This window comes from Oreochromis aureus, linkage group 7 (assembly GCF_013358895.1).
Source record: "Oreochromis aureus strain Israel breed Guangdong linkage group 7, ZZ_aureus, whole genome shotgun sequence".
Classification (NCBI taxonomy): Eukaryota; Metazoa; Chordata; class Actinopteri; order Cichliformes; family Cichlidae; genus Oreochromis; species Oreochromis aureus.
The window spans coordinates 56949336-57092523 of record NC_052948.1 but is presented as its reverse complement, the minus strand read 5'-3'; the positions used below and the strand labels follow the sequence as shown (position 1 = coordinate 57092523).

General features: G+C 40.1%; 8 protein-coding genes across 15 annotated transcripts in view; 5 read left to right on the top strand and 3 right to left on the bottom strand.

Moving 5' to 3' along the window:
* Positions 1-7290, top strand: part of prrc1 (proline-rich coiled-coil 1) — a 10464-nt gene extending 3174 nt beyond the window's left edge. Inside the window, exons 3-9 of the mRNA XM_031751314.2 lie at positions 854-1237; positions 1706-1851; positions 2140-2242; positions 2331-2494; positions 3102-3205; positions 3581-3683; positions 5551-7290. Coding sequence (XP_031607174.1) covers positions 854-1237; positions 1706-1851; positions 2140-2242; positions 2331-2494; positions 3102-3205; positions 3581-3683; positions 5551-5766 — 1220 coding nt within the window. The 3' untranslated portion in view covers positions 5767-7290. The remainder of the gene's footprint in view (positions 1-853; positions 1238-1705; positions 1852-2139; positions 2243-2330; positions 2495-3101; positions 3206-3580; positions 3684-5550) is intronic.
* A 6343-nt stretch (positions 7291-13633) lies between these two features.
* On the top strand, positions 13634-15904 carry LOC116329320 (EKC/KEOPS complex subunit Lage3). The gene is made up of 3 exons (XM_031751329.2): positions 13634-13713; positions 14867-14995; positions 15092-15904. The coding sequence occupies exons 1-3, from the start codon at positions 13667-13669 to the stop codon at positions 15204-15206; spliced, it is 291 nt and encodes a 96-aa protein (XP_031607189.1). The 5' UTR covers positions 13634-13666; the 3' UTR covers positions 15207-15904.
* A 1104-nt stretch (positions 15905-17008) lies between these two features.
* On the bottom strand, positions 17009-22073 carry wdr45 (WD repeat domain 45). The gene is made up of 11 exons (XM_031751304.2): positions 21929-22073; positions 21643-21741; positions 20200-20274; positions 19749-19853; positions 19483-19588; positions 19308-19402; positions 19146-19225; positions 18846-19054; positions 18261-18362; positions 18030-18175; positions 17009-17423 (listed from the first exon to the last, which is right to left on the bottom strand). Exons 2-11 carry the CDS (start codon positions 21689-21691, stop codon positions 17314-17316), a joined length of 1077 nt encoding a protein of 358 aa, XP_031607164.1. The 5' UTR covers positions 21692-21741; positions 21929-22073; the 3' UTR covers positions 17009-17313.
* Positions 22074-23744: 1671 nt separating this feature from the next.
* On the bottom strand, positions 23745-27737 carry LOC116329324 (astacin-like metalloprotease toxin 5). The gene is made up of 10 exons (XM_031751334.2): positions 27592-27737; positions 27465-27497; positions 27316-27381; positions 26850-26899; positions 26324-26393; positions 26139-26253; positions 25396-25568; positions 25023-25104; positions 24815-24936; positions 23745-24016 (listed from the first exon to the last, which is right to left on the bottom strand). The coding sequence occupies exons 1-10, from the start codon at positions 27641-27643 to the stop codon at positions 23967-23969; spliced, it is 813 nt and encodes a 270-aa protein (XP_031607194.1). The 5' UTR covers positions 27644-27737; the 3' UTR covers positions 23745-23966.
* Positions 27738-28397: 660 nt separating this feature from the next.
* Positions 28398-34649, top strand: zcchc9 (zinc finger, CCHC domain containing 9). 2 transcript variants are annotated; one of them, XM_031751309.2, is made up of 6 exons: positions 28398-28472; positions 29846-30243; positions 32889-33039; positions 33125-33217; positions 33663-33731; positions 34032-34649. In XM_031751309.2, exons 2-6 carry the CDS (start codon positions 29848-29850, stop codon positions 34142-34144), a joined length of 822 nt encoding a protein of 273 aa, XP_031607169.1. In that variant the 5' UTR covers positions 28398-28472; positions 29846-29847; the 3' UTR covers positions 34145-34649. The 2 variants fall into 2 exon arrangements, with proteins under 2 accessions (XP_031607169.1, XP_031607170.1); XM_031751310.2 differs by lacking the exon at positions 28398-28472 and adding an exon at positions 28494-28639.
* Positions 34650-44163: 9514 nt separating this feature from the next.
* LOC116329322 (DNA repair protein XRCC4-like) lies at positions 44164-82579 on the top strand. The gene is made up of 8 exons (XM_031751331.2): positions 44164-44286; positions 54966-55103; positions 56800-56990; positions 62789-62955; positions 63635-63766; positions 64009-64148; positions 70024-70165; positions 82213-82579. Exons 2-8 carry the CDS (start codon positions 54968-54970, stop codon positions 82313-82315), a joined length of 1011 nt encoding a protein of 336 aa, XP_031607191.1. The 5' UTR covers positions 44164-44286; positions 54966-54967; the 3' UTR covers positions 82316-82579.
* A 1368-nt stretch (positions 82580-83947) lies between these two features.
* On the top strand, positions 83948-118534 carry vcanb (versican b). Of its 5 annotated transcripts, none has more exons than XM_039615267.1 (17): positions 83948-84114; positions 84997-85065; positions 85507-85584; positions 87705-88127; positions 89838-90012; positions 90794-90921; positions 91426-91722; positions 96684-97397; positions 102574-102722; positions 103004-104312; positions 105453-105566; positions 105673-105786; positions 109723-109881; positions 110567-110649; positions 115193-115337; positions 116811-116993; positions 117099-118534. In XM_039615267.1, exons 3-17 carry the CDS (start codon positions 85518-85520, stop codon positions 117344-117346), a joined length of 4308 nt encoding a protein of 1435 aa, XP_039471201.1. In that variant the 5' UTR covers positions 83948-84114; positions 84997-85065; positions 85507-85517; the 3' UTR covers positions 117347-118534. The 5 variants fall into 5 exon arrangements, with proteins under 5 accessions (XP_039471201.1, XP_039471200.1, XP_039471199.1 ...); XM_039615266.1 differs by having other exon boundaries at positions 84997-85072; XM_039615265.1 differs by having other exon boundaries at positions 84997-85084.
* Positions 118535-123059: 4525 nt separating this feature from the next.
* On the bottom strand, positions 123060-142631 carry hapln1b (hyaluronan and proteoglycan link protein 1b). Of its 3 annotated transcripts, none has more exons than XM_031751317.2 (6): positions 142280-142631; positions 132023-132155; positions 130312-130475; positions 129701-129899; positions 128632-128934; positions 123060-126523 (listed from the first exon to the last, which is right to left on the bottom strand). In XM_031751317.2, exons 2-6 carry the CDS (start codon positions 132126-132128, stop codon positions 126234-126236), a joined length of 1062 nt encoding a protein of 353 aa, XP_031607177.1. In that variant the 5' UTR covers positions 132129-132155; positions 142280-142631; the 3' UTR covers positions 123060-126233. The 3 variants fall into 3 exon arrangements, with proteins under 3 accessions (XP_031607177.1, XP_039470071.1, XP_039470070.1); XM_039614137.1 differs by lacking the exon at positions 142280-142631 and adding an exon at positions 136918-137032; XM_039614136.1 differs by lacking the exon at positions 142280-142631 and adding an exon at positions 132554-132689.
* Between the last annotated feature and the right edge of the window lie 557 nt (positions 142632-143188).

Here is a 143188-nt window from a genome sequence, read left to right as displayed (position 1 = left end):
GCAACTATAGAAGCAAATCAACGTTCCCTTTGCTTGTAGCTTAGCCAAGTCGAGATTTTAAATGTCATTTGCTACAGTTCACATCGTTGATACAAATTCAAGATTGGTAATACGTGTAAATAAATTTTAATTCTGGTGATGTGGACGTTATGGATACAACATCTATCCATTTTCTACCACTTATCCAGAGCTGGGTTGCAGTGAAGTAACAATAACAGAGAAGCTCAGCCATTTGGCTCCACTTAGAAATTCTGTTCATAACAGAATCAGTGACAAAGTACATCCCTGATGAAGTCCAACATCCACTGGAAACAAGTCCAACTTGTTGCTGGCAATGCTAATTAAGCACTCGCTGTGGTTGTACAGGGACAGAATGGCTTGTATTATTAAAACTGTAAAATTAATATTAAATTAAGATACTCACTTGCAACAGTATTGATACCAATTGTGCTGTCTTTGCCTTCTTCAGCTGGCACACAACTTGACACAACATTGCTGCAGACAGCCAAACATGGCTCCTCCTCCCCTCAAAAGCTATAGTAGTTAACATTCATAACGCTAAATAGCAGTTTAGGAGTAAGAAGAGTAAGAAGTAAAACTCTTACTGCACGGTGTGAATGTTAATATTAGCAATTTTACTTCTAGCAGTTACCTAATCGCCATGCTGCAAGGTAACCTGAGCAGAGAGTCTAGAGTGTGGAGAACTAATCCAAGCAAATAAAGAGTGAAATCAGACAGGTTTCAGGCCCAAAGAGAAGAGCTGAGGATATAAAGACCTGCAGAGTGAGAAAATGGCAAGCAGATGAGTAGAGGGAAAGCTATCTCTGATTGGATGTTTCTCTTTGTTTTTCAGGTCTGTCCACTTCACTGCCTCTCCCAGGAACAATCAGTTCCCCCTCAGTCTCGACTTCTCTCCCCAGTGTCCCACCACTTCCTGCCTTCAGCAGCCCTCTGGCTGCACCGCTTTCCCTTTCTTCCCAATTTCCCCCTGCCTCAACACTGGCCTCACCTTTCACCAGCAGCTCTCCCGTCCCTCCTGCTGCCTCCTTCTCTTTGCCTCCTCAGGCCTCTTCCATCAGACCACCTCCTACTGCTTCCAGCATGTTGGCCCCTCCTGTAGGTCCACCTGTATCGAGCTTCTCTGTGGGTGCAGGATATGACATCACACGAGGTCATGCTGGTCGAACCCCACAGACACCGCTGATGCCAACATTTTCCAGTCCTGCTTCTATACCAGGTCAGAGTGAAAAATGTGAAGCTCGGGTGAAATTTTCACATCGGATGCTCTGTTAAAAACTGCAACCAAATCAGTTTGACATTAGGGTTATCAAAAAAACAAAAAAAACCCAAAATACCCACATACTAGCCAACACTGAATATTACTATTAGATGTTTGAACGTAAGGTAAAGTTGGTATCATGGGCATCAGAATGCACACAGAAAACATCAGTGATGAGGGTCAAGAGAGGAACTGAGGTAACGATGGTGAGGTATTAAAGAGTGAAAAACAAGATCCAGTGACCATCACAGTGGCAGATGTCTAAGAGCGGGTCTCCAGTATGAATAGCTGGAAAGCACCAGGCTCTGACATGACAACATCAACCTGGCATCAACAGGCAGCAGATGCTCAGAGGACATTCTGTAAACAATTGATTTAATTTTTAAAAAGTACAACTTCTTGTTAAAAAATGTTCTATATTTTCAGGTGTGGTGTCCAACCCCATGCTTCAGCAGTCAGTCATTAGAGGAGGATTAGATACTGGATCTTCAATCACTTTCCCGGAGGAACAGGAGGATCCCAGAGTGTCTGGAGACACCAACAGTGGTGGAGGCATCTGGGGCTTTTTCAAGGTAGAATACAAATGTTTGAAAGGGGACTTTTGAAGCTTGATGTTCCCTATAGCTTTTTTGCGATATGGTAGGACATATTTTTCAAACATAAAATGTCTTTACAATGATGAAGTTTACTGAAAGTTTCTTTAATTAAAGTTAATAGGAACAGTTGGTTAAGTGTGTGTGTGTGTGTGTGTGTGTGTGTGTGTGTGTGCGTGTGCGTGTGCGTATGTATATCCATATGCTGATCTAGTAGCATGACATTTTTGGGTAGTCTTATTCTGTGTGTATTGTGTGTCCCCTCAGGGAGTAGCAGGAAACGCTGTAGTAAAGACAGTCTTAGACAAAACCAAACACTCTGTGGAGTCCATGATTACTACTCTTGATCCTGGCATGGTCCCATACATGAGTAAGTTACCCTGTTTTACCCAATTTGAAAAAAATGTACTAAACATTCAATTGTTCTTAATAAATGTTTCTGTGTTGTTCATCCTCAGAGTCTGGTGGGGACATTGACATTGTTGTGACTTCAGATAAGGAGATGAATGTGGGGGCCGTTAGAGATGCTTTTCAGGAGGTTTTTGGGCTGGCCATGGTCACTGGAGAGTCTGGTCAGTCAAACATAGCTCCACAACCTGTGGGCTATGCCGCTGGTGTCAAGGTCAGTGGACTGCTTTTACTTTACTTTACTTCATTCTCGTTCAACTTTTTTCAAGCATCACGTTTGTTTTCCTTGAATATGTGTTATAGCTTATTTATTTATAAATTACATGGCTTTTAAGACCATCACGTGTGAAGATAAAAAATTATATAAATGATGCAGTGCTAGATTTGTTAAGAGAAAATATTTTGAGAACAAAGTCTTAATATTGTGGGAAAAACGAAACACAAAATAGGTTGCTTCTGAAAAATTGTATGTAACCTTTTAATTATAATAACTGGATTGCATAGAGAGTTCCGCATTTTATGAGTCAAGACTCATTTTAAAAGGATTTTCAGTTTGCATCTCTACACACAGTAAAAGAGAAAAATGTTAATTATAATGATGTATTAGTTTATTAAAATATCAGTCTGGTAATTTTTAAGTTTATTACTTATTTGTTTCTTAATTTATTCAAAATAAAAGGCTGAAATATCCGAGTTACATAAGTATTACTAGTGTTTGAGTTTGTTTCAGAACTTGTTCTCAGTTTAGTTCTTGACAGCACTGATTATTGCAACTTCAGTCATACACATGTGTGTGTCTGTCTGTCCCTGCGTGTCTGCAGGGGGCTCAGGAGCGCATTGACAGTCTGCGTCGAGCTGGTGTGATCCATGAGAGACAGCCAGTGGTCTCTTTAGAAAACTTCATTGCTGAACTTTTTCCTGACAAGTAAGAAGGTTTTGACTGACTTCTGAAAAGAAAGCACACACATTCTTAGAGGCCTAGCAGACTTTCCATCTCACAAACAGTGCACAGTACTGCTGTAAACAGCTTGGAGCATCCCATAAAAAACAAAAAAAACATGTGTGGATGCTGGGCTTCAACAGTTTTCATCTACAACAGGACAGAAATGCTTTTTGACATTTCTATTCACCTTTCATCTTCCATTATTTACTTTATAATTAGTCATGTGTTGAATAAAATGCAAGTAAAATATTCACATGTTTGATGCAGTTTGATATTTTTTTTGTGGCAACAAACAAAAGCGTTAACATTCAGTTAAAAGCTCTAAAAACAACAACAAAACCTTCTTTTTGTTTCCAGGTGGTTTGACATTGGATGTTTAATCCTTGAGGACCCTGGTCAGAACATTCACATCGAGGTCTTCACTCAGGCAACCCCTATAGCATTAGAGCACGTCCAGCAGGTATCATTTGGTTTACAAAGAAAGAGCTTTTCTGGTTGAAGTTTAAATATTAAAAAAAAAAAACATGTTCAAGAAAAAGAGACTTTTACAATTTATAAAACCAAATAGAAGTAAAACTGTGCGGGTGGGGGTGGTGTGGAGTTTTTTGGCTGTGTATACGTATGGTTGCTCCTGGGGCCTTGTGTCTGTACGTGGAAAAAATGGTGGTCATGGGGAATGTTGAAATGAAGCCCTGCCTGTAGTACAGGCCTGCTTAAAAAGGCCTGTTACCTTCTGTAGTCAAGCTAAATCAACATTGCTTGAGTAAGTATTGTAGGTTCCCTTTAGTTTTTCATTTGTTATACAGTGGTTCCTCGCTATATCGCGGTTCAGTTTTCGCGGCCTCGCTGTTTCGCAGATTTTTTGGGGGGGGGTGCAGTTTTGCAAAGTTTTTTTTTTTTGTTTTGTTTTGTTTTACAGCGTATTGTGTTCTGCGTCCTGATCAGCTGTAGACCATTTTCAATCAATCTCGTGCCATGTCTCCTGTACAGTACAGAATGCGTCCAGCTTTTCAAATTTACATAAATCTTCGCTAGCAGAAGGCAACAAACACAACAGTGTCGACGTCAAAGGATTATAAGGAACATTAAGTGAAACCAAACAGTCAGATAAGTCAAACTTTACTGAACTCATTCTTCTTGCTTCCTCTACTTCCATACCATTGATTCATTATTATTGAATTCTCTCACTCTATTCGACCGTGGTTCAGGGGGTTGGGAAGCTCATCTTGTAACTAGAAGGTTGCTGGTTTGATCCCCAGCTCTGTCTGTCTTGTGTCCTTGGGCAAGACACTTCGCCTACTGGTGATGGTGTGATATAGCTCGCTTTTGTCAGTCTGCCCCAAGGCAGCTGTGGCTACAACTGTAGCTTGCCTCCACCAGTGTGTGAATGTGAGAGTGAATGAATAGTGGAATTGTAAAGTGCTTTGAGGGTCTCGAAAAGCGCTATATAAATGCAATCCATTATTATTGTTCCTGTGTTCTGGACCTGAAAACAGGGTTTGATCTTTGGTTTCATTTGATAATACTGGACTTATTTATCTACAAGGTTTGAACTTTGAGAGTGTTTAAACAAGAGAGAAACGTGTGAAAATGTCGATGCCTGTCTGAGAAAAGTGTATAAAGTGTGTAGTGAGGGGTTTTACAGCCTTAAAACATCTATAATAATTGTAAAAAAATAAAGTTGGCTACTTTGCGGATTTCACCTATCGCGGGTTATTTTTAGAACGTAACACCTGCGATAAACGAGGGAACACTGTACACTATATTGACAAAAGTATTGGCTTGCCTGGTTTTACACTCAAACAAATTTGAGTAGCATCCCATTATTTATCCACAGACTTGAATATGTTGTCCACCCGCCCTTTACAGCTATAATTCTTCTGGGAAGGCTTTCCGCAAGGCAGGTAATGTGTTTGTGGGAAGGTCATGAAATTGGCAAACATATCTTGGGATGCTAGAACTAAGCCCAACTCCTGAGCAAATAAGAGGGACCCATTCTTTTACAAATGTTTTTAAAAGCAATCTCCACGCCTAAGTATTTACATTTTTATACACCTTAAAGTGATTGGAATTCCTGAATTTAATGATTTGGAAGGGTGAGCAAATACTTTTGGCAATATAATATCCTGTCACGGTGATAGAAGATAAAGTTTCCCACCTTCCTTTGTTTTTATTTAATTTTTAGTTTTCAGGCTCTATAGTTTTCTCTTGACTTTTTGTCTTTGAACAAAAAATGTCAGGTTGAACCGTAGAATTATTTTATTCAAAATCTCCCATGTAGAAACCTGCTACAACTCACAGTGTTTTTGTAACCTTCCCCCATATAGGCTCAGTCCATGACCCCTCCTGACTACAGCCTGCGCTGGTCAGGTCTGAGTGTTACCGTGGGTGAGGTCCTGGAGCAAAACCTTCCCAACATCAACAGAACAGACTGGCACCAGGCCATGACAGGCCTAACCCAACGCCAGATGATCCACAGTGCTTCCAAAGCTCTGGCTGGTATCTACAAACAGCAGTTGCTTCCCAGGACTACGTCAGGCTGAATGCTTCAAGTTTCTGTGACATACTGAGAGGCGGTGGACAGTAAACTAGCTGATGGGACATGAAGGGACATGAAATCCCTATCCTCCATCCGTCTGTCCTGCACAACAAAGTCAGCTGCACATTTCGTTAAAGATGTTTGTGCCCACAGAAGTTTTGCTGGCATTCTCGTGTATTTTAATGGGTTTTACTGAAAATTTAGATTGCATTTTGTTACGATCAAGCTATAATGCTTTCTGATCCTCTCTTCATCCTTTTTAAAAATGTTTATCAGTATAAGCACATATTAAGGCAAAGTTTAGTGTTTTATTTAGGCATTCTTACTGTTAATGTAGAGCTTTTGTCCCATTTGTACTTTTCTGTACCCTAAGTCCAGATTTAGAAGGAATAATGCAGCAACTACCTGATGTGATTAGGCTGAATGCAACATTAAGAAGCCCTACAATATAGGAAAAAGTCTTTTTTTGGGGGGGGGGTATTTTCTACCATGCCCTAGGGCCATTATAACCAGCTACTCCCTATACAATGTACTAACTGCATGCCAACATCTCTTGTTACTCCAGACTTTTTGCTGCACTCATCCAGGGCTTAATCACTAATTTGTAAGCTTCATACCCAAAACTTTCCTCTGACGTCAAACAAGTTTAGACAGAATGCAGCTTCCTTTTTTTTTTTTCTTTTTTTTTTTGGCAGTGTAAATAAAATCCAATTGGAATTGCAGTTATCAAACATTAATTGTTATGATTAACTGTTATTTGTTGATACAATGCTCAGTTAATACAAAAATAAATATAATTGACCATTTAACCCGAACAAAAAAAATTGAGCCATGTCATTACAACATATCTATACATAAAAATCTTAATTTCACATATTGTTACCTTGATGAATGTGACCTAAATTAACTTTGTAGCAAACAGCAGACATCTTCCTGATGCTACTGACCTCCATCAGCAGGATAATACATCCTTCAGTATCACAAAAACTGCTAATGGATGGTTCAAGCACTGTAGCATGGAGTTTTGAGACTGGCCCAAGCCTTCCGTGATATAAATCCAGTTGAGGGCGACGAGTCATATTTGCAGACTCCTTGGATGGCCACCCAATTAATGAAGTATTTCGATTCATTGTCCTACATAAAGACCATGGCTGACTTGAATGCTAATACAAATTTATACATAAAGTGTTTCTGTCCCATGCAGCTAACAATGATTTACTTAATTTATTTCTTAGGGCTTCAAGTGGTAAGAAACTGTCAGAAACACTAGATCTAACTTTCTGTCAGTTACAGTTGGGTGTAAAGAATATTCTTATGCATATCTTGTGCTGTGCCTTTTTACATAAATAAATCACTTTTTAATGCTGATTTGGATCCCCATTCCTTAACCAAAGGATATATCACTGCTATACAATACTGTGCAGAAGTCTTAAGGAACATTGGACTTTCCTGAGAAGTCCAGCATAACATTCAACTCCAAAAGCAATTTTTTCTGTTCATTACTGGAAATAAATGACTATCAACTGTCTGGAGGTGTGTTTGGGGTTATTCTCCTGTTGAAAAATAAATGATATCCAACTAAATGCAAATCAGATGGGATGGCATGGCGCTGCAGGATGCTGTGGTAGCCATGCTGATTCAGTGTGTCTTCAATTTTGAATAAATCCCCAACAGTGTCACCAGCAGAGCACCCCCACACCATCACACCACCTCTGCATGTTTCATGATTGGAACCATGCATGTAAAGACAATCTATTCATCTTTTCTGCATCACACAAAGACAAGGCAGGTGGAACCAAAGATCTCAAATTTGGACTCATCTGACCAAAGCACAGATTTCCACTGGTCTAATTTCCATTCCTTGTGTTTCTTGGCCCAAACAAATCTTTTCTGCTTGTTGCTTTTACTTAGTAGTGGTTTCTTACTAGCTATTTGACCATGAAGGCCTGATTTGTGCAATCTCCTGTGACCACCGCATGGTTTCCACTGAACAGTTGACGTAGAGATGTGTTTGCTGCTGGAACTCTGTGTGGCATTTACAGGGAGTGCAGAATTATTAGGCAAATGAGTATTTTGTCCACATCATCCTCTTCATGCATGTTGTCTTACTCCAAGCTGTATAGGCTCGAAAGCCTACTACCAATTAAGCATATTAGGTGATGTGCATCTCTTTAATGAGAAGGGGTGTGGTCTAATGACATCAACACCCTATATCAGGTGTGCATAATTATTAGGCAACTTCCTTTCCTTTGGCAAAATGGGTCAAAAGAAGGACTTGACAGGCTCAGAAAAGTCAAAAATAGTGAGATATCTTGCAGAGGGATGCAGCAGTCTTAAAATTGCAAAGCTTCTGAAGCGTGATCATCGAACAATCGAGCGCTTTCATTCAAAATAGTCAACAGGGTCGCAAGAAGCGTGTGGAAAAACCAAGGCGCAAAATAACTGCCCATGAACTGAGAAAAGTCAAGCGTGCAGCTGCCAAGATGCCACTTGCCACCAGTTTGGCCATATTTCAGAGCTGCAACATCACTGGAGTGCCCAAAAGCACAAGGTGTGCAATACTCAGAGACATGGCCAAGGTAAGAAAGGCTGAAAGACGACCACCACTGAACAAGACACACAAGCTGAAACGTCAAGACTGGGCCAAGAAATATCTCAAGACTGATTTTTCTAAGGTTTTATGGACTGATGAAATGAGAGTGAGTCTTGATGGGCCAGATGGATGGGCCCGTGGCTGGACTGGTAAAGGGCAGAGAGCTCCAGTCCGACTCAGACGCCAGCAAGGTGGAGGTGGAGTACTGGTTTGGGCTGGTATCATCAAAGATGAGCTTGTGGGGCCTTTTCGGGTTGAGGATGGAGTCAAGCTCAACTCCCAGTCCTACTGCCAGTTTCTGGAAGACACCTTCAAGCAGTGGTACAGGAAGAAGTCTGCATCCTTCAAGAAAAACATGATTTTCATGCAGGACAATGCTCCATCACACGCGTCCAAGTACTCCACAGCGTGGCTGGCAAGAAAGGGTATAAAAGAAGAAAAAAACTATTGACATGGCGTCCTTGTTCACCTGATCTGAACCCCATTGAGAACCTGTGGTCCATCATCAAATGTGAGATTTACAAGGAGGAAAACAGTACACCTCTCTGAACAGTGTCTGGGAGGCTGTGGTTGCTGCTGCACGCAATGTTGATGGTGAACAGATCAAAACACTGACAGAATCCATGGATGGCAGGCTTTTGAGTGTCCTTGCAAAGAAAGGTGGCTATATTGGTCGCTGATTTGTTTTTGTTTTGTTTTTGAATGTCAGAAATGTATATTTGTGAATGTGGAGATGTTATATTGGTTTCACTGGTAAAAATAAATAATTGAAATGGGTATATATTTGTTTTTTGTTAAGTTGCCTAATAATTATGCACAGTACTAGTCACCTGCACACACAGATATCCCCCTAAAATAGCTAAAACTAAAAACTACTTCCAAAAACATTCAGCTTTGATATTAATGAGTTTTTTGGGTTCACTGAGAACATGGTTGTTGTTCAATAATAAAATTATTCCTCAAAAATACAACTTGCCTAATAATTCTGCACTCCCTGTATCTGGGCTCTAATCTGAGGTGCTGTCAACTTGCCATTTCTGAGGCTAGTGACGCGGATTAACTTATTCTCAGCAGCAGAGGTGACTCTTGGCCTTCCTTTCCTGGGGCGGTCCTCATGTGAGACAGTTTTGTTGTAGCGCTTGATGGGTTTTTGCAACTGCACTTGGGGACACATTCAAAGTTTTAGCAATTTTGCTGACTGACCTTCAGTTCTTAAAGTAATGATGGACTGTTGTTTCCCTTTACTTAGCTGATTGGTTCTTGCAATAATAGGAATTTTAACAGTTGTCAAATAGGGCTGTCAGCTGTGTACTTACCTGACTTCTGCACAACACAACTGATGGTCCCAACCCCATTAAGAAGGAAAAAAATTCCACAAATGAACCCTGACAGCTGTGAAGTGAAAACCATTTCAGGTGACTACATCATGAAGCTCATTGAGAGAAGGCCAAGGGTTTGCAGCGCTGTCAACAAAGCAAAGGGTGGCTACTTTGAGGACTCTAAAATAAAAAATATATTTAGAGTTATTTATCAATTGTTTCTTTGCTACATAATTCCAGATATCTTGCTTCATATATTTAATGTCTTCAGTTTGTAACTACAATGCAGAAAGTAGTAAAAATAAAGAAAAAACATTAAATGAGAAGGTGTGTCCAAACTTTTGACTGGTAGTGTGCTTTTGTTATATTAAAGTAATAATAACAAAATATAAGGTTCAGTTAGCTTTGCACAATAATAGCTGGTAGAAAAGTCCTCCAAAGAGCTACTTTTTACTTTCTTACTTTGAGTACCTTTTACATCCAGTACTTTTTTACTTTTGCTTGAGTAACGAAATCAGTACTTCATCCTTTACTGGAGTATTTTTTAACACTAGTATTTGTACTTCTACTTAAGTACAGAATGTCTGTACTTTGCCACCCCAGGGTGAGTGTAATAAGATTTAAAGATTTCATTTATTCTTTAAGGATCTGTAATGTTTTCATCCGCGATTCTGATTTCATTTACTTCATAACTTCATTTCATTCACTTCTCCTCTCCTTTTGTAACAATTTTATGTGCCATGCCAAAGCTTTTCCTGCCTTTTCTCCCTAATTGTGTTAGGTCTGCTTCATTCTAAATAGTTCTGCTTAGGCTTTGTCACTAATTTATCATATTTTGCTTGTAGTTCTCTTCAAGTACAAGTACAAGTACAATTCACCCAAGCTCACCAAAATTGATTGGAAGAAATGAAAGAAATTTTTCCTAGGCATAAAGAACATGAAAATCTTGACCTATCCTGCTTTGTATCAACAGTTCATATTGCTGGTGTTATAAAGATGTGGGAGCGTATTATTACTGAACATCTCCATCTATTTATCACCGTAATGTACTTATCTTTTCCAGCAGGATCTCTCCAGACCTTTGTAAAAGCAACCTAAGAGGTACATGAATAGAAACCAATTACATGAATTACATGAAAGCTTGAGTAAACATGCAAGGTTTTTGCCATTGCAAACAAAACAAAACAAAACAAAAGCTTGTGAACATTATGAAAAGCTATGTTTCGCTAATGTGTCTCTTTAGACAATAAGGTCCATTTGAAGTGGTTGGGCTGGTGGGCTGATGTGAGACTGAAACTAGCACCACTGGCGAACAAGGGGCTGATCTCGTTGACCTTGAAACACAGTATTGTAGCTCAAGAGTTGGGAGGTCGCATTGTAATCGGAAGGTTGCAGGTTCGAGCCCCAGCTTGGACAGTCTAGGTCGTTGTGTCCTTGGGCAAGACACTTCACCCATTGCCTACTGGTGGTGGTCATAGGGCCCGGTGGTGCCAGTGTCCGGCAGCCTCGCCTCTGTCAGTTCGCCCCAGGGTGGCTGTGGCTACAATGTAGCTTGCCATCACCAGTGTGTGAATGCGTGTGTGAATGGGTGGATGACTGGATGTGTAAAGCGCTTTGGGGTCCTTAGGGACTAGTAAAGCGCTATACAAATACAGGTCATTTACAGTAGTCAGCTTTGCTCTGTTTGAAACTCTGGTGACTAGCAATCCCATAATTTACTAAGAACTCAGGTTATTTCTGTTCTTTCTTCTTTTCTTCTACACCTAGAACAAGCTAGCCAAACTTTCTGGTTTCTTTAAGGTTGAACTGACTAATTTTCAGTCTGAACAAACTTTCAGGCATGTGTGTACCTAGGATAGATATTACTGGAATGTTTGATTGCTGTTCTTGGAAAAGATACGAATTCAGCTTCTAAGGGGCTAGTATGAGGAAATCAGCTTGTTAGAAATATGACTGTACATCAGGTTTTCAGTAGAACCTTGCCGACTAAGCAGTATTGCTGGAAAACATGGCATCAAAATCAAGTGAAAGACTGTGAAGTCAGCTTGTTATTCTGAGCAAAATTCTCTAAACCAGATAAGCTATATTCAAAGCACGATTCAGACATGGCCATGTACTAAAAAGCTCAACATTACATATACTTCCACTCTCTGGCTTTATTTACCCTAACATCAGCAATCAGGCGATCACACGAAGATACTTATCATCTTGTTAAGTCAACCCACAATTTCGGAATGCTGCTATGACCACATTTGCTGATTCATTCATTTCATTTCTGATCACATAAGTTATGTTTGTTTGGGCAGTCAGTTGGTTTGTCAAGTTCACATTTTTCTGCCTGAGTTCAGTTTTGTTTCTTTGGCTTCTTTTAAATAAGAAGGGGTTAAATAAAGGAAAACCCTCTTCTTCCAATAAACCCGTGACTCTTGCTTTTTAACTCGGTCCATCACATAAAAGGAGGATTTGTATAAATTAAAAAACTTTAATGTAAAAGCAGCTCTCTTACCAGTTTGCGTCTTGTCAAGGTGTATGGAGTGGCAGTGTGATTTTCCAATTTCTTTACTGAATAATGCTACTTTAAGTGCTTAATGATTTGATCAACTCCCTCCATGTGGTCAAGAGACTGAAAAATCTGCACATGTTTCTCCTTTCTCCTCACAAGTTGTTCTTTACTTTAAAAAATTCTGGCCAACATGGTCAACTTTCCTTAGAATTGATAACTAAAAGTGTCCACCATAAAACTGGTGTAATATATTGAAATCTGTGATTATTCATTATGAATTGTTCTTGTGATTATGAATTATTCTTATACACTGCAACAGGCCATCTAACTATTTAAGTTGCTTTTGAAGGTAACATTTTACTGAAATAAGGTTTGCAAATGTGAAAAGAACTGCCTGCATTTGAAAGTAGTATATTAATACTAATTGTAAGGTACTGTACACATCACATTATGAATCAAAAACTTTGAACCTAGATTCACCCCTGCTTTCTTCCTCAGGATGTCTTTTGTCCTGTTTTCCTCTCCTCACCCATAGCAGATAGCTGCCCCTCCCTGAGTCTGGCTCTGCAGGAGGTTTCTTCCTCTTAAAAAGCAGGTTTTCCTTCCTACTGTCACTACGTACTTGTTTGTTGTTGGGGTTTTCTCTGCATTATTGTAGAATCTTTGCCTTATGAAGACCGTTGAGGCAACTGTTGTTGTGATGTGGAGCTATATAAATAAAACTGAACTGAACTTAATACCATCATGATGGTAAACCTTGATGGTTTCAGGAAGATATGAACAAAGCAGTTATTAGTTTTTTTAGTTGCTTTTAAACACATAAAAGAAACCACCTTGAGGTATTCCAAATAGATTTGACTGGTGGTTCTATCCATACAGTTTTATGTAGTGATGAAACGTGAAATTAAAGGTCACTTACCCAATCTCAATACCTCAAAGTAGCTGCCCAAGTGCCAGGAGGTGTTTCAGGTTGGGTGCAGGTTGGAAGACTTTGATTTATTATAAATTTGGAATTAGTGGCTGCCCTGCCATAAAAGTTACACTTCACATTTCTTTTGAAAAGTTTCTCCTTTTCGAAATAAATAAATGAAAGTGTCAAAAAAGTCACACCCAGGCTACTTTTTTGACATGTTTGTGACATGTGACGTGTATTTTTTCCATAATTTCTTAAAAATGTATTTTTCATTTTAAATTTCTGTTATCTTTCTGGTTTCCATTTGGAGTTAGTATACTGTTGTTATTATTATTATTGTTGTTGTTCCAAAAATCTATTTTTCGTTTATATTAGTGAATTTAAATGTTATTCTCACCTAGTTTAGTTAATTTTTAGTTTATTTTCAGTTCACTAAAAATATTTATTTTTATTGTTGTGCAGTATTCACTGTTGTAATACTGCATACTGCCGCTGGGGACAGCAGTCCTTCTTCGCTGTATCGCTCATACATGGAAAGCGTTTCCTTTTCCGGTCCGTTTCAACACAACAGTCGCGATGGCGGCAGCTGGAGAAGCTAACGGAGGAACAGGCAAACTGGAGTTGTATCCTTTATTGTTATTGTCAATATTTAACACTGAGGTCTATAAAAGCTTTAGTGATATTTTCTACTAGCGAAGGGCAAAGTGAGGGTGCTTGAAACAACAAAACATTCGAAGTATTTGTTCCGGTAATTGTATCGAGGTTTCGAAATAATCTGAAACCCATGTCCACAGTGATACCTGCTGGCCTATTTGGCTATGGGAACATCTTGATAATGCTATTCTGTAAAACAATGATGCAGACAAGCCATGCACAAAATAATTGTGATCATCACATGTTTTGAAAAATCCCCGCACAAACAAGGAAAGAAAATATCGAGGCTTGGTAAAGTCAACAAGCTGTGAATGTAAAGAACAATTTCCTTCAGCAAAAGTACCCCTATAACATTCTTGAGGCTGTTTCACTTTAACACAGTAGATGTATTTATAAATTAAAACACAATGGGGAAAGACTTTTATTTTAGTAACCGCACACAGTTTCAGCTGTTTTGGGGCTCAGTCTGTTTGGGTGTGTTAGGTTGACTTTTAAGCTTAACAGGAGTTTGTGTCATCAGGTTTGTTCTATACACTGTCAAGCGAAGCTAGAAGCTGGCATAGAGTTTAAAGTCTGTTTTCCTTCTTTATAAAAAGGTAACATTTATTACATTTTCTCAGGCTAATTCTGACCAATCGTACCAGTTCATTTCACGCTCATTGACCAGTACATTTTTAAATTATCCTCTGAAGAAACTTTATTAACTTAACTTTATTTGCAATGTATAGCTACTGTGGATGTTGTAACATGATGTTTGAGTCTGGAGTTTTGGTTATAGTTAACCTGCACCTTCCTGTTGTTTAAGAGATATTTGCACCAGAAGAGTCAATGGGAATAAAGAAAAGGGGTGAAAAAAATGTTAAGAAATAGGTCGCTTGTAATAAATGGATGTGTTTTTCAAGCTTTTATTTTTAAAGTATAAATATATTCCTTATGGTGGCGCAGTGTGTCAGTAACAGATTATAGTAAGGATGAAGCCTTTTTAATGCAGCAAATAGCATTTTCCATTGAAAGTAGGGCAAAATGAGAGAACAGACAGAGTCAGAGATGAAAAATCCTGCCTCTTTTATTTTTCTCCCCTGCCTCAGTCATGTCCTCCAGTCTTCCTTGACCCTTGTGCAGCTCTCTGGACGTTCCCTTTCCATCATCTCGTGACGCCACCATCGCTCTGCGGTCGCTCTCCCCGGACAAAGAGCCCCGGAAAGGCGGCATAAGCAAACTGATTACAGTGTCTGGCAGTACGCTCTCTGTGTGAGATTATCTTCCTTGGCTCCTTCGCAGGCTGTATCAAACCGAGCCCTAACATCTGTGGCCTTTTTGTACTAAACGTTTTTTGCTGTGTTTCAGGAGGTGGAGCGCTGATGAATCACGAATCCTCAGAGTGTCTGTGAGCTCGTTTCTCGATCATCTATCCCTTGTTATGGAGACCATGGAGATGTTCGGTCCACCTGTTGCCGTATGATGTATAACAAGTGATTATAGACTCTGTTTTTGATCCTTGGAACTGAGGTGCTACAGACTGGACTGAAGTTTGATTCAGTGAGCTAAAGTAATTGGCACCTTCGACTGAACACAGTAAAAGGTGGTTGTTGAAGTGGAACTGAGGGGAAGATCAAGACACTGGCTCAGTGTTCAGTTGAATAATTTCTACAGCTGTGATTGAAATAGATTCACAGAATGTATCTGATGGAGGTATAACCATAATGATTCTTTTCAAAAATAAAAATGTATGATTATACAAATATTTAAAACTGAGGTTAGTTTTAAATATTAGTAAGTCAGTAAGTTCAGTCTTGATTTATTTGGCTACAGCTTCTAGATGCCTTTTAATTTTGTTTTGCCGGCAATCGTAAAGTTACCATTTTGGACAGCTAGAAAGATACTCTCACTGAATGTATACGTGTTCCGATGAAGACTTCTCATCCAAACAATGAATTAAAAATCTGTCCAGCTATCATTATGTAAACCAGTCTGAGGCTTAGACCATCAAATTGATAGAATTTGTAAAAATTAGAACTTTTCGGCACTCATTTTCTCACACATTTACATTTGAAATCATTTATGTACATGTAAATAAAGAGTTTATGATTACTGAAAGTAGGGCTGCAACGATTCAGCAAGTAATTCGAATAACTTGATTATAAAAAAATTCAACACAAATTCTTTGTTTCGATGCTTCATTTAATACAAGGCTCTGTAGCGTGCCATTGTCACCATGGAAGTGTGAGCATTTTACCCACATTTGCAACTAAAAACAGACTTGCAATAGTCACTTACTTAGGAGCAGCTTGTGGACCTAAGAGCAGACCACAGTAACCTCCCTGAACAGGGTCCAGTAACCATCACAGTGGCAGATATCCAATAAAAGGTCTCCAGTATGAAGAGTTGGACAGCAGCAGGTCCCGACATGCTTCACGCATACTGACTGAAGAAGCTGATTCCACAAGCATATGGCAGCACAAATGAACCAGCTGCTAATCGACGAGAAACACCTAGAATTGCTAACTGAAGGTCCCATCCAACTACAAGCCAATAGTCTACCTGAGTACCACATGGAAACTCCTGTCAGGAATCATAGTGGCTAAGATGAACAAGCACATGGCTAAATGAGTGGGGAACAGAAGAGAATAGGCAGCAACACCAGAGGAGCGAAACACCAGCTACTGACAACAAGAAGACCTGTGATTCAGTGCCCCACACCTGGATCCCAGAATGCCTAGAGTTGTACAAGATCAATAGGACCCTAAGAGCGTTCATCGAGAACTCAGTGGAGATATGACGTACAACACTAGAGGCAAACTTCAAGCCCATAGCACTGTAGCTCTGTCCCCACTGTTGTTCTGCATAGGCCTGTCTACGGATACTGACTATGGAATGGAGCAATCATCTGCCAGCTCCTCCATATAATAAGCTCAATGCCTTTTATCCATTAACTGCTCCTACATGATGTTTGTGCAATCAGAGTAAACCTCTGTCATGCTACCCTTATCTGAATTTTACTACACTACCAACTTCTTAACGCATGTTTAAAAAGAACAAAATAAACATAAAATAAATACATGCAAAATACTATTTCTTTAAAAGGAAATACTCCCCAGAGAGTGAGCTGCTCTGGAGGAGGTTTGTGCTCTGCTACAGCAGCATGACAAAATAACATCTCTATGGGAGTGCTTCCTTTTTATGCCATGAAATGTGCACCATACATTCACTAATGTAACAGGCAAATAACAGGGCTTCATGTTCTGCTTTCTTAGCAAAAGTGAATTAAAATTTCAGTGTCATTTTTAATTCAATATTAGTTTCCAAGAAATACAACATACATAACATACATTTCTGTTTTTACCATATAACATAAACTTTTCAGAGTGATGATTAACAGCCCAATAGAAAACTTTATATTCACACTGCTATACACTGTAAGTAAAACTGATTACATAAAACTTCATATAACAGACTCTTTGCATGAAGTCCGTGCTCCTCAGATTCACAACAGGAGATAATTCATTAAAAGTAGTCTGTTTCCATTCATAATTCTCATGTTCATCTATAACTGGTTTCTCTGTGTGGCCTTAAAAGTCATCATCATCACATATGTCCAGATACACATCGAAGGCCTCTCGATTGCAGTTTCCATCAGGGGTGAACACATACTTATGGAAGGTCCCGTCCACACATATGGCTGCAGGAGACAAAACAGAACTACAATGACAATTTTCTTTTTTAAAGGCACAAAGACTGTAGCACTGTGGCTCTACGGTATGTGGAGACAATAAAAATGGCACAATGACACATATTCTTGTTCTTGTTAAAATATCAGATGCCATATGTAAATACAAGTGAACTCATACTATGTGTAAAACATGCGTGCATGGCGCATACAGCGCCGAATGGTCATTATGGGAATTTTTTTTTCTGGATTACTTTTTGTTACCGCAAAGGCCGACACACATATGATCCAGGGCTGCAGCTACCGATTGTTTTAGTAATTCAGTAATCTATCAAATATTCAAGCTATAAAGTTTGTTACACTGTGACCGACTTAATCAGCATTATTTTGCCACCCATCTCCTTTTTTATTGTTGAGCCCCAATAGCGGGGGCTCTGGTGCTATGCTACCATGTCCCCACGATGGAAGTCTCTTCCTTCTTTGTTTAGCAGTGAACGAGCCAACCATAACATGCTAGGTGTGAAGTTATGGTTATGTCACTGTAACAACCAATGCAGTCATGTTGCCGTGTTGTTTATATGACAAAAGAAAACATTTATATTTTGACGTTTCCCTCACCAATGACTGAGTTGACGTTCTTGGAAGTATTCTTTCCAAAAGCACAGATACAGGCACACTCAGCAGGCACAGTAAAGCTGGCCAATGACCATTGGCTGTCCACATACTGACCAATCACAGGACCCACCTTCCCAACACGTGCCAGCCTGTGGGATGAAGAGGAGCAGAGGCGTGAGGATCACGATGGTGTGTGCGTGTTAAAAGGACTGAATTAGCAGAAAGTGGTCTTACGCAGAGCGACGGTTGAGTTTGGTGTCTTTGAGTGCAAAGATGTGAACTGTGCCTTTGTCACTGGATGCGCACAAGAAAGATGAGTCATGGCTGAAGTTGATGCTGGAAAGAATGAAAAACCACAAGTATCATTTTACAACTGCCAAACAGGCCATTCTGTAGCTTGGCTACCCCTCATCTCATATTTCATGACTTGTCCTAAAATCGGTTTATTCATCATGCAGAATAAATATGGGATAAGAAGGCCTTTTTCTTTGTCTTTTATTTCTCTGATCTTGATGGAGGAACAGAAAATTAATGTATTGTTTTATTGCCCCAAAAAATCCTAGTTTTTAAGATGTAAGATATATATTAGTTTAGACTACTGTAATTTATTTAATTAATGAAAGACATTACCAGAGAACATAATGTGCACATTAACAAATAATGGGCCAGATTCAGCAACCCCTGTTGATGTTACAAAGCTATGGTTAATATCAACTGAAGCTGTGCAGTGGTGATCTTTTTTTGAATGAAATGTGTAGACAGATATTTTCATAACTGGCCCTATTCGGTGCACTACCCATTTACTACTGGAGTGTTTACCAGTAAAGAGTGGCAGGGTCTGTTCCTCTGCGCAGCTCCACCAGTTTGTCCCTGGTCGTTGTGTCGAACAGGCGGATGAGGGTTCCTTTACGAGAGGCTGAAGCTGCCACGCTGCCGGGCTGGTTGAGGGCCACACAGGCAATCTCGCTCTGATGGGCGTTGATAGTAAAAGGGGCAGATGATGTTCCAGGTTTGGTGTTGGACAGGTCCTGAATAAAAAGCAACATATTAGACTACGACTTTTACGACGCAGACATTTTCTTCAGGAGAAATAAAACGTCCTGTTTGTTTGTGACTTACAACCAGCTGCAGGCTGCCACATTTGTGACCTGGGAAGACCAGAAGCTGTTTCTCCAAACTGGGACACAAATCACAAAGACCTGAAAGAAAGAATTCACTGTATTCAAAATGCTAAGCAGGATGTTGCAATGGAAAAACAGCTCTACACAAGTAGTATGATACCTTTGGGGTTATCTCTGGTGTCAAACTCAAAAAGCTTGACAGGGTTGTCTGGAAAACTGTACACATAGATCCTGTTCTTCAGCACAATGATGATCCTAGAGGGAGCAAAGGCAACTATCATTTTGACAGTTCAGTGACAATAAAGAGAGTATGCGTGAGGTGATGTAAAACTCACTTGTCGTGTCTCATGCGGACAGCCAGAACAGGCTTGGTGAAGGTGAATTCCAGCACCAGTTTGTCCTTAGGATCCCGTGACTCCCGAGCATCGTCCCAGATCAACACTGAGACATAGACATTGTTTCCTTAAAAACTCTGTATTTTGCATCATTTTTTTAAGGTGTGCTCACATATTTTGGGCATAGCAAACATCTCTCATAATAATGACCTCACAGAGGCCGGTCAAAGCTGTACAATGCACAATCCTACTTTAAACCAACTCACCAGATATTTCTGAGAATTTAGGATTGACTCCACCTCCAATTATGGCCAGCAGGTTAGAGCGATGCAGCATGGAGCACAGGGCTACACTGCCAACCTGCTCATGGTCTGCAAAGGACACAAACACATATTCAAGTCCTTTTTAGGGGAAGGTGCACGAGAACAATGTTTTCCTTGTATTCTCGTTATAAGTCATAGTTTTCTCAGCATTTCAGCCACTTGAGGTACCACGAAAAACATTTAAATACACTAATAAAAGTCTGAAAAGTATTAACATCTATAAACACATAACATGTCTGAAATATTCATGAAACATTTGAAAATAATTACCAAAATGTCTTGAAAAATATTGGTAACATGTCTAGAAATAATGAATGAGCTCTCTCTCAGGCGCTGCTCTACATGTTGTCCAAAAGGTGCAAACACTGTTAGAAAGCCGGGTCAGGGGACTCACCCAGGTGGCCCTTCTCCATTAGAGGCTCCACGTTGTAAATCCTGACCCCCGTCTCCATAGCGCAGCAGAAACAGCCTGGTGATGATAAGAGGACAGAGAAGATTTAAACCTATGAATCATTCTTATTTAGCTTTAGCGAATCCAACATGTTAGCTGCCTGGAGCCGTTTATAACTCAGTAATAATCCTCCAAACTGAACCAGGTGCTGGGGACATCAGGTGCTTTTTCATTGTGTTGCCTCTTTAGTTCTATGTAATATTCTGGATATTTATAATTGAGCTATTTGTATATATTAAAGTTATTTCTTATATTTTGTAACTTATCTTGTAATCTATTTTATTACTTAATTTAGTTCAGTCTGTTGCTGTTACTATCGTCTTGAGCAACTGTAAACACATCACCAGAGCAGATGATTTGCCTACATCTCACCCTGTCCCAGCATCCCCCCTCCTCTGTCACACCAAACCTCTGCATGTCTTCTTTCACTACATCCATAATTCCTTTCTTAGGTCTTCCTCTTTCTGCCTGGCAGCTTGATCTTCACCTTCTTTTGTCCAGTTTAATCCTCTATCTCCCATCTGCACATGTCCAAAACATGCCTATCTAACTTTGTCTCCAAACTACTTAACCCACACCTTCCCTCTGATCTACACATTCATCAACACATTGCAATACATTTGCAGTTTAGACAGAAGATAAGTCTCAGCGCTGCTGTGTTGGGAAGAGCTGTGTTCACCAAGCAGTGACCAGGTCAGAAAATCAGACGATTAACCGGCAACACAAGTAATCACTGTTAATTAATGAACGTGTGGATGGATATCGGGAGAATAACTGAAGGTACATATAGATTTTCCTTTATCACACATTTGCCTGGTTCTGTATTTCTTATTAATTCTGTTTTTGTATATGTAATATATTTAACCACAACCACAACTAGCTTAATACATGTAGTTTCTGTCTGATGGTTAGCTCGTAAATTGTCAGAGTTGTTCCAGGTTTTTCACAGCAGTGTTCAGTCATGTTCAGTTTCATCTATGTGTGTTATTCTAATATCATACCCATCTAACCTAATTTACCAAATTTTCAGAAAATGACTTGTAAGTTAAAAGACATAAGAAATCTTACATGGATTATTTCTGAGACACAACTTTATGTTGAAAAGCTCTGAAAAGAATGTATTTACAGAACAAAGCCATTTCCCTTGAAGGCCTTCCCTTTGTGTAGCCAGTGAACTTGCCACCGTTCTCACACCACTTTCTCTAGTTTCATTTTACCCAATGTTATCTTGTTCTTTTGGGTGTGCATTTTCCCCTTTAACGTTAATATGAATAAAATGTTTCAAGCCTCTCCGTTTGTAAATCTGTCAGGTTTCTCCTCAATAACTCAACTTAGTTTGGAATCTAAAACGTGCACTAACTCAGTTCATGAACAAAGGCAACTTACTTTGGTCCTGATTGAACTGCAGGCTGTTTACTCCTCTCTGCTGGGCCATGGCTCTCAAACAAGCAATTACCGGTAAACTGCAGCTTCGGTGGGAACAATCTGAGAAAGATGGGACAAAAGAACAGGACGGATGTTCAGGCCACAGTATTCGTTTTTTTTTTTTCTGGACGCTTTAAGCTGAGCAACACAAGCTGGCAGAGGCAGCTAGCCACATTAGCAGGAGACAGAAGCGATCATTTGTTGGTTTTTCTCTGGGTTCAAATATATATGCATATGCAAGTTTTACCATAAGGCGCACACCAAAGACGACACGAACGATTTTAGGCGCTGACCAAACGTCGATTGAAAACAGAAATATTGCAACACACAGGTTTGTTTTTGTTTTCCAAGGACGACGTCACCGACACGTGCTTCCGGTTAGGTTCCGCTTCCTGTTAAAAATAAGTAAACAAAAGAACGTTAAATTTCTATTAAACGTTAACAGATTCATTGCATAATCTGAGTTCATAATTGTAATAAACATATTCATATCAATTATTAGCCAACCAGCTTATTTTCATCAGAATAAGTAGTCCTTCAAACTGGTTTCTGTGGGGCCTCCTTCTTCTATCTTTTTATGGCGGTTGGCAAACACCTTCAGGTGCATTACCGCCACCTTCTGGACTGGAGTGTGGCTCGGAACAGCTTTTATACCCACGCTCTCATATAACTTATGAGAAAATGGGTGTTGCTCTTAAAAACCCAAATATCGCACTATAAACTACATCACCTGTATTCCTTTGTAATATTTCTTTTACCCTTAATTGAAGTCTATTTTTCTGCAATTCATGTTCAAATGTCTCCTCTTGTCCACAAAATTCCCAATTCCCTGTCTCATACTTATTCATCTTTTTTTTTTAGTGTGCCATTTAAATTTGTATGACCAAATCTTACTACATCTTCTTTTCTTTTACTATGGCTTCTTCTACATTGTCCAACTACTCTCGGTATACTATAATATCATCTACCTTTTCCGTCTCCATCCCATTGTGCCTGCCACTTTTCCTTTAGCTTCACCTTACTTATACTTTAACCTCACCTTTACTGCACATCTACATTACTACTTCTTGTTGCACAGTTTGCAAGCTTATCTGCCTGTTCATTTCCAGCTACACAGATATGTGCAGGAATCCATAAAACACATTTCTGTTCCTCTTTGTTTGATTTTTCCTTTGACTTTTCCCTTAAATGATCATAAACCTGGCTTTTATTTAGCCCTCTTCCCTTGCATAGTAAATGAAAATCAGGAGTTGTTTTGTCATATAGCCATGGCACTGTTGGAGTAATATTTTTGTTACCAATTCCTGTCTCATTTATTTTTCCCCTATAATCTAACCAAAACTTCTTATTCATTCACTTTTTTCTTGTTCTTGATAAGGTTTAATTATATTCTGTGCTATATGAATTTCACTACAGTGGGGCAAAAAAAGTATTTAGTCAGCCACCAGTCATGCAAGTTCTCCCACTTAAAAAGATGAGAGGCACCTGTAATTTTCATCATAGGTATACCTCAACTATGAGAGACAAAATGAGAAAAATCCATGAAAAATCACAGTCTGATTTTTAAAGAATTTGCTGTCCAAACCATCTCACTTCATCTCCACATCGCCCAGCCAGAGCTGTCTCTCTGATGTCTTCATTACACCTGTCCTTCCTGTTCACTTCTCTGATCATCAGTTCTACCATTCCACTATTCAAAACATGTTGCTACTCTACCCATGCTCCATATTGCTCTTATTCATGTTAAAGAGCCCCATTGAAAGAGCCAGTAAGGGCTCTCCTCCACCTGCTTGCAGGCCCATATGTAGTCCATGGGACATAATAGTATTTCAAGTTATAAAAAGTAAGTCACTTAAGTAACAACCTCTCCTCTGAGGTTAAAAAAAACAAAACAAAACGAAAAAAGCCTACTGAGCCTGCTAGTAGGTATAGGACACCACCTATTGGCGACCTTCAGAAATTGAGTGAGTTCAGTGTGCACATGTGATCATCAAGCTTGGGCTTTACCATTTCTTCCCCAGAAGCAAGAAAAGTGCAAACAATAAAGTCTTAACAAATTCTGGTTAGAGAGGAACAAAGTATTTTGGTTTATTGAACAGTGGAGATGAATCCACCAGATCCTGACCAGCATATTTTCATTAATAGATGTGTCAGCGATGACAACTAGTTTGTTTGCTGACTGCTAGTGTTATTGGACCATCTGGTGGCATTGTTCAGGTGCTGGAGTAGGGAAATGGAACTGCACTGCTAGTAATCTGGTTCTCATAGCCTCCATGGCACCGAGATCAGACATCATCCCAGTCATGGCTTTCCTTCTCAGTTTGTTTAAGGGAATCTTGGAAAGATGAGAAACAAGCAAAGATTAAAAACAGCATTTTTGTAAGCTCATTGAGTCTGCATGTATCGAATTACTAGTTAACTTGGAGTTTTTTAAAATATAATAAAAATTGTCTCATAAATGGTTTTACTAAGCTTTTTCATCTCTTGAAGTTAAACTGCTGCTATCATCTTCGTTGTACATCTAAATGCATCCTCAATAATCGAGGCAAGGAAAACCCAGGGAGGACATGCTGGGATCATCATGTCATTGCCCTCTTTTAAAAATTTCATTTTGCAAACTCCAGATGAACAGAATCAGCTTTCAAGGGCGTCTTGGTTGTCAGATGTCAGTTCAACATCATTTGACTGCCATGTCTCTGTCAGACATCTTTTCTTTGTTTGACATTTTTCCCCTCTCTGTAGTTGGTTTGCATCTTTTCAGTCCTTAATTTCTGTGACTTTAGCCGTTTCTTTAACACAGCCCCCCTCTGGCATTTAGTAATCTGTTCATTCGGGTCTTAAAATCTGTATTCTGCCACACTAGTGTTTTGGCTGTTTCTGCTGGCTGACTTACATTCTGAGACTGTTCAGGGTGAGAGTTATTAGGTCTTTATTCAGTTTCCTTCAGTTATTCTTTTACTTGCTATTGGGAATAGAACTCAGGTATCTACTCCAGCTTTCAACTGCTGAATGCAGTAAATGATAAATTACATAGTCCACCCTACATTTCCTTGGTTCTGGTTCCAACTTTAAAGCTTCAAAAAGTGGAGACACAAATGAAATTTGTGTGCAGTGAGCAGAGTTGAGAGTATACCACAGCTGTAGAGACGTCGAACCCTTTCAATGTCAGTCTTTGTCAGTTTATCCCTCTGTCCCATTTCCTTCACATTTTTCTTTGGGAAGATGGTGGGCAGGCCGGTTGCTGAAAAAAAATCCCTGATACAAGAGTAATCATCATAAAGTACCACATAACCTTTACAGAGAAACAGTTTAATATACACTTGTCATTTTGGGTACTGTACCTTCCATAGTGCATGATGGAGGTAGCGTCATATGGAAGAGAAAAGGTCTCGCCATCTTGCATTCTGAAGTTTTTCTCCATCCCTGAAAGACGTGATATTTTCCCTGAGTGTAAACAATCAATAACCCCCCAAAGTTTTGGTAAATGCACAATGTGTAGTAAACTGTGGTGAAGCTCATCTTCCAAGACATGAGTGTTTGCCTCACACGTAAACAGATTTTTTGGGGGGGTTTTTTTTGTCAAATAAAGGGAAAGCCGGAGTTTGAAAAACACATACAAAATACAATTTCTTATTGTACATGTTCCAAGTATTATGACCATTTAGCTACCATAGCCTTTAAACAGTACAGATAATATTTGAGGAGAACCCTTACCTGGCATAATGTTGCTGTGAATAATGGTGATGTACTGTTCACGGTCCATCCTTGTGTGTTCATGGTGGAAACCCAGAGCGTGAAGAATCTCATGTGCAATGTTACCTACCATGCACTGGGCCCCAACAAAAACAGGCTGCTCACCACCCTTTAAGCCCACAAATGACGCACAGCTAGAACAAAACTGCAAGTTAGTGTCCTGTTTTTTTAGTTTTTTTTTTTATGAGACATCCATCTTTAAAGATTAATATCTGAAAAATATAAAGCAGTTGTTGCTGTACTTAATCTTGCCAGCAGTGAGGAGAGTATTTTTCTTTTTAAACCAGCATTGTGTGCCTTGGTCAGGGTGCTTAAACTCACTTTCAATTTATCCATTTCCATCCTCACAGTCATGAGCTCTGAGGCATGACTGAAGTACCAAATTCACCAGTTTTTGTTTTGTAGCCTGACACTACTGACCCACTGACTTTGCTGAGTGATTTTCTGTTATGTAACAGCAGTTATTAGATTTAGTGAAGCCTGATATTGGTAAAATATTCTCAGTATGCTGACCTGCAGTACAGGCAAGAGGTTTCTGCAGCCAGGATGTCATATTGTCATGTTAAGATACAGAAACTGAATATTTCAGAAACCCAATCAGAACACAGGTAAGTGCTGCAGAAAACTTGGGGTGTCCAGCATACAATTTGAGCTCCAACTGCAGTTCAAACGGAGTGTAGACTGAGCTTCAGAAAACTACATACCCTGTACTGGTTTTGAAGAGCAGGTAGTTTTGCTCGATGGTTCGCTTGTGGAAGGATACACAGGTGTGTTTGGACACCATCTCCATAGCAGAGAGAATATCATCTGTGCGACTAGCTGAAAAACAAAGTGGCAGTAAGACAGACTTCAAGGATTCAATGATCTTTAATGCACATACTGTGCTTACCTAAATCTGGGCTAATGATGTAGGGTATCTCCAGAGTTGGCCAGCTGCTGCTCACTGCATTCCTGTCATTCTGCAGAAGAAATGAAATGCTTCGAGTGTTCACGGACTAGTCCACATCACATCTAAGCTCAGTGTTATGAAGCTTAAATGACCTCACTGAACTTTTTCCTAAGATTTTTCTTGTCTTAATTGCCATGTTCATGCCCTACTGAATTTGTTTTGTAAATTATGGTTCACATTAGACTCAAAGGGGGCAAAGCCCCACCTTGTTGTTAGTTTCTGTCATTCTGATCATGTTTGGATTCAGAACACTGGAATTATGGTGGCAAAAACGCTCAGCTGGAAGTTTATCACAGGTCCCACTAACATGGCTGTGGCTATGTGCATATTTTATAAAGAGTACGATTCTTGCAAACCTTTTTCCTAAACTCAACAATGTGCAGACATTTCAAAGCAAATTTTGTGTAAAAGTCTGTCTGTGGATCTGTTGCCTCAGTTTTGGCATGTGTACTCGGGTTAATCTCACCAACAGCACCATGTCTCCTTCTGCCAAAGCATAGTTTTTGTCCATCAGCTCTAACAGAAAGAGAAGAGGAGATCAGCATGAATCTACAAAGTGCTACAACAAAGTTATATTGTTCAATCACATTCACATTCAATTATTTTCTATCATTAGTTCATGTGATAACTTTAAGGTTTCCAGTGCTTGTTTCGAAAAGGTTTGGCTATTAACTACAACTGATATCCTAAAAACTTCATAAATAAAGGCTGATAAAAAAATTTATCAGCCACACCCTTGAGGTGCTACCTAGTTAGCCAAAATGATCTGACCCACTAACAACAAACTCCATCTGGAAGAATTAACTCAGCCCATATGACTGACTGACACTGAATAAACATGGAGCTTGTGGTTGCACACAACTGACTGTGCGCAGTGAGGTACAGTAGCATGTATGGAGAAAAATTATGACTAAAACACTGTTAGGGCTCACCTTCTAAAGTTTCTGGGTTTTCCTCCATGTAATGCACCGCCTTGATTAGCCAGTCATCTTTAAGTGCTGTAAAAACACATTTACACAGCATAACACTCATAAATATCAGAACACTCATCCCTCCAGGTTTAAACGGGAACACATTATACCTCGTTTGGCTTCTTGTAGGGGACTGCAGTACACTGAAACACAACAGGAGAGAAAATCCCCTGATTGCTTGTTGAAAGAGGAAAAATGTAATTAAAAAATGAATCATGTTAGATGCTAAGTTTTTACCATCTTCCAGATATTCTGCACACACAAGAGCAACACAGAGTATTTGCAGCATGTTGTGTAAGGTCAGGACACAAGTGAGGCTTCCAGCTCCTCATCCTCATTAATTGCACTAAATAAAATCAGCTGTGAGCTGATGCTGCTTCCTTCTTCAGTCCTGTGAGGATCATAGAAGGAGGTTTCACAGTTTTAATAAGGCAATACAATAATACATTTTAATCTGCCAGTATATGTTGTAGGTTTTCACACATCTATTCAATTTATTCTGGGTTTTTTTTTAAGATATCACCAAATCACAACAACAGTTACCTCAAGGTGTTTTACAGTGTAGGTAAAGACCCGACAATAATACAGAGAAAACAGAGGAAACCCCAACAATCAGACGGCCGCTATAAGCAAGGGCTTTGGTGACAGTGGGAAGGAAAAACTCCCCTTTAACAGGAAAAAACCTCCAACAGAACCAGGCTCAAGGAGGTGTGGCCATCTACCAAGCCTTGTAGATGGGAAGGAAGTCGGAATACAAAACAGAAGACAGTTAAATAATAATAATAATAATTTTTAAAAATTAATTTATTAATATATATACTATGTTAATATTTTATTAGCACCAGTGGAGAAAGTATGCAAACCCTTAAATAAAGTTATATGTATAACTTTCCGAATTATAAAATATATATACACACACATTTATATATATTTTATTTTTTTTAATGTATTTTTTATTTTTCTATTTCTTTATTTTTTATTACTGCGCTCATATGCAGTAATCACTCCACACCAGAGGGTGGCAGACATGCGCCATACACATGCACACAAATCACTATTAAGAAAAAGACAAAGTATTTCCGGTTTAAAAACCAAACACGGGCTGAAGACGTGGGAAGGTAACGCTATTTAGACGAAATTTCTTGATATTTTAAGGACACTTTTATCAAAATGTCGAACAGACAGGGAGTTTGGTATGTGCTTAGCGGTCGCTGACGATAGAAGAAAATACGCTGCGGTAGTGATGCATGTTAATGGGTTCAAGAACATGCGGTTCAGCTCTCAGGTACTAGACAACATGCGTTGGTTTGAAGCGTTGGCTGATTTGGAAATGGTACACGTTCACTGCTGCGTTTAAACAACGATCAGCGGTGGAGGGGACATTGGAAACTTCACACCCTCTTTCGACAAGTTTGTCCATTGGTCAGATTTGTTTTTGGACAGGCACTTTGTATTGTAAGGTTAACCCCCAACAACAATACAGAGAAACCCCAAACATCAGATGACCCCTATGAGGGGCGTCCGGTTGGAGGTGAGGGGAGGAAGACAGGACGCAGACATGCTGTGGAAGAGAGCCAGAGATGAATAATCATTCATAATTAAATGCAGAGAGGTGTATTAATGTATGGTTAGTGAAGATGCAACCAGTGCATCATGGGAATTCTGGTTAGTTACCATATTTCTAATATTTTTATGGCGGAGTACAAAAGTCTTAATTTTATCTGAAGTGAGGTGACTGATTGGAATCTTTGCTGCTGTTTCATTCATTATGAGGAGACTTGAAATGTTCAATGTTTCCTCCCTGCTTCATGGTGCTGGGAGAGATTTTCAGTTGCTAGAACTCACAGACTTTAAAATCATACCTCCAACATGGTGATCTTAAAATGCCTGTCATCTCACGTCACAAACCAAAACTGTCTGAAATCTAAACAGGACAATACTTTTAACACTAGAGCCAGGAGGGATCATTTTAACTCCTACCTGCAATAACAGCAGTAATGATGAAGTTGTTAATTTTCATCTAATTTCTGTTCTAATTTTAAGTGGAATTTGACAATATAAGTATTTAAGATTACTTTATAAGGTTATTGTGATCATGTTACAACAGCCTTCATGTCAAAAGGCATCCAAATAACAAGTGCTACGTAACCAGGTTTACTAGTGGGGCAACCTATTACTAGTTTTGCATTAATTTCTACGGGGTCAAAATGAGGTAGGGGTGACGCGTACCATTGCTTTAGAAGTTCATGGCTGGTATAATTGCAGCTGACCAATAGATGTTACTGGTAGGATCCATCTTTGAGGGTTTGAAGCTTCAAATCATTTTTCAGTACAACCAGGAAGCAACCTGAAAAGGTTAACAAGGCTGTATTCACCCATCTATATCTGAATGCTTTTATGAAGACGTTTGGAAATATTCCTGTTGATGAAGTGTATGTCACCAAGTTTCCTTTGAAATTATTCTTCTTGTGCTTCGTTATTTTGTTTGCAGTCATGACAAGGTGGGCGAGAGCTAACAATGTCCATAAACACAAACCAGCGGAGGCCACCCCCTGGAGTCAGCTGAGAACAGGACGACCAGCAGGAGGAGGAGGTGATGGCGGCAGCAGCAGCACTGCTGGTGTTAAAGGAGTAGCTGAGAGGAATCCTCTGAGAAAGACACAGCCCAGTGGGTCTGCTATAAAGAAACCCAACGGCAAGAAAAAGCAGTACATCAGCGAGGATGTAAACGGCTTCCTGGAGTATCTGCAGCAAACCGGGCAGCACCTGGCTAAAAAAAGTCAGGAGGGAGAGCATGAGCTCAGAGAGGAGGTGCAAATTGCTCTAAAGAAAGACAAGAAGAGGGAGGACAGGAGGATAAAAAGACAGACCAATAAGAAGAACAAAATGGTGAGTTGTTGAAAGTCTGAAATATTTTCCCAACTAAGACGTTTCGAAACTCCCAACATGTTCACAGTAGTGAAGTAGTTGTAGTAATAGTAGTAGTTCACAGTTCATTGAATTAGAATACCTACATTTGGTCTGGAAAAATAAAGTAGACACAAAAAGTGAAGAAAATTGTGTTTGGTCGATTATTTCTTTGTTGTAACAATATATAAATCTTATACAACTGGAAAGCCTGTTTATTTGTAAGGAAATTCCATTTGTGGTTTGAGCTGTAATCATCTTACATCAATTTAATGTTGTAAGGTGAAGATCCTACATAGTGCTCTCAGTACTCTTGCTGGAGTCGGATCAATTTTCGGATCAGCAGAAAAAAAAGACAAAAATTTAACTCGCCATTTAATTATTTAAGTATTTTTTGCCTATTAAAAAACCTTCAACTCAAGACTCATTCCAGGCAATTATATAAAAACAAATTAAGGTGCAATATAGGGCAGTACAGGGCTTTCTATCTACCACTCCGCTGTGATATAATGAGCGGTCACGGTCACGTAGCTTTCCTTTGCCCTGTAGGTCCACCCATTTGTAGTTAGGGCAACAGAAGATGCCTGGGACAGTTCAGCCGTAACTTTAAACTTTTCCTGCTCATACATGCTTGGAGCGATCTTGTCACTCAAGTGGACGCGCGACGGGATGTCATAGCGTGGCTCAAGCACGTGCATCATAGTTTAAACTACTGCTGTTAGCTTAAATCTTGTTCAAATGACGTTAATGCCATAACTGCATTGACGCGGCAAATCTCCGTTGACTAGTTACCGTGGATCACCCAGTGCGTGGGGCTGCACGGCGTCAATGCGTCAACTAACGCGTTGACTAGTTTAAACCCCTTGTTTTGCACAATGGAATACGGCCTCCCGTCTGCAGCTAAACACCCCAGTAGCTTTTGTAATAGCTTTAGCCCGGTCGGATTGGGCAGCAAAGGGCTGCTTAAATACCGCAAACTCCTCTGCTCCTCCACTTGGACCGCTAGCGCTGACCATAGCTATCACTTGACAGACTGACCACGCGCACCATACACATACTTTTTTCTTCTTTTTCGAATCTTCGGATCACGTGCGTGCCGAACTGTGGAGTGGGATCGGTTCGGATTACGGATCAACCGTGATCCGTTGCACCACTAGTAAACAGAATTGGTCCTTGCATGGAAACCTGTGGAACTCCACAAGGTTAACTTGCATAAACAAATTGGAGTCTGTTAGATAGATATGATTGAAACCACTGCAGCGCAGTACCTGTAATACCTACAGCATGCTCTAATCGCTCTAATAGAATGTAATCATCATTTGTAACCTTCACTAAAGCTGTTTCTGTGCTGTGATGAGCTCTGAAACCTGACTGAAACACTTCAAATAAACCATTCCGCTGCAGATGATCTGTTAGCTGTTTGACAGCTACTCTTTCAAGAATTTCTGAGATGGAAGGAAGGTTGGAGATTGACCTATAATTACCTCAGACAGCTGGGTCAAGTGATGGCTTTTTAAGCAGTGGTTTAACTACTGCTACCTTGAAGGACTGTAGTACATAGATTAATAGAGACTGGTTCATCATATTCATCTATCCACACCCAAATTCTGGGGTTAGACTCTGATAAACCACGCTCTTTGAAGGCAAACATGTTCATGTTGGAGGACGGAGTTCGGTCTTAGACTGTGGAAAGTTAGTTAGCTGGTGAGCTATAAATATTCCATACTCATCGTTTCCTTACAGCATAATGGATAACCCAAAATAAATCTTAAAGCAAATTCAGTTCAGTATTTTTCAGTTCAATAAAGATAGGGCAGGAGTGTGAGATACTGCCACCTGTGGTCATTTGGGGAGGACTGCAGTTGTTGAAATCTTCCCACCTGTATGAGGTATGAATATACCTATTAACCTGTTAGCCATTATTGTTATTTTCTACAAATTCAAGATGGCATTTAAAAGCATTGCAGAGTTAATTGTTTTTAGCAGCATCTTCTACCGATGTGCGTGACACACTAAGCCTGCCACCACAGCCGTGAACATCACACCTGTCAGGAGGCTTCATGGTGGCTAGACCTGATCTGGAAGTGACACTTTGTTGTCATTTTTCAGCAATAGTGATCCAGGCTTTCTGAAGCTCCTTCAAAGTTTCAGTTTGGACATTGGCTGCTTTTTCACTCTTCTTTAGTCTAGTTCATGTTCCTTGCATTTTGACAGGAATGTTTTTTTTTCTCTATTAACCACTTAACACTGATGAACCAGTGTTGTGTCTACATGTAACTTTAGGCACAGTGTCAGGCACTTTGTTACCAACAGCGCAACACAAAAACACACCCTCCTGTTTCTTTAGTTGAATCTATGAAAAATTCCAAGGATAACTAAAATAAGATAAACAAAAACAGTAAATCTCTGTGATTAATTTGGCAACCTGTGAGTTGACATATAAATATTGAGCTCACAGACTTTTTAATGAAAGTGTTCAGAGCGCATCAAACTGTTATACTTTTAAAAAGTTTTTAGAAGTTGTGAGGTTTTTAAAAAAAAAATCTTGGTGAACTTATAGAAATTCTGTTGACCCTGATGTGATCTGTGATGCTCCTCTGAAGCCTCACTCATGTGTCTCTTCTCAGTTCTGTTTTAACTGCAGGAAGCCCGGTCACGGGTTGGCAGACTGTCCAGAGGCTGACAGAGATGAGGAGATGGGCCGAGGCATCTGCTTCCGCTGTGGCTCCACTGAACATGAAATCTACAAATGCAAAGCTAAAGTGGACCCTGCTCTGGGTGAGGAATAAACGCAGAGACTAACACCTGAACAGCTGTATCAGATTTGCCTGTAACACTGCTGTAACCATGCTGCTTCTCTCAGGTGATTACCCATATGCAAAGTGCTTTATCTGTGGTCAGACTGGACATCTGTCACGATCCTGCCCTGATAATCCCAAAGGACTTTATGCACAAGGTAAAAAGACAGACATTCATACATCATGTCCTCAGTAAGTAATTTCACACTCACATGAGAGGGGATAGCTGTTTCCATGTCTGCTGTTTATTCAGTCTTTAAGCTACAGTGGCAGGAGGTCTTCATCTAACCTTTTAGCTCTCTAAGGTAATCTTAATCAGAAAAGAGAACATTAGCATTCAACTGTTTGTTTTAAAGCGCCTTGAGGCAACTGTTACTGTGATTTGGTCCTATATAAATAAAACTGACCCAGCATCTTTTTATGCATCTGATTCTTAAATCCACAAAGCAGACCTATTGTGCTCATTTCTAGCTTTATATTTTTATTTTTGGAAGCTAGCTTTGCACCATTGACTGTTTAAATTAATCCTTTACGATGACAGAACTGCATCTGCATCTTGTGTTTTTAACGTGTTGTTAAGTGCAGCTGCTGATATGTTTGCAGGAGGTTGCTGTCATGTTTGTGGCTCAGTGGAACATTTTCAGAAGGACTGTCCAGAGCACCAGACTTCAAGTGAGTACCTTTGGAATTAAAAGTTTGCTTTCAGGATTTCAGTGCATCTGAAAAATGATCTATTTTAGATTATTTTGTTGCAAAATCACTCAGAAGTCTTATATTAATGAGAGAACATCTTCGGCTTAGGAAGCTGAAAATGTAAAGGTCTGTTGTAGGTCTATAACAAATGTGTTTCTAGCCTACTATGCTGTGGTGGGTAGCTAGAAATAATGGGAAAGGATATGGGCGGGATATGGCTGATGTTTCTTTTCCTTATTTCCTCTTGTCCTTATTCTTTCCCTCTTCATATGCTTCCAGATAATCATGTGACAGTGGGCTGGTTGTCCAACAATATGAGTGCAGACCATGAGGAAGTGCACATTCCAGTAAAGAAAGCCAAACCCAAGCAGCCTAAAGTGGTGAAGTTCTAATCATAGAACTGAGCAGTGCTAATGTGTGTCCCTCATTGTACTTCTCTGACCCACCTCAGCTTCTGGACTTCATAAATGGACAGGTTACCCACTAACAGGCAATGAAGTATACCATTGTATATGAATGAGATGTTTTTAATAAAATGTTTTTCACAGCTACTTTTGATATGCTATGGTTAAGAATTCTTGTTGCAGGAAGTAGTCATGAGTGGACTCAGACTGAGGCCCCTGCAATTTCCCTCAGCGCATGGATTGCCCACTCAAACAGTGGATTGCAAATTAAACAATCAGGATGTGATTGAAGGGAATTTTTATTTCACCAAGAATTTTACAGTCATCCACTGGGTTGTCTTCTTTAGTGGCTATAAAACAGCTTGTCATTCAGTTGTCCAATTACTTTTGAGCCTCTGAAAATGACAGGGTGTATAAAAATGGCTCTCCTAAACGGCTTGTGCAATACCTTTGTTATTAAAGCTGTCATTAAATAAAAAGTCTTTGTACAGAGGCTGTAACTTAAGGAGTGTATGTGTGGATGTGGACTTGCTGCATAATCAGCACATGTGTGGTTGTGATGCTTTGTGGAGCTGCAATGTGGAAGCACGGCCACTGAGAGGCAGTACTAAGTCTTTTTGAGCTTCTCTTCTGCACCAGTTAAGCTTTGGCATGCAAAACGTAGAGAACTTATTTATATACTGTATATATACAAGTAGCTGGAATTCATCCAGAGACACTGACAGTCAGTAGGCTGCAGGCCTTCCTCTAAAAAATTGTGTCTTTGATTCTCACAGCGCTGAAAGTCCTGTTTTTATGTTTTGCATAAAAATCTGGTACAGTGTCAACAACCAACATCTTTTTCTCTTTAAGGAATGTTTTAAAGCTGCAAGGAAAATTTCCTTCTCATAGGCATAAGGGAATAATGTGATAATATTGCAGTGTGTTTTCAGTTTTCACAGCTTACCAGGGGGCTTATATGACTGATCAATAAGAATGTCAGCAGTCGGACTTGATAAAAAAACTGAACCTCAAACATAATACACTGGCAGCTACAGAGAGGAGACTCACAGACTCACAGGAAGCTTCAGGAATAACAGATCATTTTTTTGGACTTTACTCAAATGTTCATGCCAGACTTTTTCTTTCAAGATGGAGATAAATCTTTGTTTTCAGTGCAACAGCAAGGACCTGTGTTGCACTGAAAACTTCCCCCTGAGAGCACGAAGAAAAGAACTTACATAATTGATGATGCAAAAGGTTTCTTGGAAATCCAATGCAATCGTCAGCAGACAAGACTGCTTTAGTTGATGAGAAAAATAGTGGCTATCAATGCTGACCTGATGTAGTGCTGGCCTAGAAAGATCTTTCTTCTTGTGTTTATTTAAACACTTTACATATCAGAACATAATAATCATCTTGTCAACAATGAATTACAGTAGTCCAGCCTAGAAATACATGAAATAGTTTTTCAGCATTAGTATATTTCTAATTTTAGAGATTTTGTGCAAATGGAACAAAACATTCCTATATATCTGTTTAATATGTGCAATGAAGGACATATCCTGGTCAAATACAAGTCCAAAAACATCAGCAATCTAATCACTCTGGAAAGAGTTACAAGGCTCTATCTGAACAATCTAAAGTCCGTCATTGTAGTCCAAGAAAAATTATTCACGAGTGGAAACCAATTAAGACCCAAAGGTCTGACTGTGCAATGTTCAGAGAAACGGCAACAACCTCCCCCCCCCCCAACAAAAACAAAAACTGAAGAGCTTGATCTTGGACTCATAACAGTACAACTGGAAAAAGTTTGTGCGATTATGACTTGTCAGCACAGAATCAGAATACTTTATTAATCCCTAAGGAAATTATGTAAAAGCACAGTTTAGCTTTGCAGAGCTGCATCTAAACAAAACATAAAAAACTTATGGAATAATAAAACCAAAGTGGAGATGTTAGTCCATAGTAACAGCAGCATGTTTAGAGTAAACCAAATGGCAGAAACACCTCAGACCAGCTGTGAACACAGTGCTGGAGTGATGATGATTTGGGCACCTTGCAGTCACTGAGTGGAGTATGAACTGCTCTGTATACCAAAGTTTTCTAGAGTCAAATGTGAGGCCATCTGTCTGACACCTAAAGCCTGCATGAAACTGGTCATCTACAGGGCAATGAATGCAAGCACAGCAGCAAATCTACGACAGAATAACTGAAAAAAGAAAGAATCAGTGCTGCAGTGGTCCAGTCAAAGTCCAGACCTCAAACACGCCTTAAATGCTGTGATGGGGCCTTCATTGAGCCGTGTATGAACAAATGCCCACAAACCTCAATGAAATGAAACAACACACTTACATTAAGTAGTGGAGCACGATGGCATCGACTCATCCCCGTGCAATTCAGTTCAATATTATTTAAATAGCGCCAAATGATAACAACAGTTCCCTCCAGTCATTTTATGTTGTAAAGACCCTACAGCAATACACTAATGCACGGTTGAATTGTGGATTTGGTCTAAGATAATGCAACCACAGTGTTAAGTTCATATGCATTAATTGTAACTGATCACAATTGTATGTTAAAGTGATTTCATGAATTAGATCATAAAGTCCTCTGTTTCTCCATCTTCATCAGCCACATCTCTGCTTTACCTGGATGTGTTGCGTTCCTCTTCTTTCTCTGTAGGATTGCTGCCATTTCTCTCACATATTCACAGCTATGGTTTTGGTTAAACCTGGATCATGCAGTCTGAGTTGGTCTCTCTCTGTGACAGTTAATAAATAATGGACTTTAATGCCTCTGTGGAACAGATTTGGGTGGTACTCCACATGTTGTTTAGGTTAACATCTTTGCTTCACTTCCAAAAGAGTTAATCAAAGAAAAGTCTTACAGAGGAAATTATGACAAATGTATATTTGTTTTATATGCTTGCATCTTAATGACAGTATATTTTTCACACAGTTGCTCATAGGAAGGATAGTTTCTGAAAATTCTGGCACAGTAAATCATAGTAGAGTGAGTTGGGGAGAGTGGCTACTCTCATAAGACGCCCCCCCCCACAAACACACACACACACAGTCTGCACACAGCTGGATTCATTCTCATGGAGGCAAAGTGAAACTGCAGCCAGACAGCTCCTGCACTGTGCCAGCTCGCAGCCCACAGTGGAGGATTACACAATTTACCAAAAAGTTTTCATCCACAGGAGAGTGTGCCTTATAACAAAAGCACAGAGGCTTCATTCTCTTATGTCTCCTGGTTCCAATTTCAGAGAAGCTGAAATGGGGTCTTTCCTCCAACTATTGTTTTTATGATGTTGAATTGCTCAACATCTCGCCTCAGTCCTGTTCTCCTCTGAGCATGAGTGCATGCATACATAAATCTTCAGAACCTTGAGGTCATATCCTTACCTACCATGATCATGGCACCATTAAAAGTAATCATACACGACTCTTGTTGATATATTAGCAACATGGCTCAAGCATAGATGGTACAAACAGCTGTCAGATGCTAATGGCTTTTTGTACATTTTTTTGTAGTTGTTTTGTTTCTTTGCTGTAGTGCACTCTGTACTTTTTATGCATTTCTTTCCTGTTGTATTCTTCCTCCTTTGAGTTTCTTTCTATCTATCTATGTTTTCTGCTTCTGTCTTATTTTATTTTTTCTGCCTCTTTTGTGTCTCTTTGGAGTCTTTCTGATAGTTGCGTGACTTTTTGAATCATTTTTTGTGTCTTTGTAATCATGTTTTTGTGCAGATTGAAGCCAGTGGTCCTTTTTGTCTTTCATTTTAAAGTTAATGCTAACCACTAACACTAACCCTTTAGCAATTCTATGGATAAGTGTATGTAAAATTTGTGCTGATTTTATAAGATGGTAAAAAAAAAGCATGGGCTAGTAATTATATAGCACTATTCTACTCTGAGTACTCAAAGCACGTTACACTAAAAGCCTCATTCACCCAATCACACACGCATTCATATAATAACTTTTTTCTATACCTTGTCTAACATTCTCACACACTTAGACTCTGATGAATACTTCAGGGACAACTCAGGGTTTAGTATCTTGCCGAAGGAAACTTTGACTTGTGGAGAGAGGAGGCGAACCACTCTACTCCCACTCTTCCTTAAAATTGAGCTTTAAATCATGTGTTACTGTTATTTATTTAACCCAATCTACGATCTGTTTCTTTATGATTCTGTCTGCTCCTTTTAGCATATAATCTACCTCCATCTCACCCTACCCCAGCATAATGGCCTCCTTCACTACATCCATGAATCGTTTCTGTTTCTGTCTTCGTCTTTTTATGTCTCTTTAACTTTGTCTCCAAACTGCTCAACTTGCGGCAGGCAGCCAGTGGAGTGAGGCTAGGACAGGAGTTATATGCTCTCTTTCATGAGTTCCTGTTAAAATTAATGCAGTATTTTGTCTCCAGAGGGTTTTGGAGTAGTCACCCAATGTGTTTGTTCAATATTCAGCTCTGTAGCCAGGTGAATCTCCATTGTGTCTTGTAGAAGCTTCTTCACAAAATCCCTCCACTCCTTCAGGAATATTGAATATTCTCAGTCTTCTTTAAAGATCTCCCTTCTTGGTCAAGTAGTTGATTTCCCTGATATTTCATCATTTTTTATCATCTTGTCTAACTGTTCAACATTTTGAACACAATCTTCCACCTTTTCAGTTCGTATCTCTGCATCAGCTATTTCTCTGATTGATGTTAGTGAATCCTGATTGAAAACCATTTAGCTGTTATTTTTAAGTTTTGTATCGACTCCAGTTAAACTTTCAGTTTCATTACATTCATTCATTTACATTTGCCATCTTGTGCTATCAGTTCGTAGTGGTGCTTGTTTTGTTTCTTCCCATTGCCACTCCTCTTATAAGTTCAAATATTAACCAAGAGTTTTGAGAACAGCGGTTTAACATGATAAAATATGTGGGATTGGTTACTTTTCTCTTTTAATTAGTAAAACATATAACCTTATAATTAACATAATAATTAGTAGATGACCTGCTTAACCCCCTCAGACATCCCAAGTCTTAAAGACAAACTGGATGACCTCTAATTTTCTGGTGTTTAATGGACAAAATAGGCACAATTTTCTTTATAGTTAAATAATTAGTCCAGCCTAAATGTGTTTTTTAAAAACCTGTCTTGTCTGGCAGCTTTTGAAATCAGTCAGAATTTTGATCTGAATGACAAACACATTTTGCTTTTCCAAGATGATCTCTATAGTTTCTCTATAGGTTGTTTGTGTGTATTATTTATTTGTTTATTTATTTATTTCTGTTATTTCAGTTATTACAGCATATGTGCGGTATGGCAATGTCTAAGCTGACAGGCAAACAATAAAAAATGGAAGGGGGGAGAAAACAGAAGAAAATATAATCAAATATAAATAAATAAATGAATAAATTATGAACATTATGGACAATGCTGGGCATCCTCTGCACACGGCCATAAACAACCAGAAGAGTCTGTTCAGTGACAGGTTGCTTCTCCCAAAGACAAGAACCAACAGACTTAAAAACTCCTTTGTCCCACACGCCATCAGACTGTTCAACTCCTCTCTGGAGGGAGAGGAGGGAAACAGGAGGACAAAGGAGGGGGGAACAACTAAGCTGTAGTGCCTCTTCACTTCACTGTGCAATACTTTTTGTTAATAGTCAACGGTGCAATAGACTTCAATACTTGAAATGTGCAATTCACTTGTATTCTTATTCCTATTTATTCTATTTATCCCCTTCGTATATTTTATTTATATATGTCTCTGTATTTATATATGTGTGTATATATAATATTCTGCTCACGCTCTGTAACTTCTGTCGGTGCTGTGCTTTTGGAAACCGAATTTCCCAGAGGAACCCACCCGAGGGATTAATAAAGTTTTATCTTATCTTATCTTATCTTATCTTATCTTATCTTATCTTATCTTATCTTATCTTATCTTATCTCTTATCTTAAATAAATAAATAAAAAGGTACCCAAGAACTGCCTGGCACCCAGCAGAATTGTATAAAGTACTTACAACAGTACTATGCAACATGCCTCATTCACCCAATCACACAAGTGCTTTTTTATATCCTTAAGTGCTTTCTAACATTCACACACACACACACTCATATGAGGAACTTGGGGTTAGTATCTTGCCCAAGAATATTTTGCATGCAGACTGGAGCAGCCAGGAATTGAACCACCAACCACCACCAACCGTATACTCAGTCAATGACCTGGGTGTAGTGGCTAAGTTGTTTATCTCTCAATAAAGGTCTTTTTTCCATATGTGCCATATGTGTTATGGTACTAAGGTATCTTACAGCAAGAGAATGTATATCTGCAATTTAGGACAAGACCAGATCGACATCAGTTTAAAAAGAAGCAAGTGACAAAAAAATATTACTATGCTTCATTCTTTATGAACGACTTTACCAGTTGTTTTAGTTTCCTTGTCACAGAGGCCAAGGCAACAAGCGAATTCCCGCATGTTGATGAAAGTGAAATGAAGACCTTACCACATAACAGGGATTTAAGTGTGGTAAGCTTTGAGGACAGCTTTGAAAGGCTGTCCTTTCATTGATGTGCTTTCTACTATGTTAAAGCACACAGAAGTACATACAGAAGCCCATAACAGCTGATGTTTGTAGTGATTTACTAAATGTGTGATCATAAGTTCAGAAATTCATAACTACATGAATGGGACTGTGCTAAAAAAAAAAAAAAAAAAAAAAGATAACCATGGTTTCCAAACGGACAGGAAATGAGTGTATGCTAAATCCCTCCCAAAACACTGTCTAATTAAACTTTCATAGCTATAACAAGGTCAGACCCAAATGCTCTCAATTTAGTATCATCAAAAGGTTATCCATAAAGTTTTTCTTGCAGTTGGTAATTAAGTTCCTTTGGGACTACAACCGTTCCAGTAGCAAACTAAGCAAGGTCAGACACAAATACGTCTGAAGCAGTGGACAGTCCAGCCTGATCTCTTTTATTCTTTCAGCCTCAGTGGGATCCATTGTTTTCTTTGCTTTTTCCTTACTTGGCTGCATTTCCTACCCTGAGGTGGAGCCTACTAATGTAACTGGTTCACTCCAACAGTAATTCCTTCCTGTTTATCTATTTGCATTTCTCACAAACCCTTCATACTACACATTCAGAATCACTGGGTTAAAAATGTTCCCAGTTTGGTTCACTGCTTACACACTTTTCTGACAAGATCAGATATAATTTTCTCTGCAGCCCACAGTTGTATTGTTGGATGTTGTGAGTAATATATCCCAGAAAGTTGTTTTTAGTGGGAGAAACATTTCGTCACTCAGAAGTGAACTGAAGTGACTTCTTCAGTCTCAACTGACTGCAGGTTTCCCCAAACTAAACAGTACACTTGCATAATGACCAAAACTAGCATTACTGACTAACAATGGGTCATGAACTCATAAACTGTCATGACCAGTGATCAAGGGCCATGAGTACCACTCGCTGAGAGTTGGAGAATGGCTGCAGTCACAGCATTTTAAGATGGTCAAAGATGTACCCTTACCTTTACCCTGAGATTTGATTTTCACTCAGGTGTCATAACATCCTTGAACCAATGGTGTTCCAGGATAGGATAACAGAGCCCTCTCTTCCATTTCCTCTATGGACAAATTGGTCACAGTGGGGGAAACCGGGGAACCCATGGCGCACCCATGTTTCTGCCTGTAGTAGTGGTCCTTGTGTGTGAAATATGTGGCATGAAGACACAGCAGACACACTTGGTTCATGCTGATCATGGTTCATGCTGTTTTTGGAAGTAAATCCTCTGTGGATAAGTTAATTTATTGGTCCTCTTGCTTGTCATCATTCCACACTGTAGGCAATCTTGTAGTGTTTTTAGATAGCTCTTTTAAATTAGAGAAGTGAAAGTCCACAATTGTGAAACCTGGACCTGGACACGCTGGAATTCCCCTGGATAAGCTGAAGGAGGTGGCTGGGGAGAAGGAGGTCTGGGGTTCTCTGCTTAGGCTACTAGCCTCCATGACCCAGTTGCAGATAAGTGGAAGAAAATGTATGCATGACATAACTGTTTATATCAAATGTACAGTATTTTTTGGTAATAGTTTAATAAAGCTAGATATTCTAACTTGAGGTCTATTCTATAGCAAATGCAGAAAAAGTGTTTATGAAAGTAAATAAGCTGGTGATCTAAAGGATATAAATGTTTGCTTCCAGGACACCAGGAGAGATGAGTCCTCCGTCACAGCTCTACATTTATATCTATCTATCTATATATCTATATCTATATCTCTCTCTATATATACATATTTTAAAAATTTCCCCTCTCGTCCCTGCAGGCGGTCTATCCTTTAAGCTCGGGTCCTCTATCAGAGTGTTCCGATTACCACTGGGACCACTGTTACCGTCACCCTCCACATCTTCTCGAGCTCTTCGCCAAGCCCTACTCAAGCGTCTCATGTTCCTTCTTTCCGATGTTGCTGTCATTCGGTATCGCTATGTCTACGGCCATCTTCCTCTGCTTGTCCATCACTACTGTGTCTGATTGGTTAGCTATCAGCATTTTGTCGGTCTGTATCGGGAAGTGCAGCAGGATCTTAGCTCGGTCATTCTCGAACAACCTAGGGGGCGTCTCCCATTTTAACTCTGGACTTCCAGGCCATACTTGGCACAGATGTTTCTTTATACTATGCTGGCCATTTAGTTATGGTGTTCCATGTATGCCCTGCCTCTTAGCATCTTGCACCCTGCTGTTACGTGCTGGATTGTCTCAGGGGCATCTTTACACAGCCTGCACTTGGAGTCTTGCCTGGTGTGACAGACCCCAGCCTTTATGGATCTTGTGCTCAGAACTTCTACAAAGAGAAATCTATCTATCTATCTATCTATCTATCTATCTATCTATCTATCTATCTATCTATCTATCTATCTATCTATCTATCTATCTATCTATCTATCTACCTACCTACCTACCTACCTACCTACCTACCTACCAACCCTGACATGATTCAGTGCTAAATGCCACAATTGTTAACCACCTCCTCTACATGGATGACATCAAACTGTGTGTCAGGACTAAATGAGAGACTGATTCACTGATCCATACCACAAGGATCTACAGCAATGACATCAGAATGTCATTTGGACTGTAGAAGCGTAGATAGATGGTAACAAAGAGACAGAAGGCAATCAGAACTGAGGGTATTGCACTACTAAAACACAACATTGCAGACACTGAGGACAGGTACAAGTACCTGGGAATTCCACAGGCAAATGGTAATCATAAAGAGGCTAGGAAGGCTGCAACAATCAAAAATCTGCAGAGAATAACTCAAATCCTGAGGAGTCAGCTGAATGGAAAGAACAAGATCTGGGCAATCAACACCTATGTTCTGTCGGTCATCAGATACACTGCTGGGATAATAAGCTGGCCAGAGGAGATAGAACCCACTGACATCAAGACAAGGGAGCTCCTTACCATGCATGGAGGGTTTCTACCCAAATCCAGCATCCTGAGAGTGTACTAAGTGGAAGGAAGGTGGCAGAGGATTAGTGAGTGTCAGAATCACTATCCAGGATGAAACAACAAAGATCCATGAGTACATCAGGAAGATGGCTACAACTGACAGTGTGCTTAGTGAATACCTCAGGCAGCAGAAACCTGAGAAAGAAGAAGAGCAAGAAGAACCATCATGGAAGCACATGACCCTGCATTTAATGATGACAAAGTGATAAGAATATTCATAAAGACAGATAGTTTATGCACCAATACCTAAACTCTTAGAACTGAAAGAGGGTGTAGTTTCTTTTTACTGGGACTGTATACTACTGTAGTCCACTATATCATCAATAGTGTAACACTGAGAATGCTGAGCTGGAGGGTTAAAAATGGAAGTCAGAAAAAAATGGCTGACAAAAGCTGCAGAGATAAACCTGTTGACCTAGACATACACATATGCGTTTGGTATTTTTATTTTCTTGAGTCTTGAGTGATACTTTTGTAGTTTTCCATCATTCTTACCACACACACACACCCCTCATCTGTTTGGTTGCTGGATGTCGCTGGGTGATGACGTACATCCACGTTCACGGTGCAGCTTGTCAACAAAAACCCAAAACAAATTGGCGGACGCATAAAGGTGCAGCTGAAGCGCTGAAGGTAGGACATGAAGAGATGTGCTGTTCTCATATAGATGTGAAGGAACACTTCTACGCTCATGCTTGTGTTTACAAACAACTCGTGTCTCACTCTGAGCTGAGTTCGCTAGCACCTGCTAGTCAAAGGAGTTTGCAAAGAAAGCTAGCTGCTAGCTGCTTGTTCTGGTCATGTTAGCATACAGTGCAGTCGCAGGATCTGTTCTCAGTTAGTGTAAATCTCAAATTACAAGCAAAGATCGCTAATGCTTTTCAATAGCTGAGACTGAGTTTGCTGCAAGAAGCAGCAAGAAGTTTGTTCTGATTCGGAAACAGACGTCCAACTGTGAGAAGGAGCGCATTTCTTATAATCATTCATGGGACAGTTTTTTGGACATACATCCTGATACTTAGAGTGGACTGTGAGAAAACATTAAACGAACGGGATTTTAGTACATATGTTAGTTTCCCAAATGTTGATGCTCAGCACACTTGCTCTGTAACTAGAAATCCTGTTTAACAAACTCTTTAAAAATAAACTCTGAGTTGATCACCTCTGAGATGGGCAACTTTGAATTTTCTGTTTGAGAACAGCTGATCAAAGTAAATTTAATCAACTTAGAGTATGTTCACCTTGAGTTAACTGCATGCGTGAGTAAAAGCCGTCGTTAGTGGAGCTCTATATATGTTATTTTATGACGTCTGTTGTCATCATTTACTCAAATTTTCATTAAGCTAATTATTCAGCTGTAACCTGACAGGAGCGAGATATGGGAGCACAACCTGGCGATCTGGAAAAGAGATCAGACACAGTAACAGTCAGGGAAAAATGATTTAAACCCCTGCTGATTTTGTAAGTTTGCCCACTAACAAAGAAATGATCAGTCTTTAATTTCAATGGTTGGTTTATTTGAACAGTGAGAGACAGAACAATAACAAAAAAATCCAGAAGAATGCATTTTAAAAAGTTATAAATTAATTAGCATTTTCATGATGGAAATAAGTATTTTGTGCTTTAGTACTTGATGGCAAAATCTTTGTTGGCAATCAGAGGCCAGATGTGTCTTTTAGTTGGCCACATGTTTTGCACACATCTCGGGGGAATTTTGTCCCACTTTTTTTTCGTATCCCCTCAAAGTCATTAATTTCATGGCTGATGCTTGGCATTCAAACCTTCAGCTTCCTCCACAGATTTTCTATGGGATTAAGTTGATGTTGACGTGATGGGCTATGATGAAGACCATCAAAAAGCAACGATTGTCTTGTAGCCCATTCCAGCCTTGTGTAGGTCCACAATCTTGTCCCTAACATCCTTGGAAACTCTTTGGTCTTGGCCGTGATGCAGAGTTTGGAACTTGGATAGATTGACTGCTTCTATGGACAGCTGTCTTTTATACAGGTAACAAGTTGAGAAGGCTCCCAATATCAGCTCATTACCTCTATAAAATACACCTGGGAGCCAGAATGCTGATTTGCTGATTTATAGGGGATGAAATACTTAATTCCTTTATGAAAATGGGAATAATTTTATTTATTTTTTTTTAGATGTTTTTTGTTATTGTTTTGTCTCTCAACTGTTCAAATAAATCTACCACTGAAATTATAGACTGATCATTTCTTTATTAGAGGGCAAACTTACAAATACGCAGTGTTCAAAAAATGCTTTTTCCCTGACTGTAACTGATGGACCTGATGGACTGATCTCCTTAAGGGTTAGGTTATTCCTTTAAATATCTGGAAAAGAATTGGAGACTAATTTAGCTGGACTCTGAACCACTTTGGATATCATCAGAACAGAGGGAACACCAGTAAATTGAGTCGGTTGATTTGGTTTTGTTAAATTACTGTTGCGTGTTTCATGGAGGAGGCCATAGTGATGCAGTGGTTAGCAGTGTTACCTCACAGCAAGAAGTTCGAAACCCTGCTGCGGCCTTTTTGTTTGGAGTTTGCATATTCTTCCTATGTCTTTGTGGGCTCTCTTCAACTAATCCAGCTTCCTCCCACAGTACAGTGACATCCATGTTACTGTGATTGGTCATTATCAGTTGATCATAGGCATGAAAGTGAGTTGTTGGATGGTTGGATGGATGGTTGTTAGCCTTGTAATGGACTGGGCTAAAATACCTGTAAAGGGGCATCAAATTAAAGGACGTACTGCATAGGTTTTATTTTCAGAAGAGTTTGCTCAAGTTTTTATTTTTCCTTTTTCAGTTTGTAAAATTCTGTGTTGATGTTGATGTTTAAGAGTCGGAGATGTTTAAGGCTTTTTAACAGTCCAATCCTGAAATGCAAAAATAAAATAATATCTGTTGCAGTTATCCAAACAATGAGAATGCATTGTATGCAAAAACTTTATATTACAATTGTAAATTTGTAGTGTTTTTATTTCCTCTGGGAATCAAATACCTTTGATTAAACCTTTAAATACCATTCACTTAGGTACACCTCAGCTGTACATGTACAAAAGTTTATTGGTTACAAAAAATGTGAAATAGCTATTTGTGATCTTTAAATTGAAATAAATTATAAAGCATACTATAACCGGCCTCTAGTCACATACATAAAATGCAATTCATTGGAATGGCAATGTCAGTTTTGGCTACTGTACTGGCTACAGTGGCAACATGGCCAAGTTGAGCTTTTTACAACCATGTTATCATATCTATGTAACTATGTAACTGCTCTAATGCACTGATACACAGCCTTTAATTAGGTCTAAACACAGGCTGTGTGCAGTGGAGAAAGTTGTTGGATGGATAAACACCACCATGAAGCCAGACACATGTTTGAGAGCACTGCACCTTTAATTACATCCTTCCAATATCTGCTTCAATACTAAATGCTCATGTCAATGCTCTGAAGTGTGATGTGCAAAAACAGCAGCACTCTCACGAATCGAAAAGCAGTCTTGTAGACGGTGTGAGGACAGGTCTCCAGTAGACCCACATGGACTGATTCTTACAGGGAGTGCAGAATTATTAGGCAAATGAGTATTTTGTCGACATCATCCTCTTCATGCATGTTGTCTTACTCCAAGCTGTATAGGCTCGAAAGCCTACTACCAATTAAGCATATTAGGTGATGTGCATCTCTGTAATGAGAAGGGGTGTGGTCTAATGACATCAACACCCTATATCAGGTGTGCATAATTATTAGGCAACTTCCTTTCCTTTGGCAAAATGGGTCAAAAGAAGGACTTGACAGGCTCAGAAAAGTCAAAAATAGTGAGATATCTTGCAGAGGGATGCAGCAGTCTTAAAATTGCAAAGCTTCTGAAGCGTGATCATCGAACAATCGAGCGTTTCATTCAAAATAGTCAACAGGGTCGCAAGAAGCGTGTGGAAAACCAAGGCGCAAAATAACTGCCCATGAACTGAGAAAAGTCAAGCGTGCAGCTGCCAAGATGCCACTTGCCACCAGTTTGGCCATATTTCAGAGCTGCAACATCACTGGAGTGCCCAAAAGCACAAGGTGTGCAATACTCAGAGACATGGCCAAGGTAAGAAAGGCTGAAAGATGACCACCACTGAACAAGACACACAAGCTGAAACGTCAAGACTGGGCCAAGAAATATCTCAAGACTGATTTTTCTAAGGTTTTATGGACTGATGAAATGAGAGTGAGTCTTGATGGGCCAGATGGATGGGCCCGTGGCTGGATTGGTAAAGGGCAGAGAGCTCCAGTCTGACTCAGACGCCAGCAAGGTGGAGGTGGAGTACTGGTTTGGGCTGGTATCATCAAAGATGAGCTTGTGGGGCCTTTTTCGGGTTGAGGATGGAGTCAAGCTCAACTCCCAGTCCTACTGCCAGTTTCTGGAAGACACCTTCAAGCAGTGGTACAGGAAGAAGTCTGCATCCTTCAAGAAAAACATGATTTTCATGCAGGACAATGCTCCATCACACGCAGTCCAAGTACTCCACAGCGTGGCTGGCAAGAAAGGGTATAAAAGAAGAAAAACTAATGACATGGCCTCCTTGTTCACCTGATCTGAACCCCATTGAGAACCTGTGGTCCATCATCAAATGTGAGATTTACAAGGAGGGAAAACAGTACACCTCTCTGAACAGTGTCTGGGAGGCTGTGGTTGCTGCTGCACGCAATGTTGATGGTGAACAGATCAAAACACTGACAGAATCCATGGATGGCAGGCTTTTGAGTGTCCTTGCAAAGAAAGGTGGCTATATTGGTCGCTGATTTGTTTTTGTTTTGTTTTTGAATGTCAGAAATGTATATTTGTGAATGTGGAGATGTTATATTGGTTTCACTGGTAAAAATAAATAATTGAAATGGGTATATATTTGTTTTTGTTAAGTTGCCTAATAATTATGCACAGTAATAGTCACCTGCACACACAGATATCCCCCTAAAATAGCTAAAACTAAAAACAAACTAAAACTACTTCCAAAAACATTCAGCTTTGATATTAATGAGTTTTTGGGTTCATTGAGAACATGGTTGTTGTTCAATAATAAAATTATTCCTCAAAAATACAACTTGCCTAATAATTCTGCACTCCCTGTATATAGCGCTTTTCTACTGTCCCGGAGTACTCAAAGTGCTGTATACAACATGCCTCATTCACCCCATTCACACCCACTCATACAAGCACTTCTAAACACAAGCGCAAACTGACCAACATTCACACTCCGATGAACGCTCGGGAAGCCAAGGATCGAACCACCAACCTTCCAATCAGTAGCTGATCTGCTCCCCCACCTGAGCCACCCCTGGCTTGAAAGACCTGTCTTTTAATCATCTTGACTTGAACTAAATAGCAAATGAGTTTGTTCACTGCTGACGTCTGCCAATTTTTTGTGACAAAAAGAAGGGCTGAATTCCACAACATCAGAGAAAGTAATGTGAAGCTGAGACATCCAGCCATGCTTATGCTTATAGCAACTGACTCTTTTTAGTGAGGTTAATTCATTTCTTTTATTTTGGTTTCTAGTTTTGATGTATTTTTGTTTCCCTAGGTTGGAATGAAACTAGATACTTATTTTTTGGTAAGTAGTCAATACCCTTTGATAGCTTGTGTCCTAAATGTTATGCAACCATCTGCCACGAGATGGAGCATTGTTGTAGTGGTGGGTGATATATCAGATTGTTACGTTCCCCCCGAAGGGGTCTAGGCATGCGAGTGAGGGGACCAGTAACAAATGAGTCCGGAAACAGAATGAAAAGGAAAACGGACAGAGTTGTTCTGTAATAATAGTTTTATTACAAATGATATAGGTTTATTACAAACGACATTAACTTCAAGAGCCGGCAACGCCGTTTTACCAATAATGCCAAAGAAACAAAGAAAACACTCGCAGCAACAAAAGACAAGAAAACTACTAAACAAAAAAGGGAGGCACTTCCCACACTTCCTACTCTACTCCTCACCACAGGGAGACACTCTCAGGGCCCACAAGCCCGTCTACTCACTAGTCAAAAGGAGGCTGTCTGTCCAAAACCTAGCACAAAACCGTGTAGAGCCACAGAGGGAAAAACCACCCTGCTCACAGCTCATCCCCAGTTTAAATAGCCTCAGAGGTGATTGCTGACTGGAGTCAGGTGGCAAACGAGGCTAATCAAAAGCAGGTGTGTCCTGGGGAGAGAGGAGAGTGAGAGAGACAGAGGGGGTAGGAGTGGCAAGAGAGGAGGAGGCGGGGAGAGTGGGCAAACACCCCACCCACACACTCCCACAGTCTCACAGGATGTAACACAGATATACTCAATGTATTGCGAGTATTTCCACGTATGATGGTTTAAATTGCTTTATCGTAACCATCGAGTATAAGCTGTCATGGAAATATTAAGCTGCCTGCACATAATTCACTGTGAGTTATTTTTCTCCTAGATGCTGCAAATGTATCATTAATCCCCCCCCCCAATGGAAAATTTTGTACCTGGCACATTGCGTTGAGTTATTATGCATGTATTACCAGACAGGGAAAAAATGATGACAGTAGAGTTTCAGACGAGCGAGGGATTGAGACTCGCTATCGTTTGGATTTTACAAGGTCTTGCTTATGTTTTTGTTGGTCCGTAAGCCAGCCGCAGAGAAGAACGAAGTTATAACATACAAAGACCTGAAGTGAAGCAGAGTGTTAAAAATAATAATAAGTGTCCGCTGCAACCACTATCTGTGGTTTTCATTCTTTAATTTGTTGGTCTTTGAAGTTTTTTTGCCATTCTCCTAGGGCTGTGCGATATGACCAAAATCTCATATCCCGATATAAGACATCTGTCGTCCCGATAATGATATAAATCACAAAAATTTAACATTTTCTGTAAATTCTGTGAATCTCGGGCAGCTCGACTTGCGGGAAGTGTTTCCAGCTGCGCGTCATGTAGCTGAAGTCCAGTGTTTTAACAGATGCATGAAACGATACATTTTTAGACATAAGTTGTAATGGCCGCCGTTTTCTTTGTGAGTATTTATTACACGGCGTGCTGCGGGGAAAAACCTGTTCTAATGTTTGAGTCTAAGGTTTATTTTTTAGCACCTGGCGGCTCTTTTTTACTTCTCATCCGTAAATCTGCTCTTTCACGTGATTCAGTTTATTTTGAAAAGTCTCAACAGGATCTTGAGCTTTATTGTGAAAGGTTTATGTGGAACATAAACAAGCGGACACGAGGTGGTGTTACCGTCGTTGTTGCTAACCACAACGCATAAAAACAGGCGCTTGTCCGTCCGTAGTGTGGTTATATTAAATATAAGAGAAAGAGAGAACTTTAAGAAATTAATATAGCCACTACAGTGACCCATCAAAACGGTGAAAAAATATTGCCGTAAACAGTTTATTTTGCGACACCACGAAACAAACGATAGCGTAAAATGAGACGATAGACGTTTTTATATCGTCATCCGATATATATCGTTATATCGAACAGCCCTACATTCTCCCCTTCTCAGCGAACTCTGCTATGCTTCATGAAATATTCTGGCCCACTTATCAACCAATCAGCATTAGGCAGTCGTTAGAGCTGGGCGATAAAACGATAACGATATGTATTGCGAAATAACTTTTTCTCGATAGAAAAATTAAACTATTGCGATAGGCCTCATCTCTCTTGTCCTCTTAAAAAAAAAAGAAAAAAAAAAAAGAACAGCCAATCCAAATTAAGTAGCGCAGAGCCGAACCAATCACAGCCGCAGCGTCACGTCACGTGACTTGTTACGTACAGCACAAGCGCCAAGGCGCACATGTGTATTTGTTTTTGCAGCCGTGCAGCCCGGGTAATGAAGGAAAGGAATTTGCCGACTAGAGAAAAATCAACCGAGAGTGTGAGCGAAGGTTACCGAAGAAAAAACAGATGATGGTTCCAATGCCGGAGAGCTTGTCGAACAGAAGGGCCACAGAAGTTCCGTAGTGTGAAGGTATTTTGGCTATTTCAAGTCTGACAAAAAACAGAGTAGCGCGCACTGTAAATTGTGCCGAAAGCAAGTCTGGAAATACAATAAAGCGGTGCATGCTCAGTCTCTGACTGAAAGCGCTAATTCGTCATTGGGCTTTTGTCAGACTAAAGTAACTGTTAAAACTGTTTGAAAAGCTAAGCTATACAACAAGGAGAGATTGAGAATTTCCTTTTAGTTCTCAGTTTATTTGATATTGACAAAAGTTAGTCAATTTTGTCTGTTCTTCTGTAAAACGACCTAAGATTTATTTTTAGAATTAATATTTTGTTTCTAAGTGGAATTGACAATTTAGTAGTCTGTTTTGTTTGTTCTATTTTGAAACTTAAACGCTTTAGCGGCTGCCTTTTGTGTAGTTTGCAATATTTGCCTTTATCTGAAACTTAAGTCTCATGTTCCTTAAGTACATCTGCCCTGTTGAACTTATTATGGGAAATAAATATTTAAATTAAAACAAGCTGCTAATTATTTCACATTTTACTTGTGAGCAACGGCACATTTAAATCTTACAAATATACTTATTTGGCTTATATCGTGATATATATCGTTATCGCCTGAAATGAAAAAAACATATCGCGATATGAAAAAATCTTATATCGCCCAGCTCTAGCAGTCGTATAGATACATTTACACTGCCAGGACACTGGTGGGACAGGGCACTGGAACACGTGTAAAGCAACATCAAGCATGCCCACAAAGCGACACTCATCCCCCACCTGGGACAATCTGACCACCTCACTCTGCTCCTGCATCCCTCCCAGGAAACAAGCACCCAGGTCATTAAAACATGGCTAGATGTTGCTCTCCTTCAGCTACATGACTGTTTTGATTTGACAGCGTGGTACATCTTTGAACAGCAGGACCTGGATACCTTCACTCAGTCTGTCCTTTTCTGCATTACGTGTTGTGTGGTTAATGTGATAGTGACTAAAACCATCTCGATTTTTCCTAACCAAAAACCTTGGATGATGAGTAAAGTACAGGCGCAGATCAGAAATCGTAATTCAAACTTCAGGCTGAGGCACAGTTCCATGTACAGCACTACCAGAGCCAACCTGAGGAGGGGCATCAAACCGGCCAAGGGGGCCTACAGGAGGAGAATAAATGGCTTCCTTACCGACAACAACCCCCCACCAGGTGTGGAGAGGTATCCAAGCCCTCACCAACTACAAAGGACGGAGCCCGCAAACCCCTGACAGCAGCCTCAAACTTGCAGAGAAGCTCAACACCTTCTTTGCTTGGTTTGAGGCTGAGCACCGACATCCCCGCCGTTCTCACCTGGACCCATAACACCAACGCCATGGTAAAGAAGGCCCAACAGCAGCTGCATTTCCTCTTTGTTCTGAGGAAGAATAAGAAGCTGCTGCTGGCCTTCTACAGCTCCTGGCAGGGTGTTTGGTACACAGGGACCACTACCGAGAATAGGAAGGCTTCGCAGAGTGTAATTAATACCGCCCAAAAAATCATTGGCTGCCGTCTGCCACCCCTGGAGGCCATTGCCATTTCCTCCTGTCTCAGAAAAACCAGGACCATCACAGTTGACTCCTTGCACCCAGCTCCACCACCTGTTTGACCCGCTCCCCTCTGGTCAGTGCCTCAGGTCAATCAGGTCCCACACCTCCAGACTCACAAACAGCTTCTTTTGTGACCATTAACAAAAACCCCAACTATCCATTTATAAAAAAAAAAAAAAAACAAAAAAAAAAACCTGGGTTGTTGTGTGCATACTGCGGAATTGCATTAAATTAAATTTATTTATACCATTATAAATTATATATCATCAATCTTCTGACATGCAAGGTAATTTGAGTTGTAAGAAGCTATTGTTGTTTGTGCGCATTTTTTTTTCTTTGTTTTGTTTTGTTATGTTATATGCTCATGTGTATGTAGTTAAAGTGCACTGTCAGTGTGTGTTTAATGTAAAATTTATGACTCCAGGAAGAATAGCTGCTGCTATGCTGGGGATCCTAATAAACTAAACTCAGCCATTTTGGAAGTGTCTTAATGATTTAGTGCTTTCCACTTCAGCAGTTCTCTAAACTGATAGGCAAGCCTTGTTTGTTTCAACTTCTGGAGGCTTATTAGATTCCTTTATAGAAATCCACTTTCCCTTTATTCTCATAATATGACTTTGTTCTCTGTAAAAATGGCTTTATCCCCACAGGTATTGTTTCCCAGATGAATAAAAAAAAGTATACTTTAAGGAGATTTATTCTTCTGTCCTGCTCAGTGGGGAGAGAGAGGATGTAAATCATGGGCTGACATGGGAACAACTGGCTATAGTGGATGCTCTGGGAGTTATGATAGACCTTCATCAGTTCTGAAACCCATCCAGTCGTCAGGTCTGCCAATCCCCATGCTAACAGTCTCTAGCTTTTAAAGAGCCAGAGTTTTAGCTTTAGTTTCAAAAGATTTACATCAATAAAGATCAGACCATGGTCATACAGAAAATTACAAATTTACAAAACCAAAGAAATAAAAACCATTTTATTTTATTTTCTGAAAAATACTATGCATTCAAGAATCTCTTGGTTTCTTAATTTCTTTATGTGAGAGAATGATGAAGAGTTGCAAAATGAGACAAGCTCACTCTATCTATCTATATTTCTTTATGTCATAAAATAAAATAAAATAAATTTGTGCCTATTGACCACTTTGACAAATACAGTTACAGGTCAAGTACAGTGGACAGAAACATTGGCAATCTGTTTTTTTCTCGAATGAAGAGCACAAGTATGTGGCTGCTCAATGAGGGAAACCAGAAATGCACTTCAATGAAAAGACAGTTACAGACTTGAATCTTTCTTCTTTTCTTTTTTTTAAAAAAAAAAAAAAAGTGGTATGTCCTCTCCACTTAATCCCTTAAAGCAGGCTTGGCCAACTCCAGGCCTCAAGTGCCAGTGTCCTGCAGGTTTTAGATCTCACGCTGGGTCTACACACCTGAATCAAATGATTAGTTCATTACCAGGCATCTGGAGAACTTCAAGACATGTTGAGGAGGTAATTTAGCCATTTAAATCAGCTGTGATGGATCAAGGACACATCTAAAACCTGCAGGACACCGGCCCTCGAGGCCTGGGTTTGAACACTACTGCCTTAAAGGGAAATCAGTACAAAGTTGTTCTGAGTGATCGTCTTTGTCCTGTAATCAATCATTTCTGTCATGCTGACCTCACATGTGGGGTCATTGAAAGGTTTGATGTAATGAAATGATGTGAACCAAATGAAGTTGTAAGTACCTATTAAAGTACTCAGAAAACTTAAGTGATCTTTTAATCAGTTTGTGGTCTGTCTGTCTGCAGGGATGCACACATCAGTGCGTGAAATTAATCTCTGCTCAGACACCACCTACTTCCTGCGGGTGGACTGGGAAGGGTGCAACTTTAGTACCGGCTTCCAGTTGCTGCTTACTGATGGACAAGATGCATGGAGAGGGGAAGGTAAAAACAAAAATCACTCAGCTTGACTTCACAGTTTATTACCTTATATTATATACTTTTATGTCTTTTACATCACATGCCATTTTTATACACAGTCCCCAGTTTTCAGAGGCTCAAGATAAACTTCAAAGGCTTAAAGTCCTTTGAGATAAATGATTGCCTTGGACATTGGAAATTGGTACCAATTTCACTGAGCAACTGCTGGCAACCTCCAGTAACCAGCTGCTAATCATTCCTGAAAATACATTTTTCCTTATCAACCAGTGGTTACCAAGGGGTCACTAATGAGCTTCTAGGCCTGTGTGACGGGGCCAAGTTGTTTTCTGCTGTTCTGGTGTAGCTGACTTGGCCATTCTGAAAGTTTTTGCTATATCTTTGATAGATGAATTTAGTTTGTTCTTCAGAAAGCTGCTGCATGCTAAGTGGAAAATTAGTTTAGAAAATGCTAAATGCAAAAAATAAAGACAAATAATGTTTTGTTGCAAGCTCAGTAATTCAGACAAAAATCCTTGATACCATTTATCTGAACCCAAGTGACTTCTTCCGTCTCTACAGTCTGAGTCTGAGGAGGTTCAAGAAGTCACTTGGATGAGTGATGACTAAAAACCAGATGACTGAAAACCGCTGTGTTTAGAGGAACTGAATCAACTTTTACAGGACAAGACTCAGCAGTCCACCTGCATCTTAAGGATAAAAGTCACTCTTTCGAGGATGCCAATGTTCACATTTTGGACAGAGAGGACAGATGGTTTGAAAGAGGAGTGAAAGAGGCCATCTATGTCCACCGTGAGCGACCATCTTTGAACAGAGGTGGTGGTTTACGACACCAACTGTAAATCAACACACAGTGCAACGTTTATACCACAGCAGTCCTGTATTTACAGTAATTATCAAAATCATTAAGGGCCCAAGCACGAAATGTGTGAAGACCTCTTGTAATCGCTCCATTTATTACTGTTATTATTAAAGCAAATGAATCAGCTTTTTGGGGGGTTTAACATATTTAAAAACTCATGAAATATTGCACACGTGTCAAGTCTGGTGAAAATTTTATTATTTTTTTGTTTCAGACATGGGTGGGGCAAAATGGCTCAGTAGAACCCCCTACAGAATGAGAAAAATTACGCCCCCGTGCTGGGTTTCACATAGTTGTATGAAATTTGGTACACGTGTAACATGCAAATCCATGGGTCCGATAGACCCATGTCCCAAAGCCAACAGAAAGACATTTTGGCACAGATTTGACCATTTCCAGTTGTTGTACTTTTGCAACTTCTCCTAGGGGTTTTATCAGATGAACTTCACATTTGGTCAGTCTAATCTACAGACCTAGGCAATATTAAATTGTAGAGCTTTTGAGTTTTCGTCAAAGGGCGTGGCCGTGGCGCCCTGGCAAATTCCAATTATTCGCCATCAAATTTTATTTGCCCAATCTGGACCAAATGTCTGGCTTCATTTTTTAGCACTGGAGGTTCCAGCCTCAATTCATGAAGAGTGCCCCTTGTCATACACTAACAGATTCTGATGTTGCTAAACTTAAATGTGCCCACTGTACACTTTTTTTCCTCAAAAACCAACACTGTTTCCATCTCATTGAGTAACATAGTGGATTAGCTGCTAGAAGATTTGGGATCATCTTTTTCTTAATTTTAATTTTAGACGTGATGCTCTTTTTATTTATTTTTTTCCTATACAGTGAAGGGTGCAGTGGTGTGCAATGAGGCAGAGGAACTGGAGATGCCATTGGAAAGATATATCGAGGACATCGAGCAAGCCTTTACAGGGAAAGAAAACTCCAACACCTACAACTTCTCTTTGACACCTAATCCCCCAGGTCACAGTTCCACTTTGACACTGACATATGAGAAGATGCAGAAGGATATCTCAGTGAGTGCTGCATGTCTAACTCATGAATATCACCCTCTCCCTAATATCTCACTATGACACCCAGATAGCAGTGGGTTAGATAAACAGTGTAGTGTGGTTGAGCTGGGAATACACTGTGCGATTTTTGGCTCATTTTGAGCAGACTTTTCAGTCGAGCGACAGTTTTGGGATCAGCCCGAGTTTCGCCTTAATTGTGTGTCGTGCATTGTGTAGTATACATGGGGTAACGAGAAGCGATTAACACCTCACGACCAGCTCCCGATCAACAATTGTATGGTTGCAAGAAAATCAAACCTTTTTGAAATCCTGTCGCCCGTCGTGAGGGTATCAACTCAACCTCTCACACTGCACATGCGCAAACACAGAAATGAAAGTGAAAAAGACGGAGTAGCACGGCAGTGCAGCGTGTGATCTGGACACAAGACATGCATGCCCAACTTGTAGAACTTTGGCAAGCTCATCCGAGCCTTTTCGTTGTGGCCTCAAAAAATTATCACGACCACAACAACCATGAAAAAAGTTGGATGGACATTGCTGCTCAATCACAGCTGCCTGTTTTTTTTATTAGCAATTTAGCAAAGTTGATGGTGGTGGTGTGTGTGTCTGTGTGAGTGAATGACAGAGAGGGAGAGAGAGGGAGCGCGAGAGACAGATTTTGTGTTATAAGCTTCATGTCGCATCAGAGCATCGGGCCGTATAGTGTCAGACCCTGCATCGTGACCTACGAACTTCTAACCCGTGCGATTCAATCGTACAGTTTGAGCAGGAGCTGAATAACGGGACTGAAAAAATCGCACAGTGTATGCCCAGCTTTAGATGTGCTTCACACGTTTCTATTATTTTTCAAACATTTTGATAAGTTAAATGTCAGCAAGCCTTCTATTTTGACTTTTGCACTACTTCTCTGCAGGTTAAATGAAATGTTTTCTGGTTGTTGTGGTTCCTCAGTGTATTTTCTTGTCTCTTTGTGGTTACTTTGTATCTGTGTAGTGTGCTTATTTTTGTCTCTTTCTTCATATTTTGTTGTTATTTGTTGTAGTTTTATGAATCTTTTTGATTTGTTTCTTGTATTTTTTGTTGCTCTTTGTCGTTTGAATCTTTGTTCTTGGTTTGTGGCTTCGCATTTATTATTGATTAGTTGCTTTATGAAGTATGACCTTTAGTATATTTGCACTGCTGGTGTTTCATATTTCGATAGACGGAATGATGGTATTTGGCAGTTGACTGAGTAACGCTTCTTTAAAAGTTCACTGTGTGAATACACATACAAGATTTAGAGACAGGCCTATGTTCTCATCGTAGTTGTGAAAAAATGGAAATGTTGAGTGCTTCCATAACAGCAAAAGGGAAATGAATCTATGTTGCAATTTAAAAAAAATAAAATAAAAAAAATGAAAGTACAGTTTGTCAGTTTACTGACGTGTGCAGCGATGTGTTATTAGAGGTGGCCAAGGCTTTTCTTCCGCAACAGAGAAAAGCCCAGTTATTCATCTGTCATAAGCTTTTGAGTCATAACATGAGCCTTCACTGTAATGTCTCCCTATTTCTGCTCCTGTCAAGCTCTGCTGAATGCCAGCAGAGCCCAGAAATGAGTGTCTCACACTTGGACACAGCCAACCACCTCAGGGAGCATCTAACTTTAGTATTTTAGATGGTATCTTTGGACACTGGCTGCGTTTTTCACTCCTTCCAGTCCTTGTATCTGACTATTTGCACGCCCAGTTTTATCTGATCTCGGAAGCTAAGCAGGGTCAGATGGGTGAATACCAGTTGCTGTAAGCTATTATGCGGCTGTGGCTCAAGTAGTAGAGCCGGCCGTTTACCATTCCAGCGTTTTGAAGTATTCCTGGGCAAGATACTGAACCCTGAGTTTTGAGTGTGTGAATATTAGATAAGGAGCTTGGGTACAGAAAACAGCACGTGGATGAATGTGTGCATGATTGGGTGAATGAGGCTTGTAGCAAAATGTGCTTTAAGTGCTCCGGGTAAAATAGTGGTGTACAAGTATTAGTCCATTTACCATTTCAGAAGAAAATTGTATTTGTTTCTTTGTTAAGCCACTCCTTCCATTTCTGATGGGGCTATAAGAAACAACCGATGGATCACCTACAGTGGCTTGCAAAAGTATTCGGCCCCCTTGAACTTTTCCACATTTTTCACATTACAGCCACAAACATGAATCAATTTTATTGGAATTCCACGTGAAAGAACAATACAAAGTGGTGTACACTTGAGAAGTGGAACGAAAATCATACATGATTCTAAACATTTTTTACAAATAAATAACTGCAAAGTGGGGTGTGCGTAATTATTCAGCCCCCTTTGGTCTGAGTGCAGTCAGTTGCCCATAGACATTGCCTGATGAGTGCTAATGACTAAATAGAGTGCACCTGTGTGTAATCTAATGTCAGTACAAATACAGCTGCTCTGTGACGGCCTCAGAGGTTGTCTAAGAGAATATTGGGAGCAACAACACCATGAAATCCAAAAAACACACCAGACAGGTCAGGGATAAAGTTATTGAGAAATTTAAAGCAGGCTTAGGCTACAAAAAGATTTCCCAAGCCTTGAACATCCCACGGAGCACTGTTCAAGCAATCATTCAGAAATGGAAGGAGTATGGCACAACTGTAAACCTGCCAAGACAAGGCCGTCCACCTAAACTCACAGGCCGAACAAGGAGAGCGCTGATCAGAAATGCAGCCAAGAGGCCCATGGTGACTCTGGACGAGCTGCACAGATCTACAGCTCAGGTGGGGGAATCTGTCCATAGGACAACTATTAGTCGTGCACTGCACAAAGTTGGCCTTTATGGAAGAGTGGCAAGAAGAAAGCCATTGTTAACAGAAAACCATAAGAAGTCCCGTTTGCAGTTCGCCACAAGCCACGTGGGGGACACAGCAAACATGTGGAAGAAGGTGCTCTGGTCAGATGAGACCAAAATGGAACTTTTTGGTCAAAATGCAAAACGCTATGTGTGGCGGAAAACTAACACTGCATATCACTCTGAACACACCATCCCCACTGTCAAATATGGTGGTGGCAGCATCATGCTCTGGGGGTGCTTCTCTTCAGCAGGGACAGGGAAGCTGGTCAGAGTTGATGGGAAGATGGATGGAGCCAAATACAGGGCAATCTTGGAAGAAAACCTCTTGGAGTCTGCCTAAGACTTGAGACTGGGGTGGAGGTTCACCTTCCAGCAGGACAACGACCCTAAACATAAAGCCAGGGCAACAATGGAATGGTTTAAAACAAAACCTATCCATGTGTTAGAATGGCCCAGTCAAAGTCCAGATCTAAATCCAATCGAGAATCTGTGGCAAGATCTGAAAACTGCTGTTCACAGACGCTGTCCATCTAATCTGACTGAGCTGGAGCTGTTTTGCACAGAAGAATGGGCAAGGATTTCAGTCTCTAGATGTGCAAAGCTGGTAGAGACATACCCTAAAAGACTGGCAGCTGTAATTGCAGCAAAAGGTGGTTCTACAAAGTATTGACTCAGGGGGCTGAATAATTACGCACACCCCACTTTGCAGTTATTTATTTGTAAAAAATGTTTGGAATCATGTATGATTTTTGTTACACTTCTCATGTGTACACCACTTTGTATTGGTCTTTCACGTGGAATTCCAATAAAATTGATTCATGTTTGTGGCTGTAATGTGACAAAATGTGGAAAAGTTCAAGGGGGCCGAATACTTTTGCAAGCCACTGTAGAAGCCCAGATACATCTCTCAGGTTCTGCATTAGGTCTGCTAATAACAAATTGCCTAACTATACAATTTAACACTGAATTGAAGAGCCGGGATTAAATTGTTTCTATGTTTAATTTAGGTTTTTTTTTTTGTCTGTTTGAGGGTTTTTTTGACACCCTTGAAAATGTGCATAATATAAGTTATTAGAGTTAATGGAAATACATCTTAGATTTTTAGTCTTAGTCGCTATTAGGTTGGGGGATAAAGGAGAAATACAACATTCACCCTTCTTGGTTGTAAATTTTGAGTAAGTGGGGGGCCAGTCCTGAAATAAAAGTGTCTAGCTGTTAATTTATGTGAATCAGTGAGTCAGAGTTCCAAGCAGTACTGTTCCTATGACAACATAGGTTTCCTATTGCTCTCAATATTTTGTGTTGGAGGTAGACTTATGATGACTAAGAGCATAATACTAACTCAGTGAATACAATGAGAATATAACTAGAACGTTTTTGCCAGAGCGCCTTAGAAAAGCCATTTCCATTTCAATATGTAATATTTCAGTCACATGTTATTTACTTACCATTTGTAAGAGCTGATGAAGTAATAGCTGGCAAAGGTTAGACACTGAGAAGAAACAGGAAGTGTGGAAATGCAGAAAGGGATAAATGACTGGTTTGTCTATTCAGTAGAAAGTTCCTCAAATGTTCTGCTGAAACTGCCTCAAAAAGCGAGTGAATAGTGAAATGTAAAGTCTTCCACTTCAGAGAGGAAAAGATTGTTTGTCACGTAATTCTCCCTTCATACAACCCGAACAAGAGCCTAATTGTGACTGTAACTCACCACAATTGGCTTTGTTGATACTTAAAGTTGCAGTGTGGCTGAGTTGATTGAAACACAGGGGAAAACTATCCTTAAAGAATAAAACACTTTTTATTTCTTTTGTTTGTGCCAGGCTTTAAAGATGCTTTTTAATGCTGTGAAGCTGAGTATTTTTACATGGCAGTCTGTGGGTATTTACTTGCTTTTAAGCTGGCATCAAATGATTAATCCAGGAACTGCTACTCAATTAAAACAGTACGTGGAGGATATTATATCAGCATTTGGTGTTGATTTTCTGCTGTTTATCTCTCTTATCCAGTCTGGAGACACACAACTATTACTCCCCCCATGAAACACAGTTATTTAGGGTGCTGTGGATCACAGGGGTGAGAAATTAGAGCACATTTATGCTCCATGTCTTTGTGTGAATGCAAACATGTTTGAGAGAAAATTTTGTTTCTCAGAGGACACTGATCCCTATGTTTGAGTGAGATGGTCCATAACCTCATTAAGTCTAAACATAGTAGTTTAACCTTAATACTATTAAATCAGACAGTTTTGATTAGAGTTTTATTTCATTCTTTAAGTTTTCGCTCTCTCTGATAGGCTTTCTTTAGTATTTCAACCTGACAATGACCTCCCTCACTTATATCAATGTTTCTTTGGGTCTCAAATTGACAGTTCCACTAAAAACAGGGAGCACGCTTCGCCTGGCCCAGAAAACTGCTTGTCTGTCAGTGGTCTAACTACTTTGGACTGGGTGTGATTTCCAAACAGTTAATGCATACTTGTGTTAAAGCCTTGATTTGATTCCTTGATTTAAATTCAAGAGTGGTAATGTTGAGAGTCCAAACTACAAAAACTGCGTCATTGTCCAAAAACACAAGTACCTCAATGTACATCACTGTAGCCTGAACCTGATATTATGATGTTATGGAGTTTTTTGTTTGTTTGTTTGTTTGTTTTTACTGCCAGCAAATCACCATCTAAAATATTTTATCAAAGTCTCAAAATACATTTAGTAGTTTCATCAGTAATGAAATACTTGGTAGTAGGGCTGTCATGTTATGATATGGTTATGACAGCCAAAGATCTTATCAAGAATATCAAATCATCTGTCAGTTATTTTGGATAAATATATGTTATGAACATGTGTCAGTAATACAGGTCCATGACAACACCACAGCTTAGTAGTTGTAGCTCTAAAAATATATATTTAGGTCACAAAGACACAAAACTAAAAAAGTCAGTTTGTTTGGTTGATTTTTCACTCCTTTCTTCCAGTTCAGGTTGGGCTGCGTTCTGCTGAAGGCCGTCCCAGAGCCAGCAGAGGCAGTGAGAAATTTACTGATTTACAGTCTGCAGAGGGGAAATAACCTGCAGCACCACAACCAGAGACTACAGGAGGAGAACGAGAGACTTCGAGGAGAACAGCAACACATCACTGCAGAGTAAGTACATGCATGGATGAACACACATGCATACAAAATCACAGTAAAGTCAACTTTACACCCAAACCACACAAACTGTGGAGGGTGCGAGTATGTAATCCTGTGCTAGCACAGAGTGCACAGAAAATACAGGAATATTTTGGTCCACACCAAAACTGTTGCTTTGTCTTCCTGTCACTGCACACTCTGTTTCAGACATTTTTTTTCTAGCCTTGGCTCTGTTTAATGTCATAAAGTGTGAGCATTTTTAATATGATCATCTAGTTTAGTTTATGTTAAATGGACTGTAATTTATGTTTTTTTTACTCTCAACTAGCCAGCTTTTACACTAGTAGACTACCTGTTCTAAATCCTGAGTCACCATAAACATTGTTATATTTGAAGAGGCTGAGTCAGGTTTCAAAACTCATTACAGGACAGAAACAGCTCTAGTAAAGGTTACAAATTATCTCCTTAGGAATTAAAAGTCCTCTTCACACACTAAGGTTAACGATAGAGTTCCACAGGGTTCCGTGCTAGGACCAATTCTATTTAAAATATACATGCTTCCCTTAGGCAGTATCATCAGAAGGCATGGCATACATTTTCACCAACTTGATCTATCCATGAAGCCAGATAACACAGACCAATTAGTATATTTGGGTTTGCTAAATAACCTTTTTGTTTCTGTGCATTCAAGACTGAAGCGTTACGTTGGTGGTAAGGAAGCCCTGGAGGCAGAGCTTTACTCTCGGTTTGTCCTGGTTCTGAATGAGAAGAAAGCAAAGATCCGCATTTTACAGCAGGAGGTCACAAACCTGGAGGAAATGAGGTTCGCTGCTTATACCACATTGACTCTCAAACACTGAAGCTTTTCCAAATGTTTAAAAAGTAGATTTTTAGCTGTGAGTTTCAAAGCAAGCATTTTAAAAAAATGAAATATATGCCATAATTGCTTATTAAACAGGTCAAGGGTATTTTTCCTTAATTACAACATTCCTCTGATTTCTCTGTTGTAAAAGTTATGTTAAGCAGTCTGAGTGAATCATGTATAATGTATGGTTTCTGATACAGGAGTAATGACCAGCGAAAGAGAGACTCAGTAAAGTCAGGTCAGACAGGAGGTCAGGATGATGGTGTTGAAGAGGATGATTATGAAGGCAGTACTGATGAGGACCCAGTGGAGATGCAGTCGACTCCAGCCTCCAGTTTGGGTAAGACTGGTGACAGTGGGAAAAAAAAAAAATACAAATTTCATTTAAACATCAAAACAAATTACTAAAAAGCAAACTGGGAGTCATTGTTGGTGAGTTTTTAGCTGCTTTTAAAAAGAGATCAGAATCAACTGTTCTCAAGAGACTTTGAGAGTCTGGTGGCCGGTGTTACAAAAGCTCTGTCTCCTTTAGTTCTCAGCCTTGTATGATGCACAGGCAGCAGGCCCTCAACCTGAACACCCAGAGTGAAAACTGAGTCTGAAGTAACACCAATGTTCTCGACTGAAGATTTAGCACAAGGGGTAAGAGGACTTAGAGTTTCCATTACCTTAGCCATCAATCTGTCAGGGATACAAAAAATGAATTTCTGTTTTCTCTTCATTAAGTTGGAGAAAATTGTCATCCAAATAACTATTAATAGAGTCTATGCGCCTGTGCAGGATAGATTAGAAGTATCTTGGGGCTTAAAAGAGATGTACAACTAAATCTCATCTGTGTACCAGTGATAAGAAATGTATTTAAAAGGGCTCAAAGTGTGTTGAAGAGTGTGTAAGTGTGTAGCAGATATAACAGAAATAGTAAAGGACCCAAAACAGAACCTTGTGGCACAACGTCAATAAGAAAAGAAGGAGCTGTTCTTAGAAGCTGCCACAGAAAAAAGATAACTAAGTAAATTTAATCTTAATCTCTTAATTAATCTCTTAAACGAATCTCCAAACATTGTCTTTATTCTTGTTAAACCATTACTTTGAGGAGGTACTTGTGCTCCTTTTATCATGACCAACTTGTTTTAGTTCATAAATAGATGTCATGATATTTTCCTTGCGAATTTACTGAAAGTTTCCTGGCTTTTAATATCATTGATGGTAAGCTTTTCTGGTTTAGTGGTAGCTAAACAGGCAGAAACCATAATACCACCACCACCACAATGTTTTACAGATGTAATTATGCCAAATTCTGTTATTGTCTTTTCTCCAAACTGAACACTTATCTAGAGTAATCATGCTATTTTGGCCACATCCATCCAGAACATTGTCTTGTGGCTCATCTATGTCATCTTTAGCAAACTCTAGATGAGCAGCAGTGTTCTTTTTGGAGAGTAGTGCTTTCTCCTTCTAGCCCTGCCCTAAATATCAGAGAACCTCAGGGCCTTCAGAGTTACCTTGTCTTCCTTGGTGACCTCCCTCACTCAAGTAGAGGGTAATGCCGCTCTTCAAGTCATTTTGTTTAAAAACAAGGTGCTCACCTGTACTGGATCACCCCATTGATTAAAAGGCCTGACTCTAATTTCTGCTATAAATTTGCTGGTAATCCTAGAGCAGGGGTGCCCAATCCCAGTCCTCGAGAGCTACTGTCCTGCAGCTTTTAGATGCATCCCTACTCCAACACAGCTGAATCATATAGTTGGATTACCAATTCGGCATGCCATCAAGTCTGGCAAAGGCCTGATAATGAGCCATTCATTTGATTCAGGTGTGCTGGAACAAGGACGCATCTAAAAGCTGTAGGGCAGTAGCTCTCGAGGACTGGGATTGGGCACCCCTGTCCTAGAGGTTTGCATACTTTTTCTCCTCACTGATATGTATTCTCAGGAAAATTTTTGTTTAATTTCTTTTACTGGTTTCAGTTTATCTACTTTTAGATCTTGCACATATATTATTAAATATAAAAAAAAATCATAAAGCCATGGCCCTTTTAATCTGAGTCTTACTTACTTATTTTTGTACTTCATTTGGCAGAGAAGTGCTTTTACCGTTTTTTTTACTTTGCTAGCTGATGGAAAACACCTGTTAAGATGAGTGTGACATGTCACTGTGAGCAGACCTGAAACACCACCACCTTCACATTTATTGCTCTAAAGTTGGCAAACCAGCAAGCGTTGGGCATTTCCACATTTTGACTTGTCAAACATGACTTGAAATGCATCATTGGGAGCTGTTGTCATGGGAGCTAAGTGTGTTTGGACTATCAAGAGACTTTGTTTTTCTACCCAGAAACTAACCATGACCTCAGTTAGGAGTTATGCAATGCAGAGTAATGTGCATCCATGTACTGACTTCAGCAAACACTTTAAATGTGTGGTGGAAGCAGGGCAGACAACTGAAGCCTCAGTGTATATCCCCGACTCCATTAATGAGAAGTGAGCAATTATTGAACAGTTATCAGCTTTTCCCTTGCCCAGTGGTCTGCTTGTGTTGTTAACCTGACAGCCAAAAAGCCCTGTAAACTGCCAATCGTATTACAAATGAAACCAATCACAACATTGTTGTCCCTTCAGGCTGTGTGCTAGCCAACATTAATGCCTTAACCCGAGTCCTACATAAAGAACAAATAGAGAAGGTGCCAAAACCCTCAGACCGGTCAGAAGATCGTACTCAGTCTAAAAAGATCAGTTTTGACTTTGGAAGTAACTTGTCTGCTGAATGGAAAGATTGTGTCACAAAAATGCTTAATTCAATGCCAGAACTGTTTTCACAGCATGAGTTAGATTTTGGACACAGAAAAAATACACCACCACATAAAGCTTAGTGTGGAAACACCTCCAAGAACTACTCGACATTGGAGTGATATGAGAATCTGAATCTCCTTTTGCCACCCCAATCGTAGTTGTCAGGAAAAAGGATGGGTCTGGTAGTTTGTGCATCAATTACAGGAGGCTAAACCTCTAAACCATAAAGATGCATACACACTCCCCAATCTAGAGGAAGCATTTTCAGCTCTGGCAGGGTCAAAATGGTTCTCAGTCTTGGATCTCAAGTCCGGATACTATCAGATTGAAATGTTGGAGTCAGACAAGCAGAAAACTGCCTTTGTGTATCCCTTGGGGTTCTGGGAATTTAATAAGCATTTCAAAGGCTCGTGGAGCGGTGTATGGGTCTGATGAATCTTAAGGAGGTCCTCGTCTTTATTGATGATCTCATTATTTTCTCGTTATCCCTCGAAGAGGATGAACAGTGCCTGAAGAGAGTCCAGTTGAAATTGAAAAGGTTTGGCTTGAAATTAGCACCCGGCTGAGATATTTAAATATCTCGGTTAAGTATTTCAGCCATGTAGCATCAGAGTGTGGAGTCGAAACAGATACAGAGCCCTCACAACTTGGCCCATCTCCACCAACTTTAAGGAGCTAAGGATCTTTTTTGGGCTTTGCTGGGTATTACCGGGGATTCATCCAGGACTACTCTAACATTTTAAGGCTATTAAATGAGCTAACAGCCAGTTACCCACCAATAAAAAAGGGGAAGAAAAGATCCACAAAGCAATAAAGGTCTGTATACCAAAAGAGCCATTTGGCCAGAGATGGACTCACAAATGATCTGTTTGAACGTTTCTTGACACTTTTAAGCTTATCTCAGTCCCAGTGTTGGGTTTTGCAGGCCCCAAACTCCCATATATCCTCCACATGGACGCTAGTACCATTGTTCTCGATGCAGCTGTTTACCAACTTCAGGATGTACGGTTGAGGGCCTTAGCGTTTGCTAGCAGAGGACTTGATCAGTATGTGTGAGTGTGATGTCTGCCGGAAGTGTAGACGTGAGAGGGCAGCCCCTCTTATGAACATTCAGACAGGTAGTCCCCCCGAGTTACTCTTTATAATTTATCTATGTATTGAGCAAGAGCAGTCTAACACAAAAGATGTATTAGTTATGATTGATCACTTCACTAAGTTCGCAATGGCTGTCCCTACACCCAACCAATGAGCATGCACTGTTGCAAAGGCCCTCTGGGAAAAGTTTATTGTTCATAACGGTGTTCCAGACAGACTCTTAAGCGATCAGGGCCCCGATTTTGAATTGAAGTCAATAAGCAAACTATGCAAGATTGATGGCATGAAAAAGATATGTACAGCACTGTATCATTACAGAGCCAGTGCCGTTGGGAGGTTATGTAGGATGCTCCTCCAAATGCTTGGTACTTTGAGTGACAATGAAAAGTTGCATTGGAAAGAATATGTAAAACCTCTAGTACATTGGTTCTCAAACTTTTCACAATGAGTTGCCCAACTCATAAAATATATGGCTCTTAAAATACCACCTTTATGACCAACATTAAAGTACAGTAGTCTAGGCCTATTTAACACCATATACAGTTTACACGAGACAATTTTACTTCTTATATGAACTTCATTTATTTTAACTGTCATAAACAGGATGTGACAAATGATAATAATAACAACTGTACTGCTTTAAAACATTCACAGCAGGTGGGATATCCGGTCTTTAAATGATGACGTATGAACCCTGCTTCCGGGTCCAAACTACTCTAACGATGTGACGCGTTAAGTTCAAAGCTATTATCTAGTTTTGCTTCTCTCTGTGAATGTTTGGTTGTAGAAAGTCAGGGCTTAGAGGTGGTGCCATTTCGTGCTCCTGTGGTGTCATCTTGTGAGATCAGTCAGCATATTATTTTATCTTTCCATGGTTTATTTGCAGTTTTTATGAATTCACTGTAAGTAAAACATGTCTAACATTTACTGTGGAAATAGTTTACAATGTTTTGTAGAAAGCTATACTTTATTTTGTTGAAAAAACGTTTTTATTCAGAATGTTTTTTAAATTGTAAACATTTAAACTATTGAGATTAACACTGAAGAAGCATTTAAACCAATGTGAAGATTTTTACATACTTCACTATTTTATTTTCCATTGTAAACAAGGTTAATGTTACAAGCAGTACTTTTATGTTCTACCAAATATTGAAGTGTAATTATTTGAAAACTTGGTGTGTCCTGTGTCACTGTTGTTGACAGGTCAGGGTTTTTTTTTAATTGTATTAGATGGATTCCACACCCTTTCGACTTTCAAACCTTTGTTGAAGTCTCATTCATTTCACTGCTTCTGTACATAGCCAAACCTTCTGGTCCAAATCATTTAAACTCCTTTACAAGATTTGGTGAAGTAAATCAAGTTAAGGTTTTTTTTTTTTAAGTAACTATAGTATTACATAAGCAGCTTCTACCATTGACATTACCCTTCATCAGCCACTAGATTTTTACTCCCAGATGGCATGGATGTAATTAGTGTGCCAAGTATGTAAGTGTAAGTACTGAACATAAGTTAGCAATAAAGACGCTGCAAGAGGTTTTTAGGGGACTTTTGCCTTTCATGATTTTTCCACTTTGAAATGGTTTACTTCCAGATTAGATTTCTTTTTTATACATCAACACTTTTTGGATGCTGTTGTCCTTGCTGGGCTTTCCCTTCCCATCACCAGGCAAAACTTGCACCATTTGTGTTTTTTCTGTTGCCACGACAATGACTCAGATGGCTAGTAGGGAAGGGGGGGGGGTGAAGGGGTAAAGTGAATTCGGGGAATATTGTAGTGTTGCTGTGTGTCTGCATGGGTCTGTTTTGTGTAGTGTAGAAACTGCTGCTAAGGTTCAAAATGTGTTACTTAAACATTAGATTAGTTGGTGATCGCATTTAAGGTTGTGTGTAAGATCCTTTCAGTGGGCTAATCCAATGGGACTAGTAGCAAAAACCACCCGTGCTGCACTTCTTCCAATCCTTTATCCTGTATTTAGTGGTGACTCAAATCATTAAGTTACAGATGACATCCACTGAACGTGACACAATGAAAACAAACACAAATAGAGACCGTATCATTGCTTTTGCAGGGGGGCAATGAAATGAACATAATATACAGTATACAAAAATCCAAAGAACTGGGGTTTATAATGAATCTTTTTTAAAAACACATAGATGTAAATAGTTGCTGTATGTGTGACAATGTTGGTGCAATGTTTTGTTTAGATTGGCCCACTGGTTAAGGAGGAGATGGTGTCCATACTGTACAAAGACTATCATCATTATAGTAAGATTGCTCTCATTTTGTTTGACTACTGTTTTTCACTCTCCTGACTCCATGCTCTTCTCAGAATCACCGACTTCGGGACCACTGGATGAAAGCCTGAGTGACCTCACAGATGTGGCCCCGTCTCGCAAGCGGCGCTTTCGTCACCTCAGGGCACCAGAGGCTGCAGTAAAGCGACCAAACCCAGAGACATCTCAGAGAAAGAGGTATGAGTGTCTCTGCGCTTCCTCATTCACATCACGATCACTGTTGGTTGTGCTGCAGTACTTTGTTTTGTATTCAGAGTAGCTCCTCCAACTTAACATTGCTGCCTTTATAGTGTCAAACACATCATCTAGGTCTGTTGAAATGTGTTCACATGTGACAGGGAGGGACAGCTCCACCTGAAATAACACATTCTATATCAATGAACTTGATTGTCATAATCCACACACACACCTCCCTCTATTGCTGAGGAACTAAAAGCAGAACACAAAGAGCTTGATCTGTTTTTCAATCATTCAATGTCCCAGTCCTTTCTGCTGTGTCATATTTTCATTTCCTTCACATCCATCATCCCTTCTCTTCCTAATCTTACCCAGGGGCAGATCTAGAAGGGTGGCATGGGTCACCCTAAAATGATCTCTTTACACCTAAAGTGCCACCCTAGTTTTGCATATGACAGTGTTCTTTATTAAAATAGGACATCATTAACACTTTGAGCGTAGCTACAGTTAACAGTGAATATAAATTCTAAAACTGAATATATTGCATAGTACCCCCCCCCCCTCCACAATTAACAAGTGGTTCAGCCCATAGTGCAGACTGGCTTTTTTTTTTCTAGTTTTCAGTAGCAAGTGATGCCTATGATTGTGCCAGAGCACATTTTGAACAACACCATGGGAATTTCAGATTTCACACAGGTGGTTGGTTGTTATACTCTGGAAATGGAATGAAGGTGAGTGTTATTAACCCTCTGGGGCCCACGGACACGCTGCACCTCCAAATCACATGACTGATATAAGCTGACTTTAAGCTGCAACAAGCTGCAGGCACGCTAAGTCTCAGCCGGTGTTTAAAGTTCTGACTTCAAAGTATACACCGGTTTTTAAATTTTAAAGACAGGCCACTAAATCCAGAGTTATGATTAGAAATTATATATAGGCAATGCTTTTTTTCTAAATACTATTGTCATGTTTGTTTGTTTTTTTATTATTTTTTAAAAAGCATTTTCTAAGGACAGCGTGAAAACGGTAAAGAAAAAAAATAGCCACCTATTTCCTATTGGTGGAAAAATGTACCATGTTGACCAATTTAAAAAAGTCAACACGTGGGATTTGGTTGTTTAGGAAGAGGGGCAAGTTTTGGGAGTGACGGAGAGTCACAGAGAGACAGAGCGAGCGAGTGAATACGACAGAGAGAGATCCAGATGAACAGAATCAACCTTTGGAGATTTACTTACCTGGATGATTGAGAATGCATCAAGATGTAGTTAGTGTGTTGTGTTGTGTAGTTATGTAGTATGTATGTAGTGTTGTGTTGTGTAGTTATGTAGTTAGTCTGTTGTGTAGTCGTTGTTGGAGTGGTTTGTGGCAAACAAACAAATTTTTTTTTACTGGCACAAATAATTTTGCCTTATTGTGACACCTGATTGTTCTCATTTTAGTTAGAGTAGTATTTTTAAATGGTTGTACAAAATTTAAAAAACCCAAAACGCCAGGTGTATTGGCTGCATTTTTAGATAAATAGTTGTATATGTTTACAAAATGTGTGCATAAGTTTTCAAAATGAACAATTTATATTTGTATTTCAAGTTATAAAAATAATTTACCAAACATGTCTGTGGTTTTTACATTAAAAAAAAACTACTACTTGGGTTTTATGTCTTTTGTGTGATTTCAGATGAGTTACAGTATGTCAATGAAAAAATAACTGTAAATTCAGACACATGAAGTTGTGCTGAAAAGAATGATACCAAGCAAGGCAAAGCAAAAAAATGAAATGAAACAATTTAAAGGAGAAATACAAATGTAAAATCAAAAGGAGTCAAAAAAAGCCAGATATATTTTGGACCTCAGAGGGTTAACCCAACAAATCATGAAAATTTTTGGTCATGACAGTGCAAATTTCTGACATTTTGTGTAACAATTTGATTTTTTTCTAACAAAAACAGTGTGAAACTCAAGTTAGAATTGTGTTTGTAAACCACCCCATGATGTGTAGCTTTCTGGATTACATACTTATTGGGCTACATATTTATTTATTATACAGGCTATACAGTACATAAAATCAAAATTTGCACGTATGTAACTAAAATGTTTAATTATGTGGGCTACAGAAAATAATTAAGTTATAGACTATAGTTAAGGAAAAATGTGTATACTTACTGCATTTGTATCATTTTAACCATATGTAACCACCGGCATATGTGTTCTGAAAAAAAGGCTTTGATTTTGCCACCCCATTTGTTTTCCTTGCCACCCTAAGAAAATTTCTCTAGAGCCGCCCCTGATCTTACCCCTTTGGTAGTTACTTTAATAAAAAATATCAAACATTCACTGTAGGGAATCATCTTTATGTTGTGTTATTAAGCTCAGTGTGTAGTGGCAACTAAAGGAGACCCCCTACTGCCTTGCTTTTAATTTTTAAGGCACTTTTTTGCGTGGAAGCCACATCCTTCTTTTATATACAGTCTATGCAATGTGCAGATTTTCATAAATGTTTGTAACACAAATTTTGGATTAGGATTCAGATACGTGTGTTCACTTTTAAAAGAACGTGCTTTATTTTTACATAAGTGGAAAATATTTTTTTTCATAATCAACCCTTTTAATATCTTGGATATCAGTGAATGCCATTATTGTCTGGTTTGAACACAGTTTGGAGTGGGGGTGCTAGGATGGGGGTGGGGGATTGTCAAAGGAGGTCTACCATGTGAAGTGAGGAGCCAAAGAAACAATTGTGCAACTCTCTTCTATTCTCCTCGCTGTTGTTTCTATAGCCTCTCTTTTCAAGCTCAGTCAGACCATCACAGTGCTCTGAAAGCCCCATTGCTGCACATCCAAAACCTCACAATACCATTGCTCTTGTTCCTGTTTTGTCCATTTGCCAGCTTCTTTTGGAGGTGTCTGTTTAGAAAATATTCTTAAAAGCATGTCTCAATCTGACATTGTTTCTGTAACAGTCCCTTCCAACAGAGTAAAATATACTGTGTCCAAGTTTCTCAGATTGCCAGTGACTGTAAACCGTGCCACATGCAGATAAGTGTTGCCATCCATTTAAAGCTGCTGTCAGGATTTGGTACTGTTGCCCATTACCAGCTCTGCCTTCTCTAACAAGAAGCAGCAGTGAGCTAATGTACAGTTGTAGCTGCTGGATGTTTGATCACTGCAGTGGCGCGATAGCTGCTAAAACTGCCCCCCCTCTGAGCTGGCACACACAGCAGGAAAAGAGGCCCTTCTCCTGGTGGTGACTATTAACCACCGTTACCTCCACAGAGAAGATGAAGACCAGGATGAGGAAAAGTTAACATAGTGAAACAGCCACAAGAGAGCCACATAAACAGAAGCATGGCTGGCAATGTAAAAGAGTGCTCAGCATTTTGGGAAATTCCTTTTTGTGTCACTTAACCTGACTGTGACTACAGCAGCACCAAGCAGGTGTATAAAAACAGTCAATTTTGTATTTAACAAATCTCTGAGAATCAAATCTTTGAGAATCAAATCTTTGAGTTGATGATACTATTTTAGATGCCTGTTGCACTGTGTTCTCTTTGGCATTGTTTATAGAGTCAACTAAAGAATTTGGAATAAATGATTTTTTCAACAGGCTTCTAATAAAGATACAGTTTAATTTTGCTAAATTGTCTATGTGCAGCCACAACACTGGCTCATCTATTGAGTTAGGGCCGTTTTTTTTATACTTGAATGATATATAGATTAGAGTTCAGTGGCTTAACAGAGAAACTATTCATGTGAAATTGGTCAGGTACAAGGACTGAAAATGTGTGATAAAGCAGGCAATGCCAAAAGGAACAATTTTAAAGACCTACAGGAAGCTGGAGAACTGTTGCTCAAGAGCACTTGAGCACAAAAATACAAGAAAGTCTGACTCCTTGGATACAAACTGTGAAGAAGTGAGTTTTGCACAGTACTGCAGGCTAGCAGCTGTTCTGCTCTTTGCAGTCAATATGCATTCCTACACTAAACTAACCATTTCCCAAATTCTCATTTTTACTTCAGTAATACACATATTTCTAACCCAGAACTCTTTGTTTGATGAAACAAAAAAGGATTTCTCAGTTCCTCTGAAAATAAAGAGAGATTTTAAGTTTACTACCCCATCTCCCTCTCCTGATCTTTGAACATGTGGTTAGGATATAATTGTTTGTGTACGCAGAGGACTGTTTTCCCATGAAAGGAAACTAAAAGAAAGTTACAGTGAAATCCTTCCTCCCTTTCACACATGGACTGGTTCTGTAAACGATCAAATATCGCTCCAAGCCATCACAGATAATCACTACAAGCCATGGCACTGTGAGGGTCTCACAAGTGTTTTCATTTTGATTTATACTGGGATCAACACAGAGTTTATACATCCTTTGTCCACTGAACACAGTCCATATATATATATATATATATATGTATATGTATGTGTATATATGTGTGTGTGTGTGTGTGTGTGTGTGTGTGTGTGTGTGTGTATATATATATATATATATATATATATATATATATATATATATATATATATATATATATAGAGAGAGAGAGAGAGAGAGAGAGAGAGAGAGAGAGAGAGAGAGAGAGAGAGAGAGAGAGAGAGAGAGAGAGAGAGAGAGAGAGATACACATATATGTATATATATCTATGTGTATATATATATGTATAGATATATATGTATATCAGGTCAGGTCAGGGGAGATATCATCACCCCACCCGAGATTGGGTACAAAGCCCCAAGTGCGATAGGAGAAGGATCGTTGAGTGCGAGAGGAACTGACCTGAAAGATAGGATCATGGCCAAGCTTGAAACCTGGATCCCCGTGGCGGTTACCAAGATTACGTGAAGTACCCTCAGAAGGTCTGCTAGATGATGTTAATGCAGCACTACGGATGATACCTACAGCCACGCTTACCGAGACTAACAAGCTGATCTACAATACGGCAGCAGTGATCAGTGAGATGACTGGCTATAAGTTGAACAGCCACAAGGAGCAGTACCCTCCATGGAGAAGGAGGCTAGAGGGCAATATCAAAGTAGCACGGAGGGAGGTTAGCCAACTAACGGAGTTGCAGAAAGGTGCGACAAAGAAGGTGCATAAAAAATACAGCAAGCTGTCCATACCTGAGGCCTTGGAAACTGCCAAGCAAAGACTCACAGCCTTGGCCAGCCGTTTGAGGAGGTACACCAGAGAGATAGAAGGCAGGAGAATAAACCAGCTGTTCTCCACAGAACCACCAAAGGTGTACTCTCAGTGGCAAGGGAACAATAAGAGAACAGCACCACCAAGGCTGGAGACGGAGCAATATTGGAAGAGCATATGGGAGAAGGATGCAGCCCATAACATCAATGCTCAGTGGCTTGTGAATCTAAGAGCAGACCACAGCAAACTTCCTGAACAGTAACCATCACAGTGGCAGACATCCAAGCAAGGGCCTCTAGTATGAAGAATTGGACAGCACCAGGCCCCGACATGGTTCACGCCTACTGGCTGAAGAAGCTGACTGCACTCCACGAGCGTCTGGCAGCACAAATGAACCAGCTGCTAGTTGACGAGAGACACCCGGAATGGCTAACCGAAGGTCGGACGGTCCTGATCCCCAAGGACCCCAAGAAGGGACTGGTCCCATCCAACTACCGACCAATAACCTGCCTCAGTACTACATGGAAGCTCCTGTCAGGCATCATATCGGCTAAGATGAACAGGCACATGGGTCAATACATGAGCGGGGCACAGAAAGGGATTGACAAGAATACCAGAGGCACAAAACACCAGCTACTGGTAGACAGGACAGTCAGCCGAGACTGCAAGACCAGGCTGACCAACCTGTGCACTGCCTGGATTGATTACAAGAAGGCCTATGACTCAGTGCCCCACAGCTGGATACTGGAATGCCTAGAATTGTACAAGATCAACAGGACCCTAAGAGCCTTCATCAGGAACTCAATGGGGATGTGGCGTACAACACTAGAGGCCAACTCCAAGCCCATAGCACAAGTCACCATCAAGTGACTCCTTGCAAGGAGATGCTCTGTCCCCACTGCTGTTCTGCATAGGCCTGAACCCCCTCAGTGAGATCATTAACAAGACTGGCTACGGATACCGACTACGGAACGGAGCAGTTGTCAGCCACCTCCTGTACATGGATGACATCAAGCTGTATGCCAAGAGTGAACGAGACATCGATTCACTGATCCACACTACCAGGATATACAGCAATGACATCGGGATGTCATTCGGGCTAGAGAAATGTAGTCGGATGATAACAAAGAGAGGGAAGGTAGTCAGAACTGAGGGGATCGAGCTACCAGAAGGCAACATTGCAGACATAGAGGACAGTTACAAGTACCTGGGGATCCCGTAGGCGCATGGGGACCATGAAGAGGCAGCTAGGAAAGCTGCAACCACCAAGTACCTGTAGAGGGTCAGGCAAGTCCTGAGGAGTCAGCTGAACGGTAAGAACAAGATCCGGGCTATCAACACCTACGCCCTGCCCGTGATCAGGTACCCAGCTGGTATAATAAGTTGGTCAAAGGAGGAGATAGAAGCCACTGACATCAAGACAAGAAAGCTCCTTACCATGCATGGAGGGTTTCATCCCAAGTCCAGCACCCTGAGGCTGTACGCTAAGCGGAAGGAAGGGGGCCGGGTACTGGTGAGTGTCAGCACCACAGTCCAGGATGAGACAACGAACATCCAAGAATATGTTGAGAAGATGGCCCCAACTGACCGAGTGCTCAGTGAATCCCTCAGGCAGCAGAAACCCATGAAAGAGGAGGGAGACGAGGAACCATCATGGAAGGACAGGCCCCTGCACGGTATGTACCACCGGCAGATAGAAGAGGTGGCTGATATCCAGAAATCCTACCAGTGGCTGGACAAAGCTGGACTGAAAGACAGCATGGAGGCACTAATCATGGCAGCAACATCAGAAAGAAGGAACACGAGAAGCTGGAGAAATACCAAGGGCTCAGAGAAGAGCTCGAGAGGATGTGGAGGGTGAAGGTAACGGTGGTCCCCGTGGTAATCGGAGCGCTAGGCGAGTGGCTCCAGCAGATCCCGAGAACAACAGCGGAGATCTCTGTTCAGAAGAGCGCAGTCCTGGGAACAGCTAAGATACTGCGCAGGACCCTCAAGCTCCCAGGCCTGTGGTAGAGGACCCGAGCTTGAAGGATAAACCGACCGCAGGGGCGTGCTGAGTGGGGTTTTTTTGTTGTTTTTTTTTTTTCCTTTTCATATCTATCTATCGATCGACAGATCGATAGATAGATAGATATGTGTGTGCCTCTTAGTCTGGTTCAGTGGGAATCACAATCATGGGGAGGATTGCTGACCTGACAGTTGTGCAGAAAACCGTCATTTACAGCCTTCATAAGGAGTGAAAGCTTGAAAAAGGTAATTGCAGAAGAGGTTGGATGTTCCTAAAGTGCGGTATCAAAGCACATTAATAGAAAGTTATGTGGAAGGGAAAGGTGTGGAAGAAAAAGGTGCACAAGCAACAGGGATGACCGCAGCCTTGAGAGGATTGTCAGGAAAAGGACATTCAAAAGTGTGAGGGACCTTCACAAGGAGTGGACTGAGTTAGTGCATTAAGAGCCACCGCACACAGATGGATCCTAGACATGGGCTTCAAATGTCATATTCCTCTTGTCAAGCCGCAGCTGAACAACAAACATCAGAAGCATCTTACCTGGGTTAAAGGTAAAAAAGATCTGGTCTGTTGCTCAGTGGTCTAAAGTCCTCTTTTCTGATGAGAGCAAATTTTGCATCTCATATGGAAACCAAGTTCCCAGAGTCTGGAGGAAGAATGGAGAGGCACACAATCCAAGATGCTTGAAGTCCAGTGTGAAGTTTCCACAGTCTGTGTTGATTTGGGGAGCCATGTCATCTGCCGGTGACGGTCTACCGTGCTTTATTAAGTCCAGAGTCACCGCAGCCGTCTACCAGGACATTTTGGAGCACTTCATGCTTCCTTCCGTAGACAAGCTTTATGGAAATGCTGACTTCATTTTCCAGCAGGACTTGGCACCTGCCCACACTGCCAAAAGTTCCCAAAACCTGGTTCAATGACATTGGGATTACTGTACTTGATTGGCCAGCAAAGTTGCCTGACCTGAACCCCATAGAGAATTTATGAGGCATTGCCAAGAAAAAGATGAGAGACATGAGGCTGAACAATGCAGAAGAGCTGAAGGCTGCTATTTAAGCAACCTGGTCTTCCAAAGATGGATAGCATCCATGCCATGCTGCATTGAGGCAGTAATTCATGCAAAAGGGGTCCAAACCAGGTACTGAGTACATATGTATGATCATACTTTTTAGAGGTCCAACAGTTCTGTATTTAAAATCCTTGTTTTATTGATTTCATGAAATATTCTAATTTTCTGACATTTTTGAAATTGGGTTTTTCATAAGCTGTAAGCCATAATCATCAAAATTAAAAAAAATAACGGTTTGAAATATCTCGCTTTACATGTAATGAGTCTATATCATTTTGGTTTGACCTTTTAAGTTGAATTAGTGAAATAAATGAACTTTTGCACGATATTCTAATTTTTGGAGTTTCACCTGTGTACGTACACACACACACACACACACACACACACACACACACACACACACAAAACTCTCAATGGTCATGAGAATTTGCATATTAATAATCAAGGAACTGACCTCCCAGCCCATTTTTCAGTTTCAGTCATTATGCAAATATAAGATTGGGGAAACCTGCAGTCAGCTGAGACTGAAGAAGTCACTTGGATGAGTGACGAAACGTTTCTCCCACTGAAAACACTACGTCCAGATGAACAGAATCAACCTTTTGGGATATGCACCAGATAGGTTTGATATTGCTACATCGAGAAATGACATTATAAAACAGCTTTCAGTTTTTGATATATCAGCTGCCTAATGTGCCTTATCTACAAAGCTGTAGTCTTCAGTGGAAATGCAGAACAAAGGTTTTGGACATTATCCTTGTAAATAAAGCTTCCAGGTGGGAATGCTGCTAAAGTACTTTATAAGGAGTTCATACGCCTATGGCTTTGCCAAAGTTAACCAATTAGATATAACATGCTCATTAATGGCAGAGGCTGTGTGCCCCCACCCTCCCCTCACTCCCGCTTTCTTGCTAAGCTAATATATGTTTCTGTTGATCAAGATGTCATGCAAAGAAATGTGGAGACTCTTAGGATAAAGCACTAGTGTGACCAGCTGGCCTACATTTGTGTTTTCCTTATCACTTGTTCTCCCTTGATCCCCTCTTGATTTCTTTTCTCTGTTACCCATTGAGCTTTCATGATCCCCTTTTGTCCTCTCTTATCGCCACACTTAAACATCACATGGTGTCACCATGGTTTCACCAAGGCTGATCATTTAAATTTTGTGAGCCCTTTAAATCTTTTAATGTAGCATAGAACCGCTGTTGGTAGTCACACAAAGAAAAGAAAAATTACAAAACCAGTATTTATTGATGAAACAATTTCACGTATTGGGGGGGAGGTTCTCAGAACCTCACATGAAGATGACCTGCACCACCTGGGTTCAGGTGGCCTGTAACTTCATATTCAAACAACCACAAAGAGAAAAATACACAAGAGACACAGAAAGCCGCAGAGTCAAAATCGGAAAGGCATAACAGTGAGAAGAAAGAAACATGACAGACGCAGAAGCAGGAAACTTCTTATGGACAGGGGCGGATCTAGAGAAAGTTTCTTAGGGTGGCATGGATATCAAATGGGGTGGCAAATCAAAGCCTTTAAAAGAAAACACACATATGCAGGTGTTACATATACAGGCATGACAACAGGTGTATCACTCCTCCGGTTTTCCACCTGGAGACCGTGTTTTCATTGCATTCTGCCTTTGTGACATTCATTAGTACCCTCACTGATACACAAAACAAAACAAAACAATGACCACACAACACACTAACTACACACTCCACACTCAACACCACAAATCTCTCACATCTCAAAACTCGCTTTCTCTCTCTCACTCACTCCTAAAACTTGCCCCTCTTCCTAAACAACCAAATCCCACCTGTTGCTATTTTTCTATTGGTCGACATGGTACATTTTTTCACCAATAGGAAAGAGGTGGCTTCTTTTCTTTCTTTACTGCTGTCCTTAGAAAATTCTTTCTTTAGCATTTCTTCCTGCACAAACGTGATGATAGTATTCAGAAAAAAAGCATTGCTTATATATATATATATATATATATATATATTTTTGTTAAACAAAAGTCTAGCAGTGTTGCCGGGTCTCGACTGACTCGAGCCACTGTTAGAGGTGATTGTGAATTGACATTCAGACAGACCACCTTTTCACAGAATGCTCTGTCATATCAGGGAGTGAGCTTCTGGAATAGTCTTCCACTGTCAGTGAGGGAAAGTACAAGTCTACCCATCTTTAAGAGTCACTTAAAAGGGCGGCTGAGGGACACACAAACATGTGATCATGTTTAATAACCATGCTTTATATTGGACAGGAAAAAGAGTTAGTGTATTACAAAAATGGAAACAACTGTTAGTGCAATGGGTGAACGCAATATCATGACAGTCAGGGCATGTGCAATACTGGGGTTTGTGCAATATAATTGATGTGTTTCCGTTATTGTTATCTATACTGTCTTCTGTGTCCACTCTTCTTGTCATTGTTTGTTCTAGTATAATGTGATGACTGTTTTTGTCCTTGTCACATGACCTGTAAATAGTGTCTCTGTATGTTTTTACTAACTTGTGTTTAACACCAACCTGCCAGAGGGTCTGCAGATGGAAATTAGCCCAAGGCTATAATCTGGCATATTTACATTTGTTAAAATGTTCATTAATATGTATTACCCTTCTTTCTAAAAATAAAAAAATAAAAAATGTGATTTGGAGGTGTGTTGTGTCCTTTCTGAAATTCCTATGGTGTTGTTCAAAATGTGCTCTGGCACAATCATAGGCATCGGTTGCTACTGAAAACAAGAAAAAAAAAACATTTGTTAATGGTGATTGGGGGGGGGGCACTATGTAATATATTCAGTTTTAGAATTTATATTCACTGTTAACTGTAACTATGCTCAAAGTGTTAATGCTATCTTATTCTAATAAACAACACTGTCATATGCAAACTAGGGTAGCACTAAGGGTGGCAAGAGATCATTTTAGGGTGGCACATGCCACCCCATTCCACCCCTCTACATCTGCCCCTGCTTATGGATTAACTAGTTTAAAGTATACAATGTAAAAAATATTCATGACTTGATGAAGCTCAGTTTTAAAGACCTTCAGTGTGACCTTCCACCAAGGCAGCTCACTGTCTGGGCATTATTTCCTTTTAGAGCTCAAATGTGACATGTTATTTAGAACCCCTGTGTATCATTCCCTATATGCTTGTATGTAGAACAACAGCCGTATGAAACATAGTTTTAAAAAGCTCTATATTGATTTACTATGACTTTAACCTTTAGATCAATCGATTGACCTTAAAGGACATGTCAGAGGTCAAATGTGACATTTTTTGTCAATTTTCCACCAATAAATCATAAAATTTAAAATATTTGCAGCTATGACATATACAGACTGAACACACGCTTATGCTACAGGAGAAAAACCTGCTTTGGGGAGGTAACATCATCAGACTTAGAAACTGGTGGAGAACATGAGCCTCTATGTGGAAACACACAAAAACAAACATAAGTAGTGATGTCTTTGATGTAGAACACTTAAAGTAGGGGAATTGCTGGGCCACAGTTATACACACGCACACACACACATTGCCCATGTGTTTCTTGTCTTGTGTCTTAAGGACCACATGACATATTTCCTGTTTCAACAGGAAAACGGTCCTGTAAACCAGTCTCATTAGCCCACTGACCTCTTTTCTGTCTCTATTTGCGCGTGTGTGTGTGTGTGTGTGTGTGTGTGTGTGTGTGTGTGTGTGTGTGTGTGTGTGTGTGTGTGTGTGTGTGTGTGTGTGTGTGTGTGTGTGTGTGTGTGTGTGTGTGTGTGTGTGTGTGTGTGTGTGTGTGTGTGTGTGTGTGTGTGTGTGTGTGTGTGGTTGACAGGAATGACTCCCCTGCAGGATCCAGTAAGCAGCAGACTCCCCAGGTCTCTGCAGATGTTGCTGCAGCAAGTTCTGCAGTGGAAGACCTTTTTGAGGAATTCTGATGTTCCACGTCTGCACCATATAGACGTAGACAAGACCACAGCAATGAAATGCCAAGGCATCGTATTTTTATTGTGATTGAACGCATCTAGTGCTGTATCTATATGGAAGGATAAAGCACTGCAAAAAAAAGGCGTTCAATGGATGCTGATGAGAGAAATGCTGGGTGATTCCTTATAGAGCAGTGTAGAGGGTCCTTTTTATAGTAAAGTACACTAATGACCAATGTTTGGAATAGTAAAAGTAATAAACATGTTTTTGCCAAAGTTTACATTAGCTCAGGACTTATTTTAAATGCATTTTTTCTGATATACTTGGCAGGCTACATATCAACAACTAATTTTGATATTTGTGTAAATAAAAAGTGAAAACAAATGGTTAATGGACTGACTCTTACATAATGCTTTTCTAACAGCTTTCTGTCTAACATTCACACTCCGATTGATGCATCAGGGTTAATATCTTGCCCCAGGAAATTTGGCATGGAGACTTGAACAGCCAGGGATCAAACCACCAACCTACTAATCGATACATGACCCGCTCTATCTCCTGAGCTACAGCAACCCCACCCCAAAACCAAGATGGGTATTTTCTGTAAATTGCAAGATTTCTGTTATAGCCTTGGTTTTAAATTGTAAGTTGTCTGGTTCTTATATAGCACTTTTCTTTTCTTTGACTTTTTCACACAAGCTCTTTGTATGCAAGTGCGTTCTATCTAACATTCACACTCCAATGGATGTCTTGGAGAGCAATTTGGGGTTAATATATTGCCCAGGGATATTTGGCAAACAGACTGGAGCAGCCGGGGATTGAGCCACCAACCTTTTGATTAGCAGAACTGATCCAACTCCTAAGCTACAGCCACCCGGGCTGGGTTACAGCCTCCCACTCCGGCTGGCTTTTCAGTTGTCTTGAAAACTCTTTTGGGTCTACTGGTTACATAAAGTGTTATTAAGGCTAAGTTGCAGAATAGATTTTATGCTTCAAGTATACTTTTAATGTTGAGGAATGAAAATCACCAACATCAGTTCTGCGTGTATAATCTATCTTAGACTCTCAGTGTGTATTTTGTCATCTCTAGAGGTTCAGGATAATTTGACTTTATAGATTTATATCGTTTAATGAATGCTTGCTGTAATTTTCACACAAAAATAATAAACAATGTTCACTGTGTCATAGGACAGCAAAGATTCTCTCATTTAATTCAGTGTTACTTATATAGTGCCTAATCACAACAGCAGTCGCCTGATGTTGTAAAGACCCTGCTTTAATATTCGTAATTTGAACGTGAAGTGCAGAAGCACCTGGCTCTCTATTAAAGCGCATAAAACACATAACGCATAATCGGTTAAGTGTCGTCACTTAACCGATTAAATACATTGCAGACTGTGTTCCTTATCACACACATGAAAGAAATATGAAGCAGTTAGGGTTCCAAAGCCATCCCGCCCAGGAGTCAGCTCTTTCTGCCAGTAATACAAAGAAAAGTCTCTCCCTTTCCTTCACTTCTCCAAATTCTCCAAATTCAGCCTATCTATACTTTCCTCTTTCCAAGTCCCTCCCCCGTTTTTACGTTACTTTCGGGATTGTGCGCTCCTCCTCTTCCTAATATCAAGATAATAACGCGTGCAGAGTGGATTTGAACTTCCAGCCACACCAGTGAAGTGGGTGAGTACACTGGTCTGAAAGATAAGCACGCTCACACTCCGCGGATCATTTGGAATCTCCGGCAGTTTCGTTTGGAAAAGTTTTAAGTGATCAACCTGAAACGAGCCAGCTGGACTTTGGACGCTCTTCCAAGGTTGTATTACATTATTATTATTATTATCATTATTATTATCATTATTATCACGTTTTCTCCGTGACTCACCTGATATTAACAAAGTGTAATAGTTGTGTGGTTATGGCGATATTACTATAATGTCAATGTCTTATTCCCATATCAGGAGCTACTTTTTAGGTGACGGGAATGTTCCCACACTAGTAGAGCCAAGTGATTAGAGACTCATTGATAAAACTGACCCAGACACCAATTAAATCCCCTCACAGCCAATGACCGCTGAACCACCTGATCACTTGATAAGCTGTATCACTGCGGCAGCCTCAGTGAAGTCCTGGGACAGCTCTTAGCACACACGTGGTCTCAGAAGCAGAACTTTTCTCTTGTGTTTGAATTATTTTTTAATAATAATAATTATGCAAACTAGAGCTATGTAAAGAATTAAAGCAAAACCTAAATCTGATTCACCAACAGGATGTGTCCTAATAAGACTAATAAAAGTTCCTCAGTTATTCATAATTATTCAATGACTGCTAACTGTATTTATGAATTAATTTATTTTTATTTAACGTTGAAATAGAACAAATAGTACTTTATATAGTCCAGGCAGTGTGAACTCCAGACACACCTGTTCATGCAGTAGTGGAAGAAAATTGGAAAAAAAACAAAACAACATTATTCCATAATGTCTGTTCATTTATTTTAGTTAACAGTGATTCAAAACTGTAGGTCATGTGAGCTACAATAAAACATCTAATTTTATTTCTATGAGATTAAGTGAGTAATTAAAAATAAGATTTTAAAAACCTATTTTTGTCCTGGAGAAACTGTCCTATAGATTGATGAAATTCTGCATAAAAATCCACTTCACCTGGAAACACAGTCTTGTCTTTTTATTTACAGTGTAAGGCTACAGCGCAGCAGTATTTGTGCTTGCAGATGTCTGCATCAACACTACTGGTTGATATTCCTGTACTGGGTTTGAGTATTTGTAATTACATTTTCATTTACTTCTTTATCATTTGATGCTACTGAATAGCTACTTCACTACACCATCTTGTCAGATTTTTGGCTATAAAATAGCTTTGTGGTTAATTAAATCTAATAATTAATGACTTGATTGGTTGGTTGAGACTAATTGACTACAGTTTAGAGGGTATTACTAAGTTTTAAAATAATTTTAGAGGTTATGCTACTAGGTATTACACTACTATAGACTACACTTTCTGTGGTTTGTGGTCACTGCGTTGCTTCTATGATTTTTTTAAAAAAGAAAAACTTATCTGAACATTATAAAATCAACCTAAAATATATCAACTGAAAGTTAACTGCAGTCTTTCAGCAGGCTAATATTTGGCATTTATTATAAGGTCCATCACTGACTGTCATTCACTTTTTTTTTCTTTCTTGCAGATACTGTTGAGATGATTAAACACATCCTTACACTCCTGCTCTGTCTTGTGTGTCTGTGTTCACCCCGTCCTCAGCCAGGTAAGCTGAGTCTAGCAGGATATGATTTTGTAGCTGAATCCAAACTTTGTAACCCGCCCTGGCGCTTTCTCTCTGACGTAGCTGTAATTACGTGCCAGATTTGCAGATCCAAGACTAGGGATGGGTACCGGTGTCCGGTGCCATGACATAAACGGTAGTAACCAGACCGAAAAGCAGCGCACATTTCGGTGCTTTATTTCGGTGCTTTTTTTTCCCCCTGAGCCAATTCTAGCCAATCATTTTACGTTTCCGAGGATAGTAGGCGGGGCCAGGTACGTAAGTTCTTTTAGAGCAGAGCTACAGATTAAAAATGCCCAAGGCGAAGCGATCAAAAGTCTGGCTGTACTTCACAGCAAAAGATGCAAACTCAGCAGCCTGCAACAAGTGCTTTAAGCTGATATTGTGATACTGTCAAAGGAGGTAACACCTCAAATCTGATGAAACACCTGGCGACGCATAGCGGTTTTTTTAAAGCCGAGAAATAAGCCGTGTTTGATAGCTTACTGCGAGACCTCACACTGCACATCTACTGCGGGTGTGGTGCCTGTTATCGGACCCGGAGTTAGCAACATCCCCCCAATAGAGAGTCCTGGCCCCTAGCCCTGTCAGCGTAGCAGAAATGATGAGGATGATGATGGCAGCAGCAGCCGTTCTTCTCTGCGTGAGTAGCTTCATGTTGTTCGTGTGTAACGTTGAGTAGGCTAACCACATTATTACATTAATGCATGTAAGGTGAACTAGCAAACACCGTCGTAGTTACATGCAGCTGTCTTCTTGTTTGATGGCAGATACTCCCTTCACCCTGGCCAAAAGGTAGCCCAAAGAAAAAGTGGAAAACAGTTAAACATGAGAGGTTTTGGACAAAGTTTGTGTTTTTCCATTGTTTAAGCTCTGCTTCCAGCCAAGAGTGATGCCATATATGCCCAATAGCTGCAGAAAAGGCTAACATTGTTATCTTTTTACAAAAAAAAGGCTGAACATGAGAGGTTTTGGACCAATTTTGTGTTCTCCATTCTTTAAGCACCGGTTTGAGCACCGTTTAAGCACCGGCACCGTTTCAAAAGTACCGGTTTGGCACCGGTATCGGATAAAACCTAAACGATACCCATCCCTATCCAAGACTGACAAAGTGGAAAATTATTATACTCTCAACACAACACAAATTCACTCTGCATACACACTTAACCAGCATTCCCTGGTTAAGTGTGTATGCAGTCACACACACACACACACACACACACACACACACACTCTTTCACTTGTTTTTTTCTTTTTCATTTTTCTTCTTGCAGCTGAACGCTCCCACACTTTCTCAGAGCAGGTATTAGTGCAATGACTAGATTTCACAGTTATTTATGCAGGTTAAACATATATCCCCACCTATTTTAAAGCTGACTTTGAATATATCAATTGAAATTTAAATTAGAACATATGTAATTTGTCATGGTCTTGTTTAGATGGGTTGGTTAGGCCAAAGTATAAGGTTATTGTTTTGGGGGTAGAAACAGGATTCATGAACCAATTGCAATTCTCCAAATAGATTTATAGATGAACTCCACAGCAACTGCTTTCCTGCTTTGAAGCAAACCCTGCTCATGTGTAGCTGGTCACTACTCTTGCTTTCAGATTGATCTGCATCTATGTGTATATTGAGATCAATACAGCCATTAGGCCATGGGCATAGACTTCTGGGTATGACACATGGGCCTGCGGGGTCTGGTACTTAGCTATTGGCAGCAGATCCTACTTTTCCTGATTCTATTTTGGGTCCTGAGAGCTAAGGAGTGGGTCGCTGTGGATCAGTGTTTCATTGGATGGGAAGTGACGTTGAGTCACTGCATTGGGCCTCTGCCTTGTATTCTTGGAGCCAGACGTGATCATATTTAGACAGGGTGGAGTACTAAGTTATCAGCTAATGTCAGCAAGCTGAGTTAGCTAGCCTCACACAAAGACTCGGTGTAACACACAGACAGAAATAGCTAAACTAGTAAAATACTGGAATTGCACTCATGAAAAGTGGAGTCTAGACTTGTTAGTTAGGTTGTACTTCCATTAAAATGCTCCAAAAAGCATTGCTTTTATTCATTTTAGACTCACACTGGTTCCTGTTTTCCTTCCAGCACCTCCAGAGATGGCAGTGAAGATGGAGGAGAAATTGGCTGTAGCTGGCTCTCTAGCAGACACAGTGGTGCTACCATGTTACTTCTCCATAACACAAGCTTATCCCAGCAGCTCCACACAAACTTTGACGCACACCCCTACACCTGCGCAAACTCACAGCCAGAGCTCTGATGACTATGGCAGGATCAAGTGGACGAAGCTAGATGGGCAGGAGGAGAAAGTGGTGCTGGTGGCCCAGGGAATGGGAGTAAAGGTGGGGCATGGCTTTGAGAGCAGGGTGTCAGTGCCCAGCTACCCGGAGTGGTTGGGAGATGCTTCTCTGGTGATAGGGAAGCTCAGGGCCAGCGATGCTGGGTTATACCGCTGCGAGGTGATGCATGGGCTGGAGTCCACTCAGGTCACAGTCATCCTCACTGTCAGCGGTAAGTAAAACACACAGGAACACTAGCAACTCATCATTTTATAGTCAGGTTAGGAGTCTGTATGCAAGTCTACAAACGTCATTGACTGTATCCAGATGTGCCCAGCTGGCAGAGACTTCAAAGTTAAAGGTGTCGCCAAAAGTATTAACTGAAGCGCGTGCACATGCCATTTTCTTTAAAGTGCCCTTCCTCTCTGGTCATTGTAATGGTCTGTTTTCTAATCCATCTGCTGAAAGAGAAAAGATTCTCTGAGATGACCTAAAAACTTTCAGGCAGCTAGTCCAAAGTTAACTGTGTCCAGCAAACACTTTGCTCCAGTGGGATGTGGAAACCTAAAGTCTGCTTTACACAAACACACCAGTCCCAAAAAGCTGATTCTGTTCATCGTAGCGTTTTCAGTGGGAGAAATCAGTATCATCTAAGTGACTTCTTCAGTCTCAGCTGACTCAAGTTTCCCAACCTCATAAACAGTACATTTGCACAATGACTGAAACTAGCACCACTGACAAACAATGGCCTGGGAGGTCTCACATCAGTCTTTCACTCATTCAGGAGACATCTTGTGTCTTGTTGTGTGTGCTACAAAGATATTACCACTTTTTTTAAGCAGTGTGCTGTATTGTGGGGAGACAGTGCTTTAAAAAAAAAACATAAGCTGGAGATCCAGATCTGCATTATTTGCAGCTCAGGAGATAGAGAGTGGCCAGCATTCATTTTAAAAAAGTTTAATTCCGATTATTTAAATTCTCAAAACACAACCTTTCAATTTTAGACAAAACTTTATTTAACACAGGGATCACTAAGGTCAAAGCATGGTGGACAAAGAAATTCACAGGAGTGGGAGCCACTGCAATAGAGGGAGAGGTGTGTTATTCCACAAGCTCAGGTAGAAGGTGTGTATGATTGCAATGGGTCTATTTCATATGGACCGATAAAACAAGGAGCTAGTTTTTGGGTTAATGATTTTAATGGTAAACCTTTAGTTGGAAGCCATACCGTCTGATTGGGTAACTGGGTGCAAGGTAGCAATGACAATCAGTGTACTTTTTGTTGTGGTTTTCAGTAGAGTCCCCCTGGTTTGAGTCCAGACCTGCTGACTGAATTGGAGGTGATGTAAAAGTAACGCTGCTCATCACCCTGAACAAACCATCCCCACTGTGAAACATGGTGGTGGTAGCATCATGCTGTGGGGATGCTTTTCTTCAGCAGGGACAGAGAAGCTGGTCAGAGTTAATGGGAAGATGGATGGAGCTACATACAGGACAATCCTGAAAGAAAACCTGTTGGAGGCTGCAAAGGACTTGAGACTAACCTTCCAGCAAGACAGTTATCCTAAACAAACAGCAATAGCTACAATGGAATGGTTTAGCCCAAAATATTCATGTGTTAGAATGGCCTGGTCAAAGTCCAGACCTAAATCGCATTGAGCATCTGTGGCAAGACTTGAAAATTGCTGTTCACAGATACTCTCCATCCAATCAGGCTGATTGGCTACTGATTTTGTTTTGATTTTAAGTTTGATTTCCTGACATGTAGATTTGTTTTTCAAGCCTGAACTGAAACCTTGACTTTTGGTTATTTATAATTTTGGTCGTATATGTTAATATTTTGTCTCTAGGACCTTCAATAATGGATCTAAAATTATGTTGATTTAATAAAACGCTATTGAAGGCATCCATACATTCCGGATTGTTGTTAACCCTCCTGCAGGTGTGGTGTTCCACTACAGAGCTAACAGCAGCCGCTACAGTCTGAACTATTCTGAGGCTATTGAAGCGTGCCACTCTGTAGACGCATCCATCGCTAAACCTGAGCAGCTGACAGCTGCTTTTGAAGATGGCCTCGACCAGTGTGATGCGGGCTGGCTTGCAGACCAGTCAGTTAGGTATGTTCCTACATTTCTTTAAACAAGTAATCTCAAGCTTAAAGTCCCTTGTAATTTCATGACAAATTAGCAGATAAAATAACCGAAATTCAAATGTTGAAGTGCCATTTGGAATCTCAGCGAGCCCCAATGCGATGGTAAATCAAGTGAGGGAGGCCATGCTCTGCCACACCAACCCTCTGCATTTCCTCCTTCACTACATCCATGGATCTTCTCTGAGATCTTCCTCTTTTCCTCACGCCTGGCAGCACCGTCTTCATCATCCTGTCCACTCTCTCTCCTCTGCACATATTCAAACCACCTCAGCCTCACCTTTCTAATTTTGTCTCCAAAGTGCTAAACCTGAGATGTGCTCTACTCGTTGCATGTTCACATTTCCACCCCTCATGCTCTTTTATTTACACAAATGGATTCGGTCTTGCTTCTACTGACTTTCATTCCTCTTCTCTCCAGAGAATAGCTCCACCTCTCGAGGCTCTCCTACACATGCTCCCTAGTTTCACTAAAATATGTATAAAAATATCTGTAATTCATAAATGGTCAAAGCAATAATTCAGAGTTCAACTTGAATTAAGTTTGTTTTTGATTTAAAGCTGAAACTCTGCACTTAAGTCACATTTTCATCGTGTGCAGTCCACTGTATTGATGCACAGGGGCAAAACTACAAAAACTTAGGGACCCAACTATAGAACATGAAAACCGAATAAAGAAATAAATATTACCTCTTTAAATATCTGATCATCTACTTTTAATATTGTCATTATTATTGTTAATTTTTCAGATATCCAGTCACAGTGTCCCGTCCAGGCTGTGAAGGTAATCTAAAGAATCGTCCAGGTGTGAGAACCTACGGCATCCGTGACCCCATGGAGAAATATGATGTGTACTGTTACGTAGACAAACTACACGGTAAATACACATCCAAGACAAATACATGCTGAAATACAGAATTATAGAGGCTGTGGTTAGCTTAGCTTAGCATGAAGCATTTAGCAGAGCACTTTTCTGAAGGTAAAATTTCGACCTAATAGCTCCTCCACTAGTTTCTTTACTCTGCTATGGTCTATACCAGGGGTGAGGAACTCCATGCCTCAGGGGTCGGTGTCCTGCAGGTTTTAGATGTGTCCTTGATCCAACACATCTGAGTAAATGGCTAAATTACCTCCTCAACATGTCTTGAAGTTTTCCAGAGGCCTGGTAATGATAATAATCATTTGATTCAGGTGTGTTGACCCAGGGTGAGATCTAAAACCTGCAGGACATCAGCCCTTGAGGCCTAAAGTTCCCCACCCCTGCTCTATACCCAGCTGATTTTGTTACATTTGGTTGAAGTTAGCTTATTGTCACTAAATATCAAGTAAAAAGACCACCTGTTAGCTGTAAACTGATTTTGGGTTTCTGCTCTGTCTTTAGGCGAGGTATTCTATCCTACTTCCATCAGCAGTAAGTTCACCTGGCAGCAAGCAAGGGAAGAGTGCGAGAAGCACGATGCCGTGCTAGCATCACCCGGTCATCTGTTTGCAGCCTGGAGGGCGGGGCTAAACCGCTGCGACTTTGGCTGGCTGTCTGACGGCAGTGTCCGTTACCCCATCACCATCCCCAGGCCTCAGTGTGGAGGAGGCCAGTTGGGGGTCCGCACACTTTACAAGTATGAAAACCAGACTGGTTTCCCAGACCCCACTGACAGGCACGGGGCTTTCTGCTTCAAGGGTAAGACAGAAACACACATTGATCCACATTGATGAACTGGACAGTAATTTACTCTGCTTATTTTCTTATTTGCATGAACTTAGTCTTGCAACAGAGTGGTCTCATATCTATTAAGTGCTTATCCGTTATCTAGTTTCAAAGGGTGAAAAAGGCTGTGTAATAAAAAAGCATGTCAGTTTCGGCAGCTTCTTGCATTTAAGCCACATACATCGAGCTGGTTTCACAGGACAGGAGTCTCTCATTGTTTTTTTAGGGTTATTTTACCTTATATAAATATTAAGCACCTTGACACGTCTGTGCTTGTGATTTGGCGCTATATCAATAAAATCAAATTGAATTGAATCGAACAGTTGAAGTCTCTGCATCCTAGTTGACTTTTGAAACTCTAAAAACCACAAGCTTTAATTACAGATACAGCCCCACTCAGGACCTTTGCAGGTCACAGAGCAGTGTTTCACAAGACACCGAGTCTCAAAGGCAATAATAATTTAGAGATCTATCAGCATGTATGTGCAAATTCTTTGGTCATATTTTAATGAGGAATTCTGTTTAGAGCAGCTGTTTCTTTAGCTGCATTGTGTAACCTGAGTAAGAAAATTAGTAATATTACAGATAAAAAAAACAAAAAAGCAAATTACAAAGTGTATGGAATCCAGGTCCATGCTGCACTGTTGAGCTTGCAATATTGGCCCTCCTCCAAACATCCACAACACTTTGACAAGAAAAGTCTAATTTAGTAAATAAACACCGAGGTGTCACAATCTGCAACCACTTAATAGCCGAGTAAAAAGAAGTGACAAAGAACAACCCAACCAACAGAAGAATGATCTCTCAGTAGCCATGTTAATGGTGGGCCATGTTTTTTACGAGGGGAAAAACCCAGCACGTGCACTCTAACACAGATAGAACAGAAACAGGACAGGTCCCTAATGTTTCACAGCTGGGACCCTGCCCAAACTCAGACAGACAGATGGAGGAGGAGATGGAAAAGAGGGGGATTTCTCCCATAAGTGACATCATTGTACAAAAAGCACAAAACTTTAACAGTGAGCCCAGCTCAGTCTGCAGTGTGAAGCTGCAGCATCAAGTATGAGGCACTAAACATATAATTTCAGTCACTTGCCTTACTGAACATGAAACCTGTGTAATGTTCTTTAACAAGGCTTAAGTATAGTGGCAGGACTGCAAGAGAAAGTAAATGTACAGTGATGGTGTACAGACAGACCCCAGCCAGATGGCTGAAGCTCGCCAAATACATGACATCATACTGGGCAGGGCTTAAAATGCAGCTAGGGTCTCCTTCACAGTGCAAAAAGACAGACTCAACCACAGTTAAAGCACAAGTCTGCAGGCAATTCACACCTTTAGCAAGCTCTTTGGTAGAAGCAGTAATCAAAAAATGCTGTTTAACAAGTATTCCTGCAATAAAAGTCACAATAAAGGTACAGAAGTATAACTGCTTCTACTTAGTAAAACTAGTGCAGAAACATTTGATTCAATTCAGTTTAATTTTATTTATATAGTGCCAAATCACAGCATCCGTTGCCTCAGCATCTGCTCTGTGACTGCTTCACCTGTTCTGTTACAGACTTTCTGAGGACTTGTGTAACCCAGTGGAGTCTAACTGAATGAAGCTTGACCGTAACATCATTTTCAGTTTTGTTTTAGGTTGTCAGAAAGGTATTTTCTAATTCATACTTTTTATCTAGGTTATAGAGGATAATAGTGGTGCTGTACTTGCCTGCAGTATAAAGCACTATATAAGAATCAGTCCATTTACCATTATGTTGAAAAGTCTTCCTTATATGTCTCACTAGATCTAAAATTATGGCTATAGTGCTAAACAGAAACAGGAAAAAGCACACTCACAAAACCCACCCAACGAAACTCCCTCCTGCACATTCACACATGGGGGGGGAGTCTGTTAAATCCAGTTTATTAAAGGATTATGTATGTGACGCTCAAACCCCCCACTCATTCCCAGGACACTAACCATATGAACTCAGCACTTAGACACACACAAAGGAATGCATTGTATGTTCAGGAGCCCTAATTGTTAGTTTTTCATGCGGTATATGCTCCATTATAACAAGGCATTAATCTTCCCTAGGATCAGAGATTACTTGGAGAAGGGCCTTACAACAAAACTCTTATGCACCGTCTAAAATTCTTTTAAAAGCCTGATCAATGTGAGACAGTTACAGATTTAAAGAAAGTACAGCTGTTCCAGCTGAAAGGTTTTTTTCACATATCACGACATAAAAATTATCTGGTTCTCACCAAGTCTGAGATAAACAACAGCACATGTTGTAGTACAGCGTGTCAATAAGGAGAGTTTCATTTAATAAAAATGGCAAAAGAATTTTTTGTGTGAAAAGCTAAGCACACTTCAAGACTGAGCAGCTTCTAGAGCCACCTGTAGCAGCAATAATTTGGACTAATTATTTTGTCTGACTTTATCAGTCTCTCACATTGTTGTGGAGGAATTTCAGCCCATTCTTCTTCATAGCTTCTTTCTTCAGTTCTTAAACTTTGTGAGGATTTATTTATGCATTTCTATCAGGTTGAGGTCTGGACTTTAACTGGGCCACAGCACCGATTCTTTGCTTTTTCAGTTATTCTGTTGTAGATTAACTGCTGTGCTTGGGTCCTGTTAATGACCTAGTTTCATCCAGGCTTTAGCTGTCAGACAGATGGCTTCACATTTGACTCTGGAACTGTCACGGTCCTGGGTTGGTGACCCAGTGTTTTGGTTTTTGTATTATTATTGATCTTTGTTTTCATCTGGAGTTTGACTGCTAGTGTCATGGTTTCTGTTTTGTATTTCTAGTTCTTAGGTTTTGGTCTCTGTACTCTGTGTCCCCTCTGTAGTTTCAAGTCCCTGCCCTTGAGCCAGTTGTATTTTCTGTTTTACTTTGAAGGTCCATGTCCCAGGTCATGTATTCTGTTTTGCTTCCCCGTTGTCTTGTCTAATTAGGTTCAGCTGTGTCTCCCTCCTGTGTGCCATTTCCTGGTTACCTTGTGTGTAGGTATATTTAGTGTGTGGTTACCTCTGTTCTTCATCGGAGCGTCTGTGTATCATTCTGTGTATTATGCCTGTTGGTCGTCCTGTTCATCTTCCCCAGTCTCTCTCCAGCTAAGTTTCCATGTTTCAGGTTGTTTAGTTTTATGTTTCTAGTTTCGTGTTTAGCTGTCCCCAGTTTAGGTTTTTGTTAGTGGTTTTGTGGTAACTCTTACAGCCGCAATAAAGGCTCACTCTCCGTTTGAAACACTCTCTCCTTCATTATTGTCTGCGCCTGGGTCCACATCTCTTATCTCCACGCAAACCGTGACAAGAACAGAGCAGTTCATGTTAATGGAGATGTCTGTTATGAACAGAGATCTCCACTTTGGTCTCATGGTTCCAGAAGGCTTATGTTATGTTGTTTTTAGAGAGAAACAAATTTATTCCATCTTTTTTGAACTGTCATGGACTTTAACCTTTAACATGCTAACTGAGGCTAGTAGAGTCTGAAATGTCTTCTGACATTTGCCAGTCTTCTCTGCTAAGATGACTGGCAAATGTCTTCTGTGTTTTCCACTTATGAATAATCGTTCTCACTGTGCAATGATGGACTTGGAAAGGTTTGGATATAGCCTTACAGTATAACCCTTCCCAGACTGATTGATTACTGATGTACAATTGATAAAGCGCTAACAGCCAAAACATTAGCATTTATAGAGGTGTTCACACTTACTGATGATCAGATAATCAAGTGAATTTGGTTAGCAGCTTAAGTCCCCTGGAAACATAGAAGTGTACGCAGATTTTCACACAGTTTCTGTATTTTGGCTCAGTTTTTATCCCCCCCCCCCAAAAAAAAATGATACGGTGTAATATGTCATGTTTTTGTTCTTTATCTGAGGTTGTATTTAACCAATTTTAAGATAATTTTTATTATGTCTTGAGGGTGTGCTATTTTTTCTTGAGACTGAAACAGCTTCATTCTTGACAGGTGACTTCATGTTTCCAAAATCAGCAATCAATCTGCTGCATATCCTTTTATAGCTTGCTGTGTGTGCTAGCTGCCGTCTGACAGCTTCCCAGACTCCTGTTTCTTTATTTAATGACTCACTGACTTTGCTGATTTCATTCTGTGAACATTTTTCACTCAATATAAATGTTGCTTGCTTGCCTAAATGGTTTTTAATACACTCATAGTTTTCCACATTTTCCCACTGCCAGTGCTGTGTCTTATTTTCCAAAGCAGACGTGTTTATTTTCTACCTGATCATTCTTTACATTATATGCCAGCTTTACAATCTGATTTTTGCAAATACTCATTTGTAACTCACTGCCACGTTGATCACTAACACTTCTTCCTTCCTAGCATTTGTTTCTGAATGACTGACAATAACATGGACAAACTGAAAAGAAAGAAAGGAGGAAATGAGAATGATTTACTTTAGTATTAAAGGGGTGTTTTAATGTGAATTCCTACTTCCCGAGGTTTTCCTGTAATTATTTCCTAAATGCTTCTTTAATCACAAGTGACTGATTTGTATTTGATTTTGACATTTTTGTGACCAATAAAGGTGAACAGTGTAATCTTGCATACTGACCTTTTGGCCTTCATTGTTCTGGCACTCATGTAGCTCTATGAATGATGCCACCCATTTGACATACAGCACTGGTGTTGCTAGGCCCTTGCAGTGATTCAAACCAGTAGGGAGCTCCTCTTGCTGCCACCACATTTGATATAAAGAAAGACTTGTGAATATGGCTAGTTTTAGTGAAAATGTTGCTTCCTTACATTAGTATTATGTGTTTTGCAATTATTATTTTTTTTGTAGTGACTAAGGAAAAATTATGCCTTTGTCATTAACAGAGTTACAGTTGGGCAGCACTTCCTAACTGCCAAACTCTTTGTAGGGCCCACTTCTAAATTCTTGTCCTGCTCCTGTGTTCCCCTTTTTTACAGTTAAACTGGAAGAGCCAACTACTATGAGTTCCCTGATGACTCCAATTGTGTACAAACCTGACATCCCTACATATAGTCCCCATGCTACAATAGCCTCACATGTTGAAAGAGCTGAAATCCAAGGAAAAGGACCAGAACCTGTTGGACATTCACCCACAGACAGCCCATCCATAGAACTCACTTCTACACACACCACAGCCTCAACAACTCTTACTACCAACTCACAAGAGCTTGTATCAGGAGATATCTTGCAGCTGCCTCCATTACCCACCGTCCTCATGCAGCCTCCACGTCTGGACATCTCCCAATTAGATCAGGCAGGATCTGGCAGGGGTAAGACCAGAGGCAGAGGGGAAGAAAGTAGCAGCCAGGGCAACTCTGGTGGGTCTGAGGTAGGAGCAACGGCAACCCCGGAGATCACATCAAGGCCTAGTAGGCTTCAGGACATCAGTGCATGGGTTGAAACGTCATCAGTTGAAGACGCTGCTGCACACCCAGTTCCATCACAGATCCTTACACCAAAGCTAGACATCGCAGCTGGGACCACTGAAGTGAAGGAACAACCTGCAGTTGTTTTCAAAGAGGACTACACCATTAGAGCTCAAACGATATTTGACCATGAGAAATCTCTGGACATTCCTGAGACGGCATCAGCAAAACCTCCTATCCATCTCATCATTGTCAATGTGCAAAGCACCAATCAGTCACAATCAGGTGAGCTGGGTGAGGTGTTAATTAAGTCATGTGGTAATTTAAGTCATACTGTTAGGCCCTGGAAAGCATTAAGAGAAATGGCATATAGATGCCAGCACTGTGTTGAAAAATTTGGTTGCAAGTACTGACAAAAATAATAAGTATATGTTAGCATGTCATGTAAGCATCGTTCTCTACAAAGAAAGAGAAGTATGACGACAAAAACACACAAATGTCCATGCCAAAACATCTTATTTTCTTGCCGTGATTTAAGTAATAACCTATCCCATGACAGAACACATTAACTGGAAGCCAGCTGGCATTTAAAGCCCCCAGTATGGATAGCTGTAAAGGTAGACCTCCAGAGTGTGAATATTTTACCATTGGCAATAAAAAGATTGTCTAACATGTGGTGCAATGTGCCCTCCTGAATCTTGTAAAAGGCTTTGGCTGAGAACATTTATCTTTGGGAATTACTTTATGTTTGTTATGTTGTGCTGTCGAGGACTGAAGAACAGCTGATTTTGTTGTCTCAGTGGAGCCACATACACCACAGCCTTGAACTTGTCTAAATACTAGTCTAAAGAGGTTTATGTGTAAACATAAATGTCGACACAGCTTTAACATTATTGAGAAATCTTGAATGTAAGCACACTGATTTGCAGATTTGTGATAAATGCAGATAATTCGATTCAGTTTTATTTATACAGTGCCAAATCACAACAACAGTTGCCTCAAGGCTTTATATTGTAAGGTAGACCCTAAACTAATACATACAGAAACAAACCCAGCAATCATATGACCCCCTCTATGAGCAAGCACTTTGGCGACAGTGGGAAGGAAAAACTCTGTTTTAACAGTATGAAACCTCTGGCAGAACCAGGCTCAGGGAGGGGTGGCCATCTGTCACGACCAATTGGGGTGAAATGGCGATAACAGCACCTTGCAAGTGGCTCTCCTGCCTACTGCATGTTATACCGAGGCAGCATCCATTGCAGCAGTGAAATAACACTGAAACAAACTGTAGACTGACCCGATTCTATCAACAATTTGTAGTAAGAACTTCATGTATAAAATGGCAAAGGACACAGCTCATGGTGTGCAACCTTTTTAATATGCTCAGACATTTTCACACAAAAACATGCTGTATTTGTAGAGCCAGATGTGGAAATGATGAAGTCAGTCATTGCTATGCAGCCAGTTTGTAGTTAAACACACTGTAAACACACCACAGCACTGGAAAAAACAGGATGGGTTCGGCAAAAGACAAACACTGTATATCAAGAGTCTTTCTGAACACTTTCTTTTCTTTTCACTCACACACAAAGAGACAGTAGTGGTCTGATGGAGTGATTAGTCTGCTGGCTTTAGACATTGGTGATTAGTCTCTGCTGGCTTTAGACATGCCTACAGAGTTTGGTCTCTAACTTTCCCATCAGGATTTCTGCACAAAGAGTTGCCAACAAACCACAAATACTGGACTGTAATTATCTTTTCTCCAGGGAGCAGTTTGAGTTGCTAAAATTAACAAGTTCTCAAACAATCCCTATATTCTACACTCCATTTTCCCTTAATTCGTTTGAATTAGCACCATTACCACCAGTGTTTGATTACATTAAACAGGCTAACCAAGAACTGGCAGACAGTCATGTTATTTTTTCCCCTTCTGATTAGGCTGGATATGGCCACAGTAGGTCCTGTGTTGCATCTTTAATCTAGGTTCTCTAAAGAGAAGAGACAGTTCTCTGTTCGAATCGTAACCATATCAAAAGTACAGATTTATAATTAAAAAAATTAAAATCACTTCCTCGCAAATGTGAGCTGTAGGGCATGCATGGGGTGGAGTTTACAGCAGTAAAACAAAGAGACTGTATTTTCACCAGCTTGCTCAGATCTTTCTTTTGGCATATTTTGTACCTGGAAATGGTTATTAGCAGTTGACAAGAGAGAGGCCCTATCTGCCCAGAGCCTAATAATCATTGATTCAGATTACAGTGCATATGTACAGTGGCTTGCAAAAGTATTCGGCCCCCTTGAACTTTTCCACATTTTGTCGCATTACAGCCACAAACATGAATCAATTTTATTGGAATTCCACGTGAAAGACCAATACAAAGTGGTGTACACGTGAGAAGTGTAACAAAAATCATACATGATTCCAAACATTTTTTACGAATAAATAACTGCAAAGTGGGGTGTGCGTAATTATTCAGCCCCCTGAGTCAATACTTTGTAGAACCACCTTTTGCTGCAATTACAGCTGCCAGTCTTTTAGGGTATGTCTCTACCAGCTTTGCACATCTAGAGACTGAAATCCTTGCCCATTTTTCTTTGCAAAACAGCTCCAGCTTAGTCAGATTAGATGGACAGCGTTTGTGAACAGCAGTTGTCAGATCTTGCCACAGATTTTCGATTGGATTTAGACACCAGACAGGTCAGGGATAAAGTTACAAAAAGATTTCCCAAGCCTTGAACATCCCACGGAGCACTGTTCAAGCCATCATTCAGAAATGGAAGGAGTATGGCACAACTGTAAACCTACCAAGACAAGGCCGTCCCACCTAAACTCACAGGCCGAACAAAGAGAGCTGATCAGAAATGCAGCCAAGAGGCCCATGGTGACTCTGGACGAGCTGCAGAGATCTACAGCTCAGGTGGGGAATCTGTCCATAGGACAACTATTAGTCATGCACTGCACAAAGTTGGCCTTTATGGAAGAGTGGCAAGAAGAAAGCCATTGTTAACAGAAAACCATAAGAAGTCCCGTTTGCAGTTTGCCACAAGCCATGTGGGGACACAGCAAACATGTGGAAGAAGGTGCTCTGGTCAGATGAGACCAAAATGGAACTTTTGGTCAAAATGCAAAACGCTATGTGTGGCGGAAAAACTAACACTGCACATCACTCTGAACACACCATCCCCACTGTCAAATATGGTGGTGGCAGCATCATGCTCTGGGGTGCTTCTCTTCAGCAGGGACAGGGAAGCTGGTCAGAGTTGATGGGAAGATGGATGGAGCCAAATACAGGGCAATCTTGGAAGAAAACCTCTTGGAGTCTGCAAAGACTTGAGACTGGGGCGGAGGTTCACCTTCCAGCAGGACAACGACCCTAAACATAAAGCCAGGGCAACAATGGAATGGTTTAAAACAAAACATATCCATGTGTTAGAATGGCCCAGTCAAAGTCCAGATCTAAATCCAATCGAGAATCTGGGGCAAGATCTGAAAACTGCTGTTCTAAACGCTGTCCATCTAATCTGACTGAGCTGGAGCTGTTTTGCAAAGAAGAATGGGCAAGGATTTCAGTCTCTAGATGTGCAAAGCTGGTAGAGACATACCCTAAAAGGACTGGCAGCTGTAACTGCAGCAAAAGGTGGTTCTACAAAGTATTGACTCAGGGGCTGAATAATTACGCACACCCCACTTTGCAGTTATTTATTTGTAAAAAATGTTTGGAATCATGTATGATTTCCGTTCCACTTCTCACATGTACACCACTTTGTATTGGTCTTTCACGTGGAATTCCAATAACATTGATTCATATTTGTGGCTGTAATGCGACAAAATGTGGAAAAGTTCAAGGGGGCCGAATACTTTTGCAAGCCACTGTATTTGCTACCTTTAGCCAAGTGGTACCATCTTCCAGAAGTTGTGTTTGTTATTAAAATGTTGAAGGCATGTTCTGTTACATGTGTAATATACCATCACATAAAGCAGAGACTGTTTTGTATGAGGCCCACCAACCATTGAACCATTGAGTGTTACAATGAAGAATGACTGCTTCATGTGGTGTCAAGTTCAGAGTGACACAGAGGCTGACATGGACCAATTAACTAGTCACTTAACAGTAACAGCATGCTTCTTGGTCAACTGTTTTTTTCTCCTGATGTTTTGTATATATTTATTCAATTTAAGGTCTGTAAGTTCTCTGTTATGACTTTGTATACATTTGCATACTCTGCTTCCCCTCTGTATAGCTTCCATGTGTACCACAAAGTCTTAATGAAGAGACACAAGCATGCATTGTTTGAGAGAAGCCGCTGGCACAGACTGACCTTAATCATAGGAAACTCAGACTTTTAACTGTTAACCATCCAGATATGCTCTTCGTCTCATTTTAACAAATATCAGAAATGAGCTACTGTGGGTTTGTGCCAGAGCTGTAAGATCTTAGATCCTTCAATTAAGTTGCAGTACCACAATGTAAAAGCTCAGTTTTCAAATGCTTTACTGATATTAAGGTGCAGAAATGTCATCAGGAATATTAAAAAATTAAAAATATAAAAACCTCTGCAGGTTTACGATGAAAAGATCACCATAGCTAGTGTGTCTTCGAAGTGAAGCCTTTAAGCTTGGATTCTGATGGCAAACCAAGATTTCCAAATGTATTGTAGTCTGTGGTGAAGCCACCTTGGCTGGATTTTGTGAACGTAGTACAAACTCTTCTGATGAGTCTATGGTCTCGATCACATTGATTTTTAAATCAGAGTAAGCAGGATATGCTTTAAAACTGGCTACCTCGATTCTAACTATAACTGCATGTCTGTCAGTATCACAGTCAAATCTGACCCTTGGTCTTGAGTTTTAAAAGTTTAAGGCAGCAAAAATGCCTAGCTTGAGGCACTATAACAGAACCTAACATAACAACATATGATGTTGTGGTGGATACATCCATCTTTTTTTCTGCTGTCTGTGATTCACACGCTCAAGAGCACACTTAACTACGACGAAAACACCAGAATGTCACCTGTTGTTTGGGATCACTGACTGATCTTTAGCCTGTGTGAGTGGGGCTTTAGCAATCAGTTTCACATCAACTGCCAGCAACCTGCCTAGGAACATATGTTTTTCCTCTCAACTGGTGGTTGCTAGTTCATGACTGACCCATCTCTAGACCTGTGTTTCTGAGGCCTTCATTATACATGACTTTATGCTACAATACCAAATGATCTAGTTTAATTATAATAAGCAAAACTTTTTTCTACCAGGCTGCAAACAATTTTAAATTTGTTCTAAAGTTAGTCATTTTAACATAGAGGCTGTATGGTGATTTATTCTATTTTTCCCCAAGAGGTTGTGACTTGGTACTGACATTGCACTTTAAGTAAGGAATAAAATCATAACACTTGCTGCTTGTTTTTTTTTTTTTTTTTTTTGCCTTGATGTGTTATATGGCTGCTTCTCATCTGCCTCTAGTGGATCGTATCCTGGACATCCTGAACCTGGGGAAAGACCGAGCCCAGCTGACCAGTCAAGGTATCCAGGGCAGCGGGGAGATCACTTCCCCTGAGATGCCTCCGATTGATATGGAACCAACAGTCAGCTTTGTCAATGGAAAACATGAGGTACTTTCTATACACTGATATGTCTACTAAATAATACTAGTTTAATCCTCCGATATATATATATATGTATGTCTGTGTTTGTTTTTGTGTGTTCTCCCATTTTTTCATCACTGCTAGTAAACACAGCCGTGTCTTCAGCAAACGAATTCATTCAAATCATTCAATCAGACGCTCTCTCCGTGAATGTGTAAAATAGTCTAATCTGGTCTCAGTAAAGCTACTGGGTCTTTGTCATTCTTCCTCATTTGTTAAAAATAGCCAATTTGTTTCAATCCATCCAGGTAACACCTGAACCACAGCAGCCAGAGGAGGCCAGAGGAGATCAGTTTGAGACGGCCACTCCTGGACATGTGAATGAGACAGAGGTAGAGGAGGAAGAAGACATCAGCATGACTAGCTTTGAAACTGAAACTGGGGAGACATTTCCAGAGGAAACCACAGACAAGATCATTTATCCTCAAGCTGCATACCCAGATGATGTTACAGTCTCAGGCCTGGATGCAGACACAGTTCCTTATGTCTTTACAGATGCCATGGGAATCAACACTCAAAAACCACATGAAACAGCAGTCACAACCACATACACTCCCCCTGTCTCTACAGCAATATCAAGTCCAGTCCTGCTTGGTGTTTCCAAGGATGTTGCTCATGTTGCCTTAACTGATGAGGACATGGAAGGCTCCACAAGCAACTCCACAGATGATGAGGTTGGCAGTATGCAGGAGGGCTCTGCAGATGGTGCTATACCCACCCTGGCTACAGGAGACCAGTTGGATGCGAGGACTGATGAGACAGAAATCGGAGGAACAGAGGTTGCGACTTTTATCCCAGATACAAAGTCACAGGAAACCACTGAGCAGGCCCAGACTGGGGACTTTGAAGGGTCTTCCTCTGGAGAAGATGAGGCTTCAGGTCAAGATGTATACCCGTTAGACACACACAGTCTTAGCACCATGCTTAGCACTATGATTTCAAATGACCTTTATACCCAACAGCCTTCGCCTGCAGTACGTACAGAAATCACAGATGTGCTTGGAGTTTCATCAGGTGATGTTGCAGTTACAGACCCAGACTCAGGTGCAGACCAGCTGTCTGAGGAGGAGGAACTTTTCAGAGAAGTCGCTATTACTGTTTCACCAGCCATGGCAGCTGTGACCTTCACCAATATAAAGAGCACGACTGCAGAAATGAGTAAACCTAAACCCTTTTCCCATCCCTCCTTTGAAAATAAGAGCCATCCAGCTGTCACTACCGAGCCTCCGTCTGCCTCCTCTGACATCCACACTCAGTTTTACAGAGAACATGTTGACCAGTCAACCACGGAGAACATAGACCAGACCACATTCTCCACTACTTCACCCTTTTATACTTCTGAGCAAAAAAGCTATTCTGTCTCCCAGTGGGCTCTAATCCCTGACCTGGCTACCACTGCTTTACCAGAGGAGAAATTTGTAGACTATGATAAAGAGATCACCCCCTTTTTTGTGGAGTCCCAACCTGAGATACCCGAAGAGACAGTGGCCACAGTTCAACCTGAGACCAGCTCGGACACAACTTATTCAGTCATGACCAGCACTATAAATATTACAGGTACATGAACTCTGTTGTTGTTAGTTTGGTTCATAGATGCTTCAGTTGTTTTAAACAGCACAGCAGCTTGATTTACGCATACTTTGGTTGAGTCAGCAACTATAATGTTTGAGCTGAGCCCTCAGTCAGCCTTTTACCTTAGTTAAACGGGATAGAACATGCTTTTTCAATGATAATATCCACTTGTGCTATCAAAAGTCTGCAATACACTTTCAAAGTTCAGATATGTGAGCTGACCTTACTGTCCTTAGCTGACATGTTAGTCCACCTGCTTGTTCAAATGCGGTTACTTCATGGCTCCAAAAACGAATATTTTGGCATTATGTGATGTTTTTGGAGCTAGAAGTGACCATGTCCAGCTTTAAAATGCAGTCTTGAACCCAAGACATTCAATTCAGTTTTATTTATCCATCCATTCTCTTGTGCTTATCCTTGTCAGGGTCTGGCTGGAGCCTATCCCAGCTGTCTTAGGGCAAGAGGCAGGGTACACCCTGGACAGGTCGCAGTCTGTCGCAGGGCTAACACATAGAGACAGACAACCATTCACACTCACATTCACACCTATGGGCAATTTAGAGTTACCAATTAACCTGACCCCACTAAATATAGTGCCTAATCACAACAACAGTCACCTCAAGGCATTTAACATAACACTGTTACTTCCATCTTTTATATACAGACTATAATCCCGCATTCAAAAATTTCACACATTCTAGCCATGAAATTCGAGAACTAACTTGAATCAGAATTTCTCACTTGATGTATGAGCCAAAAAGCATTTAGCTTCCAGGTTTGCCTATGTGATTTGTAGCAACAGTGTATTTATGTTTTCCCTTGTTGGCCTCGCTTTTCTAGAAGATGGAGAGGTTCTACAAATATATGCATTAAAAATTCACAGCAGGATAAAAGCCTGTCCTGTTTGCAATTGGAGGTTCCTTGTAAACATTTGTGCAGACACTGAATTTTCTGATATATTTTAATATGAGAAGGTCAGCCCACCAACAAACCCAGTGTCTGTTACCACAAACATGGACAGCCCTGCTGCACCAATAAGGAGTTATAAAGCCTTTCTGAACTGCAGTACGTTTCACCGCTCTTAATGATGTTGATCGTTTTTAATTCTCATTGTCTCTTTGCCAGATCTCCCGCCATGCTCAACCAATCTGTGTCAGAACGGAGGCTCGTGTTACAAGAAGGGACCACAAAATGTCTGCATTTGTGCACCTGGATACACCGGGTGGCACTGTGAAACAGGTACAGAGGGCCTCAGAGCCAGGTGTGCTCTTTTAACAAGCCATGCTGACCCTTCCTGACAGGTGGATGATGTATAATAATGCTGGTCTGTGTTGCGTGTCTGAAGATATTGATGAGTGCCAGTCTAACCCGTGTCTGAATGGAGCCACTTGCCTAGATGGGATCAACTCCTTCACCTGTCTCTGCCTCCCGAGCTACAAAGGAGAGTTCTGTGAACAAGGTCAGGAAACAGAATTAATAAGCAACTGTGTCAAAATCATTCATCTATGGAAGTCAGTTCTCATATATATGTTCTGACCACCATTCTTTTCAAGTATAATCACTGAACTTACTGCAGAGTTTGGGTCTTTGGGCCATCATTCAGCTTTGGGCGTTTGCTCTTCAACAGATGAGTTCCAGCCGTAGGACTAATATTTCTGCCGTTACTCAGCAGATAATCAAAACTCAGGCACACAAGAGGACTCCAAGGATTAATATTTTCCAAACAAGGAAACAGTTCTCAGCAGCAACAGTTTTTTTTCTGCTGCTCTGAGCAAAACGTCAGCTGTTAGGTTTCAGAATGAGGCCCCATAGTTTTTCTTTTGTATCATGTAGTCATGATAAGAAGCCGTTTAACTAAATTCTGCTTTTATTTGCTTGCTTAAATTATTTTACTCAGTCTATTAATGGTTTGGAGTCATACATTATACACTACTTAATGTATTCATATGCAGTCATTGTAGATCATCAACTGGATCAGTATATATCAGGATATTAAAACAGTTATTTGTTCCTTAGCAAGTCTTAATTTGAGTTAAATACAACCACAGATGAACAAGAACAGATGACATATTATGTGTCATTATTTATTTAACAAAAATGTGACGGCTGTGTGGTGTGGTGTGCCACTCCGCTTGCTAGTTCAGTGACACTGGGACCTGGAGAAGGGTGTGTGCCAAGCATAAGATGCGACAGCTGGAAAGTTGCTGCCACGAAAAGCAAAACCACAAAAAAAACAAATCTTACTTTGCAATAGTGTATTTGTTGTGGGTTCTTCCAGTCACAAGAAGCTAAGCCAAAATGCAGAAGAAGTTGTAGATTTGCTGCTGTACTTGGGATGACTGTCCTGTTGATGACCCCGTTTCATCCAGGCTTTAGCTGTCAGACGATGGCCTCACATTTGACTCTAGAACACTTTGGTATACAGATGAGTTCATGCTCCACTCAGTGACCGCAAGGTGCCCAAATCATCATCCCTCCACCACGTGCTGACAGTTGGTCTGAGGTGTTTGAGCGGTTTGGTTTTTACCAAACGTGCTGCTGTTATTAAGTCAAACATCTCCATTTTGGTTTTGTTGTTCAAATTTAGCTCTGCAAAGCTAAGCCATGCCAACATCTTCTTTTGGGAGAGAAGAAGCTTTCTTCCAAACATCCTTTGGGGTTAATATAGTGGTACCTACACTCCTGGGGAAATTTGCATTTTGTTCTGCTAATCCAAGTCAGCGTTGTTGGGGTCTTGTGGAAAAAATAGAAACATTGGAGCTGTACAAATTCCCAGTTTGCAGGGCGTATCCATTTGAACGATGAATACAGTGTGTAAAGCATAATGTAGATACTCAGATATAAATTATGGACTGTTTACTGCTTATTTTTCCTTCCTAATATATGCAAGAGTTCAAAAATCAGGGACACAGCTGTCCTCTTGCAGCTTTTTGCCAATGGAAAGAATGAGTAAAAAAAGATAATTGCCCTCTATTTTTCAGGAAAGCTTTTGCAGCTGTGTGTGGAATTGAATCAATACTCACAATACTGCTTCAGATTTTTCAGGCTGATCTTGATATCCTGGGTGATGCTCTGTTAAGGTTTGCCTTTACTCAACTGACCACTCTGCTCATTTCAAACTGGCAGACAGAGAGCTGTGGCTTATAGTGCTGCATTCATTAGAGACCTCACCTGACCTTCCAGGTAGCTGCACAGAGGCAGGATTAAAATGAGGTCAGCTGATGATGGCTACTCCATAAAAGACTCGACTGATACTTTCCATCATGACTTTACTGGCATGTATTATTCTGGAGCCACTGATACAAAACAGTCACTGTTTGTAGGGCCAGACAAAGCAAAGGGCTGATTATGTGACTTGTATATGAAGTTGAATGTGTGTTATACATGAGCTCTTTGTGTGTGTCTGTGTGTGCTTGACCTGCAGACAACTGGATGTTTGTGAGACTTAATGAAGTCCAACTGTGTGTTGCTGAGCTCATTCAGTGAGGGGCTTTCACTCCCCAGCTGGACCTCAGCTCTCTCTGTGCCTCTCTTTCTCCCTCACCGTCTCTGGCCAGAGCACAGAAATAAAATTCAGAGCTGTTGTGTTGCTGTTAGCTTCACTGTTACAACAGCATGTTTACAAAACAACCCGTAACTTCATCAACAAATGAACATCTGATTCCAGATTATGAAGTGTAGTAGAAGGCAGTGATAGGCAACCAGGGAAATGTAGTAAAGCTACTTTTAGACAGAAGTTTGATTAGGCACACATTAACACCTAAGGAGTGGGTAAAATGTGGTTACGAAGCAGCAAAGTCTAAACATTTTCTTGAATGTACCACATAAAGTTTGAAAAAAGGCATTCATTCATAGTAAGAGATATTGTGTCTTACAGTCTGTTTAGTAGGAACAGCATACTAATGCTGGCTGAAGCCTCCCTTTATTGTCATGATCCCAGTTTTGGTTGTTATAGTTTTGATCTCTGTTTGTATCCCTTGGTTTTAATTTGTTATCTATTTTTACGTTTTCTCTTCTCCTGTCATATTGTGTCTAGTTTCCGGTCGTATCCCTCTTTGAAATCAGTCCTGTCTCAATGCTCGATTTGTCTGTTTCCCGGTTATGCCTCCGTGTGTCGTCCATGTCTGTTATGTATTTTAAGTTCTATCTCTTGTTCGGTGTCTCCCTAGTCTTGCCTCCGTCTCCATGTTTATTCGCCTGTTTCCCAGTGGTGCTTCTGTCTCTTGCTCCCTCTGTTCCTTGTATTTAGTCAGTCTGCATCTCAGTGTGTTTCTCATACTTCCTGGGAAGTCTTTCCCTCCTTTGAGTTGTGATCTTGGTAAACACTTTCTTGATTAGTTTAAGATCTCAGTCACAGCTTTTAACTGTTAAGGCATGCAGTGTCCCTGCCAAACCTGGTTTTAAAACACCAAAAGAAAGTGCTCAGCTTAAAGCTTTACAATGCGACTTCACCAACCAAAGCTGAAGTCAGTGTCTATTATTTTATGTCCAGTCAGTGATCTAGTTACTCAGAAGGCCACTGAAAGCCACTAAATTAATTTTCATCTTCATTGATTTGACAAACTATTTCTTTCTGCATTATCCTGATGAAAGTAGCTGTTAAGAGATGCCAAAAGGGATTCAGGTGATCTGTCACAATAATCAGTCAGAATGTGGTATTTAATTCAGAAATGAGAGGTGTACTATGAAACAGGTGTACATAGTCTTTGTTAGCTGGCCTAATAAAACCAAGAACCCTAGTCTGAGATATTGGCTATCACAACAGTGGTTCTCAGTTTTCTGGGTTAACCCATGGTGTTCATTTCTGATGTAACAGCTGTATATTAGAGCTAAGTCCTTGGAGTTAGTCCTAAGAAATGCACAACTTTTGGTGAATTGAAGATTCTAGACTGGCTGTAGGTGTGTAGGATAAGTCTCTTACCTGTTAGTCTAATAGAAGTACATCCCTCAGACACAGGCAGGTTCACATTCAGATTGCAAGCACAGCATCTGCAGCCAGATTAAATGTAGCTTTATCAAACATGGCTATGGTTGTTTTTAAGTCTTCAGAAGTGCAGTTTCAGTAAAACTGTTCATAGCCAATCACAGTAGAAACAAACATTCTGAGAGCCTATTTGATGTAGTTGTTAACCGAAGCTCCTGGCATGTGACTGCTTTGCACTTTTGCCTATAATAATAGTGGGTTAGTCCTAAATTTGATATTTCAGTATGTGGATTTTGTTTTATTGCCTTAAAGATATGTAGGGACTTGTCATTAGTTATGATGTAACCACATACATACCACATTTTTAATTCCACACCAAAACAAGAAGTCAAGATAAAGTGTATATAATATGAAATATTTTTTCCACCTGGTTTGATGGTTCTTTCACATTTTGTTTTTCCCTTTCTGCAGACATTGAGATGTGTGGTTTTGGTTGGAAGAAGTTTCAATCTCACTGCTACAGGCACTTTACACACCGTCGGACCTGGGACGCTGCAGAGAGGGAATGTCGGCTACACGGAGCCCACCTGACCAGCATCCTGTCGCACGAGGAGCAAATCTTTGTCAATAGTAAGTTTGTGTTGTTTTGATGAGGTGTCTTAAATGTTAATATAATGCTCAGTCAACAGTATAAGGAATTATGGGTCCAGAAAGTCTGTGAATAAGTCCTTTGGGGTACAAATACTAAAAATCCATATCATAAATGAAACAGTTTTTGGCCGTGCTAGCAGCACAACTTTGTTGTTTGTGGTCAACCACTCGTCCAGACTACTTTTGGATGGATAGTCTAAAACTAAATCTGATAATATTTTTGAAAGTACAGTAGAAATGGCTACTGAGGCTGTCTAAAACATTAGTTACATTTTGAGTAGCTGCTTTGTTATTTGATTGCATTGATTTCAACATGTCTTTGGGTTTCATTCACAACGAATGTATGTAAAAAAACAAACAAACCAACAAACTTTGATGATGAATAATAATTTGATCTTTGGTTTTACCAAATTTGAAAAAGCAAACAAATGCTACACGATTTGCAGTCACTGTTCTACTACAGAAATCAGTCTGGGAATAGTGATGGAGCTGCAAGTAAACTCCAGTTTACTGGTGAAGCTACTGACACTGAGCTGAACGGTGCTTCTCCATAATTCTTTGTTGTCTGTTTACACTCCTCTCCAAAATGCTTTGTTTGGTATTGATCAGATGCTGCTTCAGTAAAATGATCTCGCACTCAGTGTATCGTGCTTTTTCTCTGCAGATCTAGGAAGTGACTACCAGTGGATTGGCCTGAATGACAAGATGTTTGAGAGAGACTTCAGATGGACTGATGGCAGACCAATGGTAAGATAAGCACTACTGATAAGATAAGTGGCTATGGATATAGTTACATTTACAGACCTCAATGTTTATTGTTCCCCAGTGTAACCATTTGCAATTTGATTTAATATCAGCCTTCAATGATACATGATGGCTCTCATATAGCAGTAGCAGAGATGTTTTATTAAGATACTGTTAATAGCCAGAGTATAATAGTTTCACATTTAACTGAAAAAAAGAAAAACACAGGGGAGCTTTCCTGGTCTTTAATAAATGTAAAGCAAACATGTTACAAGAAATGTCTCGGCTCTTAGGGAGCTGTCTACTATCTACATTAGTCAGGCTTATTTCAGTACAGTTTCAAGTTGAACCATTTTACATGAACGAATCCAAAATAGATCAGAACCAGATGAAGTGGGAAATGACTGGAACCGAACTGGACTTGGGCCAGATTGGGCCTCCAGATTCATTCCGTGATCTTTATTCATTTTGGATATTCTTATTCATCCTCATGTGCAAGTGGAACCAGACGTGGTTTGCTAATCTGTTATGGAGCCTACAGGTTCAGGTAGATCTGTTTGATTTTCAGTGGAAAATATGTTGGGGTTCAGACGTTCTCAGACACTGTACCGTTCAGAATGTTGTTTGACTTCAAACAACACGAGTTCAATGATGGAATCATGCCTGTTTTTAATGCTGTGCCACCCAGATTGATTTTCAGTCTTGTCCCGTGAAGGCAGAGATGATGATATTATGAACTGTAGCTGATGAAATATTAAAGCCTAGTAGACAGCTTTTTTTGCAGATTGGTGAACCTCTGCCCATCTTTACTTCTGCATCTCTAAGGTGCTGTTTTTATCCTCAGTCAAGTTTCCGACCTGTTGCTATATTTAACTTGCTGCCGCACCACTCTGAGCAGGCCTGATCTCATTTGATCTCAGAAGCTAGGCAGGCCTGGTTAGTACAGTACAATCTGGGAATACCAGGTGCAGTAAGATTTCTTAAATATTATCAGCCTCTCTCTTTTAATGGGTTATGTGCCACAGGCGTTCAAGCTGGCAGTAATTAAACCACTACTTAAAAAGCTACTTAAAAAGCTGGGTCAAGATCACTTTAGTTAAACTGCAGGAATATCTTAAAGATATAAAGATGTGGATGACCTCTGATTTCCTTCTACTAAATTCAGATAAAACTGAGGTTATTGTACTCAGACCTAAAAATCTTAGAAATATGATATCTTACAGTTACACTAGATGGCATTACCTTGGCCTCCACTGTGAGAAATATTAAGCAACTTTGTAGGACTGCTTTCTTCCATTTGCGCAGTGATCCTGAAAACTAGTTCATGCATTTATTACTTCTATGCTGGACTACTGTAATTCATTATTATCAAGATGCCCTATAAACTCCCTGAAAAGCCTTCAGCGCTGCAGCAAGAGTACTGACAGGGAGTAGAAAGTGAGAGAATATTCCTCCTATACTGGCTCTTCATTGGCTCCCTTGTAGATCTTTATATTACCATATCACCCCAACAGAGCACTTTGCTCTCAGACTGCTGTCTTGCTTGTCGATATTTAAAGTAGAATTGGAGGCAGAGTGTTCAGCTTTCAGGCCCCTCTTCTGTGGAACCAGCACCTAGTTTGGATTCGGGAGACAGACACCCTCTCTACTTTTAATATTAGGCTTAAAACTTTCCTTTTTGACATAGCATATAGTTAAGGTTGGCTCAGTTGACCCTGAACCCACCAAAGTTATCCTGCAGCTAAGAGAGGATTCAGGCTACTAGGGGGCTTCTCATCATGCACTGAGCATTTCTTCTTCACTGATCTTTTATCACTCACTATGTGTTTATAAACCATTTTGCATTAGTTATTACTACTCTCTGGCCACCCCTCCCTGAGGCTGGTTCTGGTGGAGGATTTGTCTTATTAAAAGGGAGTTTTTCCTTCCCACTGTTGCCAAAGCACTTGATTATAGAGGGACATCTGATTGCTGGAGTTTTCTCTACGTTATTGTAGGGTCTTTACCTTTCAAAATAAAGCACCTTTGGTGCTATATAAATAAAAGTGAATTGAATTTAAATTGCCAATAAACCTTATTCGGGTGAAAATGTTCATGTGCTGTAGCAGTTGTAGGCAGTGATGACACAATCTTAAACACATGGTTCATCTGCTGGAAACTCAAGAGGAAGAAAATGGAAATCTGATCCTGAAGAGGGGGGACCGTGTCATGTGTTATCATTCTTAATACAGACACACCCTGAATGGGGTCAAATCGGAGCCATACACCGTGTTAAGTGCGTGCTTTGGAAAGTGATAAGTAGATATACAGTATAAAATGAAGAAAAATGAACTTTAGTCTGGTATATAAGGCCACACAACCTTGAGTTTGTTTAGGCATGTTGTTTTTTGTCTCTGCAGCACCACTGTCTGTATTTTTTATGAATTACATCCAGTCACATGTGATGAGTATTGACTGCCTTCTGAAGAGGATAGGTGGGGATTTCATAGTCTTTATTCACAAAAGAGATATTGTCCATAAGTCCATAAGTTGTCCATAAGTAGATATAGCTATCAGTAGTTACGATCGTAAAGAGGACATTAATGAGAAAAATACTGGTAACAGCCAGTGCTACCCCTTAGCCACCTAGCATTTTCAAAATCCTACATTGCCTCATTTTTGAGTTATTGCATTCACAAGATTTTCAGAAAACCTGACCTCTGACTTTGAATTTGAGGTTGAGGCCACTGAGATTCTAACTTGTTGTAGATTTTTAGCAGATACAACTCATTTTCAAGCTCTCGTATTCACAAACTTTGGTGTCCACATTGCCTGCGGGGTGTTGACAAAATGTTTTTTTTTTATAATGCTAACTTGGGACTAGAAACCTCCGTCCAGAGGAAAGAAGCTGAAATTCACCGCATAGAGGATGAGGAGGCATTATTAACAATGGATAAAGCCATCCTTTGTACCTGTTTAGAGTACAGGGAGGCTAAACAGGGTTGTGACTCACCTGTCAGGACCATCTCACTATCTGATTCAATGAGTTTTTTCTCTGTGACAGAGGTGTGACTGAACCATGCCACCAAACAAAAAGATAAAATGGACTCAATAAAAGAACGATTAAACAAAGTCAAAGATAAAACTAAGTTTGGTCAATGTGGAAATGAGCAAGATTCCTAAGGCAGTAAAGGCGCTGGTGACCCTTTTTGCAGACAGATTTGCGGTTCTCATCAAAGTTCAATTTTTCATTAATTATGGTCCCAAGATTTTTATACAGTCCTGATCGAAAGTTTAAGACCACTTGGAAAATGGCAAAAAATCATATTTTTGAAGTGATCAACAATAACGGTGGAACTACTCATTACTGAGTTCATGTTTGGAACTTTGATATCTGCTTTGGGGGTATTTACGTTTTTTTTGGAGGGTGTGGTCCTAAACTTTTGATCAGCTGTAAAGCAGCCTGTTTCAGTTTCAATGTGTTTTCAATAAATTGCATGCTCAAAAGAAATGTTTTGTCTCACTCCCATTTCTTCTTGTTGCATGTTGTAGCTCTACTTGGATCCTTATTAAGATCCAACCATGCAAATAACAGGATACATACTGGCAAAATTGCCCAACGTTGATTTAAGAGAGACGTTATAAATTATAAAGTTTGGGGCATCAGGGGAAAGTGCCTGCAGCTTATGCCCTACTTCTGTGATGATGTTGAGGTGGAGGGGGAGGTGAGCCCTCGGGTGAACATAGACTATAGTAATAAAAGTTGTGGAAACTCATGAGGGGGGTAAAAAGGGCACAGTGGCAACAGATAAAAGTTCAACGTCTGGTGTGCAAATACACTCTCTAACAGTCACAGCGCTATAGTAACGTTTATTCACATACAAGCATACTGCCCCTCCTTGGGATTTCCCTGTTACCCCCACATCTTGATCCCGACAAAATGGAGCTCCAAATCCGTCAATTGAAAAATCGACGTCCTGGTCCTGCTCTATCAGCCATGTCTCGGAAAAAGTCATCACCCAGCTGTCCCTGTGTGAAGTCTTTCTGGAACCTAACGTTCCCCTGGAGTTCATCCAGCTTGCTGCTCACAAACTGAACATTTCCCAGGATAACAGAGGGCAGGGGAGTTCAACTGACCTGTTGTCTTCTCAGACACAATTTGACACCTCCGTGTCTCCCTCTTTTTTTCTTCCTCTTATCACTTGTTCTGTCTTTTGGTATAAAACCCGGCATACATGGGGTGAGGTCCTTACCACCATACAAGAAGTTAAGTTGTAGCAGCTCCTCACGGGAGTAAACAATCCTCAGCGGGCTTACAGCCTCACACGCATCATGGGAAACAGGCCAGCACAGTAAAAACCCAACCACGCTGAAGCAAAAAGCCGGGGCGTTATTTAGAAAAGAAAAAACGAAAAAAACCCAGAAAAACAAACTTAGGATGCTAAGCTCTGATTCATTGCCGGTCGCTAAGTGCACATGCCATCTTAAATGTAACAGCATTACTTTGTAAACTGATTTTATTAGACAGTCTGTAACATAATGCCCTCTGTAATTTGTCTTCTGATAGCAATACGATCATTGGAGGCCAAACCAGCCGGACAGCTTCTTCCAGTCAGGAGAGGACTGTGTGGTGATGATCTGGCATGAGGGAGGACAGTGGAATGACGTGCCCTGCAACTATCACCTGACATTTACCTGCAAAAAGGGAACAGGTATGCACATGGAAAAACATACATGTCCTCTTTGGAGACTAAAGGACAACTGGGCAAAACGCTTTCTTTAAGTAAAAAAGCTTAGAGATGCTAAGCTTTTTTACTTAGAGAAGCTTTTTTACTTAACTTTAACTTTAACTTTGAAGCTTAGCCTCAAAGTTATTGGCTAGGGATAGTAAACAGAGCGGGCAACATTCATAAACTGTTCAGGTGTAATACACAGACACATATTAGCTAATTTTGTGCAGACTAAGTCTGCAGACCAAGTAACAGTCTTTTCAATTTAATTCAGTTTTACTGCCAGTTGTTGCCAAAGCTGTGTTCTGTACAAGACTCTTCAACATGGATTAGGTTTGGGGGCCAGCCTCAAGTGGCCATGAGAGAAACTGTACTTTTGCATTAGATATTAATATTCAGTGCAGTACTTAAATGGGGTGTGGATGAAAAAGTAAGTGGGGTCTGTTGCTTCTAATTTTGTTTCGGTGATCATTCTAAACGTAAAGACTGTACTGTGATTCTGTTGTTTATTTTTTACTTATCTTTATTTTATCTTTCACTTACAGTGCTGTGCATTATATTAAAAAATGCACATTTTTTTGCATATTTGATGCATGTTTCAGATCATCAATCAAATTTTGGTTTTTGATGAAGAGTAAAAACAAAATACAAAGATAGTGGAGTGTGGTCTAACGGGTGCTAGTTGCCATTTAACACATCTGTAGTCACATGGAGGTTGAGAACATCATATTACAGTGTCAGGGTATAGTTATTAGAGAGTTCCACTGGAGTATATGTTGTACAACATCCCAGATATAGCCAGACTGCCAGAATCTTCCTGGTGTGTTCTCAACCCTGGAACGTGGCACAGGTGGCATAGGGAGCACAGACAAAAGCTGGGATGCCAAGCAAGCATGCTAACCATTTAAATCCCCATTACTCAACATATGGAAGAGCCATCTTGCATATGAAGACCAACAAACTAGAGCTATTGGTGGAAACTACCTCCTCTATTTGGGACTGCTGCGTGTTAATAATCATGAAGACCTGGCTACATCGTTAGAGACCCTTTTTATTCACACCAGAAGCCAAGGATGACATGAAGTCCAGTTACCAGTACTCTACCGTCACCATGTTTGACTGGTAGTATGATGTTCTGTTTATGAAATGCTGTGTTAGCTTGATGCCAGATGTAATGGGACTCAAACGTCCAAAAAGTCCAACTTTTGCCTTGTCAGTCAAAGTCTAAAGTATCAAAGTCTTGGAGATCATCAAGATGTTTTTGGCCAATCTGAGATGAGCCTCTGTTGTGTTTTGGGCAGCTGTAGTTTTCTCCTTTGGACTCTCACAGAATTGCGGCAAATATGTAGATTTTTGCTTTTGTTTAGAGTTTCCTGCACTGTCCCAAGTGTCAATGGAAATGATTGTTACAGGTTTGAGAATTACATTATTAAACTCTGCATCTCCTGCCAACAGTATCATGCGGCCAGCCTCCTGTGGTGAAAGATGCCCGAGTTTTTGGGGCCACAAAACTGCGCTATGAGATCAACTCCCTGCTCCGTTATCAGTGTAGGCAGGGCTTCATTCAGAGACACACCCCAACTATACGCTGCCAGGCCAACGGCCAGTGGGACTCACCTAAAGTCACCTGCACAACTCGTGAGTGTCCTCCTAATTGTACTTTAGCTAACGTTTTCATTAAAGGTCTGTAAAGTATTTTCAACTGTACTCACTTTTAATTAATTTCTACATCTGTGCTCTCAGCTGCAACCTACCACAAGACATTTCTTCTTCAACGCCGCCACACCCAGAACGAGCATCAACACAGGCACTATCAACACCACACCAAGAGTCAGGAGGAACAAAGACAAAACCAAGGGCAACAGCAGATCTCCAACATCCTGCAGAGCAACTGGATCCAGATTCAGAGTCATCGACAGCTGAGTAAGGGGAGGCAGCTGCAGGTTCGCACTCGCAGCCAGAATCAGATGAAACCCTCAGTGGGTTTGTAGTTGTGGACATCAGATTTTTGGTGATGACTAATCGCAGCAGGGTTTCTACAGTATGTCTAGAGGCATTGATAGAGAGTGATGTTCCACTGAACTGTCTATCAGTGTCTCTTGAGGGGACATGTTTTACCATTACATTCCAGGATCAGGCACTAAGGACAGTTTAGCTTCATTTCCAAACTTCATTTATTGACCACATCAGTCTCCCCACAAAATCATGGTGGTCAGATTACTGATATGCTTCCTTTTTACAGCTTCAAACAGCAGCGAGTGCCATTGTTCAAATACTTGGATATGTTGTGTCTGATATAGATATAGATATACACAGCCATGTCTCCTAAGGAGGTCGCCCGAAAACCAAGTCTATCAGTCACAACACGGGAGCACTGCAGCCTTTAGCTCCTCACTGTGTTGTACACGTAATTGTCAAAGTGTTCAGTGCAACTTAAGCCATCAGCTTTTTACCTGTGCTCATAAGGTCTAGTGCCTTCTGTCAGATTTTAACGCTGCCCAGTGGAACATTTTTTATTAAAAGGAATTCAAGTCTTTATTCTTTGTTGAACAGTATAGTCACATCCAAGCTGGTTCAATGTGTCTGCCTATCTGAACTCATTCTTTTTCATTGTTTGTCTATGTAGGATTTTGTACAAAATATTTTACCTGAGTTTTTTTCTTAATTGAAATTTGATGAACTCGAATAGGAAATTGTGATGAATATGTCGTCTGTCTGTGCTGTGGCTATTAATCATAGGATATATATTATAAATATTATCTGAAGCCATAAGAATTTAATTTATTGTATACAAAACTATGAATGAACTGTGATATTGAATAAAGGTCAATGGAACTGAAGTGATATCTTCTGCACTGTTTACAGACTCTTGTCATGGTCTTTCTTATTGAGAAATCATGTTATCATTGACAGTATGTATACACAATGCAGTCCTGTAGTTTTATTGAGATTGTTGATTCTCTTTATTGTGCCGTGACTCAAAATTGACTTCCTTCATTGTCAGTGAAAACACTTCCCGTTATTTCTACATTATTTTTACATTATTAGACACATACCTTCATGTTGCCTTTTCCTGTAGATCTGGAATCAGTTTGTTTGTTTATTGTTTCCAAGGAATAAGAGAATGTATAAGAAACAAATAAATAAACCACCTGGTCTATAAGATTCTTTTTAATGCATCTCACATTGTCTTCATGTCCTTCATACATTTTCCTTTAGTATGTAGCATAATAGTATGTAACAATATGAGAACAGCACCACCAAGGCTGGAGACGGAGCAATATAACACCAATGCTCAATGGCTAGTGAATCTAAGAGCAGACCACAGCAAACTTCCTGAACAGGGTCCAGTAACCATCACAGTGGCAAACATTCAAGAAAGGGTTTCCAGTATGAAGAGCTGGACAGCACCAGGCCCCGACATGGTTCACGCCTACTGGCTGAAGAAGCTGACGGCACTCCATGAGCATCTGGCAGCACAAATGAACCAGCTGCTAGTCGATGAGAGACACCCAGAATGGCTTACTGAAGGCCGGACAGTCCTGATCCCCAAGGACCTCCAGAAGGGACCGGTCCCATCCAACCACTGGCCAATAACCTGCCTCAGTACCACATGGAAGCTCCTGTCAGGCATCATAGCGGCTAAGAAGAACAGGCACATGGCTCAATACATGAGCAGGGCACAGAAAGGAATTGGCAGGAACACCAGAGGAGCGAAACACCAGCTACTGGTAGACAGGGCAGTCACCCGAGACTGCAAGACTAGGCTGACCAACCTGTGCACTCCCTGGATTGATTACAAGAAGGCCTATGACTCAGTGCCCCACACCTGGATCCTGGAATGCCTAGAACAGTACAAGATCAACAAGACCCTAAGAACCTTCATCAGGAACTCAATGGGGATGTGGCGGACAACACTACAGGCCAACTTCAAGCCCATAGGACAGGTTGCATCAAGTGTGGGATCTGTCAAGGAGATGCTCTATCCCCATTGCTATTCTGCATAGGCCTGAACCCCCTCAGTGAGATCACTGACAAGACTGGCTATGGATACCAACTACAGAATGGAACAATTGTCAGCCACCTCCTGTACATGGATGACATCAAGCTGTATGCCAAGAGTGAACAAAACATTGATTCACTGATCCGCACCACCAGGATATACAGCAATGACACTGAAATGTTATTCGGACTGGAGAAGTGTAGTTGGATGATAACAAAGAGAGAGAAGGTAGTCAGAACTGAGGGGATCAAATTACCAAAAGGCAACATTGCAGACATAGAGGACAGCTACAAGTACCTGGGAATCCCACAGGCAAATGAGAACCATGAAGAGGCCGATAGGAAAGCTGCAACCACCAAGTACCTGCAGAAGGTCAGGCAAGTCCTGAGGAGTCTGCTGAATGGTAAGAACAAGATCCGGGCTATCAACACCTACGCCCTGCCCATGATCAGGTACCCTCCTGGGATAATAAGCTGCCCAAAGGAGGAGATAGAAGCCACTGACATCAAGACAAGGAAGGTCCTGACCATGCATGGAGGGTTTCATCCTAAGTCCAGCACCCTGAGACACAGTCCAGGATGAGAGAACGAACATCCACGAATACATCAGGAAGATGGCCACAATCGACCACGTGTTCAGTGAATACCACAGTCAGCAGAAACCCAAGAAAGAGGAGAAACCATCATGGAATGACAGGCCCCTGCACGGTATGTACCACCAGCAGATAGAGGAAGTGGATGACATCCAGAAATTCTACCAGTGGCTGGACAAAGCTTGACAAAAGACAGCACAGAGGCACTAATCATGGCACCACGGGAACAAGCTCTGAGCACAAGATCCATAGAGGCTGGGGTCTATCACACCAAGCAAGACCTCAGGCACAGGCTGTGTAAAGATGCTCCTGTGACAATCCAGCACATATATATATAGTTACTGTAACACTGTTCCCCAGCCTAGTTTCTGTGTCATTGTCAGCTACATGTGCAATAATAGCAGCTGTTCCAATAGAGCGTGTTGTGTTTTTGTCATTTGGTTTTAACAGCCAGGTTTTCTCTCTATCAACAAATCCCAACATTTCTTTTGGGTGAAATGTCTGTGCATCATAGTAACAAGTCCATGAGTTATGATAATATCACTCTGCCACTTCCCTGGGCATTTTGTCATCTTTAGGATTTGGGGCTTGTTTGGGGTTTGTTAAATTCCCCAGTGAAAACTCTAATGAAATATATTTCTTAATGAAATGTTTTTATACAGTGTAATAAACTTGCAAACAGTAGGTGATATTTATAAAAAGGTAAGCTTAAATCATATTTGCAGGTGTCGAAGGTGTAAGGTTAGCATTAATCTGAGCTTGATAGCTTTCCAGTAGTCTCTTTCAGGAAACAGGATTCTGGTGAACAAACAAAACATTTTCTAAATATTTTACTGCTTTTCTTTGGCAAATATATATGTAGCCATATATGTACTTTCACTAACGCTTGTATTATTTTTGAAGAGTATAAAAAAGGTTTTGTAAATGATAACATTAACTGGCCAATGAGAAACTTTGCAGCGTACATACATCACGGGAGACTGTGTGTGTTATATGCTGTGAGGAGAATGAGACATATTAATGTGCATTACACAACATGGCTCATGTTACCAGCCTCAACTATAGCCTGAATGAAGATACCTGTACTGGTGCTGGTTTTAGACAGAATTTTAAAACCTCAGTGTTAGTATTTTGGTTTTCACCGTTTTAGGTTTTGGGATTTAGTGGTCATATTTGGACTAGAGGTTGGAGTCCTCAGTGCTCAGCTAATGTTACACATGTTATTAAATGCCATTATATATATATATACACATCTATATACATACATATATATATATATATATATATATATATATATATATATATATATATATATATATATATATATATATATATATATATATATATATATATATATATATATATATATATATATATATATATATATATATATATATATATATATACAGATGTAACAGCTGAACACACCCGTGGCATTCTTTCTACAATAGAAATCAAATATTCTTCAGAAAGTTCTTCCCATACCTGTTGCAGAAGTTCCCATAAATGTGTGGCACTTGTAGATTGCTTTCCTTTCACTCCTGTTTATCCCAAAGCAGCTCGATGGGGTTTAAGTCTGGAGACTGTGCTGGCCACTCCATGTTTTCAAGCTTACCATCTTGTTCTTTTTTTCCTGACGTAGTTCTGGCATAGCTTGGACTTATGTTTTGGATCATTATCTTGCTGTACAATGAACCCCTGACCAACTAGGCACATACCAGAGGGTACTGCATGACCCTACAGAATGTTGTGGTAGATGTTTTGGTTCAGGGTGCCTGTCACTCTGTACAAGTCACCGACCCTGGATCCAGCAAAACAGCCTCAGACCATCACACTTCCTCCATGTTTGACAGTTGATGCCACACACTGTGGAACCATCCTTTCACCTCCTTGACGGCATACAAAGATCCTGTGTGATGAACCAAAGATTTTAAATTTTGATCACTCCATAATACCTTCTTCCAGTCTTCAGTAGTCCAGTGGCAGTCTTTCAAGACTCTTTGTCTTATTCTGACATCTTAGCAATGGCTTTCTAGTTTGCCAGGACAAACCTACAGCTTAAAGTCTTCTCTTCACAGTTGAAACTGAGAATTGCTACGATCACTATTAAGTTGTGCTTGAAGCTGTTGTCCTGCGAGCCACCCATCACACAAGCTGTTAATTCTCAGACACCTATCCTCTCATTCAGTTGTGTCTTTGGGTCTGCCAGACCTCTTCCTGTGAGAGTTTGCTCCAGTTTCTGAGTGTCTTTTGATGGTGAAGGAAACCTTACTCACAGACACCTTAACTTTCTTTCCAATTTCTCTGTAGGAAAGACCTAGATTTTTAAGTGTTACGATCGTCTGTCTGTCTTCCATTGTTATTTGCCCCTTTCTCACCATTTTTGTAGCAACACACTACTTTCTGCAGTACAAGACTCTTCAACTGATGCTCACGAGGGCACGGTACCACAGTGTGTTCCAAAACTGCTTTTATGCAGACAGACGGGGTTGTAAGTAATCCAGAAAAGTTGGAACACCTGTAGAAATTAGTAGCACCAGCTTTGAAGGCTTGATCAACCTCCATTGCTGCAGAACAGCTTTAAATTGTTAACGCATTCCGTGTTCCCTGAAACAGGCCTTTTTGTATAATTCCGAAAACTCTTGACCGGTACTGCTGTCTTTGTTGATTTTTTGGATGTCTATATATAATCTGTGCTCTCTTTGTAATGTTAAACAGACAGCTTTCCTGAAAATAGCACGAAAAAAAATGAGTCAGCATGAAAACCAACATGCCGTCACTCAGCCTTTAAAACAGCCATTTACTTTGGCAACATGCTGTATTTCAGTTACAGAATTAACTGATGCAGCACCATGAATGGCCTCAGTGTTCCCACTGGAAAAACATTTTCATGTAAGCAGGACCCCTCCCTCTGCAAACATTTACACATTACAGCATTACCCAAGAACTACAGCTCTGCAAATACCCATCCTAGCAAATAAAGGACAGACATGAACTTTGATGATTGATGATTTTTCTTTTCCGCTGCAACTACAGTGGAATTGCTCATCATTGCTATGATGTATTTGTGATAGTTCAGTTATGGTTGTGTAAATTGAAAGAGGCTGAGTCATGGTTTATATATTGTTTTATTATCCCTTTGTCTGCAAGTCCCTAAGATTTTTTTCTATGCTGTGGTTCCCGAAGAACAACATCAGAAAGACAATAGAATACAAAATAAAGACTTTTAAATGAATAGTTGAAATGGTGGAAAACATAGATATTTACTTTCTTGTGATATGACAAAAGTGATACCACTGTCATATCTGTACAGTAGATACAAAGTGGTAGATAAGCAGGAGACACGTGGCTTCATTTAGCATAAAAGAAAGGCTAGTAAAGAGACGTGAAAACATTTGCTGAAATGTGATATTCCTGACAACTACTTGAACTTTAGCTACACACAGAATGTAGACTAGCAACTGGTAGAAACAGGTAATCTGGTTAGGAAAAATGTAACATACTAAGTAAGGCAAGTAACAAATGTAAACAGGTAGCTGAGCTGCACTAAACTTAAAACACTGGACAACTAATTAGCGAAATATCCCCACAATTTTCTTCATTTAACGAGTAGCAGGTTGAGACAACTTGACTGTAGGAAATATGAATGATGTAACATCAATTGTAAAATTGCTTTCATTCCGCACTGATGCACTGAAGAACTGCCTTGCATATCTTATTATATATCTTATATATAAGTTTCATTCTAGTTATTTTACAGGATTTTCCGGGTGTTTTTCTATGCTAGCTAATGAGCTTGTGGTTGTCTTAAATTTAAACACTGGTGTGAGCTTGGTGTCAACATGTAGCTCAGAATCTTACCAATTAACACATAATACTGTTTACTTTCAAGAAATGTCTTGATTTTATAGCACATTATGAGATCTAGCAATTACACAGCTGTGTCTTACCATACCAGTTTGCACTTTCACAAATGTCAAACTATTCATTTAATTAACTGTAATTTTTGCAATAATTCTAATCAATACACTAATACAAAAGAAGTAAATTAAATAAAACAGATCTTTAGTAAGTGTTTACTTCACAGCTGTTATAGCATTTTATCTTCCACATCATCAGTGTGTGATCATTACAGGAAGCTATTTTCATCCAGCAGTTCAGTGATGATAAGTATAGCAAAACTCTGATTGTGCAGTGACTTGAGTAGCCAAGTATAGCCAACTCTGCACCATTCCAATTACATTACCTAAACTCCAGTCTTTTCCATCTTGGGCTGTGTACAGTGAGTTTACACATTACATTTACTGTTATACCCTTAAATGGAAGAAACCTTTAGAGGCTCCTGCAGGAAGAACTGGTATTTGAATGTATTGTATTTCTGTCTCATTGGTTGGCTGCATGCCTGCTGCCTGCCTGCAGAGGCAGGTTGGCTGCTTCATGGCTGTGCCTTGCAGAGCTTAGATAGCAATAAAGGAGCCAGGTCAGGACCTTAGACTTCATCTCTATATACTTTACTGTGTAAGTCAGCCACAGAGTGTTATCTCTGTTAACCTCAGCACCATATTCTTTTACCTGGTATCCATTAGTAAGTTTTCTGAATATTCTGCTCTAGCATTAGTCCCAATTTATTCAAAAAAAAGTTACATATTATTTTTAGTCACAATTTAACAATTTAACAATCAACAAACACTAAGTATTTTTTCAATTTCCTTTGGAAACTTTTAAAACCCATTTAGCAAGTCTTTTTTTTTCCGCAAAAAAGCATCAATACTACATGACTTGTTAAAGAGAGGGTAGATTTTTGGGTCCACAAAGTTTGGAAATCTTGTTTAGGCTAAAATGATAATCCACAGTGTGAGTAGTAGTCATTGGCCGTGTGTGTCTGTTAGCATACTAACTGTCACTATTTTGCTTTTTTCTTTGCATTTGACACAAAGAATTTTGCAATTTCAGTGGTACAAACAACTAAATCTTTGCTTTTGTGACATGACTAATATTTATTTCTTTGTATTTTTTTGCTTTTTTTTTTTGACTAAAATAGATCAAACATAACCCTGAGCATAACCTGGATTTAAATCTAAATTTTCCAATGCTCGCTACAATTCTAGTTTACAGCAGCCTAGCACCATCATAGGAGAGGAATGCAGTAGAAAAATTTGATTTAAAGGTCAAGCAACACTGTATGCAGAAAGCAGATTTTTATGATATCACAAACACATGCTGAAGGTCAAACCCACAACTGAATAACAGGTAATAGATTTTTTTGATTGTCCTCTCAGGTTGCACTGGGATTGCTGAGCTAATGACCAAGATGAGTCACAAGCAGGACAAAGCCTGGCTCTGGTAATAAGCTAGAAGAATCTATGGCATTTGTATCAAAAATAGCAGTCTATAAGGCGCTAAATAGATAGCAAGAGTAGCAATGCTCTAAGAGCGATTTTGCTGTTGAAGTCAAGTCATGCTCTAAAGAACAAAACATACTCTAGCACTGCAAAGTATTTTTTTATGCCAGGCATTCTGTATTGCTGCAAAGAGCAAACTGCTGTTGTCTTCTCTCCTCTACGCATCATATTCGATAAATTCAGTGCAAAATCATTTTTTGTGGTGTTTTCTTCCACCGTTATTGTATGTTTCATGTAAACCCAATAGACTTGGATAGTTTGACCAGAAAGATAAAAATTATATTCTAAATATTTCTACAGTATATCAAAAAATAGTCATTAACAGAAATACATTTCTAGATTATCACATTCTACATACTTAGAAAACATAAACAATGCTAACAGTTAAATGATTTCTTTTTCATTTTGGTGATGAGACAAATGTTTGGTTCATCACGTTTGTATTAAAAAAATAAAACACTGGGTGGTAGGATGATTTACAAAGTACCTGTCTCAGCACCTTGTTGACATTGAACAGCAGAGATTGGATTAGTTACGCTTCAGACTTTCAGACTTTGACGAGCCTAGTCCATTTGTAAATGACAGTATGTCTGTAGCCGTAGGTTATCTAATCCCCACAACAACGTGCCCACCCCTCTGAAGGGCATTGATTAAATAATATAAACCTTAAATATGCATAAACTATCCCTTGTAGAATATAAGGTCCCAGTTTACAAAGCACAACATGAATCGGTCTGGATAAAACATCTTAAAGTTTCCATTAAAAAAAAGAAAATCACAGTTTGAATGTGCTTTTTTCTCTGTTTTTTTCCCTCAATTATTATGTTCATTAATGTATGTGTTGATGCATGCTAGTGTATGTAATGGATGTGTGTTGTGGCTCAGTTGTGGCCCTTGAAACAATACACTCCATACAGCTTATGCTTCTTGTCAGGGAAGCCACTGAACCTAACAGCAGCTTCGGTGGGACTGCAGCGCCGGCGGGGGTGAGAGATGGGGTAACGGACACTGCCATCTTCCAACCAGCCTGCATCACAGCGGTCATAGCCCAGCAGCTTCCAGGCAGCATACATCTGGCCAACCTTGGCAATTTGAGCACCATCTTTTTGGCATGCCCTGACTGCCTCATCATAGGTCAGCTTAAAGGGTTGGATCAGGTAGTAGAAACGACCTGAGGTGACAAGAAAACAGAAGGATGAACATAATGGGTTAGAACATACAGAAGAAAATATATCAATGTATCAAATTCCTGCAACCTAACCAGAGTGACATGATCCTGTCACCACATCAAGACAGGATATACGTGCTAAACAAACAAATTTATTATACCACTAGGGCTGTGCGATATGATGAAATATTTCAGATGACGAAGTTAAAACATCCATCATTTCATATTATACGCCATCGTTTGTTTTGTGGTGTTGCAAAATACACTCTTTACGGCAATATTTTTTCATCGTTTGAATGGTCACCATGTGCGTGCAGGCACAGAGAATACCAGCATGGAGAGTGAAGATGAAACAGAAGGACCTCTGTAGCATGGACATGGTTTGGTTATGAAAACTCTGACACAGACCAGAAAACTGTACTATGCAAATTATGGCACAAACCAGTCCCCACCACAGACTCAAACATGACAAACCTCTTTAACCACCTATGCAAGAATCACGTGAAAGAGTATGGAGAAAGTTTACAGATGAGAAGCAAAAAAGAGCCATAAAGTGCTCAAAATAAACCTTAGACCAGGGGTCCCCAATCCCAGTCTGCGAGGGCCGGTGTCCTGCAGGGTTTAGATCTCACCCTGGGTCAACACACGTGAATCAAATGATTAGTTCATTACCAGGCCTCTGGAGAACTTCAAGACATGTTGAGGAGGTAATTTAGCCATTTAAATCAGCTGTGATGGATCAAGGACACATCTAAAACCTGCAGGGACACCGGCCCTTGTGGACTGGGATTGGGGACTCCTGCCTTAGACTCAAACGTTAGAACAGGCTTTTCCACACATGTAATAAATAGAAAGTAAATGGCCACCGTTACAACAATCTAAAGATATTTAGTTTCATGCATCGGTCAAAACACTCGATTACACAACGCCCAGCTGAAAACACTTCACACAAGTCGAGTTGCCCGAGATTCACAGAATTTACCGAAAATGTGATGTCTTACATCGGGATATGAGATTTTGGTCATATCGCACAGCCTTATTTACCACCTGTCATAAAAATAACTAATATTTTAGAAATCTGTTGAGACCATGTGTAACATTCAAACATTCAAGAATATAATAAAATACCTGTAATTTGTCATTTTCATCAAAAAATAATGACACGATTTATTATCTTTTTCAGCTTTTTTGTAAAACTGTACATTAAAAGAATTACAATTTTTGTATTTTATGATTAAAAATATCATCATAAAGAGCTTGCACATATTGGTGGAAGCATAAAAAACTATTTTGATAATTACCAGTACTCAGTACGCAGCCATGACATAAAACTTACACTGAGTGGTGGTCTAAAAAATCTGATACCGCATCCTAACCCCACGAGGTCTAAGTTACCCTCTGTTCCACACTATTCAGTATTGTGCCCTGGGACCCCAGAACAAAGAGGGAGGAGTCCAGTGGTCGAAACCATGGTCTTTCTCCTGAGCCACATCTATTCCAGGTGCTGCTAGTAAGAAGTAAGATGCAAGCATCCCAGTTGGAGCTCACATGGCTCTTCATAATAACTCATATTAAAGCTGGATTGAATAGTGTGTAAAAAAACAAAACAAAACAAAACAAAAACATTTTTAATAAATAGGAGGTCACTAGCTACATTTTAAAGACCTGTTAATATCAAGTGTTAATTAACTTCTTTAGTCTAACCTGCTATCCACCAGGGCACTAGGATCCCATTTAGGGTTAGGGCTGGATTTTGTTTTAGCCAAATAAAAAAGAAGCAGACTGTCAGAAATTCTCACATGTTGGCATTATAGTCTATCTATCTATCTATCTATCTATCTATCTATCTATCTATCTATCTATCTATCTATCTATCTATCTATCTATCTATATATATATATATATATATATATATATATATATATATATATATATTTATATAAATTTTGGGTGGCCAAACAGGTAAAAATGTCATACCAAGGGTAGACTTCAATCAACTCATAACCCAATAACCATAGAGAGGGTTACAAACCAGAGCATGTTGCCCACAGTATTGCAGATGTGTTTGTTGCCAATACCTACAAAAACACAGTTTTAGTACTGTTCCTCACCTTTGTAGTGGGAGGTAAAGCAGAAAACATCGTAGTGGTTCTTGTCCTTGTCTCTCAACCCATAGTTCCGAATGCCTGGCACTGTGTTCTTGCCACCACAGGGTTCTCTGGGGGTGTTGATGGGATACTGGACTGTGCCATCAGACAGCCAGCCAGCATTGCACCAGTCCATCCCTCCCCGCCATGCGTCATACAGCTGGTCAAAAGATGCCACGATGGCATCCTGATCGTGGCACGCACGCTCTGCATCGTAGAAATTAAGGTTGTAGCGTCCCAAGCGGGGGTAGTATGGGAAGACAACACCTACACAGACAAGGTGAAAACAGAAAGTGAGGGCAGAGAAGGAGATGCAATATATTTTGAACATGTCAATATAACTAAAATAACAAGAAAACACACACACAAAACAAAGCAAAGGCATCAAAGTTGTCATGAATATCTCAATTTATACGCTTGAAAAGGGGTAGAAAAAGTTTACACTTATTTGTTCCTTCCCCCTTGTTTCAAATTCCAAAATTTGCTAAAAAAGGATATATAAAAATGAGACAAGGATTCAATAGAACACAATGATACAGCTTTATTTGGAACAAGTTCTGAATGTTGTGGGGCAAAGTTTCCTGCTTTATACATTATTTGTGCAATTCTCAGGTCAACCAAGTCTTTAAATTTAAGAATATTTAATTTAATAAAAAGTGGATTTGATGGTTCTTTTTTGCAGAATATATATTGGATGGGTGAACAGAACAGAACAGAAGTATAATGGAACAATACAAAGTATATAATGATATTTGATTTAGAAGATCCTTAACTTCATAGAGATGACCTGTAGCCAGGATAAACTGGATGTGTTTGTTCAGCTGTGTGTGTGTTTGACTGCTTCCAGCATTTTTGGCTTCAGGCAGTAATGCCTGGTGTTGCTGGCTATTCTCAAACATAATGAAGCTGCTCGAACAATGATATACACTATGCTTACAAAACACATTTGCAGCTGACATTACCCCCCTTTTTTCCCCATATTCAAATTCTACTCCATTGTAATTATTTTTTTAAGTAGTCCCAAATATTATACCTTCAAGGTCCAGCGACACCACTGCTGTTCCATCTTCCAGCCCGTCAATTACTTCACATTTGTACCTCCCGTAATCCTCCAAAGTGATTTCTGTAATGACTAGAGAAGCATCCATGGCCGAAGAACCTTGTAGGTGGACACGTCCATGGAATCTGCCATAACTCCTTTTGTGATAATCCATGGCAACAAACACATCCACCTAGAGCATGATGAAAAATGTTCATGTTATACTTTTCCACTGCTTTCAGTTTTTGGAATTTCTTAAGAATAGTTCTGCACATTTTGAACAGAATAAACAAGAAATTCAATTCAATTTTATTTATACAGCGCCAAATCACAACAACAGTCGCCTAAATGCAATTTATATTGTAAGGTAGACCCTACAATAATACAACAGAGAAAACCCCAACGAGCCCCTATGAGAAAGTGATTTGATGACAGTGGGAGGGAAGATGTCTTAGCAAGTGATGAATAATAAGATAATAAGGCCACCATTAGACATGTGTAACAAAACTAGTTTATAATGCTGCTACATAAATTATATATTGATACTTTGGAATGCTCCACACGATGAAAATACTAATGACAGATCATTTCAAATAAATGATAACCTCTTTTAGATAGTCTGAGGTCAGCTTGGTCCATTTGATCCGCATCTTACGGTTTAGTGCCAGTGATTGGTCCCTTAGAATCGTGCATGGTAAAGTAGCATTTCCCCCTCGCCTCGACACCACTTTGGTTTTTTCTGCTACCACTGACAGTTGGGGGCCATTTTCTGAAAAACAGCAACAAAACCTTACCTGAGACATTGACTGGAGATCCACATTTAATATATACATAGGATAAACCTAAGACAGTGATGCGATCAGTTGTGCAATGAGGAGAATAAGAATTGATGAGGCAGGAAAGGGATGATTCAGGGACACCTGATCCAAACTGGGAGCTCATTCCACAGAAGAAGGAGCTGAAAGCTGAAGGCTCCGCCTCCCAGTCTACTCTTAAATATCCTAGGAACCACAAGTAAGCCTGAAGTCTGAGAGCAAAGTGCTTTAATGGGAAAGTATGATACCAAAACGTTTTTAAGAAATTAATGCAGACTGATTATTAGCGACTTTATATGTGAGGAGATGGATTCTAAATTTGATTCCATATTTATCAAGGAGCCACTGAAGAGAAGCTAATAGACAGACAAAGTATTTTAGAAGTATGATTTTCTTTATAGTCCCAACCAGAACTCCTGACGACTGTTTTGGATCAGCTGACAAGATGTTTCTAGTTTTAGGAATTCTGCAGGAGAAAGAAGGCAGATCTGGTTATATCTGTGGGGTATGAACCCTCTAAAATGTTTGTCGTCCAGTTTTAAAGAGTGAGATTCTATTACATTTTAGTCTCTAACTGAGATCAGACCATAACAAACGTGCATATGAGAATGCTGCAGCTCTACAGCTGAATATCCAAGCGTGCTAGGCTTAACTGAAAACTTTGAGGTTCTGGCATTCTGCTATCTTCTCTATGTATGGTCACTTTAGACTAGAAAAACAAAAATAAATAAATGTATAAACAAACAAAAACAAGAAAAAACCCCCAAATGAAGCAAAAATGTAAAAAAATGCTAGTCCAGTTAAACTGTTTCTTTTTTTTAACTTTATCTTTACCATCAAGACGAAACTGCTCCAAAGTCTCAAGCCAAGCAGCAAAGAATATTTGTGCCATAGATCCAAACAGTGCCAAAAACTAATTGCTGTTGACACAGTGGCTCCAGTCACCTTTTATTTCTCGCTGGTGTGCTCAGCTGCTGCTAAACGGCTTTAAACTTTACTTTAAACAATAACTAATAGAGATTAATTTATCATGTTTTATTTTTCTAAAAATATTACATGTTAGCTAGTGATATTGAAAAAAAAGGAAATTGGAAGTCATGCTGGTAAAGATTTAAATCATCGTTCTCACTGAATCACGCAGCCTAAATGAAAAGGGCTTTGGTTTTGTTCGTATCTCACAAACAAGGAAAACCAAACAACAGATAAATAAATACATTTCCAAAGTGACTTGCATAACAAAATAGCTGTTTTGGGTTGTTTTTTTTTTACTATGTAAAAACTTGAGATATACAAAGTTTTCATTTGCTGATAAAAGCCAAACGAGATAGCTCTGTCTAAGTTAGTCAAAACTCCCTACATAGCAGTCTTATCACTGAGAACATGCTGATAAACTGAGGGAAGAAAGGACACTGCAGAGTGAGTGTTGTAAACGAAACACAGAAACAGACAATGGAATGACATTGCCACTCTCACAAAGAAACACAAGTGAACATGTACTCACCTGTGACATAAATGGTTCTCGAATGCTCCAGGCCAGGGTACAGAGCATCTAAGTCATTTTCTGCTACATTCAGTGATATCAAAGCCCAGATCAGCACAGGAATCATCTTCACTCACCAGCTAGGTTCTGACCACTGCAGAGACACACAGACAGAGGGTGGGGTTATGCTACAGTGAGGATGCTAAGGAAAGTTTCCATCTATAAGCTATACAGAAAGCCCATTTATAAGCTTCTTCTGTATGCAACTGTATGACCCTGTGTTGTTATCTGCAGTGCTCTTTCTCCCCCGAGAGCTCCGTAATTACAGTTGGTTAACAGGACGCCTGCCTGCTGGGTACTGAGCACATCTAAAGATAAACACACACATCTCAAAATCCCATTTCTAAGTTGTTGAACGCAGTTAAACATACAGTCAGACTCAGCACATTAAAAAAAAGCTTCTCAATGCACAAACCAGACATCCCTACAAGCTACAGCCCACAGAAGACGTTCGCACAAATACACATTCTGTGTAAGCCATATAGTACATACTGTGCAGGAAGTATTCTGTCATTCAGCACTGTGAGAAAGCAGCATGTCCTGATGACAGCCCACACTTTCAGAAGGAGACTGCCACCGTGCAGCGTCACCCCTGCACCTCAAGCTTCATTCACACTCACACACTGGCGTAGCTGTAGTTGCATCCTTGTGAGGACACCAGCTGACACAACAGAAATTCTAGATTTAACAGCTAACTAGCCCCTTGAGGTTCCCCACATTTTGTTCATTGCTGTCAATTTGCCTTAAAAAATGTCCTCACTATTTCAAGTGGCATTACATGTAAATATACATGTAATATATATATATATATATACATATATAAATCCTTAAATATATATATGTACATATATTCTCACACCAGAGAAACAGTAACTAACACCAACTTGCTGTGGTTTAATTAAAAAATAAAAAAATAACACATACACACACACATATATACATACATATATATATGTGTGTGTGTGTGTGTAGATAAATAGATATTTATTGGTGGTTTCTGTGGTATTTGTTTAGGTGGTGATGGGTGAAAAATTATTGTTGTACTCTTATATATCTTATACAAAATATAACAGAAGAAAAAACCCAACAATTTCATTTTAATACTGGCAGGACAGGTTTTGTATAATCTGTAAAACATATTTCACAGCTTGTGTGGCAATATATGTGCTGGAGGATGGTTAGGAGTGCTGGCCGACTTTGCCAGGTGGAGTTCCTGAAGTCAGCAGAAAAACTGCAGCGTATACACACACACACACACACACACACACACACACACACACACACACACACACACACACACACACACACACACACACACACTTACTTTATACCCCTCCCAGCTTGAAAATAGTCATTATGGGCGGAACAACTGGGGAGGGTGCAATGATAAGGAAGTGAAGTATGTTGGGAAAGATGCATGTTGTTTAAAAAAAGGTAAAAATGCTTGAGTCAGAATGTGCACTGCAAGACACCAGAAAAGCAGGTGATGTATGAAATGATAACAGAGAAGCCGACAGAGAGAGACTAAGTCTGGGAGATACAGCGAAAAAAAAAAAAAAGCTAAAGCAGGGAGGGAGGGAGGTGAGAGAAGCTGAGGGGACTGCAGCAGCAAAAATGATGCAGTTTGAAGTTTCACTGGCACCATTAGTAGTATCCATGTAGGTGATGAGCTTCAGCACCTCATCATCCACACCTGTCATGTGCTGACTTTATTTGAACAAAATGTTAACATTATTAAATAAATATAAAAGTTAATAAGAAGTGTTTTTTCCATGAAGAGTGGAAGTTTAGATCAGTTTGATAACATTTGCATTTATAGTACACCTCGTACGAAGAACCATTTCTTTTACCTACATAGATACTTACCAACTTATAAGTCCATTGAGTTTTTCTTTTTACTTATCCATTTAGTTCATGTATTTCAGTTGTGTAATCCTAGACATGTTACAGCAAGGGAATGTTTTTAATGCCTCTACATTGAACTGCAGTTATGACTGTGATGTTTTATCAAATTCTTGATGCCTGATTTACATTCACTTTTAAGACCTTGTAAGAGAAAGTCTTATTTAAGTTTCCCATGATGTTTCAACTCTTATTCAAGAGGCTTCTTCGGTTCTAAACCCAAAAGGTGGAGTGTGCCAGGTATTTAAATCCTAGTGGGTGCTGTCCCCTTTGGAGATTAAACCATTACTGATCATGTGCGTAATCATATGAGCCGAGGTGTGAAATTGCCATCACTGGGGGTTGAGGATGAAGCCACTGTAAGACTTTGCCTCACCCTATCATGCGACCTATTGAGGTCATCAGATGCAAGTTGTGAGTGGGGGTTTAGATGCCTGGTAAGGGATTTCGAGACTAAATTGTAGGTGTCGTAATTCACCAAAACATGGTCATTCACATGGCCTTTTTTACTCCTCTTTCAAACCATCTGTCTTCTCTGTCCAAAATGTGAACATTGGGATCCTCGAGTGACCTTTGACTCTGCATTTAATTATAAGTTATAATTAATCTCTGGCTATCTTCTGCAAGATCTTTTTGATCTCTTTCTCCCCTCACCCCAACCAGTTGCTCAGATGGCCGCCCCTCCCCAAGCCTGGCTCTGCTTTGGTTTCTTCCTATTAAAAGGCAGTAGTTTTTCCTTCCCAGTATCACCAAAATAATGCTCATGGGGGGGTCATATGATCATTGGGGTGTTCCGTTTTCTTTGTGTTATTGTAGTTTGTACCTTACACTATAAAACATCTTTAATCAACTGCTATTTAAATAAAATTGAACTGAAGAGGCATGTTTGTGTCTGTAGAAACCCTCACTGTATTTAAAATATCTCTTGATGAGGCATCGGTGTAATCATGTGCAAATCCGATTTGGGGTAAAGTTGGTTCTGCTTTGGAAGGAGCTGTCTTGCTGTAGTCATTTCTGACAGCCTCCTCCTACAAGGCACAGCATCCCCTGGGTAAAGGTAGTGGTATGTAGGGCTCCACGCTCAGCTGCATGAAGGGTAAACACAAAACCTATTTGTACTCAAAGAGCATGATAGTTATGATCTATCTATCTATCTATCTATCTATCTATCTATCTATCTATACCTAAATAGAGATATGTATATATGTATATGGAGAGAAAGAAAACCATTAATGGTCACAACTTATTTAGAATCACTATTTAAACTGATGCTTGTCTTTGGACTGTTGGGGGAAGCCAGAGAACCCACCCAGAGTTGCTGGACAACCCCCAGCTAGTTCATTTAAAGTCAGGACCTTCTTGCTGTGAGGCAACAGTGCTAAACAATGAACCACAGCTGAAATTGGAAAAGATTAATTCTTTTGAGACCTTATCAAAAATGTGTGTTTTGCCACAGAAGGATAGCACCAAGACAGAAAGGGAAGCTTTACGTAATAGTAGTGTATATAAGATACATATAAGATAATTGACTAATATGCTAAATTGTCTTTTGGGCATGCTGGCACGGGGGTCACAGCAGTCATAGTTTGGAATCTCTTGAACCTTTAGTGTTCCATGACTAACATGGGACCAGAGCACTGATGTGATTTACAAACATAGCTGTTTGAACATGTGTTTCTTGGTAACATCATTCTCATGAAACTGGGAGTTTTCCAGTTGAATCTCCAACTTTAAGAGCAATTCCAGGCTACTTTTTCAAACAGACTAGATTATGAGCTGTGAGTCGAATCAAATGCAGCATTCACCTTGTTTAATTAGTCTCTAATCAACCGCCACTGGAACACTGTGGCACTACTTTAAGTGGCCCATGAACTCATTAAACCTTCAACATTTCTAACAAACTGCTGTGGCAGTGGAAGTGGATGTGGGTTGGAGACGGGCATCCTAGTCAGATGCCCGAACCACCTCAAATTGCTCCTTTTAATGTGGAGGAGTAGCAGTTCTACTCTGAGCCCCTCATGAACGACTGAACTTCTCGCCCTTTCTCTGAAGGCCAACCACGCTTCAGAGAAATCTAATTTCTGCTGCTTGTACCCATAATCTTATTCTTTCGATCACTACCCAGAGCTTATGACCATAGGTAAGGGTAGGGACATCTTTGCTTTTGCACTCAGCTTTCTCTTCACCACGACAGATTTGTACAGCGTCTGCACGACTGCAGGAGCAGCCCCAATCCATCTGTCAATCTCTCGATCCTCTATCCAATCACTAATGAACAAGACCCTGAGATACCTAAACTCCTCCACTTGGGGCAGCAACACATCCCTGACCCAGAGTGGGCACTGCACCTTTTTCCCACTGAGGACCAGGGCCACAGATCTGTGGGTGCTGATTCTCATTCCCCCCGCTTCACACTAAGCTGTGAGCTACTCCAGTGCAAGCTATAGACCACCTCCTGATGGCTAACTAAGCCCAATAGGACGGACTCCTGTCACAAAAAGCACCAATCACCTTGCAGTAAAACTGCAGTAAAGAAAAGATGCCACAGATGTTCAAAAGCAGCCACAAAGCATTAAAATAAATGCAGTTTAGAATACATCTAGGTCATGGGCTTGTGAATTAATGTGCTGGGTTGATTTTGCCGCCTTACAATTTGTGTGGATTGAAAACAGGCCCCCACCCCTAACAGCTGCACCCACATTATTCTTAAATCTTATCTAGAAGTTGCTTAGCTCACTTTTCCATTTCAAAGCAACAACAGGAAATTTTACTGAGAGTGTTTTATATAAGGTTTTAAAAGCTGTGGGGTTACTTTTTTATTAAGCTGAGAAGCAGCAGCATGCACAAAAAGCATCGGGATACGAAAGCTAGGCTAACAAGAGCTAGCTAGCAAGTTCATGAACCTGGTGCTAAAATCCAAGAAAGCACAACATAAAAGTAAACCACTTACTCACCAAATCAGTGTACCACACATAAGAATCACAGTGGTGCCAACAATAACCACTTAAGCGGAAGCATTCTCCAGCTGCACGCTGGTTTGCTCAACATATTCTAGAAAGACCCGTGCTGGCTACAATATTCTCATCAGGTTGAAAAGAAGAGTAAACATCCTTTAAACTTCTTAAATGTCTTCTTTGCACACAGCATTACTACATGTGATGCAGTTTTATCTTATGTATTCAGAACTGTTTTTAAAAAAAAAAAATTAATATCCAGATACTCTGTTTTTTGAAACTTAATGTTCTTTCCAAATTCCAGGTTTGGAAATGTTATTTACATTTATGACTAAGCCACAAAACAGAGTAACTTGTACCTCAAAACCTTAAAAGAGAGACCTGATGAGCCACTTAGAGAGAAAAGAAAAGTCTGTGTTATTTTCTTTTTTATTTGTAAGACATCATTTGCTCAGTTATGGGTTATCTCATTTAAGGTACACATTTGTGAGTTATAACAGGGAGCCAAGCATCTCTGGACTGTTGCCTTCTTTTTAAACAAAAGCACCAAAACCTCAGGACAATGATACATGTAAGGGAATGCATGGGTAATGACATTAACGAGACAATGAGATGTGAAGACCACCACAAAGAGACAAAACAATCATTTATGTCATTGTAAAATGACACTACTTGTTCTTGTAAGAAGTGCATATGTGTTAATGAGATTTGGAATGTTTCATTGAACACTCAACCGTATAACTAGAAAATAGTTCACAGGTTAATGCAGACTTCTCTCCATCTTCTTCCACTTATACAATTCAGGGTCACAAGGAGTTTAGAGGCTATCACAGAACAAGATCACTAATTTGTCTTAGGGCTAACACATACAGACAAACAACTATCACCAACGCATGTTTATGGACTGTGGGGGGAAGCCAGGGAGTACATACAGAGAAGAACATGCAAAGACCACACAGAAAGGCTGGATATCAGCCCAGGACCTTCTTGCTGTGAGGCAACAGCAACCACACCACCACACTTCCCCAGTGTAAGCTTACAAATAAAATAACCATTATGAATTAAAGAGGTGGAGGTTTGTTCTGCTTGAAAGGACCTCTCATTTCTGACTGAGTGAGAAGATGATGTAAGAGCTCCTGAGACTTTGTAGCCTGAGCGATAAACACAATACTTTCATTACATACAAGTTGTTAACCTAGCTTATGCTGAAAACCAGTACAAAGGAGATGCTTTCCTCCATGTGTTTATAGACCACTCTGCATTTAATTGTTAATCATTTTAAACTGTAACTCTTTTCCACAGCGTGTCTTTTATCCTGTCTTCCTCCTCTCACTCCAAACTGGTTGTGAACAAGAAAAAAAGAAAGAAACCAGCAAGGGAGCACATACTTTTCACAGCACTGTACATGTCCTTCTGAGCTGTAGAGCATTCAGTTTTAGTCACTATCTTAACCAGCTACAGAGCAAGCTACAGCTAAAAAAAGACAAAAATCCAGTGATAAAAGCAGCTTCTTTATCTCCCAACTTGTAAAAGAGTCTGGGGGAAACTGGTTTCAGACAGGTATCAAATTTGTAGGTTGAATGTGAATTCTATAAATGAGATTGCATTCAACAAACGTGACAATGCAACAGGCCAGATCAGGCTGTTGTGGTTGGGTGAATAACTTCATTGTATAGATAGTGACAGACTACTTTAATGTGCTGCTATCTCTGCTGCAAGCCTGCAAATGTTCAGAGCTTTGGACAACATTTAAGATTACCTGGCTTACACTGATACTTCTGGCGAACAGAGAGGCATTCAGTCTCTGCAGCACCAGTGCGGAGGTTTAAATGCTAAACATATTTCTTTCTCTTATGAAGGAGGCCAAAAAGGTCACATTAAAACTCTGGCACAGAAAAAAAATAAAACATGTAAAGATTACATAGGAGAATCATTCTTAAAATAAACTGAATGGAAAATACTTATGCATTTCCTTTCCTCATGTAGTCTTTCCACAGGGAAATGATGCAGAAAACCTTCTATATTCAGCATCTCTAAAGTGGAGTAGGAACACCCTGCTGGAGAACGTTTTTAAAAGCTGTGAGGCAACCTGGTTTGGAAAAGCAAACCCTGCCAAGCATACAGACATTAGCAGTCACTAGAATCTACTATGTGTTTGCATGTGGGTGGGGTGCAATTTGATGGGTGTGGTATTTACTGTATATGTAGCCTTAGGTATTCACAAATAGTCTGTCTCCTTATTGCACAGCTGATATATTTTCCTCCTATGGTTGACGTGGTGAGTTCAAACTAGTCTACTGAATTCTTTATTATACATCACCAGCACACCACGTCATACCTGCCACAAAGAGCCCTCAGTACAGAGCACAAGATTTTCCTTTTAATGTTCCATATAAATATTACGAGAAAACAGTAATACTGTTGGTGACACTGATTCTACTGCAGGAACGAGAATAGCTAGAAATGTATGATCCTACAATCCTCTCCATCTCTGTTTTTGTTTCTGCTTTTGTTTTCTGTGTAAAATCAAGCTTTGGTTAGGGTTAGATACACTCCTCATAAGCATCAAAATGGGTACAGGGTCTCTCGCTGCTAGCCAAACACAGGAGGCACTACCAGAGCTAAAAGTAACTAAGTGTTCAAGTGCTTTTCTTAATCCTTGCCTTGTTAACTGTCCATCCATTCTATTCCACTTATTCAATTCCGGGTCACGGGGTTGCTCTCTGATGTGTTCAGTAAGGTGTGAATTTTAGATAGAAAGCACTTAGACTTAGAAAAAAAAGTGCTTTCGTTAAGGGTAAATAAGGCAAGTAGAAAATTACTATATAAGAACCAGTCCATTGGAATGACTGGCCACATTTTCTCCTTAAATTGCTGGCTGTCCAAAAAAAATGATGTGGGCTTTATAGATAATTGGGAAACTTTCTGGTGGAAACCTGGTCTTGTTAGAAGAGGCAGCATCCATCCCACTTTGGATGGAGCAGCTCTCATTTCTAGAAACCTTGCCAAATTCATTAACCCCCCCAAAACGTGATTATCCAGAGTAGGGACCAGGAAGCAGAATTGCAGTCTTACAAGCCTCTCTGCAGCTTCTTTCCTCCTGTTATCCCCCCAAACCCGATCCCCTTAGAGACTGTGTCAGCTTCCAAACAGACAAAAAACAAACTAAAAACCAGCAGAAAATAGCTTCAATATGAGAAAAAGTTACCAAGAAAGATATTTCACAAATGGTCTTGTAGTGAGAAAAATCTCGACCTTGTCATTTCATCCATCCACTCAACACCACAATAGACTCACCTAAAGCATTTAAGTGAGAGCACGGTTAAATAATAAATAAGGTGAGGTAATGTTACTGAAGAGAGAAAAAGTTCAGAAAATTTGGCTCATGTGTCTTGCTTGATATTTGCTATATAAAGGTGAATACACATAAATAGACACACACAAGATATATTGATGCAGATTTTTCCCTTTCAAGCTAGCAGCCAGTAGATGCCGCTGTTTCCTGCTCACTACTAATTCATATAAAATGTGTGTGTGTGTGTGTGTGTGTGTGTGTGTGTGTGTGTGTGTGTGTGTGTGTGTGTGTAAAGAATAACACCCCCTTTTTGATTAAGGGTTGACATGGTCCACTGCAGGCCCCAGTCTGAATGTATGTTTGTGTGTGTGTGTGTGTGTGTGTGTGTGTGTGTGTGTGTGTGTGTGTGTGTGTGTGTGTGTGTGTGCTCTGGATGGGTGCAGGGGCAATGGGTGGGGGTCCGGGTGGAGCCGCAGAGTCTAAGCCAGCAAACAGAGAGGGGTTGTTGAACTGAGAGCTGCTCACAGTCCTGATGTTTTCAGCTCTAAATCACTTGGCCTGTTGCTGCACAACATGGTCGACCACAACTATTCTCAGAAGTCTCACAAATATGATCAGCTGCACGATTCCATGATGAGGAGATGAATGAAGATGGGGAAAGAAAACAAAACCTTGGTTTATAGCGCAATGGAGTTTATAGAAGCAATTTCAGCATTCCACTTGCAATAGTCCAATAAGTCAATCAGTGAAAACTGTCAATATCAGCTATTCTTAAAAAATAAATTAATCCTTGTTATGAAAGAAACTGCTCTTTGCTCTTAGCAGGTTGCAGCAGTGGGACATTCTTCTTTATTCTCAGATATTCACTTCACTTCTGTGGCTTGGTTAGAAGTTCCTCCAGAACATTTTGCTTAATGTTTCCACGGCAGGGCCCCTGAACAATCAAGCAACCTGACTTTTGAATACAGATTTCCAATTCCCTGTTTGCAGTGGATAACAAAACCTGTATGTACATCAGTTATTGTAATATGTCTTGGTTTGCTCACCCTACAAGAAAAACTACCTGACTGCCTTTACAGATATTAGAAAAAAATTCAGGTTGTATTACTTTGCTTCAGAAAACAGTAGACTTATCAATGATAAGTTGATAAGTATCACTGAGCTGCAAGCCCCTCAACAGATGTTCCTGAACTGTGAGAAAATACTACCCCCAAGCAGGAGCATTTTGTGGGTAAAATCTCCTGAAACCTAAGCGAGACCCTGCCTCTTCTTCACTTCATCAATAGGTTACACTGTCTAGCTTGCATATTGAAAACTCAGCTAAAGCTCAAGTACCTTTAAACCTATGCCTAAATACAGCACTCAGTGAAGGGTGTTTGGAGTCCACTGCAGTGGAAATCCATAAAAGCCTAGCTCCACAAGGAGACAAACATTTCAGTTACCTTTTACAAACTCCCCCAAAATGTTCCAGACCTGTACACAGGACACAACCTCAGGCAAGTATTTATGTTGAGGAGGAAAAACAAGCAGGACGTTTTTAAAGGGAAAAGTAAATAGTTTTTGATCTGTGCCAGTTAGAATGCTTTTTGTTTTTTTACATTTTAATATTTGTTATAAGATAGTAGAGTCGATGATGATAATAATAATAATAACAATAATAACAATAACAATAAGAAGAAGAAGTATGAACTATATACTTTTAGCACCTTTCTAAACCAGATTTACAAGGTGCTTAGTGAACGAACGTTCGTTTCTGCTGTTAAAAGGACAGGTCGGTTTTCTTTTATGAAAACAGATATATGGCAAAAAAAACAAAAAACAAAAACAAAAATAGTGTTACTGTTTATTCCTATTAGGTTTGTGATATGCACTTTAATGTCTTCATTACTGTTACACGTCTTTCCTTTTCCCTAAAACACCTTGAGATTATTACAAGGTGTTATATTTATTATTCCAATAAACATCGCATTAAGTCTCATATTCTTTGTAATGCGTCAAAGTGAGAAGAGTTTCACAAGACTTATTTTGTAAAGACAAAAAGAAATTAAAAAAGCCCCAGCTCTTTACCTCGCCCTGTGCGCTGTTTGGAAGCCTCAGCCTTGCGGCAGCCAAGAAGGTGATTGAAAGCGTAAACCGTTTACGCACCAAGTTAAGAGCAGCAGGGGCTGCGGGTGTTGCCGGTTTCTCTATCTACTCCAATAACAGGTTCCACTATCAGCACTAATAGCAGTGCTGCAGCGCGGTCTTCCAGCTTACACGCACATGGGTAAGAACAGTCCGACTTGCGAGCAGCACTGCGCGCATGCAGGTGAAGTGCGCGAAGTGCAAATCCACACTGTGAAGTGGATGTTTAGTCTTTTTGGACAACTATTTCCAAATGCCTCACACCCATTTCAGGAAAAGTGTCAAACAAAGGAGGTACCCGGCCCTGTTGCTCAATCTGTGCTTACAGACTAGATTTGCACAAGCCCATCACCCCGCCTTCTCATTGCCTCTCAGCGCCTCTCAGCTTTAATCACACGTCGTGTTTAAAGTTAGTACACATTCAAACGTGCTTTTGTCAGCAGTAGTGATGTACTGTTTATGTGTCCTTCTCTTTTTACCTGAAGAGAAACAAAAAATCAGACATGAAATCACAAACATGCTCATGAAAAGAATAACGTGTCTGGTGAGAGAGACAGTAAGATGTAGTTCAGTATTTGAGTTCCACCATGATGAGCTCTTTTCACTGGTTATGACAGAACAAATCGGCAAAGTATTATAAACTGAGCCTTGACAGGGTCACCAGCAAACTACTTTATTGATATTTGGCATGCAGAATGGAGCTACAGCCACCCCATAGTTTAGTTCAGGTTTGTAACTAGCATAGTTTCAGAAAGTAGGAAATGGGAGCTGCATTTTGGCCAGCAATGTTAATTCAGTTCAGTTTTATTTATACAGCATCAAATCACAACAACAATCGACTCAGGTTGCTTT

What these genes read in the sequence shown, in the direction of transcription:
- LOC116329320 (XM_031751329.2), top strand. Translation starts at nt 13,667, where the DNA reads ATGGCGGCAGCTGGAGAAGCTAACGGAGGAACAGGCAAACTGGAGTT. An exon ending in GGAACAGGCAAACTGGAGTT is followed by an intron (nt 13,714 to 14,866) that starts GTATCCTTTATT and finishes ACCCTTGTGCAG; the next exon opens with CTCTCTGGACGTTCCCTTTC. An exon ending in TCTGGCAGTACGCTCTCTGT is followed by an intron (nt 14,996 to 15,091) that starts GTGAGATTATCT and finishes GCTGTGTTTCAG; the next exon opens with GAGGTGGAGCGCTGATGAAT.
- wdr45 (XM_031751304.2), bottom strand. Translation starts at nt 21,691, where the DNA reads ATGGCCCAGCAGAGAGGAGTAAACAGCCTGCAGTTCAATCAGGACCAA. An exon ending in CACCAGAGATAACCCCAAAG is followed by an intron (nt 19,226 to 19,307) that starts GTATCATACTAC and finishes TCTTTCTTTCAG; the next exon opens with GTCTTTGTGATTTGTGTCCC. An exon ending in GAACGTCAACTCAGTCATTG is followed by an intron (nt 17,424 to 18,029) that starts GTGAGGGAAACG and finishes TGTCTCCTGCAG; the next exon opens with CCATATGTGTGGACGGGACC.
- LOC116329324 (XM_031751334.2), bottom strand. Translation starts at nt 27,643, where the DNA reads ATGCTGCAAATACTCTGTGTTGCTCTTGTGTGTGCAGAATATCTGGAA. An exon ending in AAACCCAGAAACTTTAGAAG is followed by an intron (nt 26,900 to 27,315) that starts GTGAGCCCTAAC and finishes TCTTTCTGTTAG; the next exon opens with AGCTGATGGACAAAAACTAT. An exon ending in CTCTTCAAAACCAGTACAGG is followed by an intron (nt 25,569 to 26,138) that starts GTATGTAGTTTT and finishes GTTTTGTTCTAG; the next exon opens with CTGTGCGTCATTTGTGGGCT.
- zcchc9 (XM_031751309.2), top strand. Translation starts at nt 29,848, where the DNA reads ATGACAAGGTGGGCGAGAGCTAACAATGTCCATAAACACAAACCAGCG. An exon ending in TAAAGTGGACCCTGCTCTGG is followed by an intron (nt 33,040 to 33,124) that starts GTGAGGAATAAA and finishes TGCTTCTCTCAG; the next exon opens with GTGATTACCCATATGCAAAG. An exon ending in CAAAGGACTTTATGCACAAG is followed by an intron (nt 33,218 to 33,662) that starts GTAAAAAGACAG and finishes ATATGTTTGCAG; the next exon opens with GAGGTTGCTGTCATGTTTGT.
- LOC116329322 (XM_031751331.2), top strand. Translation starts at nt 54,968, where the DNA reads ATGCACACATCAGTGCGTGAAATTAATCTCTGCTCAGACACCACCTAC. An exon ending in GACTCCAGCCTCCAGTTTGG is followed by an intron (nt 64,149 to 70,023) that starts GTAAGACTGGTG and finishes TGCTCTTCTCAG; the next exon opens with AATCACCGACTTCGGGACCA. An exon ending in GAGACATCTCAGAGAAAGAG is followed by an intron (nt 70,166 to 82,212) that starts GTATGAGTGTCT and finishes TGTGGTTGACAG; the next exon opens with GAATGACTCCCCTGCAGGAT.
- vcanb (XM_039615265.1), top strand. Translation starts at nt 85,033, where the DNA reads ATGTCTGCATCAACACTACTGGTTGATATTCCTGTACTGGGTTTGAGT. An exon ending in TTACGTAGACAAACTACACG is followed by an intron (nt 90,922 to 91,425) that starts GTAAATACACAT and finishes CTCTGTCTTTAG; the next exon opens with GCGAGGTATTCTATCCTACT. An exon ending in TAAAGTCACCTGCACAACTC is followed by an intron (nt 116,994 to 117,098) that starts GTGAGTGTCCTC and finishes CTGTGCTCTCAG; the next exon opens with CTGCAACCTACCACAAGACA.
- hapln1b (XM_031751317.2), bottom strand. Translation starts at nt 132,128, where the DNA reads ATGATTCCTGTGCTGATCTGGGCTTTGATATCACTGAATGTAGCAGAA. An exon ending in CCTCAGACTATCTAAAAGAG is followed by an intron (nt 129,900 to 130,311) that starts GTTATCATTTAT and finishes ATCATGCTCTAG; the next exon opens with GTGGATGTGTTTGTTGCCAT. An exon ending in GGTGTCGCTGGACCTTGAAG is followed by an intron (nt 128,935 to 129,700) that starts GTATAATATTTG and finishes TTGTCTGTGTAG; the next exon opens with GTGTTGTCTTCCCATACTAC.